The sequence below is a fragment of the Dendrobates tinctorius genome, unplaced genomic scaffold (assembly GCF_039654945.1).
Source record: "Dendrobates tinctorius isolate UK_male_01 unplaced genomic scaffold, ASM3965494v1 ptg000035l, whole genome shotgun sequence".
Lineage (NCBI taxonomy): Eukaryota > Metazoa > Chordata > Amphibia > Anura > Dendrobatidae > Dendrobates > Dendrobates tinctorius.
In genome coordinates, this window is record NW_027361703.1 from 2,736,983 (window position 1) to 2,881,161 (window position 144,179).

Here is a 144,179-nt window from a genome sequence, read left to right on the forward strand (position 1 = left end):
TACAGTTAATACAGGGATCACTAGTGACATTATGCACAGGGGCTCTGTATATAGTATACAGTGTACAAGTAATACAGTGATCACCAGTGACATACTGTACATAGGAACCCTATATGTAGTGTCAGTGGACAGGTAATACAGTGATCACCAGTGACATTATACATAGGAGCTCTGTATATAGTGTCGGTGTGCAGGTAATAGTAATCAGCAGTGACATTATACACAGGAGCTCTGTATATGGTATCCAATACACTGACTCATCAGTGAAATTTGTTTTTGAAGTCCTTCAACTTCTCTTTTTCGTCTTTATCCAGTGCAGACTGACATCACTTCATCCAGCCAGGACTCGTCTCTGCAGAAAATAAGCACACAGCTCTCAATAGCTGATCACTTCCATAGCACATTCCCCAACTTCTACACTACGCCAGATGAAAAAAAGTAAAATCAACAGTGTCGCACTGCACAGTAACATAACATCCCACACTGAAAACAGGATCCTCAAAAATAAAATACATCACAGCATTAATAATATCCCTTAATTAGCCCCTACAGTAATACTCTCCCACATCCTGGGCCCCACATGATCTACAATCCAAGCCCCCATATGGCAGCTTTCAGTAGAAAAAAAGTTTTTTACCTGGCCGCGGTCCAGCAGCATCCTCTTCCTCATTCATTTGATGCGCCAGTGCATGGCAATGACATAACATGCTGACATCAGCCTCTGATTGACTGGCAACTTTAAACTATTGCCGTGCAGAAAGCTATAGCTGTGCATAGATTTTATCTTATTGTGTGTCCTCGGACATGCTTTCCGTTACTGACCTGGCCGAATTCTGCCCCTGGAGCCGAGTGAGAAGAAGTACACCGCCCCCCTCTTTGCTTCTGCTCTCCATGCCCCATACACTAGTAAGGGCAGTAATGCTCTTATGGCAGCTCTGCACACAGGAACAGGTTTCTTGTAGAATAATGTGACATTTTTTCCACAGGTTGTACAGGACCAAAAAACAAAACCATAAGCATAAATCCCTAGCCTTATCCAGGGGCTGACTACACAATATATACCCTGGCTACTCAGGCACGGCTGAGCTAGTCTCAGTTCGGTCAAACAAAACAGCTATTGTCCACAGTTACCAGTGATACTTGCAGTTTGGTGCACACAGCCTGTGCAGTCTCTCTTCAGCTCCACTATCACCCACTCTGGTCAGCTTTTCCCAAGCAGATTGACTAATGTGAGCACCTAGCCCGATTATATGCAGAGCAGCCAGGTGCTAATAATCAGAGCCTGCAGAGTTTGGGTTTAACCCTGTCCTATCTGGCTGTGCTACAATACTCACAGTAAGTGAATATGGATCTATATCAGTCTTTATTCATATGGTTACATTATTCTTAGCTGCCTGTAAAACCTCACAATGCACTAAGCTGATACAGAAAAGCATAATATACACCTTAGCTGTAAAGCCGAAAAAACTGGTCAATATAGGATGTGGTGATAATGTAAACATTATTGATCAAGCAGTTGGTGTGCGGTAATCAAGAACAAGATGAGATTTCTTCTTTTTATTTATTCTTACACAGGAAGAGTTTTACCCTTTAAATAATATTTGCTCTCAATGTAAATTTTACTAGCTATATAAGATGTCATATTCTTTCTGTATTGATTCCTGAATGTTTAATAAAACAGATCTGATTCAAAAAAGAACAAGATGAAAAGCAGGTGCACATCTAGATTAAACAATAGTGTGACTATATGTATTTCTATGCAGCAGCTGCTCCGCTCCTGTGTGCCGGCGGCAGCGCCTGGTTGTTGATGCGAGAGACTCGTGCGAGTTTCCCGCATCACACACGGTAGTGTTATCCCGGCCTAATAGTTATAGTTTATACTCAGCACATCCTTATTATAGGGGTTTTCCACCCAGTGAAAATGTTTAGTCACCAGTGCTGATTACTAAAAGAATGCAATCTTCAGATTGGACTTTATTAGGTGGTTCAAGCACTTGTCACACTTCAGTCTTTTGACGTCAGTCGAAATCCGCCCTTTTTTGAAAAAAAAAGGATAATTTTTTTTTAACGGAATCCGTTTTTTTTCTCATAGACTTGCATTAAGGATGGATTGCAACGGATGGCCATCCATTGCATCCGTCATTTGACGGTTCCTTCGAAATTTCAGCATCCGTCGTCTGGATACAACGGACATAGTAACGTTTTTTGTCTGCATTGAAAAGACGGATGGTGACGGATCCGTCGCAGTCCGTTGTCTGCTATAATGGATGGCTATGGGCGGCGGATCCGTCGCCGTCCGTCACATGACGGAATCAAGTGACGGATTCCGTTTTTTAAACTGAGCATGCCCGCAAGATTTTTCATTCATTTAATTTAACTCCAAAAGCCGTTCTGGCACAGCAAAATTGTCTCTCTCTCTCCTCCTTTATATTCCAAAATCTGCAGCTTCGACGGATCCGTCAAAAAAACAGATCCGGTGCTTCAGTTTTTAGCCAATCTTCACTGGATCCGTTTTTTCACACTTTGAAGGATTTTGACTGACGCCAAAAGACTGAAGTGTGAAAGAGGCCTTAAAGGGGTTGTCTAAATCCCCAAGTCTGCATTTACTCTTTGTCACTCTATATGACCGCAGACTTGTGAATCCTCACACTGTACACACTGCACACTGTGGATTCTTTGGTGTCAGAGCTGGGAATGACGGTCAGTTGGTCTCGTGACTGCGAGTAGTCAATATGCATACACCCGGCCCAGGTACAGACTGGGACTGAAATTCAGCCCTGGCATTTGGAATCATACAGGCCCATGCTGTTCATATCCCCAAGCACCAGATGGAATATATTACTAATATTCCCCTGGATGGAGCAAAGCAAGAATTACAACATGACCAATATTTCTAATGATACCCGTGGCCTGCTGGGATAAGCGATGGAGTCGGCGACTTTGTGCTCCGTCACAACTCTTAACAGTATGGGTGTCTTGAGAACACCAATTCTGTTTACAACGTAGCAGGCAATGTGGCCCATGACCAGACAGGCCCTTCTGCTATTTGCTAGAATTGCCAGATGGCCAGTCCAGCTCTGACCCGGCCACATTCACACTTGCAATATACTTACTAGTGACATATAGCGTGAATGCAGACTCGTGGATTTAGACTAGATAACCCCTTTGAGAAAAATGGATGAGAATCTGGTTGGTAAAAGCATACTTACAGTCATGTGTCAACTGCTTGAGCTCCCAGTAAAGCTGAATCCAAACATTACTCTACTCAAGTCTCAGAATGATTACTTATCCTGCAGAGGGGTGATCAGTATTCCCTGACTAGACAACACATCTAACTTGGGCTCTGTTACATGGACTAGATGGATGACTGTGATTATTCGTCCTTTAGGATGATCCCCAAGATCAGACAATAGAGCAGGTGGAGGCGTTGGTCTGCTCCTATCATCAAAATGTACCTTTCAGGTTATCCCTCAAGTACCCTCACTTGTCTTTCCTTCTTTTGAGGTCCATGCCGTCAGACTCTACACCCCCTTCTCCATGCGAGTGGCGGTGGTATATCGTCCTCCCAGCCCCTCCCATCAGTTCCTGGATCATTTTGCCACTTGGCTTCCACATTTTCTCTCCTGTGACATCCCTACCCTCATAATGGGAGATTTCAACATCCCCATTGCTCTTCCACTCTCCCCATCTGCTACTCACCTTTTATCTCTAACCTCCTCATTTGGCCTTTTGCAGCTTACTAATTCTCCAACGCATGTAGACGGAAACTCCCTCGACTTGGTCTTCTCTCGGCTTTGTGCAGTGGATGATTTTGCAACCACAACCTTCTTTCATTCTCTATCAAGAACCGCCAGGCTGCTCAGGTCACCCCCACTGTCCATATTTATAGAAACATACAGGCCATTAACAACCAGAAACTTATGAAGAACTTGCAGTCTTCATTGGCCCCAATCTCCTCCCTCTCATGTCCTGATTCTGCATTGAAGCATTACAATGAAACACTTCAAAGTGCCCTGGATGAATTTGCACCCGCTATAAAAAGAACACCACAACACAGACGGCGACAACCCTGGCACACCCTGCAAACGTTTCCTGCAGCGGTGCTCCAGGTGCGCCGAACGTCTGTGGAGAAAATCCAACCTACCCGAAGATTTCATCCATTATAAGTTTATGCTTCGAACATTCAACACTGCCCTTCACCTCTCAAAACAAACCTACTTCAACACCCTCATCACTTCACTGTCCAATAACCCTAAACGTCTCTTTGACACTTTTCATTCTCTACTCAACCCAAGAGTACAGGCCCCAACCACGGAGCTTCGAGCTGACGATCTGGCCAATTACTTCAAAGAAAAAATTGACCAGATCCGACAGGAAATTATCTCCCAATCACCTCATACCATGCACTGTCCTCCCTCCCCCACTGCATCTAGCTCACTCACAGAAGTAGTAAGCAGGGTCCTTGCATCTTCTCGCCCAACCACTTGCACCAGTGACACATTTCCGTCACATCTACTCCAGCCCCTTTCCCCTGCTGTCACCCCTCACCTAACTAAAATATTTAACCTCTCTCTTATGGTATCTTTCCCTCCTCATTTAAGCATGCCATCATACATCCACTACTTAAAAAACCATCCCTCGACCAAAACTGTGCCGCTAACTATAGACCTGTTTCTAATCTTCCCTTCATCTCTAAACTCCAGGAACGCCTAGTCCACTCCCGTCTTATCTGCTATCTCTCAGAAAACTCTCTTCTCGACCCTTTCCAATCCGGTTTCTGCTCTTTACACTCTACTGAAACTGCCCTCACTAAAGTCTCTAATGATCTACTAACAGCTAAATCAAAGGGTCATTACTCCATGCTAATTCTCTTGGATCTCTCTGCAGCAATCGACACTGGATCATCAGCTTCTCCTCACTATGCTCCGTTCCTTTGGCCTCAAGGACACCGTTCTCTCCGGGTTCTCCTCCTATCTCTCTGACCACTCCTTTACTATATCTTTTGCTGGCTCCTCCTCCTCTCATCTTCCCCTTACTGTTGGGGTTCCTCAAGGATCAGTCCTAGGCCCCCTCCTCTTCTCTTTGTATACTGCCCCTATTGGTCAAACAATCAGTAGATTTGGTTTCCAGTACCATCTTTATGCTGACGACACCCAATTACAGTCATATGTAAAAGTTTGGGCACCCCTATTAATGTTAACCTTTTTTCTTTATAACAATTTTGGTTTTTGCAACAGCTATTTCAGTTTCATATATCTAATAACTGATGGACTCAGTTATATTTCTGGATTCAAATGAGGTTTATTGTACTAACAGAAAATTTGCAATCTGCATTTAAACAAAATTTGAGCGGTGCAAAAGTATGGGCACCCTTATCATTTTCTTGATTTGAACACTCCTAACTACTTTTTACTGACTTCCTGAAGCACTAAATTGGTTTTGTAACCTCATTGAGATTTGAACTTCATAGCCAGGTGTATCAAATCATGAGAAAAGGTATTTAAAGTGGCCACTTGCAAGTAGTTCTCCTATTTGAATCTCCTATGAAGAGTGGCATCATGGGTTCCTCAAAACAACTCTCAAATAATCTGAAAACAAAGATTATTCAACATAGCTTTTCAGGGGAAGGATACAAAAAGTTGTCTCATAGATTTAACCAGTCAGTTTCCACTGTGAGGAACATAGTAAGGAAATGGAAGAACACAGGTACAGTTCTTGTTAAGCCCAGAAGTGGCAGGCCAAGAAAACTATCAGAAAGGCAGAGAAGAAGAATGGTGAGAACAGTCAAGGACAATCCATAGACCACCTCCAAAGACCTGCAGCAGCATCATCTTGCTGCAGATGGTGTCACTGTGCATCGGTCAATAATACAGCGCACTTTGCACAAGGAGAAGCCGTATGGGAGAGTGATGCGAAAGAAGCCATTTCTGCAAGCACGCCACAAACAGAGTCGCCTGAGGTATGCAAAAGCACATTTGGACAAGCCAGTTACATTTTGGAAGAAGGTCCTGTGGACAGATGAAACAAAGATTGAGTTGTTTGGTCATACAAAAAGGCGTTATGCATGCGCTGTATTGTTGACCGATGCACAGTGACACCATCTGCAGCAAGATGATGCTGCAGGTCTTTGGAGGTGGTCTGTGGATTGTCCTTGACTGTTCTCACCATTCTTCTTCTCTGCCTTTCTGATATTTTTCTTGGCCTGCCACTTCTGGGCTTAACAAGAACTGTACCTGTGTTCTTCCATTTCCTTACTATGTTCCTCACAGTGGAAACTGACAGGTTAAATCTCTGAGACAACTTTTTGTATCCTTCCCCTGAAAAGCTATGTTGAATAATCTTTGTTTTCAGATCATTTGAGAGTTGTTTTGAGGAGCCCATGATGCCACTCTTCATAGGAGAATCAAATAGGAGAACTACTTGCAAGTGGCCACTTTAAATACCTTTTCTCATGATTTGATACACCTGGCTATGAAGTTCAAAGCTCAATGAGGTTACAAAACCAATTTAGTGCTTCAGGAAGTCAGTAAAAAGTAGTTAGGAGTGTTCAAATCAAGAAAATGATAAGGGTGCCCATACTTTTGCACCAGTCAAATTTTGTTTAAATGCAGATTGCACATTTTCTGTTAGTACAATAAACCTCATTTGAATCCAGAAATATAACTGAGTCCATCAGTTATTAGATATATGAAACTGAAATAGCTGTTGCAAAAACCAAAATTGTTATAAAGAAAAAAGGTTAACATTAATAGGGGTGCCCAAACTTTTACATATGACTGTATACGCTTCTTCTCCTGACATCACGCCAGCCTTTCTAGAAAACACCGGCAATTGTCTAAACGCTGTGTCTAACATCATGTCCTCACTATATCTGAAACTGAACCTGTCAAAGACTGAACTCCTTGTGTTTCCTCCAGCTACTAATGTACCTATACCCGACATTGCCATTTCCATGTGCGGTTCTACTAATACTCTTCAGCAACATGCCTGCTGTCTTGGGGTCATACTTGACTCTGAGCTTTGCTTTGTCCCCCCACATCCGATCACTGGCTCGCTCTTGTTATCTGCACCTCAAAAACATTTCTAGAATTTGACCTTTTCTTACTTTTGACTCTGCAAAAACTCTGACTGTTTCTCTTATTCATTCTCGTCTCGACTATTGTAACTCCCTTCTAATCGGTCTCCCTCTTACCAAACTCTCCCCCCTCCAATCTGTCTTGAATGCTGCTGCCAGGATCATAGTCCTCGCCAATTGTTACACCGATGCCTCTACCTTGTGCCAGTCATTACACTGGCTACCCATCCACTCCAGAATCCAGTACAAACTTATTACCCTCACCCACAAAGCTCTTCATGGCTCAGCATCACCCTACATCTCCTCCCTTGTTTCAGTATACCATCCTACCCGCGCCCTCCGTTCTGCTGATGACCTGAGGTTAGCATCCTCAATAATCAGAACCTCCCACTCCCGTCTTCAAGACTATACACGTGCTACGCCAATTCTTTGGAATGCCCTTCCCAGGTCAATATGATTAGTCCCCAATCCCCACAATTTTAAGCGTGCCCTGAAAACTCATTTATTCAGACTGGCCTACCGCCTCAACACATTAACCTAATCTATCCCTATGTGGCACAGCCAAAAGTTTTTTTTACCATAACCAGGTTCCCCACATCATGTTCCCACATGCTTTATGCATCCATTAGCCCTCTGCATCTGAACTGTTACACACTTAACATTATGGCTGGTCCATATGTGGCTCCCCTGAGGCTTCAGTTGCCACAGAGGTACTGCACCTTCTCCTAAGGTGTGGTACCCCACCATCCAGGTAGGGTGGGAACTCCCTTACACATTCCCACACCTGCACCCCACACACAGGATAGTTCAGCAGGGACCCATCCATGCTTTATGCTGGAAAGGTCATAGGGTGCCTTTTGTGGTCCCTGGCTTCGTAACACGAGAGGCGCTGGGGAGGCGGGTGGAGTTAGATATAAAAGAGAGGGAAGGTGTAGGATTTCAGGTCAGTCCGCAGAAGAAGGCAGGCGGAGTAGGAGAGAACAGCCACTCGGTGAGGAGTGGGGATCCCTGGAAGAAGGGATGGAGGAAGGAGTGCTGCAGCTGCCCCATTGAACAGGGCCAGCTGGCTGTGCTCAGTGTGTATCCCACTGACAAACACTGCGCTCAGTTGTCAATGGGACTCCCCGTAACCGAGCGCAGTGTGTGTCAATGGGACTCCCCGTAACCGAGCGCAGTGTGTGTCAATGGGACTCCCCGTAACCGAGCGCAGTGTGTGTCAATGGGACTCCCCGTAACCGAGCGCAGTGTGTGTCAATGGGACTCCCCGTAACCGAGCGCAGTGTGTGTCAATGGGACTCCCCGTAACCGAGCGCAGTGTGTGTCAATGGGACTCCCCGTAACCGAGCGCAGTGTGTGTCAATGGGACTGCCCGTAACCGAGCGCAGTGTGTGTCAATGGGACTGCCCGTAAAAGAGCGCAGTGTGTGTCAATGGGACTCCCCGTAACCGAGCGCAGTGTGTGTCAATGGGACTCACCGCAACCGAGCGCAGTGTGTGTCAATGGGACTCCCCGTAACCGAGCGCAGTGTGTGTCAATGGGACTGCCCGTAACCGAGCGCAGTGTGTGTCAATGGGACTCCCCGTAACCGAGCGCAGTGTGTGTCAATGGGACTGCCCGTAACCGAGCGCAGTGTGTGTCAATGGGACTCCCCGTAACCGAGCGCAGTGTGTGTCAATGGGACTCCCCGTAACCGAGCGCAGTGTGTGTCAATGGGACTGCCCGTAACCGAGCGCAGTGTGTGTCAATGGGACTGCCCGTAAAAGAGCGCAGTGTGTGTCAATGGGACTCCCCGTAACCGAGCGCAGTGTGTGTCAATGGGACTCACCGCAACCGAGCGCAGTGTGTGTCAATGGGACTCCCTGTAACCGAGCGCAGTGTGTGTCAATGGGACTCCCCGTAACCGAGCGCAGTGTGTGTCAATGGGACTGCCCGTAACCGAGCGCAGTGTGTGTCAATGGGACTGCCCGTAACCGAGCGCAGTGTGTGTCAATGGGACTCCCCGTAACCGAGCGCAGTGTGTGTCAATGGGACTCCCCGTAACCGAGCGCAGTGTGTGTCAATGGGACTCCCCGCAACCGAGCGCAGTGTGTGTCAATGTGACTCCCCGCAACCGAGCGCAGTGTGTGTCAATGGGACTCCCCGTAACCGAGCGCAGTGTGTGTCAATGGGACTGCCCGTAACCGAGCGCAGTGTGTGTCAATGGGACTGCCCGTAACCGAGCGCAGTGTGTGTCAATGGGACTCCCCGTAACCGAGCGCAGTGTGTGTCAATGGGACTCCCCGTAACCGAGCGCAGTGTGTGTCAATGGGACTGCCCGTAACCGAGCGCAGTGTGTGTCAATGGGACTGCCCGTAACCGAGCGCAGTGTGTGTCAATGGGACTCCCCGTAACCGAGCACAGTGTGTGTCAATGGGACTCCCCGTAACCGAGCGCAGTGTTTGGCACTCTCAGTAAGAATGAATGGAGCAGTAGTGTGCATGACTGACCCCTGCTCTTTCAGAAAGCTCTCTAGTTCTCATGATCTGTGCCAGACGCAGTGGTCAGAATGGACCCCAGCCATCATGAAGTCATCTGCCATCACGGGGGCTGGGAGATCGATCCCAAACTTGGCGAGAAAAAGATCAAACATCAGGCTGCCCGTGTGCCCTTCTACATCTCTTCGGTACTTTGGTTTGCAGGGTTTTTTTTTTTACCCTCACCCAAACTGAAGTAGATATCTCATAAAAAGCCAGAAGTAAATGTATGTCCAAAATAAATACCGTATATTAAAAATCTGTGTGGTGACCTCTTTAACAGCATTGAAAACTAAGCTAAAATGAAGGGGCTTTTCCCTTGTACATGCTGCAGCAGTCTCTCCCCTAGGGCATGGGTGCTTATCACCACTGCTTCTGTGTGGTGTTCCCAGTGGGCTCAGGAGGCCTGGCCGCATTCCAGCACACAAGTAACAGCAGGAGGCACGTGCCAGCTTCTGCCCAGCGGAACTGTTTCCCCGTAGCGCCAGTTTCCGGCCGGAGCACTTTCTGAGGCGGACCGTGCTTGCACAGCCGGGAACAATATGGCAGAGTACATACAAGTAGTCCGGAGGGCACTGCAACAAGTCCGGGCGCACGGCGGCCTTACCGGCTCCTTCTGGCAAGTGCTCAGGTAGGATATGCGGGTAGGCGCCGGCTGGTTCCGCCCTTACACGGGTGCAGCAGGCTTTCCTGTCCCTTCCACCTTGGCTGTCACCTTGCAGGGTCCGACCTCTGTGCGGCCGTGGCCGCTGTGTAGGGACCTGCCTCCCTCCTGACAGGACTATAGGCACCATGGCCCGCTGCACACGGGCGGCCTACCCACACACAGTGCTGTGTTCTGCCACAGTGGTGATCTAGGGAGCAGACACTGACTGTCATGGCCAGGGCCGGTTTTAGGCAAATTGGGGCCCTAGGCAAAGTTTAAAATGGGGCCCCAAATGCTAACATTGCACATCACACATTAGCATTTTGATTGTATTTACATGCGCTGAGTTCAGGCCGCTAAATGATCGACAAAATTGAAGAAGTCGTTCAATACTTGTTTCCCAGCCTCTTTCCACCTTCTGAGAAAGAATGATGGGGACAGAACGATCACTAATGGATCACTAAGGATGTGTGCACACATTGCGGTTTTTGCTGTGGATCCACAGCGGATTTGGTCCTGTGGATCCGCAGCGGATTTGGTTCTACGGATCCGCAGCAGTTTCCATGCGGTTTACAGTACCATGTAATCCTATGGAAAACCAAATCCACCGTGCACATGCTGCGGAAAATTCCGGGCAGATTTGCTGCGGTTTATTTTCCGCAGCATGTTACTTTTTTGCGGAACCGCAGCTGCAGTGTACATTCCGGGACATACAAATCAATCAATCTCATCCGCACTGCCAAACCTCACTAAAACCTGCATCAAATCCGCTGTACACATGCTAGGAATCCGCAGGAAAAATGCATGTGTTTTACCCTGCGGTTTCTGCCAAGAGATATGGATTCTCTGCAGAATAAGCCGCAGACTAATCCGCAACGTGTGCACGCACCCTAACAGATCACCATACAGTATCATGTTAGCAGCATCTACAGTTTACACCCCATAGTCCTCCATATAATATAATCTGCCCCATAGTCCTCCATATAGTATAATACACTCCTCAGTCCTCCATTTAGTATAATACACTCCTTATAGCCCTCCATATATTAAAATACACTGCTCAGTCCTCCATATAGTATAATACACTCCCCATAGTCCTCCATATAGTATAATACACTCCTCAGTCCTCCATATAGTATAATACACTCCTCATAGCCCTCCATATATTAAAATATACTGCTCAGTCCTCTATATAGTATAATACACTCCTCATAGTTCTCCATATAGTATAATGCACCGCCATAGTCACCCATGTAGTACAATTCACTTCCCATAGCATAATGCACCCCATAGTTCTTCATATAATGTATTCCCCATAGTCCTCGATACAGTATAATGCAGTCCACATATAGTATAATGCAGCCACCCAATAGAGCATAATGCAGCCACCCCAGAGTATAATGCAGCCCTGCCATACAATATAATGTAACCCCCATAGAATATAATGCAGCCCCCCTCTTATAGTATAATGCAGCCACCCCTTAGAGAATAATGCAGCTACCCCAGAGTATAATGCAGCCACTCCACAGAATATAATGTAACCCCATAGAATATAATGCAGCCTCACCCCCCATATAGTATAATGCAGCCCCTCCATAGAATATATGGCAACCCCCTCCTAGGATATAATGCAGCCCCTTATATAGTATAATGTAACCCCTCCATAGAATACAATGTAGCCCTCCTCATATAGTATAATGCAGCCCCCCATAGAATATAATGTAGCCCCAAATAGAATATAATACAGCCCACATCCCCATAGAATATAATGTAGCCCCCATATTATATAACACAGCCTCCCCCTATAGAATATAATGTAAAATGTACCCCCCATGGTATATAAGATAAGATAATACTTTAATTGTCCCACCATGGGGAAATTCAGAGCATTACAGCAGCAAGGCAGGAACAAGTACAGATACAGATGCATAAAGGCATTACATTGACAGTTGGTAGGTACATATACGAAGAAAAAAAAAATGTAACCGGACTGTCACAACTTTGGATCTATCAGTTCTCTGTTTGGGTCGTTCTCCGTTTTGGACAGTGCTGGTTATACAGCCTAACTGCAGCAGGAAGGAAGGACTTTCAATAGCGCTCCCTCTCACATATAGGATGAAGTAGCTGGTCACTGACAGTACTGCACATCTTTGTCACGGTCTCATGCATGGGATGGGAATCATTCTGCACCATGTAGCTCACCTTGGCCAGTATCCTCCTGTCGCCTACTTCCTGAACTGGGTCAAGGGGGCATCCCAGGACAGAGCTGGCCCTTCTAATCAGTTTGTCCAGCCTATTCCTGTCCCTGGTTGATATGCCACTACCCCAGCACGCCACACCAAAGAAGATGACTGATGCCACAACAGAGTTGAAGAAGGATGCAAGGAGTGCCCCTTTAACTCCGAAGGCTCTCAGCCTTCTGAGCAGATAAAGCCTGCTTTGGCCCTTCCTGTACACTGCATCCAAGTGATGGGCCCAGTCAAGCTTATTATTGAGGATCACACCAAGGTACTTATAGGTGTCGACTATCTCAATGTCCTTTCCCTGAATGTTCACCACTACTGGTGGATTTTTGCCCTTGCGAAAGTCCACCACCAATTCCTTGGTCTTCCCGGAATTAATCCTAAGGTGGTTCCTCTGACACCACTCCACAAAAGTTTGGTTAGTATCTCTGTACTCTCTTTCATCTCCTCCTGTGATGAGGCCTACTATTGCAGAATCATCAGAATACTTCTGCAAGTAGCAGCTAGATGAGTTGCACCTAAAATCCGCAGTGTACAGTGTGAAGAGAAAAGGGGCAAGAACTGTACCTTGAGGTGCCCCTGTATTGCAGATCACTGTGTCTGACACACTGTCCCGAACCTTTACAAACTGAGGTCGGTTCGTGAGGTAGTTAAGGATCCAGGTGGAGAGTTGGAGGTCCACACCAACAAGGCCCAGCTTGTCTCTCAGTAGACCTGGCTGTATGGTGTTAAAAGCACTAGAGAAATCGAAGAACATTATTCTCAGTGTTCCCAGGTTTCTCCAGGTGAGAGAGAGTCCTATCTAGAAGGTGGATAATGGCATCATCCACACCAATGCCCGGCCTGTAGGCAAACTGGAGAGGGTCCATATCCGAGCTCACTAGAGGACGGAGACGTGTGAGAATCAATCTCTCTAATACCTTCATCAGGTGTGATGTCAATGCTACAGGTCTATAGTCATTAAGGTCTTTCGGATAAGGTTATATAACACAACCGCATAGTATATAGCCCACCATGGTATACAGCACAGCATGGTATATAGCCCACCATGGTATAATACAGCCCACCATGGTATACAGGCTGTATTCCATGCTGGGCTGTATAATACAGCCCAGCATGGTATACAGCCCACCATGGTATAATACAGCCCAGCATGGTATATAGCCGCCCCAGAATGGTATAATACAGCCCAGCATGGTATATAGCCCCCCAGAATGGTATAATACAGCCCAGCATGGTATAATACAGCCCAGCATGGTATATAGCCCCCCAGAATGGTATAATACAGCCCAGCACGGTATAATACAGCCCAGCATGATATATATCCCTCCCAGAGTGGCATAATACAGCCCAGCATGGTATAATACAGCCCAGCATGGTATATAGTCCCCGCAGAATGGTATAATACAGCCCAGCATGGTATAATACAGCCCGGCATGGTATATAGCCCTCCCAGAGTGGTATAATACAGCCCAGCATGGTATAATACAGCCCAGCATGGTATATAGCCCCCCAGAATGGCATAATACAGCCCAGCATGGTATAATACAGCCCAGCCTGGTATTTAGCCCCCCCAGAATGGTATAATACAGCCCAGGATGGTATAATACAGCCCAGGATGGTATAATACAGCCCAGCATGGTATATAGCACCCCCCAGAATGGTATAATACAGCCCAGCATGGTATACTACAGCCCAGCATGGTATTTTGCCCCCCCAGAATGGTATAATACAGCACAGCATGGTATAATACAGCCCAGCATGGTATATAGCCCCCCGGAATGGTATAATACAGCCCAGCAAGGTATAATACAGCCCAGCATGGTATATAGCACCCCCCAGAATGGTATAATACAGCCCAGCATGGTATACTACAGCCCAGCATGGTATTTTGCCCCCCCAGAATGGTATAATACAGCACAGCATGGTATAATACAGCCCAGCATGGTATATAGCCCCCCAGAATGGTATAATACGGCCCAGCAAGGTATAATACAGCCCAGCATGGTATATAGCCCCCCAGAATGGTATAATACAGCCCAGCATGGTATACTACAGCCCAGCATGGTATTTTGCCCCCCCAGAATGGTATAATACAGCACAGCATGGTATAATACAGCCCAGCCTGGTATTTAGCCCCCCCAGAATGGTATAATACAGCCCAGGATGGTATAATACAGCCCAGCATGGTATATAGCACCCCCCAGAATGGTATAATACAGCCCAGCATGGTATACTACAGCCCAGCATGGTATTTTGCCCCCCCAGAATGGTATAATACAGCACAGCATGGTATAATACAGCCCAGCATGGTATATAGCCCCCCAGAATGGTATAATACGGCCCAGCAAGGTATAATACAGCCCAGCATGGTATATAGCCCCCCAGAATGGTGTAATACAGCCCAGTATGGTATATAGCCCCCCCAGAATGGTATAATACAGCCCAGCATGGTATATGGCCCCCCAGATTGTTTTAATACAGCCCAGCATGGTATAATGCAGCCCAGCATGGTATATAGCCCCCCCCCCAGAATGGTATAATACAGCACAGCACGGTATAATAAAGCCCAGCATGGTATATACCCCCCCAGATTGGTGTAATACAGCCCAGCATGGTATATAGCCCCCTAGAATGGTATGATACAGCCCAGCATGGTATATAGTCCCCCAAGCATGGTATGATACAGCCCAGCATGGTATATAGCCCCCCCAGAATGGTATAATACAGCCAGCCCAGCACAGTATAATACAGCCCAGCATGGTATATAGCCCCCCAGAATGGTGTAATACAGCCCAGTATGGTATATAGCCCCCCCAGAATGGTAAAATACAGCCCAGCATGGTATATGGCCCCCCAGATTGTTTTAATACAGCCCAGCATGGTATAATGCAGCCCAGCATGGTATATAGCCCCCCCAGAATGGTATAATACAGCACAGCACGGTATAATAAAGCCCAGCATGGTATATACCCCCCCAGATTGGTGTAATACAGCCCAGCATGGTATATAGCCCCCTAGAATGGTATGATACAGCCCAGCATGGTATATAATCCCCCAAGCATGGTATGATACAGCCCAGCATGGTATATATCTCCCCCAGTGTGGCCCCACAGTCCAGTACTCACAATGATTTAAAAAAAAAAAAAAAAAAAAATTCTCACCTTTTTCTCGTGCCTGCGCTGCTGGCTGCTCCTGTCTCCTCCTGCTCTGTCTGGCACACAGTGAGAGCGCGATTACGTCATCGCGCCCCCGCTGTGTCAGAGGCAGAGTGGGGAATGATGCAAGAGGGAGTGTCAGCTGACGCTCTCTCCTCCATCACTGCCTCCTTCAGTGTGGCGGCAGCGGGAGTCAGCGCTGGGGGCATGCGGGCCCCCCTGCCTTACAGGGGCCCCATAGCGGCTGTGTGATGTGCCGCTGGCTGGGGGCCCCTGGAGGAGCGGGGGCCCTAGGCAGCTGCCTGGTCTGCCTGGCCATAACGCCGGCCCTGGTCATGGCTCCCGGCAATGAATGCATTCTGGCCAGATCAAGCTGTGAGAATCCCATTGACATGTTCGAGGGAAGGTGATGGCATTATATTACAGGTGGGAAGGGGATCATTCATGACACAACTGAAGTTGGTTTCTTATTTAGTATTTTTTTCTGTTTTTTTACAGGTTTACCAACAAAAGTAAAAAATCTCAATAATAAAATACACTGTGGCAAGGTGCCCTGAGGTGAATACACTAAAAAACACTACAAAAATGATAAAACTGGCACTAAGGTGGGCATCCTAGTGGACACGGAAAAGGCGTTATTGAAAGGGTTATTAGGCCATGTGCACACGCTGCGGTTTTGGCCCTGCAGAACTGCAGCATTTCCGCAGACATGGTACTTTACCATGTTAGCCTATGGGTTTTCAAAACCGCAGTGCTCACGCTGCGTTTTTTTACCTGCGGAAAAGCTGCTGTTTTTTTTCCGCACCATGTCAATTCTTTCTGCGGATTCTGCTGCGGTTTGCCACCTATTCCATTGTCCAGGTGGCAAACCGCAGGGTAAAACTGCAGGTCACTTTACCTGCGGTTCCGCAGGAAAAAACCCGCAGGTGAATCTGCAGTGTGTGCACATACCCTTAAACGAAATTGGGCCTCTGATCGCACACTGCAGACACCCCACATCAAGTTCAGATGACTCGCGCCTGGCCCAAATGTGTTCTGGGAATGAAATTTGGCATCAAAGTGGGCCAATAACCAATGTTCACAAATTTGAATAAGGAAATGGTGTTTTTTAAGGGTGAAATGATTTTGGGCTTCTGATCAACCACCAATACACAGATAGTGATGCCCTGCATCAAATTCTGGTCACCCCAGCCTGGACAACCCATTTAACCCCTTAAACCCCGGAGGTATTTTCGTTTTTAGCTGCCCTTCTTCCCAGAGCCATACATTTTTTATTTTTCGGCCAATATGACCATGTGAAGGCTTGGTTTTTGCGGGACGAGTTGTAGTTTTGAATTACACCATTGGTTTTAACATATGGTGTACTGGAAAACAGAAAGTTTTTTTTTTTTTTTTTAACCATGTTCGCTAAATGCTAAAACTGACCTGCCATTATGACTCTCCAGGTCATTACGAGTTCACAGACACCAAACATGTCTAGGTTCTTTTTTATCTAAGTAGTGTAAAAAAAAATTCCAAAGTTTGTTTAAAAAAAAAAAAAAAAAATTGTGCCATTTTCCAATACCCGGGGCATCTCCATTTTTCGTGATCTCGGGTTGAGTGAGGGCTTATTTTTTTGCACGCTGAGCTGACGTTTCTAATGACACCATTTTGGTGCAGATACGTTCTTTTTATCACCTGTTATTGCACTTTAATGCAATGTGGTGACCCAAAAAAATAATTCTGGCATTTTGACACTTTCTCGTTATGCCGTTTAGCGATCAGATCGCCTGTATGTAGCAGAATTACTCACTTGCTATGAGCGCCGACCACCGGGCTGCGCTCATAGCAATCCAGCAGTGACAACCGTGGATGTCAGCTGGAGACCTCTGGTTGTCATGCCAACCCATCGGTGACCCACGAGCACGTGACGGGGTTGCCTGTGGGCGGGATTTCCGGCGCTTTCCAGAGATTGACAGTGGCATTTAATTAGTTAACAGCCATGGATGGATCGCGATGCCGCACGCGGCTGTTAGCTGTTTTGAATAGCTGACATGTCCTGGAAAAGATGTGGGCTCAGCGCTGGAGCTCACATCAAATGGAGGAAGTCATCAGCGTACTATTACGCCCTATGTCGGAAAGGGGTTAACCTTTAAAACAAATAAGAAACTTCTGCAAATCACTACAGAGTTGTAATTTGCCAACTTTTATGCCAGCATTTTTGATCAGTTACCACTTTGGCCTGCCCGAAAGATAACTGATTTTGATGCAGATCTTCCTGTTTTGTGCTGGTGTTAAGGTACTTTCACACTTAGTGATGTACCAGCGATCCCGACCAGCGATATGACGCAGTCAGGATCACTGGTACATCGCTAAGTGGTCGCTAGTGAGCTGCCACACAGGCAGATCTCACCAGCGACATCGCTGGGGACGGGGGTCGCTACTTACCTGTCACACTAGGCGATCCTGACGTCCTCCCGCCCGGCTCCACGCTCGTCTCTTCACAGGAAGCTGACGGCGAGAAACAGTCCTGGACGTTCTCGTGCGATCAGCGATAACCAGCGGGGGAGCGGTCGTAGGTAAGTATCAGACACAGCGATATCGCTAGCAATATCGCTATAACGTCACAAGTTATAGCAATATTGCTAGCGATATCGATTAGTGTGACAGGCCCTTTATAAGACTAGTGGTTCAAGGTCATTTAACACTTTAAAAAACACCAGTTACTTATTTAAATATCTGTAAAAGTTGGCAAATTCCCCACTTTGATACCAGTTCTTATGTCCAGAACCTATTTGGGACAGGCTGGGGTGACCTGAATTTGATGCGGCCATCACTATATATGTAATGGCAGTGTTAGATCAGTGGCCCAACGTCATTTTTTAAATTTTTTATTTTTTTCACTCTTTGCATACCCAAGCACCCAGTGCAAACCCCATACATGTGCTGTGACTGTGACACAGCCGCGACACATGCAGCTGTGGCATCGATCAGCCGGCACAATCCAGGACGCCAGGTTCCCTCTGCAGCTTATTCGGTAAGTTCTATAGCTTGCCAAATAGGAGGAACCCGAACAAATTCGTTCAACTCTAAACATGACGACCTTATATTATGTATTACCTGTGGGTTAAAAATCCCCTTGTCAAAATCCTTGAGGGGTGTAATTTCCAAAATGGGATCACTTATGAAGGGGAGGGGGGGGGATTCCACTGTTCAGACACATCAGCGGCTCTCCAAACGTGACATGACATCTGCTCTCAATTACATCTATTTTTGCATTCAAAAAGTTAAACGAACCTTGCCGTGCACATAAATAGTAGTTTTCCCCCACGGCCTACTCAAGAGAAATTGCACAGCAAATATTGAGGTTCATTTTTCCCTGTAACCCTTGTGAATATCTCTCCCTATCCAAAAATATTAAACTAAATATGATCAAACAGTCTTATATACCTAAAAATATGGCCAGTGAAAAGCAAGCATGTTGTGCAGCACTGTCTATTGAAAAATAAAAATCAGTTATAGATCTTGGACTTTTTTTTCCCCAGCCATGGTGAATAGTATTTTTTAACCCCTTAATGTCCACCAATGTCTCTTTTTACTGACCGGTGATATAAGAGACTAGCATTCCCCGACGGGTGACAATTCTGTGGCTGTCGGCTGTACACTATACCTGACAACTTGCTGCATCAGCCACAGTCAGTGTTGGAACCAAGCATGGCTGTTTAACCCCTTAGATGCTGCTGTCAATAGTGACTACAGCAACTAAACGGTTAACAGAATGCAGAAGCTCCCTCTTTAACCCCATTCTCACTCTGAGATCATGATTGTGTGGTCCTGATGTTTTCCATGGCAGTTCATGGCCAAATAACGGCTTTAGCGTTTGCCGACTATAGCCGCTTGTTAGGAAGTTATCAATATTTAGATGGTAAGAATAAACTTTTTCATTCCTGTCATGTGACTTTGCATTAATTCCCTCAAACCACCTGAAGGGTTAATGAAATACTTGAAAGCAATTTTGAATACTCTGAGGAGTGCGGTTTTTAAAATGGTATCACTTTTGGGGGTTTCCAATATATACGACCCCCCAAAGTGACTTCACAACTGAACAGGTCTGTATAAAAAATGAGTTTGGCAAATTTCCTTAAAAAAATGAAAAATTGCTGCTACATTTTTAAACCTTCTAAAATGCTAAGAAAATAAAACAACATATTGCAAATGGTTCTGATGTAAAGCAGACATGAGAAAAATGTTATTTATTAATGTGTTTGTGTGAACTATCTAGATTAAAGGGATAATTATTCAAAATTTGAAAATTTCAAGTTTTTTTAAATTTTGTCAGATCTTTGATATGTTTTGCTTTTATTTATAAACTAGATAGAGGCCCGATGCTATCGCATCAATAGGGCGGCAATGTCACGATGGGGGCAGGCTTTGCAGCGTTGAGAATCTCTCACCCCACCATCTGCTCACCCACCTATCCACTCTCTCTTTCCCCATGTGCTGACGTCTCCCGTCTGTGCTCACTTCTTTGACCTGTCTACCCCATGTGCTATCCCCCTTGTCTGCTGTCCCTCTCTTTCCTGTGCTGTGTTCTCCCCTCATGTGCTCTCCCGTTTGAGCTATCACCCCCCTGTGCTCTGTCTCTCTCACCCCTGTGCGCTTTCTCTCTTCCCCATCTGCTGTCTTCTCCTCTCATGTCATCTCTTCTTTGACCTGTGTACCCCATGTGCTCTCGCCCTTGTCTGCTCTCTCTCCACCACTGTGCTGTCTTTTTCCTCATGTGTTCTCTCGTTTGAGCTGTTTCCCCTCTGTGTGTCCTCTTTCCTATATGTACTCACCCCTCCCCCTGCACATCTGCCGCTGGGATCAGCCGAATGATTCACTGCGCCTGCGCGGAATTCGCGCATGCCCAGTAAATCACACCGCCGCCATCTTTGTGCAGACAGCGGCGGTCACATTAAAACTGCACATGCGCTCCTCCTGTACAAAGATGGCGGCGGTCAGTGAATCATTCGGCTGATCCCGGCGGCACGTGTGTGTGTGGTGCAACAGTGTTCCGATGGTGGTACTGCGCAAGAGGCTAGTACCACCAGCAGTTTCCATATTGAGACACCCATCACTTGGGTGTTCCAATATGGCGGTCGGTGAACTTCCGCCGCTTAGAATTCTGGGATCCGGAGAAATCTGGACGGAGCAGGATGTGAAGACATTACAAGGTAAGTATATATTAGAAATATCAACCTAACATTACCATTATCATAAAGTATTATGATTTTTTTTTTGTATGGTTTTTTTTTTTTTTTATTTATACAAAATCTCAAAATCAGTGGGTTCTGTTGAAGCCTTCCAGAGTTATTACTACATAAAATGACACTGGTCAGATTTTCAAAAATTGGCCCAGTCACTAAGGGGTTAAAAAATCTGAAATTAGTTTTTTCTTTATATTATTCATTCCATTTCCTAAATTGTGATACTCATATGGGGCCAGTAAAAACTCTAATTAGAAAAAATGTTAAACTTCTCACTTTGAGTTTGACGGCACAAAAATATTTTTTTCCCCCAGATGTATTTATTGTACTCATGTAATAAACCTATGTACATTTGGTAAACACATTATTGTGCTGACCTACAGAATAAAGTTTATTTCTGCAGAATTGCAACTGTTGTGGTTTTTTTTTTTTTAATTTTCTATTTTTAATTTTTTTTCATCTCTTCTAAAAAAAAAAGTTAGTTTGTTCCCTTTTTCAATTCAATTTCTCGCCTAGCTGTAGTTTGCAATAAAAAAAACCAAACAAAAAACACTGTACTCGCCTGCTGCAGGTCCACCGGCGAATGTTCCCGGTGCCTGGTATTGACAGCGGCGCTGATGTCACATTGACAGCACAGTAGCCAATTGGTGAACTCATCCGCTTCCACATACATATGAATGCCCTGCTACAATTTGATTTATTTGGTCTGGTCATTAAATGGTTTTCTGGAATTGTGAAAGGATGTTATGTGGACAGACTTCCCCTCTATTTCCAGCACAAGTGAGAGGTCACGTGACAGCAACTATTACTGACAAGATTCTCATCCACTCCCTTAAATAGAACATTGAAAGAAGTGAATGAAAATCTAGTCCGCACACTGTCACAATTCAGTAATTTGCGGTCACAAACTAACTGCAGAAATATCACTTGAGCCCAGAAAACCCCTTTTAAGGTGTTACATTTTTCTACACGCTTATTTTTTCTCTTCCCTTTCTCTCCTTGTAGGTCTGGGGACCTGAAAACTGGCACGCTTATTGGAATTGATAAATATGGCAACAAATATTTTGAAGACAAGCGTTATTTCTTTGGTAAGACTGCTCCTTCGATGTCCATCTATTTTATAATTGCCAATGCCAAATTTTAATTGTGTGCCTATATAAAAGTAAGAGACCCTGTTCAAACTTGTGGTACAACTGAATCACACTTTGCTTTGTCCATTTTTTGTCCATCTACTTTTGTATTATTATTATTTAGATTATTAGATGGTTGGATTTTTATGGTCAACACAAAAAAAAATCATCAGCAAGAGTAATATGTCTGTTTTATGGAGTTTGATGTGCTGATTCCAAAAATATGCTTTGTTTTGCTCTATCACATAAAGTTTCTGAGATAGAAGTATTTTTGTTATTTCTGCATTTTCAATGTATGTAATTTTTCCTATGTTATTGCCATTTCTTTGCTTGTCTTCATTGTGAATTTTGTTACAGGGACAACATCAGTAAAGGTTTTAATGAGTTTTATGGGAAGGAGTATTGACAGTGCAGTCAACCAATGACTGCTTCTCGGAAAGTCACATGTTATGGGGAGGAGCTAACTGTTATGAGGCGGTAAGATTTGAGTCAGTCAGGAAAGCATGGTGATGGCAGCAAGGACTGGTATGTGAGACTCTGACAGGAGACAGGCCTCTACAGGGATCTGAGCCCTGCCACAGGGAGATAGAAGGGAAGGCAGCGGACAGCCACCATTGTGAGAGGATTTTCACTGCATTTCTGGGAGGGCAAGTCTCCTCAGAGGGAAGAAAATAGCCCAGCCACTGAGGTGTAACTGAGTGAGGGTCTCCACAGAGAGAGAACCTGAAAGCAGCCAATATCACACTGAGAAACTGCCTGTCTGCAAATGTTCATCTGTAAGGAATGGGCTGACCCGTCTACCTCACAACTGTATATAGTGGTCTACTAGATTACCTCCAGTAACATCAGTTCTAAATACAAGCTGCTTCTGATGCTGGGGAAATATCTACATATAGTCGGTCGGCTCATCGCATTTTTTTTTTTAGTTTGTCACCACCACTGAACTGAACTTGCTCTACTGTTTGATCTGATTTAAAGGAGAAAAATGCCCCGACAGTGTATCAATCATCCGAACAGATTCCGCCGTGTGTGTGGTTCTTTTACACCAAAAGACCAAGTACATTCAATCACTCATGATATTAGATGTACTTTAAGTGTCCACTTGGTGATCAAGACAAAAGCTGGGCCCCTCATGTGATATGCTCAAGTTGTTCAATTGGTCTTCGTGGCTGGTTGAATATGAGGAAAGAGGCTATGCCATTTGCTTTTCCCATGATTTGGAGAGAACCCAAAAATCATAGTGATGACTGCTATTTTTATTTTGTCAAACTGAAGGGCTTTTCTACAAAGAACAAACATAAGATTAATTACCCTGAACTTGAATCTGCAATTAGGCCAGGTCCACATGATGGTGCCTTGCCAGTTGCTGTACCACTGTTGTGTGGATTGGATGGAAATGAAGTAGAATATGAAGACTATGGAGCTGAAGCTACTGGCAAAGACATGGAGACCTCAAGTCAAGATGAGTATGTACCGGATGGAGCAGCCAGAACCCTTTACTCAACATGAATTAAATGATCTCATCAGAGACCTTTCATTGTGAAAAGATAAAGGTGAACTTCTTGCATCTAGGTTGAAACAGAAGAATCTTCTTCGTGATGATGTCAAAGTGTGTTATTACCGAAACAGAAGTAACACTAACACAACTTTTCACAGTTGATGGACCAATGGTGTAGTGTAACAATGTGAATGGCCTCTTTGAAGCACTGAATCAAGAGTATTTTGTTGCAGATTGGCGATTGTTTATTGACTCAGCCCAGAGAGGTTTGAAAGCAGTGTTGCTTCACAATGGAAATATGAATCCATCAGTCCCTATTGCTCACTTATGTCCTCTAAAGGAAAGTTATGAAAATCTGTCAGCTGTTTTGGATGCTATACAATATAAGCATCATCAATGGGATATCTGTGGAGATTTGAAAGTGATTGGTCTGCTAATGGGAATGCAAGGTTTCACAAAATATTATTGCTTCTTGTGTTTATGGGACAATAGAAATACAGTAGAGCATTATGTTCATCGTGGGGACAGAGAAACATCTATGCTCCAGGTAGAGACAATGTTCAGCATAATCCTTTAGTTGCTCCAGCAAAAATCTTTCTACCTCCACTACATATAAACTTGGGATTGATTAACCCCTGGAGCTTGTTTCGTTTTTTGCTCCCCTTCTTCCCAGAGCCATAACTTTGTATTTTTCTGGCCATGTGAGGGCTTGTTGTTTTGCGGGACGAGTTGTACTTTCGAACAACACCATTGGTTTACCATGTCATGGACTAGAAAACGGTGAAAAAAATTCCAAGTGCGGGGAAATTGCAAAAAAATTGCAATCCCACACTAGTTTTTTGTTTGGCTTTTTTACTAGGTTAACTAAATGCTAAAATTGACCGGCCACTAGGATTCTCCAGGTCATTACGAGTCCATAGACACCAAACATGTCTAGGTTCTCCTTTACCTAAGTGGTGAAAAAAAATTTCAAACTTTGTTTAAAAAAAAAAAAAGTGCCATTTTCCGATACCTGTAGCGTCTCCATTTTTCGTGATCTCGGGTTGAATGAGGGCTTATTTTTTGCGTGCCGAGCTGTCGTTTTTAATGATACCTTTTTGGTGCAGATACGATCTTTTGCTCGCCTGCTATTGCATTTTTTTCTAGCTACGCCATATAGCGATCAGATTAATCTTTTTTTTTTTATTGATCTGGCGATTCTGAACGCAGCGATACTAAATATGTGTAGGTTTTGATTTTATTTTTATTTTATTTTGAATGGGGCAAAGGGGGGTGATTTTAACTTTTTATATTTTTTTAAATATTCTTAAAAACATTTTCTTTTTACTTTTGGCATGATTCAATAGTCTCCATGGGAGACTAGAAGCTGCCATAACCTGATCGGCTCTGCTACATAGAGGCGATGATTAGATTGCCTCTATATAGTAGATTTACTCGCTTGCTATGAGCGCTGACCGCTGGGTGGTGCTCACAGCAAGCCGGCACTGATAACCATAGAGGTGTCAGAGTTTGACAGCGGCATTTAACTAGTTAACCCCTTCACGACCAGGTGATACAGCGTATGCATCATGAAAGTCTGTGCCATTATGACCAGTGACACATGCTCTGTGTCATGAGTTTAAAGCCCCCCTGCGGGTCGGGTGACCGGGGTCAATGAAAGGTCACCCGACCCGAAGATACAGGGGGCTTTGTACTTCACCACGGGGGGGGTGGTTTCGCCCCCACGTGGCTACGATCGCTCTGATTGGCTGTTAAAAGTGAAACAGACAATCAAAGCGATAGTAATATTTCATCAATGAAATTTGATGAAATATTACTATCCAGCCATGGCCGATGCTGCAATAGCATCGGACATGGCTGGAGATCATGATCCGCCCCCGCTGGCAGCGGCGATATGCCGCCGCCACCTTCTGACGGCGGCGATCGGCAGCCGCCGCAATAATCTGCTTCCCCCTGCCTTCCGATCGCCCCCTATAGCCCCCCGGTACCTTATCAGTCCCGGTACCTCCCGGTGTCCCGCTGTCTTTTCTCCATGGGTGCCGCCATCTTACAAAATGGCGGGCGCATGCGCAGTGCGCCCGTGAGTCTGCCAGCCGGCAGATTCATACAGGTACACTTTGATCACTGTGATAAACTATCACAGTGATCAAAATACAAAAAAAAGTAAATAAAGCCCCCCTTTATCACCCCCATAGCTAGTGACACATAATAAAATAAAGAAAATATATTTATTTTTATTTTTCCGTTAGGGTTAGGGCTGGAATTAGGGTTAGGGTTGGAATTAGGGTTAAGATTAGGGTTAGGGGTGTGTTTGGGTTGGGATTAGGGTTAGGCTTGCGGTTAGGGTTATGGTTGGGGTTAGGGTTGGGAATAGGGTTAGGGGTGTGTTGGGGTTAGGGTTGAGTTAGAATTGAGAGGGTTTCCACTATTTAGGCACCCCAGGGGGTCTCCAAACGTGACATGGCGCCACCATTGATTCCAGCCAATTTTGCGTCCAAAAAGTCAAACAGTGCTCCCTGCCTTCCGAGCACCGACATGAATCCAAACAGTGGTTTACCGCCACATATGGGGTATCAGCGTACTCAGGAAAAATTGCAAAACAACTTTGGGTGTTTAATTTCTCCTGATACCCTTGGTAAAATAAAAAATTGGGGGCTAAAAAATTATATTTGTGGAAAAAAAAAATGATTTTTTATTTTCACGGCTCTGGGTTATAAACTTCTGTGAAGCACTTGGGGGTTGGAAGAGCTCACCACACACCTAGATAAGCTCCTTAGGGGGTCTAGTTTCCAAAATGGTGTCACTTTTGGGGGGTTTCCACTGTTTAGGCACATCAGTGGCTCTGCAAACGCAACACGGTGTCCGATCTTAATTCAAGTCAATTCTGCGTTGAAAAAGTCAAACTGCGCTCTTTCCCTTCTGAGCTCTACCATGCACACAAACAGTGTTTTACCCCCACTTATGGGGTATCAGCATACTCAGGACAAATTGCACAATAACTTTTGGGGTCCAATTCCTTTTGCTACCCTTGGTAAAATAAAAAAATTGGGGGCAAAAAGATCATTTTTGTGAAAAAAAATTATTTTTAAATTTTACGGCTCTACGTTTTAAACTTCTGTGAAGCGCTTTGGGGTTCAAAGAGCTCACCACATATCTAGATAAGTTCCTTAGGGTATCTAGTTTTCAAAATGGTGTCATTTGTTGGGGGTTTCCACTGTTTAGGCACATCAGAGGCTCTGCAAATGTAACTTGACACCCGCAGACCATTCCATCAAGTCGGCATTTCAAAACGTCACTACTTCCCTTCCGAGCCCCGACGTGTGCCCAAACAGTGGTTCTCCCCCACATATGCGGTACCAGCGTACTCAGGACAAACTGGACAACAACTTTTGGGGTGCAATTTCTCCTGTTACATTTGTGAAAATAAAAAATTGCGGGCTAAATAATCATCATTTTTTGAGGAAAAAAATTATTTTTTATTTTCACGGCTCTGTTATAAAATTCTGCATGAAGCACTTTGGAGTTCAAAGTGCTCACCACACATCTAGATAAGTTCCTTAGGGCGTCTAGTTTCCAAAATGGTGTCACTTGTGGGGGTTTCCACTGTTTAGGCACATCAGTGGCTCTGCAAACGCAACACGGTGTCCGATCTTAATTCAAGTCAATTCTGCGTTGAAAAAGTCAAACTGCGCTCTTTCCCTTCTGAGCTCTACCGTGCACCCAAACTGTTTTACCCCCACTTATGGGGTATCAGCATACTCAGAACAAATTGCACAACAACTTTTGGGGTCCAATTCCTCTTGCTACCCTTGGGAAAATAAAAAAATGGGGCAAAAAGGTCATTTTTGTGAAAAAAAAATGATTTTTTATTTTTACGGCTCTACGTTATAAACTTCTGTGAAGCACTTAGGCGTTCAAAGTGCTCACCACACATCTAGATAAGTTCCTTGGGGGGGTCTATTTTCCAAAATGGGGTCACTTGTGGGGGTACGCCATTGTTTAGGCAAAAAAAAATGATTTTTTAGTTTTACGGCTCTACATTATAAACTTCTGTGAAGCACTTAGGCGTTCAAAGTGCTCACCACACATCTAGATAAGTTCCTTGGGGGGGTCTAGTTTCCAAAATGGGGTCACTTGTGGGGGGTTTCTACTGTTTAGGCACATCAGGGGCTCTGCAAACGTAACATGACGCCCGCAGACCATTCCATCAAGTCGACAATTCAAAACGTCACTACTTCCCTTCCGAGCCCCGACGTGTCCCAAACAGTGATTCCTCCGCACATATGGTGTACCAGCGTACTCATGACAAACTGGACAACAATTTTAAGGGTCAAATTTTTCCTGTTACCCTTGTGAAAATAAAAAATTGCGGGCTAAAAAATCATTTTTTGAGGAAAAAAATTATTTTTTATTTTCACGGCTCGGTGTCATAAACTTCTGTGAAGCCCTTGGGGGTTCAAAGTGCTCACCACACATCTAGGTAAGTTCCTTGGGGGGTCTATTTTCCAAAATGGGGTCACTTGTGGGGGTACGCCATTGTTTAGGCACACAGGGGCTCTCCAAACACGACATGGTGTCCGCTAACGATTGGAGCTAATTTTCCATTCAAAAGTCAAATGGCGCTCCTTCCCTTCTGGGCCATGCCATGCGCCCAAACAGTGGTTTATGACCACATATGAGGTATCGGTATACTCAGAAGAAATTGCCCAACAAATTTTAGGATCCATTTTATCCTGTTACCCATGTAAAAATGAAGAAATTGAGGCTAAATGAAAATGTTTGTGAAAAAAAAAAAGTCCTTTTTTTTTTAACGGATCAATTTGTGAAGCACCTGAGGGTTCAAAGTGCTAACTATGCATCTAGATAAGTTCCTTGGGGGGGTCTAGTTTCCAAAATGGGGTCATTTGTGGGGGAGCTCCACTGTTTAGGCGCACATGGGCTTTCCAAATGCGACATGGCAACCGCTAACGATTGGAGCTAATTTTCCATTCAAAAATTCAAATGGTGGTCCTTCCCTTCCACGCCCTGCCGTGCGCCCAAACAGTGGTTTATGACCACATATGAGGTATCGGTGTACTCAGGAGAAATTGCCCAACAAATTTTAGGATCCATTTTATCCTGTTACCCATGTAAAAATGAAGAAATTGAGGCTAAATGAAAATGTTTGTGAAAAAAAAAAAGTCCTTTTTTTTTTAACGGATCAATTTGTGAAGCACCTGAGGGTTCAAAGTGCTAACTATGCATCTAGATAAGTTCCTTGGGGGGGTCTAGTTTCCAAAATGGGGTCATTTGTGGGGGAGCTCCACTGTTTAGGCGCACATGGGCTTTCCAAATGCGACATGGCAACCGCTAACGATTGGAGCTAATTTTCCATTCAAAAATTCAAATGGTGGTCCTTCCCTTCCACGCCCTGCCGTGCGCCCAAACAGTGGTTTATGACCACATATGAGGTATCGGTGTACTCAGGAGAAATTGCCCAACAAATTTTAGGATCCATTTTATCCTGTTGCCCATGTGAAAATGAAAAAATTGATGCTAAAAAAAATTTTTTTGTTGGAAAAATTAAAATGTCCATTTTTTCCTTCCATGTTGCTTTGCCTGTGAAGCACCTGAAGGGTTAATAATCTTCTTGAATGTAGTTTTGAGTAGCTTGAGGGGTGCAGTTTTTAGAATGGTGTCACTTTTGGGTATTTTCTGCCATATAGACACCTCAAAGTGACTTCAAATGTGAGGTGGTCCCTATAAAAAATGATTTTGTTGTAAAAATGAGAAATCGCTTGTCAACTTTTAACCCTTATAACTTCCTAACAAAAAAAAATTTTGTTTCCAAAATTGTGCTGATGTAAAGTAGACATGTGGGAAATGTTATTTATTAACTATTTTGTGTCACATAACACTCTGGTTTAACAGAATAAAAATTTGAAAATTGCAAAATTTGCAAAGTTTTCGCCAAATTTCCATTTTTTCCCCCAAAAACGCAAAAATTATTGACCTAAATTTACCACTATCATGAAGCCCAATATGTCACGAAAAAGCAATCTCAGAATTGCTAGGATGCGTTGAAGCGTTCCTGAGTTATTACCTCATAAAGGGACACTGGTCAGAATTGCAAAAAATGACCTGGTCATTAAGGTCAAAATAGGCTTGGTCATGAAGGGGTTAATAGACGCTGGTGGATCGTGATTTCACCCGCAGCTATTGCGGTCTAATGTCAGCTGTTCAAGAGCCCACATCTTTCCCGGGACATGTCAGCTGTTTTGAACAGCTGACATGAGCCCGCAATAGCTGCGGGTGGAATCGCGATCCACCAGCGCCTATTAACTAGTTAAATGCCGCTGTCAAACTCTGACAAAGGGAGTGAGTCCGACATCGGCGTAAATGTATGCCCGATGTCGGAAAGGGGTTAAAAACGTTGTGAAAGTCATGGTAAAGACAAATTCACAAGGATTCCAGTACATTTCACAGAAATTTTACAGCATTTCACCAGCAAAACTGAAGGAAGGGATATTTATTGGTCCTCAGATCACAGGGCTTATGAGAGATGATGTGTTTGAAGGAACTCTAAATGATAAGGAACTGAGATCTTGGAAAAGCGTCACGTGGATCTTTGAAAACTTCTTGGAAAAACCAAAATCTCCAGAATATGTTGAAGGTGTTGAGGAACTGCTAAATGCATACCAGTGTTTTTATTTACATTGTGTGAATGTATGAAAAGCGATGTGGGAATATGATAGCACTATAAAAGCAATCAATGGCGGATCTTAATAGGGGCGGATGGGGCAGTCGCCCCGGGCCCAAAGTTTTTTGGGGGCCCAGGGGCAGGGGCCCAGGGGCAGGGGCGGGCTGGGCCGGGTGGCAGAGAGGCAAATGCCCCCCGGACCGCTCCCCCAGCACCTGTACAGGGCCGGCCGTGCCCTGTGCTGTGACGCCGCCGGCAGCAGACAGCCGCCCGCGTCACATTCTATCAGGGGCCGGGAGCTGTGCACGGCCGTCACCTTGACGGCTGCTCAGCTCCGGCTGTACTTCCGGGTCAGATGTCGGGCGTGCGCGATGACGTCATCGTGCACGCGCCGACATGTCCCGGAGGATGCTGAAAGCAGAGGCGCTGCTGGGGAGCGAGCCGGCTGTGAGGTAAGTATGGGGAACTTTTTTTATTTTTTTTATTTATAAAATGAATTAAATCGGGGAGGGGGTGAGTGGGGGCTGTACACAATGATGGGGGGGTGACTGGGGCCTGTATATGATGAAGGGGGGGGGTGACTGGGGCCTGTATATGATGGAGGGGTGACTGGGGCCTGTATATGATGAAGGGGGGGTGACTGGGGCCTGTATATGATGAAGGGGGGTGACTGGGGCCTGTATATGATGAAGGGGGGGTGACTGGGGCCTGTATATGATGAAGGGGGGGTGACTGGGGGCTGTATATGATGAAGGGGGGGTGACTGGGGTTGTACAGGATGAAGGGGGTGAGTGGGGGCTTCACAGGATGAAGGGGGGGATGAGTGGGGGCTTCACATGATGAAGGGGGGTGAGTGGGGCTGCACATGATGAAGGGGGGGTGAGAGGGGCTGCATATGATGAAGGGGGGGTGAGTGGGGCTGCACATGATGAATTGGGGGTAAGGGGGACTGCACATGATGTGGGGGTAAGATTAACTGCACATGATGGGGTAGTGGGGCTGCACATGAAGTTGGGGGGGAAGGGGACTGCACATGATAAAATGGAAGGGGGATAAGGGGCTGCAAATAATGAAGCGGCACTGCAGATGAAGTGAGTGGGTGATAGGGGACTGCAATGGATGAAGTAAGGGGACTTCAAATTAAAGTGGGGACATTAAAGTGGATCCCCTATGGCCAGGATCACGTTGGGCGATTTTGTGCGTATTGGCCGTAGGCCTACAGCTTATGTGCAACGTCTTTTTAGGCCATGTCCACACGTGGTGGAATGGTGGCGGGTTTTCCGTATGGACCCGCAGCAAACAAAGTGCTGCGGTCCGTACGGCTGTCAATTCCCGCACGGGGACCGCAGCGCTCAGGTGGGAAGGGGGGTACAGGGGCCCAGGTTTTATGAACAGCCCCGGGCCCATAGTCTACTTAATCCGCCACTGAAAGCAATGCGTAATATATAAAACATTACGTTTTTAAAAGTGCTGCCTCTAATAATAATATTTGTGTATTTTTCGGCTTTAATACCCTCCCCATATTAGTTTCTTTGGAGAATTGCAATTGAAAAAAAATTGTATCTTATTTTTCAAATTATAAAACCTACTTTTTTTTCCTCCAAATTTGGGAGGATAATGGGGATGTGTGTTTAATCCGAAGTGAGCTTACCAGGGGGGCGGCTGTGGTGGAGTGGGGTCACAGGATACAGGGTTACTGCTTAAGGGGGCCGTCGGCAGCAGGAACCGAGTGATGCTGTGGTCCCTGGGCTCTCATAAGATGTCGGCACATGTGCAGATTGAGATCTCAGGAAGGCTTCCGCCGGCCTCCTGAGGCAGCGATCCGGCCTCCTGTGACCCTGCTCCTCCGCTGCCTCGCCCCTCAGGTAATTTACTGTTAAAACGGACTATAAGACTCGCCTCCATTTAAAAAATTTGTTTTCCTATTTTTTCACCCCAAAAATTGCATCTCTGACTCTGCTTATTTTTTGCAGGACGTCACAGGTGGGTAGAATATACAATCGAGATGAATGGGAAATATACCTACTGGAATGTGGATGGAAGTATGGTGCCCCCTGAATGGTGAGTGAAATATTGCATTCATTTATGTTTTTAGATGTATACATGGACTATAGTGTGACGTGACCAGGGTGGTAGTCATGGCGGGGGGCTGCTGTTCCGGCACACCCTGGCACCCCGCAAAGAAATTAAAATGTCCCAGCTGATGTGTGTGCAGTGTAAATCACTCACTTTTAGGTTAGAGTTCTCCTCAGGATGCCGGGTTCCATTTCCAGACATCATGCAGTGATTGACAGAGTCCAAGGCCTTTTTTAATAAAAATAACTTTATTTAACATACCCAGTCCAGTGACAGGCATTTCACAGTGTTCCTCAACGATCATAGTTCCTTGCCTCTGTGCTGTCTCTTGTTCTCCTCTCATTCTTTATTCCCGTACCGTATCCTCCAGTACTGCAGCGTCCTATTTAGCCACACTAGTTCATGCCCGTTTTTCCTCTGAGGGCGAAATCAAGAATGGCGTTTCCAACCTTTTCTAGACTGTAGGTCTTGTACGTTTTGGGATTTTCCCCTGAACCTAGTTGCTATTTTTTCCTCGCTGCACTTTTTCCTTCATGTCCAAATAACTTCCGCCCCCCCCAAGGCCCTGGATCACTGGACTTCTCTTGCACTTTTTACCTCAGCAACCTCACTTCACCTCGTCCCATACTATAAGGCTGGTTTCACATTCGCACATTTTACATGCAGCGCACGGCGCCGTTAAGCCCCGCCCCCTACCCGCCCCATGCGGTCATCGCCTCCTACTATCGCACACAGCTGCATGTGATCTGCGCACCCTATCTTTAGCATAGGGTCCGCTGGCCGTGCGCTAGTAGGATTTTGGCGTGCGCTGCGTCAAAATGCAACATGGTGCGTTCGGCGCACACCGGCGCACCTTCAAAACTGCGCAGCGCACGCCAAAATCCTACTAGCACACGGCCAGCGCACGGTCTGCGCACCCTATGCTAAAGATAAGGTGCCAGATCGCATGCAGCTGTGTGCGATAGTAGGAGGCGATGACCGGATGGGGCGGGCAGGGGGCGGGGCTTAGTGGCGCCGTGCGCTGCATGTAAAATGCGCGAATGTGAAACTAGCCTAACTGACTGAAAACAGAGAGTATCTCTAACTGCCACCACTCTGGCACCGCCCAGTATCTCAACTGTCACTACTCCAGCTGAAACCAGTTCAGTTCTTATCCTAACCTTATCTTCTAATCTACAGTGCCCCCCACTGGACTAAACCATATATTACCCATTACTATTGCTAAACCTTACTCTAAGGGTACCGTTACACTTAACCCCTTCACTACCAAGGGTGGTTTGCACGTTAACTACCGGGCCAATTTTTACAATTCTGACCACTGTCCCTTTATGAGGTAATAACTCTGAAACGCTTCCATGGATCCCGGTGATTCTGACATTGTTTTCTCGTGACATATTGTACTTCATGTTAGTGGTAAAATTTCATTCATATAACTTGCGTTTATATGTGAGAAAAACGGAAATTTGGCGAAAATTTTGAAAATTCCGCAATTTTCCAACTTTGAATTTTTATGCCCTTAAATCACAGAGATATGGCACACAAAAAAGTTAATAAGTAACATTTGCCACATGTTTACTTTACATCAGCACAATTTTGGAACCAAAATTTTTATTTGTTAGGAAGTTATAAGGGTTAAAAGTTGACCAGCGATCTCTCATTTTTGCAACACCATTTTATTTTTACGGACCACATCACATTTGAAGCCACTTTGAGGGGTCTATATGATAGAAAATACCCAAAAGTGACACCATTCTAAAAACTGCACCCCTTAAGGTGCTTAAAACCACATTCAAGGAGTTTATTAACCCTTCAGGTGCGTCACAGGAAATTTTTGAATATTTAAAAAAAATTAACATTTAACTTTTTTTCACAAAAAAAATTACTTCAGGTTCAATTTTTTTTATTTTACCAAGTGTAACAGGAGAAATTGGACTGCAAAAATTATTGTGCAATTTGTCCTGAGCACGCTGATACCTGATATGTGGGGGGGAACCACTGTTTCGGCGCATGGCAGAGCTCAGAAGGGAAGGAGCGCCGTTTGACTTTTTCAATGCAAAATTGGCTGGAATTCTGATCGGACGCCATGTCGCGTTTGGAGAGCCCCTGATGTACCTAAATAGTGGAAACCCCCCACAAGTGACCCCATTTTTTAAACTAGACCCCCTAAGGAACTTATCTAGATATGTGGTGAGAACTTTGAACCCACAAGGGCTTCACAGAAGTTTATAATGTACAGCGGTACAATTAAAAAATCATATTTTTTTCCACAAACATGATCAATTAGTCCCCAATTATTTTATTTTCCCAAGGGTAACAGGACCCTAAAAGTTATTGTGCAATTTGTCCTGAGTACGCTGATACCCCATATGTGGGTGTAAATGACTATTTGGGCACATGGCAGAGCTCGGAAGGCAAGCAGCGCCATTTGACTTTTTTGGCTGGAATTGAGATCAGACACCATGTCGCGTTTGGAAAGCCCCTGATGTACCAAAACAGTGGAAACCCCCCCACAAATGACCCCATTTTGGAAACTAGACCCCCCAAGGAACTTATCTAGATGTGTGGTGAGAACTTTGAACCCCCAAGTGCTTCACAGAAGTTTATAACGCCCAGGCGTGAAAATAACAAAAACATTTTTTTCCACAAAAATGATATTTTTGCCCCCAAATTTTTATTTTCCTAAGGGCAACAGGAGAAATAGGACCCCAAAAGTTGTTTTGCAAATTGTCCTGAGTAGGCTGATACCCCATATGAGGGGGTAAAACACTGTTTGGGTGCATGGCAGAGCTTGGAAGGGAAAGAGCACCATTTGACTTTTTCAACGCAGAATTGGCTGGAATTGAGATCAGACGCCATGTTGCGTTTGGAGAGCACCTGATGTGCGCAAATAGTGGAAACCCCCAATTCTAACCCTAGCCCTAACCCTAACGGGAAAATGGAAATAAATACATTTTTTTAATTTTATTATTTTTCCCTAACTAAGGGGGTGATAACGGGGGGTTTGATTTACTATTTATGGCGGTTTTTATGTTTGGCAGCTGTCGCACGCTAAAAGACGCTTTTTATTGTAAAAATAGTTTTTGCATCACCACATACTGAGAGCTATAATTTTTCCATATTTTGACCCACCGAGTCATGTGAGGTCTTATTTTTTGCGGGACGAGTTGACGCTTTTATTGGTATCATGTTCGGGCATGTGACATTTTTTGATCACTTTTTATTTCGTTTTTTTGGACGCAGAATGAGCAAAAACCAGCGTTTCATGAATTTCTTTTGGGTGGTGTGTTAAAATTTATAAGGCGGTTTTAGTCTTCGGGTCAGTACGGTTACAGCGATACCTCATTTAGGTCGTTTTTTATGTTTTGGCGCTTTTATGCAATGAAAACAATTTTATATAAAAAATAATTATTTTTGCATCACTTTATTCTGCGAGCTATAACTTTTTTATTTTTTCACTGATGATGCTGTATGGCGGCTCGTTTTTTGCGGGACAAGATGACGTTTTCAGCGGTACCATGGATATTTATATGCGTCTTTTTGATCGCGCGTTATTGCACTTTTTGTTCGGCGGTATGATAATAAATCATTATTTTTTGCTTCGTTTTTTATTTTTATTTTTTAAGGGGTTCGCTTAAGGGGTTAACTATTGGGACAGTTTTATAGGGCGGGTCGTTACGGACGCGGCAATACCAAATATGTGTACTTTTATTGTTTTTTTTTTTTATATTTCCAAAAAATGATTTTATTGGGGAATATTTTTTTATTTTTTCTTTTTTTAATTTATTTAGCGATTTTTTTTTTTTTTTTTTTTTTTTTTTTTTTTTTTTTTTTTTTTTTTTTTTACCTTTGCAGGCACTGAGGAAGCCAGCTTCCTGCAGGCCCCCGGAGGTCCCCGTCGCCATCTTGTATCCGGGGACCTGCAGGAAAGGAGCCCCCGGCAGCAGCGTTGCACATTGCGCTGCCGTGGGGGGCTCAGGGAAGCACGGAGGGAGCCCCCTCCCTGCCGAAGCTTCCCTTTAACCCCCGGTAAACCGCGATCGTGTTTGATCGCGGTGTGCAAGGGGTTAACATGTCGGGGGCGGTCCGTGACCGCCCCTGACACATTGTGCCGGGTGTCAGCTATGATAATTAGCTGACACTCGGCCGCGATCAGCGGCGCTCACCACGTGGGCGCCGCTGATCGCGATGACGTAATATTCCGTACATGGTAATTAGGTCCATGGTCACATGGACGGAATATTACGTCAATTGTAGGTAAGGGGTTAAAGATGCACCAGCGATCACGACAACAATAGGACTTTGTCAGGATCGCTGGTGCATCGCTACATGATCGCTGGTGAGCTGCCAAACAGGCAGCTTCACCAGTGATCAGCACCAGCGAGGGCGCTGGTATCTAAGGTAAATATCGGGTTACTAAGCGGCGTGCGTCACTTAGTTACCCAATGTGTACCTTAGATACCAGCTTTCTCGCGCCGGGAGCTGCGAGCAAGCAGGTATCTAAGGTATACATCGGGTAACTAAGTGACGCGTGCGCTTAGTAACCCGATATTTACCTTAGATACCAGCTCCCAGCGCCTGCTTAGAGCGCTGGGAGCGTTGCTGATCGTTGGCTCCCGCTGCCACACGCAGAGATGCGCGCTGGCCAGCGGGAGAGCAACGATCAAAAAATGGCCCAGGACGATCCTGCACGATCAGCGATACCCGGCAGGGGCCCGGTCGCTGATGTGTGTCACACACAGCAATATAGCTGGTGAGATCGCTGTGGCGTCACAAAATCAGCGATCTCGCTAGCGATCTCGCTGTGTGTGAAGGGGCTTTAACACTGTATCTCCCTATCTCTTAAGGGGGTTTTACACTAAGCGATATCGCTAGCAATATCGCTAAAACATCACTGATTTTGTGACGTTATAGCGATATTGCTAGCGATATCGCTGTGTGTGATACTTACCTCCGACCGGCTCCCCCGCTGTCCATCGCTGATCGCGCGGCTCCATTTCTCGTCGGGCGCTTCCTGCTGGGCTTCCTGCTGTGTAAGACGGGCGACGTGTGGAGGTGGATGGACGTCTGGATCGCTGTGTGTGAAAGATGAGTATCGTGCGCTGCATAGCTGCTGCATCGCTGTGAGATCTGTTAGCGATCATTTAGCGATGCACCAGCGATCCTGACCGGGTCGTATCGCTGGTCGGATCGCTGGTGCATCGCTAAATGTAAAAGGGCCTTAATCCTAGCCCATAGAGATAAATAAATTACACAGTACCCAAACATCATTACATTGTTTAACCCCTTAGTGACAGAGGCAATTTGCAGCTTAATGACCAGGCCAATTTTTACAATTCTGACCACTGTCACTTTATTAGGTAATAACTCTGGAACGCTTTAACGGATACCACTGATTCAGAGAGTGTTTTTTTGTGACATATTTTACTTCATGTTAGTGGTAAAATTTATTCGATGACTTGCTTTTATTTATGAAAAAAACGGAAATATGGCGAAAATTTTTAAAATTTTGCAATTTTCAAACTTTTAATTTTTATGCCCTTAAATCAGAGATATGCCACAAAAATAGTTAATAAATAACATTTCCCACATGTCTGCTTTACATCAGCACAACTTTGGAACCAAAATTTTTTTTTGGTAGGAAGTTATAAGGGTTAAAAGTTGACCAGTGTTTCCTCATTTTTACAACAAAATTTACAAATCTATTTTTTTAAGGATCACATCACATTTAAAGTCACTTTTAGAGGTCAATATGACAGAAAATACCCAAAAGTGACACCATTCTAAAAACTGCACCCCTCAAAGTGCTTAAAACCTCATTCAAGAAGTTTATTAACCCTTTACGTGCTTCATAGGAGCTGAAGCAATGTGGAAGGATAAAAATAACATTTAACTTTTTTTTTTTTTACAAACATTTTACTTCAGAACCAATTTTTTTTTATTTTCACAAGTGTAAAAAGAGAAAATGAACCACAAAATTTGTGGTGCAAGTTCTCCTGAATACGCCAATACCCTATATGTGGGGGTAAACCAATGTTTGGGCGCACGGTAGAGCTCAGAAGGGAAGGAGCGCCGTTTGACTTTTTTAATGCAGAATTGGCTGGAATTGAGATTGGACGCCGTGTCGCGTTTGGAGAGCCCCTGATGTGCCTAAACAGTGAAAATCCCCCACAAGTAACACCATTTTGGAAACTAGACCCCATAAGGAATTTATATAGATGTGTGGTGAGCACTTTCAACCCCCAAGTGCTTCACAGAAGTTTATAACGCATAGCAGTGAAAATAAAAAATCATTTTTTTTTCCTCAAAAATGATTTTTTTTAGCCTGCTATTTTTTTATTTTCACAAGGGTAACAGGAGAAAGTGGACCACAAAAGTTGTTGTGCAATTTGTTCTGAGTACGCTGATACCCCATATGGGGGGAACCACTGTTTGGGCACATGGGAGAGCTCGGAAGGGAAAGAGCGCTATTTTGGAATGCAGACTTTGATGAAATGTTCTGCGGGGGTCATGTTGTGTTTGCAGAGCCCCTGAAGTGCCTGAACAGTAGAAACCCCCCACAAGTGAACCCATTTTGGAAACTAGACCCCCCCCAAGGAGCTTATCTAGATGTGTGGTGAGCATTTTGAACCCCCAAGTGCTTCAAAGAAGTTTATAACGCAGAGCTGTGAAAATAAAAAAATCATTTTTTTTTCCACAAAAATGATTTTTTAGCCCCCAATTTTTTTTTTATTTTCCCAAGGGTAACAGGAGAAATTAGACCCCCAAAGTTGTTGTGCAATTTGTACTGAGTACGCTGATGCCCCATGTGTTGGGGTAAACCACTGTTTGGGCACACGTCTGTGCTTGGAAAGGAGGGAGCACCATTTGACTTTTTGAACGCAAAATTGACTGGAATCAATGGTGGCGCCATGTCTCACTTGGAGTCCTCCTGATGTTCCTAAATAGTGGAAACCCCTCAATTCTAGCTCCAACCCTAACCCCAACACACCCCTAATCCCAACCCTAATCCTAACCATAATTCCAACCCTAACCCTATCCCTAATGGAAAAATGAAAATAAATATATTTTCTTTATTTCATTGGTAACTAAGGGGATGATAAAGGCGGAGGGGGGGTATTTACTATTTTTTTATTTTGATCACGGTGATAGGGTTTATCACCGTGATCAAAATGTACGTTCACTGAGTGAATGAAACTGGACGGCCAGCAAATCTCGGCGGGCGCACTATGCATGCGCCCGCCATTTTCTAACCGGAAGAAGATGGCAGCGCCCATGGAGGAGACACACGCGGGCCGAGGAGCACCGGGAGCTGCCAGGGGGGGATCGGGTACTCTATTTCTCTCTCCTCTGATGTGCTGTCACATCAGATGAGAGAGAAATTAAATGACACATTGGACTTTTTTTTTTTGGCGGTCGCCGTTATACGGTTAATAATGGCGATCGAAAAAGCAGGGTCGGTAAAAACCGACCCGAATCATGTTCTCTGGGGTCTCTGCTACCCCCGGCAGCCGAGACCCCCGGAGAAAATCCAACTCTGGGGGGTGCTATACACTTTCCACAGCGCCGTTGATTAAAGGTGCTGTGGTTTAAGTACCCTTAACTACCGCCGTTAAAACGCGTATCAGCGGTTGTTAAGGGGTTAGCATATTAATACAAAATATATCAGTACCACATAACACACGATTTTGCACATAAAACGTACTCGCTTTATTAGGAAGGAATGTGAAGAGATATAGGCCATAACTTAGCCCCCCCTGCGACTCCTTACATAAGCATATGACAGGAGACTAAGTTCATCGATGCTGCTAGTTTGAAAGAACAGGCTGTTTTTTTTGTTTTGTTTTTTTAAATTTGAATAGAAAGAAAGAGGAATATAAATTAACCCCTTCACCCCCAAGGGTGGTTTGCACGTTCATGACCGGGCCACTTTTTACAATTCTGACCACTGTCCCTTTATGAGGTAATAACTCTGGAACGCTTCTATGGATCCCGGTGATTCTGACTTTGTTTTCTCGTGACATATTGTACTTCATGATGGTGGTAAAATTTCATTCAAATAACTTACGTTTATTTGTGAAAAAAATGGAAATTTGGCGAAAATTTTGAAAATTTCGCAATTTTCCAACTTTGAATTTTTATGCCCTTAAATCACAGAGATACGGCACACAAAAAACTTGATAAGTAACATTTGCCACATGTTTACTTTACATCAGCACAATTTTGGAACCAACATTTTTTTTGTTAGGAAGTTATAAGGGTTAAAAATTGACCAGCGATTTCTCATTTTTGCAACACCATTTTATTTTTACGGACCACATCACATTTGAAGCCACTTTGAGGGGTCTATATGATAGAAAATACCCAAAAGTGACACCATTCTAAAAACTGCACCCCTTAAGGTGCTCAAAACCACATTCAAGAAGTTTATTAACCCTTTAGGTGCGTCACAGGAATTTTTTGAATATTTAAAAATAAATGAATATCTAACTTTTTTCACAAAAAAAATACATCAGGTTCAATTTTTTTTATTTTACCAAGGGTAACAGGACAAATTGGACTGCAAAAGTTATTGTGCAATTTGTCCTGAGTACGCTGATACCTGATATGTTGGGGGGAACCACTGTTTCGGCGCATGGCAGAGCTCAGAAGTGAAGGAGCGCTGTTTGACTTTTTCAGTGCAAAATTGGCTGGAATTCAGATCGGACTCCATGTCACGTTTGGAAAGCCCCTGATGTACCTAAACAGTGGAAACCCCCCACAAGTGACCCTATTTTGGAAACTAGACCCCCCCAAGGAACTTATCTAGATATGTGGTGAGAACTTGGAACCCACAAGGGCTTCACAGAAGTTTATAACGTACAGCGGTACAATTAAAAAATCATATTTTTTCCACAAAAATGATCTTTTCACCCTCAATTCTTATTTTTCCAAGGGTAACAGGGCCCTAAAAGGTATTGTGCAATTGGTCCTGAGTACGCTGATACCCCACATGTGGGGGTAAACCACTATTTGGGCGCATGGCAGAGCTCGGAAGGGAAGCAGCGCCATTTGACGTTTTTGGCTGGAATTGAGATCTGACACCATGTCGCGTTTGGAAAGCCCCTGATGTACCAAAACAGTGGAAACACCCCACAAATGACACCATTTTGGAAACTAGACCCCCAAGGAACTTAACTAGATGTGTGGTGAGCACTTTGACCCCTCCAGTGCTTCACAGAAGTTTATAACGCCCGGGCATGAAAATAAAAAAAAATCGTATTTTTTCCACAAACATGATCAATTAGTCCCCAATTTTTTTATTTTCCCAAGGGTAACAGGAGAAATTGAACCCCAAAAGTTGTTGTCCAATTTGTCGTGAGTACGCTGACACCCCATTTGTGGGAGAAAACTACTGTATGGGCACACGTCGAGGTTCGGAAGGGAAGTAGTGACGTTTTGGAATGCAGACTTTGATGGAATGGTCTGCGGGTGTCATGTTGCTTTTGGAGAGCCCCTAATGTACCTAAACCGTGGAAACCCCCCACAAATGACCCCATTTTGGAAACTAGACCCCCCCACGGAACTTATCTAGATGTGTGTTGAGCACTTTGAACCCCAAGTGCTTCACAGAAGTTTATAACTCCCAGGCGTGAAAATAAAAATCATTTTTTTCCACAAAAATGATATTTTTGCCCCCATTTTTTTATTTTCCTAAGGGTAACAGGAGAAATTGGACCCCAAAAATTGTTTTGCAATTTGTCCTGAGTAGGCTGATACCCTACATGTGGGGGTAAAACACTGTTTGGGCGCATGGCAGAGCTTGGAAGGGAAGGAGCACCATTTGACTTTTTCAACTCAGAATTGGCTGGAATTGAGATCAGACGCCATGTTGCATTTGGAGAGCACCTGATGTGCCCAAACAGTGGAAACCCCCAATTCTAACTCCAACCATAACGCCAACACACCCCTAAACCTAATCTCAGCCCTAGCCCAAACCCTAACCCTGGCCCTAACCCTGGCCCTAGCCCTAACCCTAATGGGAAAATGGAAATAAATACATTTTCTTTTAATTTTATTATTTTTCCCTTACTAAGGGGGTGATAACGGGGGGTTTGATTTATTATTTATGGCGGTTTTTATGTTTGGCAGCTGTCGCACGCTAAAAGACGCTTTTTATTGTAAAAATAGTTTTTGCATCACCACATATTGAGAGCTATAATTTTTCCATATTTTGACCCACCGAGTCATGTGAGGTCTTATTTTTTGCGGGACGAGTTGACGCTTTTATTGGTATCATGTTCGGGCATGTGACATTTTTTGATCACTTTTTATTTCGTTTTTTTGGACGCAGAATGAGCAAAAACCAGCGTTTCATGAATTTCTTTTGGGTGGTGCGTTTACGCCGTTCCGGGTGCGTTAAAATTTATAAGGCGGTTTTATTCTTCGGGTCAGTACGGTTACAGCGATACCTCATTTAGGTCGTTTTTTATGTTTTGGCGCTTTTATGCAATGAAAACAATTTTATATAAAAAATAATTATTTTTGTATCGCTTTATTCTGCAAGCTATAACTTTTTTATTTTTTCGCTGACGATGCTGTATGGCGGCTCGTTCTTTGCGGGACAAGATGACGTTTTCAGCGGTACCATGGATATTTATATGCGTCTTTTTGATCGCGCGTTATTGCACTTTTTGTTCGGCGGTATGATAATAAATCATTATTTTTTGCTTCGTTTTTTATTTTTATTTTTTAAGGGGTTCGCTTAAGGGGTTAACTATTGGGACAGTTTTATAGGGCGGGTCGTTACGGACGCGGCAATACCAAATATGTGTACTTTTATTGTTTTTTTTTTATATATATATTTACAAAAAATGATTTTATTGGGGAATATTTTTTTATTTTTTTTTTAAAAATAGTTTTTGCATCACCACATATTGAGAGCTATAATTTTTTCGTATTTTGACTCACTGAGTCATATGAGGTCTTATTTTTTGCGGGACGAGTTGATGTTTTTATTGGTACCATTTTCGGGCACGTGACATTTTTTGATCGCTTTTTATTCCGATTTTTGGGACGCAGAATGAACAAAAACCAGCGTTTCATGAATATCTTTTGGGGGGGGTGCGTTTACACCGTTCCACGTGCGGTAAAATTGATAAAGAGGTTTTATTCTTCGGGTCAGTACGGTTACAGCGATACCTCATTTAGGTCGTTTTTTTTATGTTTTGTCGGTTTTATGCAATGAAAACTATTTTATATAAAAAATAATTATTTTTGTATCACTTTATTCTGCAAGCTATAACTTTTTTATTTTTTCGCTGACGATGCTGTATGGCGGCTCGTTTTTTGCGGGACAAGATGATGTTTTCAGCGGTACCATGGCTATTTATATGCGTCTTTTTGATCGCGCGTTATTGCACTTTTTGTTTGGCGGTATGATAAATCATTATTTTTTGCTTCGTTTATTATTTTTATTTTTTAAGGGGTTCGCTAAACTGGTTAACTAATGGGATAGTTTTATAGGGCAGGTCGTTACGGACGTGGTGATACCTAATATATGTACTTTTATTATTTTTTTTCTTTTTTATTTCAATAAAATGGATTTATTGGGGGAATAGTTTTTTTTTTTTTCTAATTTATTTGGCGATTTTTTTTTTTTTTTTTTTTTTTTTTTTTTTAACTTTATTACATAGTCCCAGGTGGGACATCACTGTCCTGTGACAGATCGCTGATCTGTCACATCACAGATCACTGTGACAGATCAGCAATCTGTCACAGGCAGTTCTTCAGACTTCCTCATGCCTGCGCTTTGCAGGCACTGAGGAAGTCAGCTTCCTACAGGCCCCCGAAGGCCCCCGTCGCCATCTTGGATTCGGGGGCCTGTAGGGAATGAGACCCCCCGCAGCAGCGCTGCACATTGCGCTGCCGTGGGGGGCTCAGGGAAGCACAGAGGGAGCCCCCTCCCTGCCGATGCTTCCCTTTAACCCCCGGTACACCGCGATCATGTTTGATCGCGGTGTGCAAGGGGTTAACGTGTCGGGGCGGTCCGTGACCGCCCCTGACACCAGGGCTGTGGAGTCGGAGTCGGTGCTCATTTTGGTGGAGTCGGAGTTGGAGTCGGTATAAAATGGACCGACTCCGACTCCTAAAATATATAATAAATTGGGTACAGTAATTCAATGCAGAATGTGCTGAATATTTTTTCATAGGAATTTGGGAAAGTTATGAAATGTCCTATAAATGGCTGTTCTATTCCTGATCTAAGGCTACATTCACACACAGCGTTTTTCCTGTGTTTTTTGAGGATACTTTTTTCAGCTGCAAAAGCTGATCATCTTTTTAAAAAACCGCATCACCTGAAAGGTTTTTGAGCTCATAGATAATGTTTTCAATAGCAAAAGCAGATTAGAAATCTGCTCTATCTATCCATTTATCCATATCTGTCTATCCATATCGTATCTGTACCAAAAAGAATGAAAACCGGGTAGTACACCAATATATATTCTGTTCTATCTAAATATCTTGATTATGGGATCATAAAAATGATTAAATGTCTGAGGTTCACATTGTACTACAATAAATTTTTCACTTAAATATAAGCAATATGTGTGGGAGTCGGAGTCGTGGAGTCGGAGTTGGAGTCGGAGTCGGTGTAAGGGAAATTGAGGAGTCGGAGTCGCAGGTTTGGCTTACCGACTCCACAGCCCTGCCTGACACATAGTGCCGGGTGTCAGCTGTGATAATCAGCTGACACCCGGCCGCGATCAGCGGCGCTCACCACGTGGGCGCCGCTGATCGCGGTAGACGTACTATCCTGTCCATGGGCAAAGGGGCCCGGGTCCCATGGACGGGATAGTACGTCTGATGTCAGGAAGGGGATAAAGGAAATCCTGTCAGTAGGATCAACCCTCCTAAGCCATCTATATAGGCATGAAGGTCATAGGAATCTGAATAAACTGATACATTGATATTTGTGATCCGATATCTTAGGCTACGTTCACACGGTCAGTAACCGGCAGGGTATTGGATGTAGCACATGTCCGCTGCGTCCAAAGCGCTGCCTGCTTTTGAACATAGGTGATTCCTCGTGTTCATTGAACTGTGCGGAATCACCGCGTCCAATACATTGCACTGATGATATTTCTCTTGCGGAGACCAATAAAGATAAATAGACGTGCTGTGGGTGCGCAGGTGAGCCGCGGGTGTCGGAGCACGCATAGTGGAGATGGCATTTCTTGAAATCCCCGCCACTTTGAAAATGGTTCATTTGGTGACTCATCTGATTTGGAGACTTTTCCCATCAGTAAGAGATATAGCATACTCAAAGGGTTTGCAAAAATATTTGGTAGAGGTCTGACCATTAACGAGACCAACTGCCTATGCTTCCTATTGGTAAGAATGAGACCCGGACTGGTGAGCAAAGGACCCTTGTGTGGACAGTCTTCATTCCTGTCTTTAAGTGCTCCTTTGCACGTCAATTATTTTTCTAATGTAAAAATCAGTCTGAGCATCAGTTTGGTCAGTGTCCACTTTTATTATCAGAGTTAAATTTTATTCAGTTTTTCTTGGATGGAAAAGACAAAACAAAAACTCATGTAGGTTTCTCCAATCAGTTTGTGAGAAATGGACAGCATACAGATGGCACACAAGTGCTGTCTAATTTTTTTCACGGATCCACAGAATTGCATTGTTGAGTTTGAGCAGACACTCTGGTCAGTATCAGACATTTGTCTTGATTTTGTGCTACTTCCGTTCTAAAAACTGACACTTAACAGATCCCAGACAGATGCCATAATAACCAGTGGGCCCCCTCTGCATCTGTTTGCATAATTTATTCAATAGATTAATCCAGCTTGTCTGTTCCTAATAATAAAACAAACGGAAAGTAAAAAAAAAAGTGTGAAAGTATTACTCTCCCAAGTGAGGAGTCTTTTTTTAATTGATACATTTTGAGTTTATTATAAACATGGATGTCTGTTTAAATCGGTTTTATAATTTTTTTTATTTTTGTTTTGCCAGTGATGTCTATCCAAGACTGCTTTTGCTCAAATCATTGATTTGGAAAGGCATGACACGGACCTTAACAGTATCTACGATTCAGTCATTCTCTGATTATTTTCACTTTATACTGTATAGTGCCTGCAAATCCCAATGTAATTCTGTTGGTGTCCCCATAGTCCTTGGAATTTAATATACAAACATACTAGTTTTCATTGACCGACCTTTTACTGTTGTCCATTTTTGTATAGCATTCAAAAGGTCTTGTATTCTGACAGGTTTATAGGAAAGTGACAAAGAACTTTCCTAGAACTCCATGCTGGTTCATTTCCACAGCAATTAAACTGCTATAAAAACCATAACCGTTTGACACCTGATGATGAGATACAAAATTCGCCTTACATGTATAAAATGTATTTATTCTTCTTGAAGTATTTTTAAGCCTTATGTCGAGAATTCGGCACGTAAGCGCACATCATCTAACACGAGATACTAGAAAGGCCCACTGTTGACGACTGACATTATTTGACTTTGTGCTTAATCACTGTCATTATAGTCAGACAATCTGCCATGAAAGGAAATCTGTCACCATAAAGATGTAGTCTGTTCTGCAGAAATTATGTTGTAGAGCAGAAGAAGCTGAGCAAGTTGATCATCGTTTTGTAGTATTAGATTCGGTATATGTTATAATTTATTCATTGAAATCTGTGCTGATTTTGAGCTTTAGAGTCCAGTGAAAGGTCCTTTTGTTGACAAATTCTATGTAGGCATATGTACTGAGATGGAGATGGCTGATCACTGATAGGACCATCTACAGGGTGGGCCATTTATAAGGTTAGACCTGGGTGGGCCATTTATATGGATACACCTAAATTAAATGTGAATGGTTGGTGATATCTACTTCCTGTTTGTGGCACATTAGTATATGGGAGGGGGAAAACTCTTCAAGATGGGTGGTGACCATAGTCGCCATTTTGAAGTTGGCCCACCCAGGTGTATCCATATAAATGGCCCACCCTGTACTTGACTTCTATGCCAATAATGAGCAGAGATTAAATTTGTTTGTCCCAGAAAAACTGCATATCACTCTGCTCAGCTCCTGAAGTCTTATAACATGACTCTGGCACATCATACTGCTTGTTCAACATGAGAGGTTCCCTTTAAGCCACCAATATAAATTTGCATTTGGTTGTGAAGTCTGATTGCCAGTGTAAGTTTGCTGTCTACGCATTACCAGTCAGCGCCTATAAATGTCTTACTAGCTTTTGATTTAGAATCATAGAATCGTAGAGTTGGAGGGGACCTCCTGGGCCATCTGGTCCAACCCCCTGCTCAAAGCAGGATTCGCTAAATCATCCCAGACAGATGTCTGTCCAGCCTCTGTTTGAAGACTTCCATTGAAGGAGAACTCACCATCTCTCATGGCAGCCTGTTCCACTCATTGATCACTCTGTCAAAGTTTTTTCTAATATCTATTGTGTCTCCTCCCATTCAGTTTCATCCCATTGCTTCTAGTCTTTCCTTGTGCAAATGAGAATAAAGATGATCCTTCTACAATGTGACAGCCCTTGATTTGTGTAAGGCTAGTTTCACACTAGCGTTTATGAGCGCAGCGTCGGCCTGCGCACGGCCGCCGCTAAGCCCCGCCCCCGCCGGTAGCTCCGCCCACAGGCGCATGATGCTGCATGCGCCCTGCGTCCCCTATCTTTATCACAGGGGGCGCAGGCCGTGCGCAGGCCGTGCGCAGTATGCGTTTGGCGGCGCATGCGCCTTTTTGACGGTGCGCCGACGCAACCAAACTGCAGCAGGTCAAAAGGACGCATGCGCCGCCAAACGCATACTGCGCACGGCCTGCGCCCCCTGTGATAAAGATAGGGGACGCAGGGCGCATGCAGCGTCATGCGCTGGTGGGCGGAGCTACCGGCGGGGCGGGGCTTAGCGGCGGCCGTGCGCAGGCCGTCGCTGCGCTCATAAATGCTAGTGTGAAACTAGCCTAACTCCTTCTCAAGAGCCCGTTAACTTCACTATATAGTGCAATACTTTAGTGTTATAATGCATAGTAAGTGATTTTATAGATACAAGTCCTCTATGGGAACTACGTTAGAATTTTACCCCACTTGGAGTTTTTGTTCCTTGTTGTTCAGTATAGTATATGGTTATATGAATGATGTAATTCAAAACTACAAGTCCTCATATTGATGTGTTGTAAAAGAAGAGTAATAACAGTTGTAAAGAGGGTACGAAAAAATAAGACACAAACATAATTGGCCCCACCTAGAAGGGAATAAAGGCAATCTATAATCTGGTATAATCTCATATTAAGTTAATTTTTTTTTGTTTTTAATCTCACACTAGGCATCGCTGGCTGCATTGCATGACAGAGGAACCTCCAACAACTCATCCACCTACCGTTCAAAAATACGCCTGGGAGAATCACAAAATTAATCTGAGTGCTACTCCTGGACAGTATGTACCATATTCTACCACTCGTAAGAAGATTGAAGAATGGGTTCCCCCTGCGCCGTCCAAGAATTAACAATGCATTGTAACATACATTATTTAATAAAAAATAACTTTAAACATTGAAGTAATTCTTTTCATTTTTGATACATAATATGTATTGCATTGTAAGAGACCAGTGATCAGACAAATACAAACTGAAGTCCCATACAGGGACTAAGTAAAAAAGTTTTTTAAAAAAAATTGTTTTAAAACTATCAAAAAAAAATCACAAAATAAATAATAAAAAAAAATATTAAACCAATAAATACATTTTTATATATATATATATATATATATATATATATTTTTTTTTTTTAAAAAACAAAAAGGTACACATATTTGGTATCGCCCCAACCGGAACGAGCCAACCTATAAAACGGTCACACTTGTGCACGCCTTCGGTGCACATCGTAAAAAGAAAAAAAAAAAGGAAAAACCTTTGCTTTTTTTATCATGTCGCCACACAAAAAGTAGAATACAACGCGATCAAAAAGTCATATCAAAATAAAAATGGTAGTGATTAAAACATCTTGTCGCACAAAAAACAAGCTGCCATCCAGCTCCAACAGCGGAAAAATAAGTTATAGCTTTCAGAATAAAGCGATGCAAAAACAATTATTTTTTCTATAAAAGTTTTTATTGTGAAAAAGCGGCAAAACGTTAAAAAAAAATATAGATGTGGTATTACTGTAATCGTACTGACCTGAAGAATAAAGCTGCCTTATTAATTTTGCTACACAAAAAACGCCATTAAAAAAAAAAACAATTTCTGAATTCCTGGTGTTTGATCATTCTGTCTCCCAAAAATCGGAATAGAAAGCGATCAAAAATTTTCATGTGCCCGAAAATGGTACCAATAAAAACGTCAGCTCATCCCACAAAAAACAAGCCGTCACATGACGCTGTCGGCCGAAATGTGGAAAAATTATAGCTCTCAAAATATAGTGATGCAAAAACTAGTTTTTGCAATAAAAAGCGTCATTTAGTGTGTGACAGCTGCCAAACATAAAAACCCGGTATAAATCTGGTATCGCTGTAATCAGGGCTGTGGAGTCGGAGTCGGTGCTCATTTTGGTGGAGTTGGAGTCGGTATAAAATGGACCGACTCCGACTCCTAAAATATATAATAAATTGGGTACAGTAATTCAATGCAGGATGTGCTGAATATTTTTTCATAGGAATTTGGGAAAGTTATGAAATGTCCTATAAATGGCTGTTATATTCCTGATCTAAGGCTACATTCACACACAGCGTTTTTGCTGTGTTTTTTGAGGATACGTTTTTCAGCTGCAAAAGCTGATCATCTTTTTAAAAAACTGCATCACCTGAAAGGTTTTTGAGCTCATAGATAATGTTTTCAATAGCAAAAGCAGATTAGAAATCTGCTCTATCCATTTATCCATCTGTCTATCCATATCATATCTGTACCAAAAAGAATGAAAACCGGGTAGTACACCAATATATATTCTGTTCTATCTAAATATCTTGATTATTGGATCATAAAAATGATTAAATGTCTGAGGTTCACATTGTACTACAATAAATTTTTCACTTAAATATAAGCAATATGTGTGGGAGTCGGAGTTGGAGTCGGTGTAAGGGAAATTGAGGAGTCGGAGTCGCAGGTTTGGCTTACCGACTCCACAGCCCTGGCTGTAATCGCACCGACTCAAAGAATAAAGTCACCTAATCACTTATACCCCTGTAGATAAATTCCTAAAGGGGTGCAATTTACAAACTGGGGTCACTTGAGGGGGGACGCTGCTTTTCTGGCATTTAAGGGCTCTTTATATAGTCTGGAAACTAATTTGTTCTCCAAGAGTCAAATAGCGCGCCGTCACTCCAGAGTCTTGCTGTATGGCTAAGCAGTACTGTACAGCCACATATGGGGTATTGCCAAGTTCAGAAGAAACTGTGTAAAGCATTTTGGCACCATTTTTACCCATTTCCCAGTGTGAAAATGTAACATCTGGGGCTAAAACAATTTTTTTGTGGTAAAAATGTAATTATTTTTTCTTCACTGCCCAATGGTATCAAATTCTGTGACACACCTGTGGTGTCAATTTGATCCCTGCACCCCTACATGAACTCACTGAGAAGTGTAGTTTGTAAAATGGGATCACTTACGGGGGTTTCTGCTGTTCTGGCACCTCAGGGGCTCTGCCAATGTGATATGGCCCCCTCAAACCAATGCAGCAAAACCTGCACTGTAATATGGCGCTCCTTCCCTTTCATGGCCTGCTGTGCTCCCAGACAGTAGTTTTCCACCACATACTGGGTATTGGCATACTCAGGAGAAATTCCACAACAAATTTTGGGGTCCATTTTTGCTTGCTACCCTTATGAAAATAAAAAAGTGCTGGCTAAAATAGCATTTTTGTGGTAAAAATGTTTTTTTTATTTTGACGGCTAAATATTATAAAAATCTTTGAAGCTCCTGCAGGTTCAAGGTGCTCACCAGACATCTAGATGAATTCCTTGAGGGGTCTAGTTTCCAAAATGGTGTCACTTGTTGGGGGTTTCCACTGTTTAGGCACGTCAGGGGCTCTCCAAACGCAACATGGCGTCCGCTATCGATTCCAGACAATTTTGCATTCCAAAAGTCAAATGGCATACCTTCCCTTTGAAGCCCTGCCGTGCGCCCAAACAGTAGTATTATCCCACATATGGGGTATCGGCGTGCTCAAGAGAAATTGCTCAACAAATTGTATGGAGCAATTTCTCCTGTTACCCTTATGAAAATGCAAAATATGGAGCTAAAACAATTTTATTTGTTAAAAATGTTTTTTTATTTCCACGGCTCTTCGTTATAAACTTCTGTGAAGCACCTGTGGGTTCAAGGTGCTCAATACACATCTAGATAAGTTCCCTAAGGGGTCTAGTTTCCAAAATGGGGTCACTTGTTGGGGGTTTCCACTGTTTAGGAATGTCAGGGGCTCTCCAAACGCAGCATGGCGTCCGCTATCTATTCCAGACAATTTTGCATTCCAAAAGTCAAATGGCGCTCCTTCCCTTTCAAGCCCTGCCATGCGCCCAAACAGTAGTATTCTCCCACATATTGGCATGCTCAGGAGAAATTGCAAAACAAAATACATAGTCCATTTTCTCCTGTTATTACCCTTGCGAACGTAAAAAAAATTAGGTCTAAAGGAAATTTGTTGTGAACGAAAAGTAAATGTTTATTTTTTCCTTCAACGTTCCATTCATTCATGTGAAGCACCTGAAGGGTTAATAAACTTCTTAAATGTGGTTTTGAGCACCTTGAGGGGTGTAGTATTTAGAATGATGTCACTTTTGGGTATTTTCTGTCATATTGACCCCCCAAACTCAGTTCAAATGTGAGGTGGTCCCTAAAAAAATGGTTTTGTAAATTTTGTTGTAAAAATGAGAAACCGCTGGTCAACTTTTAACCCTTATAACTTCCTAACAAAAATTTGTTTCCAAAATTGTGCTGATGTAAAGTAGACATGTGGCAAATGTTAATTATTAACTATTTTGTGTGATAGCACTCTCTGATTTAAGGGCATAAAATTAAAAGTTTGAAAATTGCGAAATTTTCACCAAATTTCCATTTTTTTAAACAAATAAACGCAAGTCATATCAAAGAAATGTTACTACTATCATGAAGTACAATATGTCACAAGAAATCACTCTCAGAATCACCAGGATCCGTTGAAGCGTTCTAGAGTTATGACCTCGTAAAGTGACACTGGTCAGAATTGAAAAAATTGGCCCAGTCATGAGGCAAAAACAGGTTAAGGATGAGGTCTGACAAGTCATGCAACCGAAAACATTTGTGCAGCTTGTCTGTGACATTCTGTTGTGAAACTACATTAAAATTGTGATTTTGCTGTAGACAAGTTAACTTGCAGAAGTTGTGTGAGACTTGCATTGACTTCCATGTTGTGTCATGTGCAAATTGTGTTGCAGGTAGCAGGAAAAACAAATTTGGAAATATTTGCAACTCTGTGTGGCAGTATATCCTAAATCACAATGCAAAACCAATGCAAATCATTGCCTCCAATGTTGTAATGCGTCACTATGAATTCAGCAACATACAAAACATGTTTTCTAGCCTTAACCCAAGAGTGATGTCCCAAAACTTTTGTCCGTTGACTGCATTTATTAAATGTCGTGGCCACAAATTGTGATCGCAGTCAGAGTATGTGTGTATGGATACATGCTGACTTTTATTTAGTAATATTATAATTATTTACTGTGCAGAGGTAACAATTCTGTGCATCTACTGTTTAATTTAAAATCTGAGATTGCCAGCTATACTTGATTGCCATTAACAAGTCTGCACACTTTACTGTATTCTTCTCAAGTTACTTTTATGCAGGTTAGACGTGACAATGTTATAAGGTATTTTAATTGCTTTTATTTAGTATATTATGTATTGTATTTGCACTATAATTTATTTAACCCCTCAGTAATCGCAGATGCATCATTTGCAGCTGTCGACCTTATTCCTTGGTGCCACCCTTTTACAGAACTTAGGACTTAATGTATGGCGCACCGAGAGGCAAAAATGTAGTCTTTTATATAGCTGACACCCTGATGCATTGGCTAAAAGAAGAATGGGGCTTTTTCTTTAATACACTTTTTCCAAATTTCAGAATTTTTTTTCTCCACTTAAAAAAAAAAAAAAAAATCCATATAAGTTTGAAACTGCTTTAAACGTGATAACCTGGCGATTTATGATTCGGAGTAACTTTTACCCAGAATGTATGCCGTAAAAAACAAAACCTAAAATACCATGGTGGAATTGCATTTTTTTTTGTCCCCAATTTCACCATACTTAGAATGTTTTTTATTTTTCAGTATATTCAAAGATATTAATGGCATAATTTTAAAACTGCAACTCATCCTGCAAATAAGCCGTCATACCGCTATGTTGACAGAATATCTGTTTATGACCCTTGAAACTGGAGGATAAAATAAAACCACAAAAATTGGTTGCAAAGGGCACGTATTAATGAAAATTGAAAACTCCCATAATATTCAGCATTCCATTTTTTGAATGAGTGTAATGAAGTTTTTGTGCATTAGTTTCATAATCTTTAGTGATGAGTGAACGTGCTCGGATGCTTCACACTAGAGCTCAAGCAGCTTGGATAGTGTGTCTCTCCACTCTTCCTCCAGACTCTGGGACCTTGAGTTCCAAGGTCTAGTGTGAAATGTCCACAATCAGTGATGGTTTGGGGAGCCATGTCATCTGCTGGTTTAGATCCACTGTGTTTTATCAAGACCAAAGTCAGTGCAGCCGTCTACCAGGAAATTTTAGAGCACTTCATGCTTCCCTCTGCCAACAAGCTTTTTGGAGGTGGAAATTTCCAGCAGGACTTGGCACCTGTCCACACTGCCGAAAGTACCAATTCCTGATTTAAAAACAACATTGCCACTGTGTTTGATTGGCCAGCAAACTCGTCTGACATTAACCACACAGAGAATCTATGGGGTATTGTCAAGAGGAAAATGAGACACCAGACTCCACAATGCAGACGAACTGGAGGCTGCTATCAAAGCAACCTGGGTGTCCATATCACCTCAGCAGTGCCACAGGCTGATCACCTCCATGCCACGCCGCATTGATGCAGTAATTGAGGCAAAAGGAGCCCCGACCCAGTATTGACTGCATTTATTGAACATACATTTCGGTAGACCATCATTTCAGCTTTTAAAATCATTTTCAATCTGGTGTTATAAAGTATTCTAATTTATTAAGATAATGACTTTTGGGTAAGCCATAATCTTCAACATTAACAGAAATAAGCACTTGAAATAGATCACTCTGTTTGTAATGACTCTATATAATATGAGTTTCACTTTTTGTATTGAAGAACTGAAATAAATTAACTTTTTGATGATATTCTAATTTTGTGAGATGCACCTGTAGCTCAGTGCGCCTCATTTACTTTGTTCTGCCTGTGCAAGCAGGCGTTTACACGACTGGCGGTTGGTGAAAGCTTACCGATTAGTGATCGTTTAGTGCCGATGGGTCCATGTAAACAGACCCTTAGGCCAGGGTCACACATGCGAGAAACTCGTATGAGTCTCGCATGTCAATACCCCGCACTCCCCCTTCACTTTTGTATTCCAACATTTACTTTTCCCTGCAAATCCCCCTCCTTTTTTTAGCATCTAGTATAAAGGTTGATTTAACTAATTATACCCACTTTAACTTTTTTCAAATTTTACCCCAGAAGTCTTAAAATTAATTGCCCACCAAGCAGATTTATATGCCCAACAATACATTTTCCAAAAAGCCACTGCTTTTCATTCACGTTCATGGACTCCCACAAATGTCTCCAGAATAAAAAAAAAAATAAGTTACCCTGAACATGGGTTTAGTTAAAATAGGAAAAAAACTCTCTGCCCCTACTAGGTCAACAGAATCTGTCAACAGCACCCTTGTGTCATGATCCAGGTAACCTTTTTTTTCCTTAAGCTGTGTGCTAAAAGGTAGTTTTGCCCCCGGTGGCCATTAGGGTCATTGCACTGTGGGGATTTCAGTTCTAGTTTTGCCCCCGGTGGCCGTTAGGATCATTGCACTCTGGTTACTTTGGTTTAGCGCATGTGATTATCACTAACAGGTGTGATTGCTCTGGTTTAACTATATAGGAGTGTCTTGTTCTCACTGTTGGTGATATTGCTCATTTCCAACCAAGTCTGGTGGAGGAAGGAACTACAGAGAGGAGTTCCTTGCAGCTCAGGAGAGCTCTGGTGTAAAGTCTGGTGAAGGAAGGAATTACAGAGAGGTGTTCCTTGCAGCTCTGACAAAGCTTGGAGAAGTAGCAGCGATTCTGGAGGAAAGCTGCATTCTAGTGGTGGACTCTGTTGCTGGGAGCAAGAGCAACAGAGCAAAGCTAAGTGGTGTTATCCCTGTTTGTGACTTCCCTTATGTGTGTTTCAGTGCAGTGGTGGGATTAGTTTCTGCACCGTCCATTTCATTAGCAAGGGCTAGGTGCAGGGCGAGCTAGGGTTCTCAGTTTCCAGCTCGGCGACAGGTGCGGAGCCTGTATAGGGACTGTTAGGAGTGTAGAAACTGGCTCAGGGGAGTGCAGGAGGTCTCCACGTCCCCGTTCCCCATCACAGGGCCCTCCATTGTATCGGTTTCCCCTTATTTAAATTCGCCCTGCTGGAGGCGGTGTATCCAGTTTCACGTGTAATTCTGAAATTCGCCTGCTGGAGGCGGTGTATCCAGGGTCGCCTGTGTCAGAAATTCGCCCTGCTGGAGGAGGTGTGTCCAGTCGCACGTTGACCATCACACCTTGTATTTGCAGCTGTCATTAAGAAGCCCTAATGAAATTCCTTAATTTTAGTGTAAATTCCCAAGACCTATTCAAGAAATGACTGCAACTATGATCACTTTAAAAATTGAGACCCCTAATCTCCCTCCTAAAAGATTAATTTCTAAATTCCTACATCCCATAGTAAAACATTTCTGTTGACGAGTCATTGATTAGTTTCAAGGGCCGTCTCTCGTTCCATCAATTCATCCTCTCCAAGTGAGTCAAATACAGTGGTAAATTACAAAATGTGAAAGAACACAACAGGGTACATGTGCATTTTTCTAATATATAAAGGTAGGGACTGCCAAAAACCCCCCCACCAAACTGTACCCTGGCAATTTTCATCCCTGGTAAAATCATTTGGGAGCTAATGACGGCATTTTTACATTGAGTAGCACATGTATACTGACCATTATGACACCAGTATCCTCCTTATTGCTCCACACTGCAAACACAGATGCCTGTGAGACGGAAAAAATTAGGTTTTCCATTGAAGTTGGTGCCTAGACGCTTGGCGAAGGGGCGTGTCATTCTTACTTGCAAGTGATCGACTTCCTGCAGTGAAGTGGAATGACAGGAAATGTCTACATGCTAACCACACGGCATGCAGACACCACTGTGACAGTCAGAGACGGGCTCCACCAGTGACTAGCAAAAGCCTGTCTGCTTCACAAATTATAATAAATTTATGGGAGGTGTTGACTTGTCAGACCAGGTGCTTCAACCATTTCTGGTGAAGTGGAAGGCCAGGGCTTGGTATCAAAAGGTAACAATCTACCTCATTAGATTGCTACCTGCTTTGTTCTGTACAAAAATTCAGTAGAAGCACTCCCTTTTCTCCAGACCCAGGAGAAAATTGTTGAATTTATCCTATTTGAACGGCACAGGAGGCAGTCTACGAGTCAAAAAATGTGGTCACTTCTGGGGGTTTCTTGCCTTTTTAGAACCTTGGGGTTGTTCTGCCCATTAGCACAAAAAACTAGGTTAAATTGCTGTTGTCATTTTAATAATACTTTGTTAGTGAAGTCTAATGTGGTAATAGCACCATCTGGTGACATTTAGTTGTATTACATGTTTTCTGTAAAGCAGTCAGGTGCATTTTTGGGAGAGCCCAAAGCATGCTGGGTAAAGCCTTTTGATACAGAAGTTTTCCAAACACATTTGTGTCTCGTTCCCTGCATTATCTTACGTGAACTCCATTTATGGGTGCAGGAGCTGGACCTGTTGATGTGATTTACGCGAAACGGCTGTCGTCCTTGCACTCCTCGCATGCCTCCTAAGCCTGCATGTTCTCATCAAACTTTTTTGTCACATAGATGAAATAAAATAACTTTAATATCCTTCTCAATGTGGTGAATGCAGCAAGCCTTTCTTCTTTTTTGTATTGACACACTTGTCTCTTTAAGGCCGGTTTCACATTTGCGTTTCAGGGCGCAGCGACAGCCTGCACATGGCCGCCGCTAAGCCACGCCCCCTTCCGCGCCTCCGCCGGTAGCTCCGCCTCCGGGCGCATGATGCTGCATGCGTCATGCGTCCCCTATCTTTATCACTGAGGACGCAGGCCATGCGCAGTATGCGTTTCGGCGGCGCCTGCGTTCTTTTGACGGTGCGCCGACCAGCGCCAAACGCAACCTGTTGCAATTTGGTTGCGCTCGGCGCACCGTCAAAAGGACGCAGGCGCCGCCAAACACATACTGCGCACGGCCTGCATCGTCAGTGATAAAGATAGGGGACGCATGCAGTGTCATGCGCCCGGAGACGGAGCTACCGGCGGAGGAGCGGCAGGGGCGGGGCATAGAGGCGGCCGTCGCTGCGCCCTGAAATGCAAATGTGAAACCGGCCTAAGACCTCACAGCACATGTCAGACTAAATGAGAATCATGAGGTCAAAGAAACTGGCCAAGGAGCTCCGAGACAGAATTGTGGCATGGCACAGATCTGGCAAAGGTTACAAAAGAATTTCTGATGTACTCAATGTTCCTAAGAGCACAGTGGCCTCCATAATCCTTAAATGGAAGAAGTTTTGGACCACGAGAAGTCTTTCTAGACCTGGCCGTCCAGCCAAACTGAGCAATCGTGGGAGAAGAGTCTTGGTGAGAGAGGTAATAAAGGACCTCGAGATCACTGTAGCTGAGCTCCACAGATGCAGTAGGGAGATGGGAGAAAGTTCCACAAAGTCAACTATCACTGCATCCCTCCACCAGTTGGGCCTTTATGGCCGAGTGGCCTGATGGAAGCCTCTCCTCAGTGCAAGACATATGAAAACCCGCATAGAATTTGCTAAAAAACACATGAAGGACTCCTATGAGAGTCTCTGGTCTGATGAGATGGAGATAAAACTTTTTGGTGATAATTCTAAGCAGTATGTGTGGAGAAAACCAGGCACTGCTCATCTCCTGCCCAATGCAATCCCAACAGTAAAACATGGTGGTGGCAGCATCATGCTATGGAGGTGTTTTTCAGCTGCAGGGACAGGACGACTGGTTGCAATTGAAGGAAACATGAATATCGCCAAGTACAGAGATATCCTAGATGAAAACCTCTTCCAGAGTGCTCTAGACCTCAGACTTGGCCGAAGGTTCACCTTCCAACAAGACAATGACCCTAAGCACATAGCTAAAATAACAAAGAAGTGGTTTCAGAACAACTCTGTGACCATTCTTGACTGGGCCAGCCAGAGCCCTGACCTAAACCCAACTGAGCATCTCTGGAGAGACCTGAAAATCGCTGTCCACCAGCGTTCACCATCCAACCTGACAGAACTGGAGAGGATTCCTAAATCCAGGTGCAAAAAACTTATTTGATCATTCCCAAGAAGACTTATGGCTGTACTACCTCAAAAGGGTGCTTCTACTCAATACTAAGCAAAGGGTCTGAATACTTATGACCATGTGATGCTTCAGTTTTTCTTTTTTTTAATAAATTTGAAAACATTTCTACATTTGTTTTTTTCACTCAAGATGGGTGCAGAGTGTACATTAATGAGGAAAAAAATGAACTTTTTTAAATTCACCAAATGACTGCAACGAAACAAAGAGTGAAAATTTTTAAAGAGGTCTGAATACTTTCCGTACCTACTGTATACGGAATAGTGCTTAAAGGGTTAGATGCTTAATGAAATTATATAATGTACTATTCATGTGCAGCTAGTAACTCTCCAGTCAAGATGGCTTCATGGCCACTTTGGCCTCCCTTCATGCTCCCACACTACCTCCTCATCTCGCCCTCTCTTTGTTGGTGTCTCTCAAGGTTCTGTCCTAGGACCCCTTCTCTTCTCAATCTACACCCTCGGCCTGGGACAACTCATAAAGTCCTATGGCTTCCGGTACATCTATATGCTTGATGATACTCAGATCTACCTCTCTGCTGCCAGAATCCCAGAGTGTCTATCAGCCAACTCCTCCTTCTTCTCCTCTCGCTTCCTCAAGCTCAATGTGGACAAATCTGAACTAATTATCTTTCCTCCATCTTGCATACCTTCCCTACCTGATCTATCTATCACAATAAATGAAATCACACTTTCTCTTTCGTCTCATTGGGGGACACAGGAACCGTGGGTGTGTGCTGCTGTCACTAGGAGGTGGACACTATGCCATGAAAAAGAAATGTTAACTCCGCCTCTGCAGTATACACCCCTCCGACCGGCTGTAGGACAATCAGTTTTTGCTTGGTGTCAGCAGGAGGTGGACAGGGGTCTTTCGCAGACCCATGCCTATCTCAGTGTGCGTCATTCCATTTCAGGTAACCATGGAGGGATACAGAGTAGATCTGCTACATCTGTTTTCCCACACCGGGATTATGAGTACGGCGTGTACTGCCACCCTGTATCCTCATGAATCCCACTGGCAGGACCCTAACCCCTAATACAGGACTCGTGTTCAGGTGGCCGCTCCTGGTCCTGACCTTTGTCTCCCATCACTCACCCGCCAGAGCCTGATGATCGAGAGAGACGCCCTGCAGAAAAGGTTTGGGACAGCAATCTTTTCATGCAGATAACCGACCCCTGTTAGAGGGTGAAGTGGAGGTAAGAGGCTGCAGCATTTTATATTCTGCTCACCAGCCGCCCTAGGCTGAATGTGACCACTCTAATCAGCGCTCGGGCTTGCAGCCCATGGCTCTATACTTATTTTAAGAGCCAACACTTACTTTCAAGCACGCGGTGCAGCGCGGTTCCAGCCTCCTCCCATGGCAGCGTTATGGACCTGGGCTCCAGCAGAAGCCCAGCACAGCCGACGCCAGATTCCGGCTTCCGGCAGGCTCCGCCCCTCAGCTTCCTCTTCCTGTACCAGCGCCATCTTGGTGCTCCAGGAGGCCGGAGCAGGGCCCTGCCCACCGCTTTCATAAAGCTTCTAGGCAGCGGGGACTGTTCACCTCGCTCTCTCTCCCTCATCAGCCTTTGGGCGGCAGCTGCGGCGGTGACACAGGTCATGGGTATGTGAGTACAGCACTACAGGTTGCTCCCTCACTCCGCTTTCTACCCCCGACTGTCTGCACCAGGTAAAGCCTGTCAGTATGCCCAAGGGAGAGCAGTCCCGCTCCTCCTCATCCGCTTCATCGACCTTGGTTAAGTATTTTGTATGTACCAAATGCAATGTCAGGCTTCCTTCAGGTCAGTCCTCGCCACTCTGCTCAGATTGCAGCAGATCCATGGTGTCACCTACGTTAGAGAGCAGGTGCAGCCCCCCGCCTTGCCTGTCAGAGCTCCCGCATTATCCCTGGAGCAGGAGAAAGCCACCCTGCCTGCCGCCCAGGGGCCATCCATCTCCACGGGAGACAGTGAGTGTCCAGGATGGGCCTCTGCCTTATCTAATTCCATGGCCGACCTTACCAAGGTATCACAGACCTTGGTAACAGTGCTTGACAGTTTGCCACTTTAGACTCCAGTGGACACAGGAGCATCAAAGCAGCCTCCTTTTGGGCCTTCTAGAGGCTGTAAAAGGTTTAGACAGGACCACCAACCCACGTCCCCTTCTCACTCCATCTCACCGCCAGAATTGTTATGGCCGTCTGCCTCCTCCTGGTCCTCATCCCCGGAAACAGGCAAGGCATTATCAGAAACACACTCAGAGGAGGGTTCTGAGCACGGGCCAGAACAGTCCCAGGGCGTCAAGGATATGGTTCAGGGCCTCATTGCCGCATTCAATGAGACCTTTAACATTGGGGACGCTGCATCAAAACCTAATAATCAGGCTTTTTCATTGATGCGTAGGGATGAGCAGGAAGTGTAGAATTCGGACTCGCTGTACTCGTTACGAGTACCTCCTAATACTCAGGTACTCGTAATGAGTAGCGAGTCCAATGTAGGTCTATGGGAAATGTGATTAATGGGTGGGGACTGTGCAAAGACGGTGCCGGGCTGTGCGGGACTATGCTGGCCTGTGCTGGGCTGTGCAGGGACTGTGTGGGCTTGTGTTGGGCTTTGCGGGGACTGTGCTGGCCTGTGCGGGGACTGTGCTGGCCTGTGCGGGGACTGTGCGGGGGATGTGCAGGTACTGTGCGGGACTGTACTGGGCTGTGCAGGTACTGTGCCGGGCTGTGCGGGGACTGTGTGGGACTGTGCTGGGCTGTGCGGGGACTGTGTGGGACTGTGCTGGGCTGTGCAGGTGCTGTGCGGAGGCTTTGCAGGTACTGTGTCGGACTGTGCTGGGCTGTGTGGGAGGCTGTGCAGGTACTGTGCCGGACTGTGTGGGACTGTGCTGGGCTGTGCAGGTGCTGTGCGAGGACTGTGCGGGGACTGTGCGGGCTGTGCCGAATATTGCGAGGCGAGTAGTGAAATACTTGCCAGGATTCGAGTACCGCGAGTACCACATTACTCGCCAAGTACCAAATCCTAACGAGTATACTCGCTCATCCCTATTTAAGCCTCATAAATCCCCCTCTAGGGTCTTCGCCTCCCACAAGGATTTTGAGGAAGTGTTGGCCAGGGAAAGGGAAAACCCAACCTGGCGGTTTCAGAGGGGAAGTCGTTTTGGGATTCTATATCCTTTCCCTCCAGATCTCACCGCCAACTGGACTGCCTCCCCTTCGGTGGATCCACCAGTGTCCAGACTTTCTACCAGTACAGTCCTCCCACTCACCAGTGGGGCAGCCCTAAAGGATCCCAATGATAGGAGGATAGAATCCCTGGCAAAATCTGTCTTTGAGGCAGCAGCCGCTACATTGTGTCCAGCCTTCGCCTCAGCCTGGGTAGCTAAGTCCGTTACAGAATGGGCCAAACAGCTTAGACAGGGCATATTGACCGGGGCACCACCAGCGGAACTGGCGGAGTTTGCAGATCAAATCTCTCATGCCGGGAGGTATATGGTATCAGCAGCCCTGGATGCCGCGTCCTACGCAGCTCAAGCATCCAGTAACGTGGTAGCCGTCCGGCGGACGGTCTGGCTAAATGCTTGGCAGGCTGATTTGTCCTCAAAGAAATTACTGACCAATCTGCCATTTCAGGGTGCCCGACTCTTTGAGTCAATGTTAGATCAAATCATTAAGGACGTAATCTTCGGTCCTCCCAAGACCTCCTCTCCTCCATGCTTATTTGCTCCTCAACCAATCACCTTCAAGATTTTTCCCGAATATCCCTCATCCTCTGGAATTCTGTGCCCCAACACATCCTGTTATCCACCACATTTGGATCCTTCAGATGGGACGTGATAACCCATCTCTTTAAAAAAAAGCTTACAACCTGTAATGACCGCAGCCATCTCACCACTACTGGAGCTACTGCAACTCCCGACCTACTGTCCCCTTCCCCATAATCCTGTAGACTGTAAGCCCGCAAGGGCAGGGTCCTCTCCCCTCTGTATCACTGTCATTCTTAGTTTGTTTACTGTGTCATTTGTATTTTGATGTAACCCCTTCTCATGTACAGCGCCATGGAATTAATGGTGCTATATAAATAAATAATAATAATAATGTGCGTTTGTGTTTCTTCTTGTACTTTCAAAAAATCTGATAACCATGGACATAGAGATGTTTCCCAAAGAACAACTTGATAAAAGTACATATTGATAGATTTATGAAAGTTTTGTAGCAAACTGATTACTGAAAATACGTAACATTTCCCACATGCACACTGCGTGATCTCAATCACCAAATATAGTATGGTGTGATATATCCATGTATACATGATAAACTTCAGAGCATTAAGTGTCACCGTGATGCAAGTTGCTCTCCAGCATCTGTTATAGAATCATAGAATCATAGAATCGTAGAGTTGGAAGGGACCTCCTGGGCCATCTGGTCCAACCCCCTGCTCAAAGCAGGATTCGCTAAATCATCCCAGTCAGATGTCTGTCCAGCCTCTGTTTGAAGACTTCCATTGAAGGAGAACTCACCACTTCTCGTGGCAGCCTGTTCCACTCATTGATCACTCTAACTGTCAAAAAGTTTTTTCTAATATCTAATCTGTGTCTCCTCCCATTCAGTTTCATCCCATTGCTTCTAGTCTTTCCTTGTGCAAATGAGAATAAAGTTGATCCTTCTACAATGTGACAGCCCTTTAGATATTTGTAGACAGCTATTAAGTCTACAAATGATGTGTGATTGGTTAACAGAATCCCAGAACAGACACCCTTGTCAGAAAGACCCTGGATGTAATGTCTACTTAGCACTGTGAAGTTGCCTTGCCCAAACAAGAACTCCATAGATAATTCCATTTGGATAGTGTACACCGTAATTGAGTTAAGGGTCTTGCAGTCACCCGACAGCCCGGTCATGCCCCTGGTACTGGAGCATCCTGATTGCACGCAGTGAGGATTCACAAGTCTGCCAATCACAGAGGGATTGAAAGCTTTTGCGTCAAACCTGGAAACCCCTCCAACAATGGAATTGAAGGGACAAGCTGTGTGTGAACAGCACAGACTCAGTGGTTAGAACTGTTGCCTTGCAGTGGTGGGGTTTTGGGTTTAAATCCCATCAAAGACAACACCTGCAAAAAGTATGTATGTTCTCCCTTTGTTTATGTGGCTTTCCGTATACACGCCAAAGACATAGTAAGGGAACTTAGGTTATGAGCGGAAATGGGGACGGTGATGATGTCTGTTAAGTGCCACGGAATATGACGGTGCTTTATAAGTACAATAAATTTAAAAAAAACATGTAAAATCTGAAAGACCCATAACTCCCTGCTTGTGCCTCATTATCAGAGCTGACTGCCTCATAAAGGATATGATCAGTTTGCTGAGAAAGAGAAATAGTGCAAGTAATATTGAAAAGTGATAGTGATACTTTGGACTTATACTTTGGAAAAGGGGTAAGCATAGTACGCACATCGCTTCCCCAAGCTAGTCCCTCAGTGCGTAGGGAATAGGACACTGGAAGGCTATATGACCAGGACCGTGACATCTCCAGCAGAGCAAGCCTTTACCCGCGGTCTTTGGCAAACCTCAGCAGCACCTTGGAACCTTGGACTCTCAATAGTGGTGGCTCTACTACCCCTCGTTTGGGATTTGGGCTCCCTCTGGATATACCAGTATGGAGATGCAACATCATCCAACTTCCTTAGGAACCTCTTGACTACAGATGAGCGAATATGTTCGGAAAACAATTGTCAAACATAAATTCGGCACAAATATGGTACATTCGGATTCGTGATCTGTAACACGAGCATTTTTCTTGAAATTGGAAAAATTCGGTAACATTCGGTAAAATATAGAATCAAAGCCGGTAATTCATGTGCCGCGTTCAGTAAAATCACAGCGTGAGAGGTTAGAATAGAATATATACTGTATATACACTGCTCAAAAAAATAAAGGGAACACTAAAATACCACATCCCAGATATCACTGAATGAAATATTCCAGTTGCAAATCTTTATTCATTACATAAAGGAATGTGTTGAGAACAATAAAACATAAAAATGATCAATGTAAATCAAAATTAATATCCCGTGGAGGTCTGGATTTGGATGATACTCAAAATCAAAGTGGAAAATCAAATTACAAGCTGATCCAACTTCAGTGGAAATGCCTCAAGACAAGGAAATGATGTTCAGTAGTGTGTGTGTGTGGCCTCCACATGCCTGTATGACCTCCCTAGAATGCTTGGGAATGCTCCTGATGAGGTGGCGGATGGTCTCCTGAGGGATCTCCTCCCAGACCTGGACTAAAGCATCCGCCAACTCCTGGACAGTCTGTGGTGCAATGTGACGTTGGTGGATGGAGCGAGACATGATGTCCCAGATGTGCTCAATCGGATTCAGGTCTGGGGAATGGACAGGCCATTCCATAGCTTCAATGCCTTCATCTTGCAGGAACTGCTGACACACTCCAGCCTCATGAGGTCTGGCATTGTCCTGCATTAGGAGGAACCCAGGGCCAACCGCACAGCATATGGTCTCACAAGGAGTCTGAGAATCTCATCTCGGTACCTAATGGCAGTCGGGCTAACTCTGGCGAGCACATGGAGGGCTGTGCGGCCTGCCAAAGAAATGCCACCCCACACCATTACTGACCCACTGCCAAGCTGGTCATGCTGAAGGATGTTGCAGGCAGCAGATCGCTCTCCACGACATCTCCAGACTGCCAAGTCTGTCACATGTGCTCAGTGTGAACCTGCTTTCATCTGTGAAGAGCACAGAGAGCCAGTGGAGAACTTGCCAATCCTGGTGTTCTGTGGCAAATGCCAAGCGTCCTGCACGGTGTTGGGCTGTGAGCACAACCCCCATCTGTGGACGTCGGGCACTCAGACCATCCTCATGGAGTCAGTTTCTAACTGTTTGTGCAGACACATGCACATTTGTGGCCTGCTGAAGGTCATTTTGCAGGGCTCTGGCAGTGCTCCTCCTGTTCCTCCTTGCACAAAGGCAGAGGTAGCGGTCCTGCTGCTGAGTTGTTGCCCTCCTACAGCCCCTTCCATGTCTCCTGGTGTACTGGTAGCACCTCCAGCCTCTGGACACTACGCTGACAGACACAGCAAACCTTCTTGCCACAGCTCGCATTGATGTGCCTTCATGGATGAGCTGCACTACCTGAGCCACTTGTGTGGATTGTAGAGTCCGTCTCATGCTACCACGAGTGTGAAAGCACAACCAACATTCAAAAGTGACCAAAACGTCAGCCAGAAAGCAGTGGTACTGAGATGTGATCTGTGGTCCCCACCTGCAGAACCACTCCTTTATTGAGTGTGTCTTGATAATTGCCAATAATTTCCATCTGTTGTCTATTCCATTTGCACAACAACATGTGAAATTGATTGTCAATCAGTGTTGCTTCCTAAGTGGGACAGTTTGATTTCACAGAAGTTTGATTTACTTGGAGTTATATTCTGTTGTTTAAGTGTTCTCTTTATCTTTTTGAGCAGTGTATATTTACTTGTATTTGTTTTCTGTGTGTAAACATTATATTTGAACATGGTATGTAATGATATTATGGTCTTCAATGGAGAATGTAAAAGAAGAGGTTGGACAAGGAAATTACATCCCATTTCTTTTTTTTATTTGTTAAATAATAGATCTTTTATTTAGCTTGCAAATCCGCAGACAAATCCATAGAAAAAAAACGCATGAAAATCCGCATCAAAAATGCACGCATTTTCAACTGCGTTTTCTGTTGAGAGGAAGAATCCGCGCAGATTTTTACACAAGCAAATCCGCAACGTGTGCACATAGCCTTAAAACATGTAAGAGATGTCAAACCAGGATATTTGTGCATAAGGTGGACGGAGTGATGTCTTCTAAAGATAAGCCAAGGTTCTAAGATTGAGGCTTCTGTGACAAATGGAGAGGTGATGGGAGTGATGGCTTAGGAGTGTGGTGATCTCTAGTCAGGCTGGTGGAGGTGTGACACGGTTCCTTATCAGCTTGGATAACCAGATTTTCTTCATGTTTCTTAAAATGTCTTATGAGTATAATCCTTTTTAAACCTGCCATACTGCAGAGCAGTAGAAACGTGTCCTGTGCAGTCACGGATTGCACTTCTCTGTCGTCTGATGGACGACTCTAGGTTTGGTGAATGCCGGGAGAACGTTACTTGCCTGACTGCATTGTGCCAGCTGTAGATTTTGGTGGAGGAGGATAATGCTATGGGGTTGATTTTCAGGGGTCGGCTTTGGGATCTTAGTTCCAGTGAAGGGAAAGTTTAATTCTTCAGCATAGAAGACATTATGGAGAGATATATGCTTCCAATATTGTGGGGACAGTTTGGAGAAGGCCCTTTTCTTTCCCAGCACGAATGTGCTCCAGTGCACAAAGCAAGGTCCATAAAGGCAAGGTTGGGGGAGTTCGGTGTGGAATAATCTGACTGGCCACACAGAGTCCCGACTTCAACCTCATCAGGAATTGCTAGAATGAAGATTGCTAGCCCGGACCACCCATCCAGCATCAGTGTCTGACCTCACCAATACTCTTCTAAATGTAGGGGCAAAAATTCCCACAGACACCTCAAAAATCGTGTAGAAAGGGAGAAAATTCAAATTATTGCCTATGGATGTAGAATGGGATGTCATAAAATGTTGTATCCCTATACTTCTGTCCATAGGGTGTATAAGAACAGTATAAGAAAAAAATAGTATCATAAGACGCTTTTGCGTATATGTGCTCCCGGGTCTGTGTGCAGGAGGGGGGTTGTTGTTTCCTATCATTTGTAACAATTTACTGTATCAGATTATTTATATTACACATTATTATAAACCCTCCATAGACTTTATTAGACATAATTATCTTGGATTTCATTGGCTCAGGGCTTGTTCTAGCACATTCTAGAATGTTGTGCATCACAGGATCGGTTGGATATTGTGACATCATGAGGAATACATAAGAAGCCACTCGCCCAGAATTCCATTGAGGGTTCTAGTAGGAGTTTAATTGTGAGTATGTGTGTGTTATACCCCTGTCCTGTCCTTATTATTCCCCATTTCCTGGCTATATAAGGTCCTGATTTCTTATCACAAGCTGCCTCCACTTCCAAGTTCCCATATCTCATACATTTATCATTAGAAAATCATATATTTGTGAATTAGCTCGTTATGGCAATATGTACTATTGATACAATTGGTATTTACCATTAGGCTATTTATAAGGAAACCTTTCTCCTTTTATGTCATTCAGGTTTATGCTGTTATTTACGAGAATAACAAGCGCAATTTGGGAAACAATTCATGTAAGTGTGAAATAAGAAAAGTCATGTAATTCAGAATAGTGACTGTAATGAGATCTCTATATGTATATAACAATGAATTTCTGTTGTCTGATGTCCGTTATTTACGCACGGCCAACTGCCTGGACCAACTGACTTGGTGACACGTCGTTGGATTCAGCTTCTCTTCGCCTACATCAGACTGCTCACAGATGAGGTAGCAAAAAGCTGCTGACAGATTCCCTTTTAAGTGGTAAAAAAAAACAGAATTTTGCACAAAAAAACAGCAAATTAGCTTGAGTCATCATTTTCGAATACCAGTACTATTTTTATTTTTTGGTTGATGGAGCTGTGTGAGGGCTCGTTTTTTTGTGTGTTGACCTGATGTAATTAATGATATAATATTGGGGTAGTTACGAAGCTTTGATCGCTTCTTCGTTTTTACAGATTGGGTCAATTAATTTTAGATTTTCATAGATTGGACTTTTCTGAATATATTATTACCAAATGTGTTTGTTTTTTAAAATGTTTTCCTTTCACTAGGTAGATTCCTTGCAGTCGGTGGCTGGACCGAAACAGAATGGCGATGTCTATCGGGTCAAATACTTATAACTGGCAGAACTGGGAGGACGCGGACTTTCCTATTCTTTGTCAGACATGTCTGGGAGAAAACCCGTATATCAGGATGACCAAAGAAAAATATGGGAAAGAGTGCAAGATATGTGCACGTCCATTTACAGTATTTCGATGGTGCCCAGGGGTGCGAATGCGCTTTAAGAAAACAGAAGTGTGTCAGACTTGTAGCAAGTTAAAAAAATGTCTGCCAGACCTGCCTTCTAGACCTGGAATTTGGGCTTCCAATTCAAGTGCGTGAAGCAGGGGTTTCCTTTAAGGATGATATGTCTAGATCGGATGTAAATAAGGAATACTACACACAGAACATGGAGAGAGAGATCTCAAATTCCGATGGAACAAGGCCTGTTGGAGGTCTTGGAAAAGCCGCATCAAGCTGTGATATGCTTTTAAAGCTTGCCCGGACCACTCCATACTACAAACGGAACCGGCCCCACGTTTGCTCTTTTTGGGTGAAAGGAGAGTGTAAAAGAGGCAAAGAGTGTCCATATAGGCACGAGAAACCCACAGATCCCGATGACCCTCTTGCAGATCAAAATATCAAAGACCGTTATTATGGCATCAATGACCCTGTAGCAGATAAGCTATTGAAAAGGGCCTCCACAATGCCACATTTGGACCCCCCAGAGGACAAGACCATTACTACTCTATATGTGGGAGGACTGGGCGACAACATCAGCGAATCAGAGCTTAGAAATCACTTTTACCAGTTTGGTGAAATAAGAACAATTACAGTAGTCCAGCGTCAGCAGTGCGCCTTTGTTCAGTTTGCCACTAGGCAATCGGCGGAAACAGCAGCGGAGAAATCATTTAATAAGCTGATTGTGAATGGACGTCGCCTTAATGTCAAGTGGGGAAGACCTCAAGCAGCAAGAGGGAAAGAGAGAGAGCGGGAAGGCATTGCCGACTCTGGATTGAAACTTGAACCTGTTCCTGGATTACCTGGAGTGTTGCCACCTCCACCTACAGAAGATGAGTCTTCTGCAAACTATTTTAACCTTCCGCCAAATGGATCCTCCGCTTTGGTTAACATTGCTCCACCTCCAGGATTCAGCCCACACATGTTTCCTCCAATGGTTCCGCCACCATTCCTCCGTGCTCCTGGTCATATTCATTACCCTTCACAAGATCCCTAACGTATGGGCGCACATACAGGCAAGCCTAGCAGTGTCTAAATCTGAGGATATGTGTTTTGGAAATCTTTTGTTTGGTTGTCTTTTTTCTTTTTCTAATAAATTATCAAAACAGAACTTTTCATGTTTTTTTTTCTTCCACAAGAGCTGACTTTTTATATGTGCTTATATTTGGAGGCATTAGAATATAAAACAGTATTCATAAATTGTGATTCTTATCTGACACTTTATGGTGCTATTCAAATACATACACATTTCCTAGAAACAGAGGAAATGTCTATAGGCTACAAAAATTACATTTTCATGCCTTCTGGCCAAGTGTGACATATTTCTTGCTTATTGTATAAACCCTTTTAGGGATAATACTGTAGATTGAGTTGGTATTAAATTATGTACACTGAAAAAAAAAATGTTATCCTTTCTTTAATTTTAACTGGGTGATTTGAAATGTTATGGGTTTTTTTTTTTACATTTTTTTTTTAATTTTTTCTTTGTTAGTTCCCTTACAGACTTGAAGATGCGATCATCTGATCGCTTGTGCTACATACAGCAATACACTGTCTTCTATGACGCCCAACCACAGGCTGGACATCACTGTAGAGATCACATACCAGGCATGGGGGGAGTATAGCCGGCCCTTCGCTGTCATAGCAAATCATCGGCTCCCTGAGACCATGTCACGCATAAATAATGCACAGCGGCATCAGGCAAGTTATTAGTGGCAACTAGCGGGCACGCCAACTGCTGCCGATAGAGGATGATGACATCTATATAATATAGCCAACATCTGCTTCTGAGACTGATCGTAAGTCCCTGACACGCTCCATGATGACTATATTCATCATGGGGCATTAAAGGGTTAACACTATGTAGCATACTGCCCCCCACAATATGCACAACTCTTACTTTTAGGGCTCATACTCACTTGCGAGAGACTTGCACAATTCTCGTGCGAGTCTCTCGCATGAAAACCCGGCACTGCCACCGGAACTGGGACTGTAACGTGCGGCTGCATAGAAATACATGTAGCCGCACGCTCCGGTCCCAGTGCCAGCGGCAGTGCCAGGTTTTCATGCGAGAGATTCATACGAGAGTCGTGCGAGTCTCTCACAAGTGAGTATGAGCCCTTAGGCAGATTTAGCAATGCAGCGCTGCCAGTTTCCCTCATAGATTGCTGTAGAATTAATTCTGTCTTGTGCGATTATTTGAAAACCCATTGATTATCCAGTGTAATGGAAACCTATGAGTGTGTGATGTACGGTACAATGTAAGAAGGGGAAATATTTCATGGACTTTATACATTTCTCTGGTTTATTATTACAGACTGCAATTTCCAGCACGCGATGTAAGTATTGACACTCTCAGTCCTGACAATTACAGCATTTACACCTCACCGTCTCCTCCCAGCGCCCGGCTCCAGTCTGTGCAGTGCGGGGACTGAGGGTCTGCACTGCAGGCACGATCTATTGATGTAATGGTGGATCGCCTGCCAGGGCAGTGGGGTACTCGGTACCGGGTCGGTATCTCAGAGGGAAGTGTCAAAGTAGCGGTGACCCGGTCCGTGGCCCTGGGCGTCTATGTAAAAGGGGGTTAAGATTAGCTGGTTAAAGTTTATAAGTGGATGATACGTGACGCCACCTGTGGTGCTCGGCAATGAAGGGGTTAAGCCGACACTGCAGGCAGATCCTCTGGGACAGATGGTATAAGGCAGCAAGATGTACTAGCTCCCCACAGGTAGAGTAGTGGTCCCAGGGCAGTGGTAATAGGTGTTGAGGAAGAGGGTGTAGTGTCTGGCACAGAGATGTAGCAGTGCTGGAGGGTTTGCAGGAAGAATGCAATGACACAACAGGGTGCAGTTTTCGTTACCTTTACTGTGCTTTGTAAGTGCAGTCCAGGGTCCACATTACAGATGGAACAGAGGCTGGCCAGCTTGGAAGCAACTTAGGAATCTCTCTATGCAGATGGGTTGTGTAGTCTCCTTTCTAGCGCTTATCTGAGGTACTTGCAGTACTGTGTTACACTGAAGTTCCACTTGCTTGCTCTCTTTTAGAACTCCCTCGTATGGCAGACAGCTGTAGCCTTCTTCTTCTGGCTCACACGTTGCTGTTGTGCCTCTGAGTCTTATGTAGGAATAGAGCATTTACAGCTTCCTATTCCTCCGGTTTCTGCTGCAGGAACATCAGTATCCATACAACCTTGGAGACCGGACTCTAGATCATGCGCTACAGCTAGAAGTGAGCCTGAACTCTGCTCAATCTTCTCCTCATGTCCACATCCGTTTCCCTCCTCACACGAACTAATTTCCCCTTCCTGGCCCCCAGAGAGCAGCTTCTCCCCCAGTTTTGGTTCAGAGCTCCCTCTGCTGGCCTGGAGTGGGAACTGTGCGGTGTGTTGTATTTAACTGATAGAGAGACCCTTCAAGCATGACATCACACTCCCTAGGAGGAAGGTAATGCCACTGTGGCGACCATACTCCTGGGGGCGCCACATTGGCACCTGCTGAGCTGAGTCTCAGACACAAAATGGCAGCAGAATGGTGGGACAGGAATAGTAAGATTGCGATGACGGTTGGGTATAGTTCAGCCCCCACATACAGTGCAGCCCCCCCACATACACAGTATATTGCAGTCCCCACACACAGTATGGTGCAGTCCCTCCACACACTATCATGCAGCACACACACAAACACACACACTATAATGCAGACACACACATACACTATATTGCAGACACACACAATACTTACCTATCCTCATTCCCCTGCTGCTCTGACTTCTGCACTCTGTAGAGCGTCTTAGCATCTCATCAGCTCCACTGCTGAAACACGCTGAGTCACAGGTAGAGAGGGAGTGATGGGAGAGGGATCGTCACATGACACTCTCTCCTCCATCACTGCTTTCAACTTTATCGGCATCTATGATGCTGATAAGTTGAATGTGCAATGTGGGGAAGGGACGGCGCCAGACCACTCTTACTCAGGCCCCATAGCGGCCACTGGCTGGGGTCCCCTGGAGGAGTGGGGGCCCTAGGCATCTGCCTGCCCCTAATGCAGGCCCTGACTCCTGAACGACTTGTCAGTGTCGGGGTGCGGTTACAGTCGCCACTCTCAATGCTGTGAGCCGTGACTGTAATTCCTCCGGCACAACTGCATGAGTGAAAGCCGGCGGCTTCTGGAAGAAAAAATGTCAATTTCCTCCCAGGTTACGCACTTTCTCATTACAGCGGCCGTCACCTTAATGGTGTTAACCTGCAGATTAACCCCATTACAACCCATGACGCCTGTAGGCATCATGCTATCAATAACATTCCTGCGGGTCGGGTGACCGGGGTCACTGAAAGGTCACCCGACCCGCACACAGAGGACACTCTATGGTTAATCCCAGGGGGTGTGGCTTAGCCCCACGTGCATACGATCGCTCTGATTGGCTGTTAAAAGTGAAACAGCCAATCAGAGCGATTTGTAATATTTCACCAATGAGGGGTTTCAACTGTTTAGGCACATCATGGGGTCTCCGAACGCGACATGGCGCCACGATTTATTCCAGCCAATTTTGCGTTCAAAATGTCAAACAGCACTCCCTCCATTCTGAGCCCCGACGTGTGCCCAAACAGTGGTTTACCCCCACATATGGGGTATCAGCGTACTCAGGAAAAATTGCACAACAATTTTGGGGGTCTAATTGTTCCTGTTACCCTTGGGAAAATAAAAAATTGGGGGCTAAAAAAATTATTTTTGTGAAAAAAAAATGATTTTTTTTATTTTCACGGTTCTGCGTTATAAACTTCTGTGAAGCACTTGGGGGTTCAAAGTGCTCACCACACATCTAGATAGGTTCCTTGGGTAGTCCAGTTTCCAAAAAGGGGTGACTTGTGGGGGTTTTCCAATGTTTAGGCACATCAGAAGCTCTGCAAATGTAACATGATGCCCGCAGACCAATCCATCAAGTCGGTATTTCAAAACGTCACTACTTCCCTTCCGAGCCCCGATGTGTGCCCAAACAGTGGTCCCCCTCACATATGGGGTACCAGCATACTCAGGATCAACTGGACAATAACTTTTGGGGTCCAATTTCTCCTGTTACCCTTGTGAAAATAAAAAATAGCGGGCTAAAAAATCATTTTTGAGGAAAACAAATGATTTTTTATTTTCACTGCTCTGCGTTATAAACTTCTGTGAAGCACTTGGGGGTTCAAAGCGCTCACCACACATCTAGATAAGTTCCTTGTGGGGTCTAGTTTCCAATATGGGGTCACTTGTGGGGGAGCTCCAATGTTTAGGTACACAGGGGCTCTCCAAACACGACATGGTGTCCGCTAACGATTGGAGCTAATTTTCCATTCAAAAAGTCAAATGGTGCTCCTTCCCTTCCAGGCCCTGCCGTGCGCCCAAGACCTGACAGATGCAGCTTGCATCCCATTCGATGCAGTTTGCATCCCATCGGATGCAAAAAGCCAAACTTTGTATCCGAGGAGATGTAAATAGTCAACCCTGAATCCAGTTGGAAGCATAAGTCATCCTTCTCTGATTCCTCCTCACCCCGGTCCCCCACAATTCCCCCTACAATCACTGAGTCATCTGAGAATTTTTGGAGGTGACAGAAATCGGATTTATACTGAAAGTCAGCTGTATACAATGTGAAGAGGAAGGGCGACAGCACTGTACCCTTAGGGGCTCCCACACTGATCCGTACACTGCCAGACACTACCTCCCCCATCCTTACAAACTGTGGCCTGTCCGTCAGGTAGTTGTTTATCCAGTTCACCATCCCCTCATCCACTGCCATATCAGTCAACTTATTTCGGAATAAGAGCGGCTGTAAGGTATTGAAGGCACTAGAGAAGTCAAAGAACATGGCACGCACTGCAGTTCCCTCATATTAGAATACAAAGATTCCACATACATGGTGGCTAGGATGGTTAATTCTGGAAGAGGACCTATTAGTGCTGGTTTATTCAGAAAAAATAACCAGAAGCACAAGCTGGGCGCAATGTATGGGGGCATTACAATATTTAGAGGCTCTACATTGTGTGGGGACACAATGTATGGGTACTCGACTGGCAGATTTGCAATTCTCCAGAAAAAAAGCCTGGCGTGGATGTTACAAAATAGTCATTGCAGCCGTAGATAAATTCATTGAGAGGTGCAGATTCTACAATTGGGTCACTTTGGGTTTGCTTTCTGATGTTCTGGCACCGTCGGGGCTCTGCAAATGTTGCCTTTAAACTGTTCTAGCAAAATCTGTGCTATAAAAGCCAAATCGCACTCTGTGCTTGTGTGACCTAACAGTAATTACTAACAACATATGTACCTGACAAGTACAAAAATTAAATTTTTAACACTAAAATGTCATATTTCCAAGTCTCAATGTTATAATATTTTCTGAGGCACCTATGTGTTCAAAATAATTACTACACCCCTAGATAAATTCCTTGAGGGGTCTAGTTTTAAAATGGGGTCACTTATGGGGGGTTTCTACTATTTTTACATGTCCGGGGCTCTTCAAATTTAACAAGGCATTCACAATCTATCCCAGGCAAATAGCGCTCTTTCCTTTTGTAGCCCTGCCTTGTGCCCAAGCAGAAGAAGTGTTTTACCATATCTGGAGTATAGTCACGTTAGGGACAAATTGCGCAAAAAATTATGGTATCCATTTTCTCCTATTATCCATTGTGAAAAAAACAAATTTGGGGCTAAAACAACATTTTCGTGAAAAAAATGAAAAGTTTCAATATGACACCAGCAGACCATTCCATCAAAGTATGTGTTTTTAAACATCATGCATTCTTTTCCAAGCTCTGCTGTGCGCCCAAACCAGTCGTTTTCCCCCACATAAGGTTTATTGGCGTACTCCGTAGAAAATGTACAACAAACTTTCAGGTCCATTTTTTCCTGTTACCCTTATGGAAATAAAAAAATTGGGGTTAAAAGTACATTTTTGTGGGTAAAATTTGATTTTTTTATTTTCACACCTCTATGTTATAAACTTCTATGAAGCACCTGGGAGTTCCAGATGCTCATGACACATCTAGATTGGTCCCCTAAGGGGTCTAGAGGTCACTTGTGGGGGTTTCACTGTTTAGGCACATCAGGGGCTCTCCAAAACGCAGCATAGCATCTGCAACAGCTGAAGAAGTTCTATGAATACTTTAATCAATTTCATCCCACCATCAACGTAACATTCAACTATTCCTGTACTGAAATTAACCTTTTGGGTACCATCATTAAGCTACAGAACTATGACATAGAGACGTCCCTGTACTAGAAGCCAATTGACTATCCAGCGTACCTTAAATGGTCTCATCCAAAACACAAAGTCTATCTACAGCCAAGAACATCTGATACAATTGGATATGTTCCAACCCTATAGATAGACAAACACCTTGGTGACCTCAGAAAGCCCTTTTTCAATCAGGTCTACTATCCAAGAACAATTGAATATCAGATTTCAAAAACCACCAGAAAATCAAGGAATCATCTACATTACAAAACTAAACAAGAAAACAACTGGGGGTTTCTAGTAGTCACCTACAATCCAAATCTGGAAATTCTAAGGGGAGCATTGTCAAATGTGCAGAAATTACACTTTTGATTACTTAAATTGTTAATAGCCAATAAATAACCAATTTTTTACATTATTATTGAATCTGCATATTCAGTGCTGTTACATCCGCGTACCTATTTATACTTTCTGTAATAACTGGTACATTTGCATGGCTATGAGTCAAAGGAAACGTCCTGGATTTATTTTCAGTCTAAAGGTTTGCTCCAGAGAAATGATGCTTGGTGCAGTTCAAAAGATCTTTGTTCTTGGTCGTACATCGTTCTAAGTAAACAGGACTTGTACTGCCAAAAATGATGGCAGGCTAGGCGCATTGATCAATCTAAAGGCCCAGTCACACAAAGCGATCTCGCTAGCGAGATCGCTGCTGAGTCACAAGTTTTGTGACACAACAGCAATCTCACCAGCGAGATCGCTGTGTGTGACAGCGATCAGCGACCGGCCCCCCTGCCGGTATCGCTGATCGCTGCAGGAAAGCCCAGGACATTTCTTTGGTCGCTGGGCTCCCGCTGGCCAGCACGCATCGCTGCGTGTGACCGGCGGGAGCCCAGCGATCAGCTGGTAACTAATGTACACATCGGGTATCCAAGGGACGTGCGTCCCTTGGATACCCGATGTGTACATTAGTTACAAAGCGCTCTGATGCAGGTACCTGGTAACTAACGTACACATCGGGTATCCAAGGGACGCATGCCCCTTGGATACCCGATGTGTACATTAGTTACCAGCTGCCTGCATCAGCGCGCTGGTAACTCACAGAACACAGCGATGCCGGGCGCTCGGCATCGCTGTGCTAATCGCTGGTGAAGCTGTCAGTTTGACAGCTCACCAGCGATCATATAGCGACTTACCAGCGATCCTGACACGTTGATATCATTGTCGGGATCGATGGTAAATCGTCATGTGTGACGGGGCCTTAATACAGATCGCTCAGTGAGCTTCATTTACTGTGGTTTGCCTGTGTAAACAGGATATTAAAGCGAATCTGTCGCCAAATTTTTGCCACCTAGTCAGAGATCGGTATAATGTAGAAACAGAGAACCCAATTTCAGCAATGAATCTGTTACTGGGCTGCTTGTTTTGATAAAATCATTGTTTAAAAATGAGATTATCACAAGGGGACTAGTAAACCTGCTGCCGGATAGCCAAGCATACTCATGAGCTGTGTATAACCTTGTCATCATTACTGATTGGCAGCTTTCTGCCTATGTACAGAATACCCAGAAAGCTGCTAATCAGTGATGTGAGAGGGGTTATACAGAGCTCTGCATTAAGAGAACTGCTAGATCAGCAGCAGATAACAGTGATTTTATTAAAATAACAGCAAGCAGCACAGTAAGTGACGTCACTGGAATCAGAGTCATTGCCTCTACATTGTGCTGCACTCATATGAGAATTCAAAAACCTGCTGACAGATTTCTTTTAATTGATTGCTGATTATTGAAAGGTTTACCAATCAGCAGGTCATTTAGTTCGGCTGGTTGGTCCGTGCAAATGGATTCTTACATTACTGGTTAACCTCCTGAACTGGAACTCGTCAATCGCATTTGTTTCTGATTCTTTTCTCATTTAATTTAAGTTACTCCATTTCAGTAACTCTGTGGATGAAACCCATGAGCCCCTGCAGGTCTCTATATGAGGGCTCATTCAGGCGTCAGTATTTTCCACCTATGAGAAAAATAGACTGTTCACGCTGATCAGACATTGATCAGAATGTGGTTCGAGTGTCATCAGTTTTTTGCACATGGAGAGAAAAAAAAAGTTCCTACTCTTTGTCTTTTCTGACATTGAGTGAAAATCGGACAGTTCAACTTAGTGTGGTTCAATATTTTCATGGACCCAAAGATTTGCAGGTCGATTTTGATCTGACCCGATCAAAATTTGGCATGTCTCTGATATCTTCTGTAAACGACTCAGTCCAAGGAAAAATTAGACATATTCAGCAGCCCCATAAAATTTCATAGGTACAAGTGCTATCCATGAAAACCACAGATTGCACTCCTACAAGAAAATTGGATTTGTGGACAAGGCCTAATGGTGAGCAGCAGAGAATCCATGAGAAGCAGAGTGGCTTGCACAAAGTCTGTCCATGAGAGACATTGGAGTAGACTAATTCAGAGCACTGCTGGGAAACAGGACATCATGGACAGATACTTAATGCAAGTTAATCATGGAATTTTTAACTAATAGCTTCTTAATTTGTTTTACAGCTCATTTCAGATTTAACGGGGGTTGTTCTCAAAGGTTATTGCTCTAAGGCTCAGGAAAGTAAAAAAAAACAAATGGAATCAGTAGCAGGAGGACGTGCTTGACCCCATGTGGGTGAGTAAAAGTTTGTTTTTTGGTTCGAAAGCAATGGTCTTTGAAAGGTGACAACCTCTTCAAGTTTTTAGTACTACTCATAACATATTGCCATATCAATCCTCTGCATATGAGAAAGTCAGCAATGAATACTTGTATCATTTGATATAATGCGGTTTCCACTGTTACACAAAGGAACCAACTGGATCATTATGTTGAAAGCCCAAATCTCAATAGCTCACCTCTGGTCGCTATGTGGGACACAAGTTTATTTTCTCAAGGTTATATTCAAGATCTTTGCTGTATCTTATACAGACCACTGAATGTTCTTTCTTTCTTGGTTTACTGCAAGGAGACAAATGTCACATTTTTTTCATGTACATCAACTATAATACAGTATGCCAAGCAAGGCTTTTCATATACCAGATGCAGAGTACAATTGTGCCAGTATGAATCACGACGACCCACTCTATGTGAGGGAGCTAAGTACCCCTTTGAGCACAGAACCGAAATGAACCACATACAGTTTTCATTTATTCAACAAAACAAACAGTACTGATGCTTTGGTGTTCAGCAATGACTTTCTGACTCTGCCTATAATGGAAAGTGACAAAGTATTCATTTACTGGTATATTTAAAAAATCATCCCTGCTGATATATAATCTTCATTTTGGAGTGAGAGAAATACAGAGTGTTTTAATAATGCAATCATTGTTAATGTATATTCAGATTTACTTTTGCAATATTTAATTGCTGATAAGTAAATGCTAATTTAAATTGATAGGTTTCATTCATGTTAACCAGTTCAGGATGATCAGTTTTCTCCCTTCCTCACCAGGCACATTTTCAGACATGGGCAAATTTAATGCCTCAATATTTTCTCCGTTCAAATATTTGTCATGTTTATATTCCATATATATATCAGAAAAAGCATAAAGAAAACAGTGATTCAAACTGTTGGTGTCTTTTTAAATTTTTTCTTTCTTGTGTGCTTTATTTATTTCATACACTGTGCCCTCATGTAGAGATGAGAAAATATTTCAATGTTCAGTTCGGATTACGATCTCCGAATTTGCAACATTCGCCAAATAATTGGTTGAATATTCCCTGAACATAACCGAACGCCATTCAGCTCAATGGGAGGCAAAAACAAACTCATTCACAGCACCTTATAACTAGTGATGAGCGAACATGCTCGCCACTACTCGGTACTCGTCCGAGTATCATTGTACTCTGTGTACTCGGCGAGCATTTCCGGGATTACTCGGCAGGAACTTGGGTCTCCACCCAGTATTTTTGGCGGACTTTAGAGACCCAATCAGGCTGCAGGGATTGTCTGCCAGGCTCTGAAATGCCACAGCCATCTTTGTTGTGGTCGTGCAGTGATTGGCTGGCCGCATCATCAGGGGCATAAGAGACCAGACGCCGCCCTGTTCGGTGCATTCAGCTCCTGATTGAGAGAGTGTAGGGAGAGCTGCTGCCTTGATAGGGTCAGAATTGGCGATTTATTAGGTAGTGTGGGGTCTACCATCCTAAATACTCACATCCAGGTAAGCCAACAGTCCTTGTAAGGACTAATTCCGGAATATATAGGTTCCAGTGTTAGGCAGGCAGGGTAGTGTACTTCGCTGTAAACACATCAGTGCTAGGCCTGCAGGCACTGTATGTGTGTACATAGAGCATTGCATATATCAAGAGGGTCCATTCCCTTCCTGTGTTCTGGTGCTACTGCTGCTACCTGTGGGATATATTAGCCATATATAGCTAGCCCCAGGTGTAATTGGAATACAGGCCGCACATTTTTTGCTGTGGTATCTCCGTGCCAGCTCATATCTGTGCGTGCTAAAATTTTGGCCAGTTTACGGCTTTTTTCTCTTTTCTGCCTGGCTGTCATTTTTGGTAAAATACACCATTATTTAGGCAAAAAAAACATACAGGCCACACATTTTTTTGCTGTGGTATCTCAGTGGTGGCTCATATCTGTGCGTGCTAACTGCTTGGCCAGTTTACGGATGTTTCCTATTTTTTTGCCTGACTGTCAGTTTTGGTTAAATACGCCAGTATTTAGGGCAAAAAAACCCATACAGGCCACACATTTTTTGCTGTGGTATCTCGGTGCCAGCTCTTATCTGTGCGTGCAAAAAGATTGGCCAGTTTACAACTTTTTTCTCTTTTTCGCCTGGCTGTCAGTTTTGGTTAAATACACCAGTATTAAGGCAATAAAAAAAATACGGGCCACACATTTTTTGCTGTGGTATCTCGGTGCCAGCTCATATGTGTGCGTACTAAAAGTTTTTCCAGTTTACGGCGCTTTTCTTTATTTTTGCTGGGTGAGACTGTACTTATACCCAGCACTAGTTAGGCCCAAAAAAGGGCACACATTTGTCGTAGTTGTATCTCCATGGCAGCTCATATCTGTGTGTGCTCCAAGTTTGGCCAGTTCACGGTGCTTTTTCTTGGATGAAACTGTTCTTATATACAGCACTATGTTGCATTATTTTAAAAAACAGGCCACATTTTAGAGCGGGGTCTATCTCTGACATGCCTCATACATCCGTGTGCCAAAAATTGAGGCCTTTTAGGCCTAAATTCCCTTTTTTGGGAAGTCTGTCATTCGCGTTATATACACGCAGTCTTTTGTATCCACCAAAAAAACAAAGAAACATACTTTACAGTGTGGTATATCTGTGACATGCCTCATACGTCCATGTGATTAAAATTTGCTGATTTTAGGCTGGTACTCCAGTGATTTCCTGTCTGGTACTCAAGTTATATACAGCATTATTTTAAAACACAGGCCACATTTTACAGCGGGGTCTATCTCTCACATGCCTCATACATCCGTGTGCCAGAAAATGAGGCATTTTAGGCCTAAATTCCCTTTTTTGGGCAGTCTGTCCCTCTAGTTATATACACGCAGTGGCTGGGCTGACAAACATTTCCCCATGGGAGTACATTTTTTAAAACTATACTACGGGCTTCATAGACACTCTTGCCAAAAATTGGACTGCCTGTAGCAGCACAGAACACATTAACCCTGGTGATTTAGTGGCGGAGAATGATGAGACAATGATAAATCATACTGAAATCAAATAAATAGATAAAAAATGTGAATCCACCTATGAAATAAAAAAAAGGGTGGGGCGAACACAGGTTCATAGATATGAATCCAGAATTTGTCCAACGAGATATGTTTGTCCCTAGCAACAGCTCAGAGACAGAGAAATAAATTAAAATATAATATGATAGTATTTCAAGATTTCTCTATTGCAGAGGTATACACTACGTCCTAACAGGATGATCCAGAAATAGTAAAACTGGAAAATACAAGAATAAATGGGAAGAATATACGTACATCTCATTTTTATGACAGTTCCCCCCGGAGGAGTAATATTTGTTTTGGTTCCAAATTAGTAACGGGCATCATAAAAACACCCTTGCACAAAAATTGAGTGACTTTAGAATTACGGAATATCACTCTGGTGTTCTATTAGTTGTGGATGATGAGGATAAGGAGGAGGATAACACCAAACAGACCAAATCATGAAGCTGATACCCATGTGTGGTTGTGAAGAGGTGCATGAGAATACACCTCCCCCCAAAAAATCTATTTGAGGTTATGTTTTGCTGTTTTCATTCGGTGGTGTACAGAAGTCTTTCCCAATCCAGCCCTTGTTAATTTTTATAAAAGTCAGCCTGTCAGCATTGTCATTTGACAGGCAGATGCACTTATCTGTTATAATTCCACCAGCGGCAATAAAAACCCGCTCTGACAGAACGCTAGCAGCAGAGCAGGCCAGGACCTCCAAGGCGTAGAGAGCATGTTCATGACATGTGTCCAGCTTGGATACGCAAGAATTAAAAGGTACAGAGGAATCCCGGACGTCCTTTGTACGATCTGCAAGGAACTCCCTCAGCATCTTCCCAAACATTGCACTTCTTGTGCCAGCACCCCTTGCCTCTGTGCTAGCACGATGGGAGGGTCCGAGAAAACTGTCCCAGGAATTTGCCGTTGTTCCCCTGCCTGAGCTGGATTGTACTTCTATCTCTGTCGCTTGGACTCCTTAGTTGTACAACAAACTCTGACGTCTGCTGCCAGCGTTCTCACATGGGATTTTTTTCAGTAATTCCGCTACAAGGGCCCTCTGATACAGCAACATTTTTGTGCACCTCTCTGCCTCTGGAAGAGATTGAAAGTTCTCCTTGTAGGGTGTGTCTAGAAGTGTCACCAACCAGTAATGAGTGTCACCGAAAATTTGCATAATGCGAGGGTCTCTGGAAACGCAGCACAACATAAAGTCAGCCCAATGTGTCCCAGACTGCTAACAGGCAAACTTCCGTGTTGTCACCAAGGAGATGACTGACCATGCTGTCGTCCTCCTCCTTGTCCTCAGGCCTACAACACTTACATCGTACCTCAGTAAGATCATAGTACAAACATCATTGTAAATACCTTCTTGTAAATACACCTCTGTATTTTTAAGCTCCCTCCCCTCATTTTAGATTGTAAGTTGTCACAAGCAGGATTGTTTTGTTTGGGTTAAATTATTGTTATCATTGTTACTTAGTGTAGATTGTAAGCTGTCACGAGCAGGGTAGTTTTATTTGGGTTTAAATATTGTATTATTATTACCGTTGTTATTTAGGACTGTTGTGTTTGAAACTGTTAAACTATAAATATGTTTTGCGCTACAATAACTTTCAATATTCAAATTAGAACACAGATAAGCAGGATAGAGACGTTAGTTATGGTGTCATTGACGCTCACCATCTTGGTGGATTCCTCAAAGTTTTGGAGGATGGTTCACATGTCAGACATCCATGTCCACAACGCAGATGTTATGTGTGAAGACAAAATTGAATACCGACAACATTGTTGATGCTGATAGATTAGTCACCAACTGCCCTCTTCTGCTCACAAGTACTTTCCTACATCTGCAGTGTAGAGTTCCAAGGCCTGGGGGGCATCACACACCAGTCAGTGAGCCAGAAGCAGCAAGCACTGCTGAATCACGACAAGGGTGGATGAAGCTGTAGCTGACTTTCTAAAATTAGTATTTAGAGCGTTGTATTTTTACCAACAGATCTGCCAGCTCCGTGTCACTTTTGAAAAAACATTGACCAATTCGGTTAAGCGCATGAGCAAGACATGGCACATGTGTGAGCTCGCCTTGACAAAGAGCAGCAACCAGGTTCCACCCATTGTCACACACAAACATGCCTGACTGTGGGTTCACCGGTCTCATCCACCGATATGCTTGCTGTTTCATAGCTGTCCAAAACTCTTCAGTATTGCGGTGTTTTCCACAGAAGCATATTAGCTTCAGCACAGCCTGTTCCTGCTTTGATTAGGCAGTGCTGTAGTGCTTCCAGCTTGTGACTGATGTGCTACCTTTTAGAGCTGGAGGCTGAAGAGGAGGTGAAGGGTGGCAGTGCACTATGCACCCGAAGCGCCGACGCTGTGGCAAAATGCAGCAGACAGACCCGGTGACCTAGAGGCATGGGGCCAACTCAAGATAAATGGGGCAAGACATCAAAGATTTTTGGCATGGACAAGCAGCGCATAGGAGGCTGAGTAGTGTGCTCTGTCCTTACAGCAGTGGCACTGCGAAGGACAGTTCCCATTGTCTCCCGCCACTAAAAGCAGTACTGGCATTTACCAAGGCGCTATTTGGCCAGTAGCCGCCAGAGTGAGGCGCCGTTTACGCCTTGACTGTGAGTACAGCGCACGTGTGCGCAGTAGAGAGAGCCAGTTCATGCCACGTATTCAGCGTGGATAACCTATAATTAGAAGGCACAGAGGAATGACAGAGGATGTTGGTACGGTCAGCAAGGTACTCCGTCAGCATTTTCAAAAACTTGCAATACATGTGAGAGTCCCCTGCGCCTCAGGGACAGGGCAATGGGAGGGTCTGAGAAAACTCTCCCCGAACTTTTCCAGTGTTCCACTGCCTCTGCTGGATTGGAGTTGTGTCTCACCTGTACTCCTTGCTTGGCCAATGAACTGTGACCTCTGCTGCCAGCTTTTTCATATGGAAATATTTTGAATAATTCCGCAAGAAGGGCCCCCTAGTCCTCCAACATTTTAGTACACCTGTCTGCCTCTGGAATAAGAGATATAGAGTTCTCCTTGTAGCGTGGGTCTAGAAGTGTCACATTTCAGTTTTGCCTATCACCAAAATTTGGAGAATGTGAGAGTGAGGGGAAAGGCCGTGTAACATAAACTCAGCCATGCGTGCAAGACTGATAACAGTCAATACTTCTGTGTCCTTACCAAGAGGATGACTGACCATGCTCTCCTCCTCCTCCTCGTCCTCAGGCCTCCACGACTTTCGACTAACCTCAGTAATATCATTGTAAAAACATCATTGTAAATACATTACTGTAAATACACCCCTGTAGTTTTTATCTCCCCCACCTCATTGTAGATTGTACAGTGCTGTGCAAATTAATTGGGACAAAGCATTTTTTTAAGTAAAATCGTAAGTTGGTTACTAGTCAGTGATTCAAACCAGTTTTAACTGCTTTGAACTGGTGTGAGTGCCTGTTCAAAGCAGTTAAAACTGGTTTGAATCATTGACTGATAACCAACTTACGATTTTACTTAAAAAAATGCTTTGCCTCAATTAATTTGCACAGCACTGTAAGTTGTCACGAGCAGGATTTTTTTGGGGGTTTAATTATTGTTACTTAGTGTAGATTGTAAGCTGTCACGAGCAGGATAGTTTGATTTTGGCTTAATTATTGTATTACTGTTATCGTTGTTACTTAGGACTGTTGTGTTTCAAACTGTTAATCTGTAAATATGTTTGTGCTATATAAATAACTATAAATATTAATATTAGAACAGAGAAGCAGGATGGAGATGTTAATTATGGCGTCATTGCCGCTCACCATCTTGGTGGATTACTCAAAGTTTGGGAGGATGGTCCATATGTCTGACATCCATGTCCACTCCTGAGATATTATTTGTGAAGTCAGAACTGAATACCGACAACCTTGTTGGTGCTGGTAGACTAGTCAACAACTGCCCTCTTCTGCTCACAAATCCTTTTCACCATCTGCAATGTAGAGTGCCAATGCCTAGGGACATCACACACCAGTCGGTGAGCCAGAAGCCGCAAGCGCTGCTGAAGCACGGCAAGGGCGGATGAAGCTGTAGCTGACTTTCTAAAATAGCTACGCAGAACATTGTACTTTTCCTAGCAGATCTGGCAGCTCCGTGTTGCTTTTCAGAAAACATTGACCAATGAGGTTAAGTGCATGAGCCAGTCATGGCACGTGTGTGAGCTCGCCTCACCACAGAGCAGCCACCAGGTTCCAGCCATTGTCACACACAATCATGCCTAACTGTGGGTTCAGCGGTATCAGCCACAGATCTGCCTGCTCTTTCAGAGCTGTCCAAAACTCTTCATCATTGTGCGGTTTGTCACCTAAGCATATTATCTTCGGTGCAGTCTGTTGCTGCTTTGATGAGGCAGTGCTGCAGGGTTTCAAGCTTGTGACTGATGTGCTACTTTTGTAGATGGAGGCTGAAGAGGAAGCAAAGGAGGAGGAGGAGGTGCAGGACCTGTAGACTGTGGGGGCAACCCAGATTGATGTAGGCCCCGCAATACTGTGGGTTGGGAGAATGTGCACCATACCAAGGTGGGAGTGGGTCCCGTCTTCCACTATGTGAACCCAGTGTGCCCTCAGCGAGATGTACCATCCCTGACCGCAAGCACTTGTCCACGTGTTTGTGGTTAGGTGGACTTTCCAAGTAACAGCATTGTGGAGGGCCTGTGTAATGCTGGGATGGCACACCGGGAAAAATAGTCCCGCATGTTCGTGGCCTCGGGGTGATCCACTCTGCCCTCTCTTTCAAGCTACATATCCAAGCCCTTTCCTCCTCCTGCTCACTACAACTCTAAAACATTTCCTGGATCCGTACATTCCAAGAAACTTCAAAAATGTTTGTGCACACCCTCATGATCTCCCGCCTCGACTATTGCAACCTTCTACTCTCTGGCCTCCCCTCTAGACCTCTTGCAACACTCAAATCTATCCTAAACTCTGCTGCCAGAGTAATCCAGCTGTCTCTCCGTTATTCCCCAGCATCTCCTCTCTGCCAGGCCCTTCACTGCCTTCCTATTGCCCATAGGCTACAGTTCAAAACCCTAACTATGACATACAAAGCCTTTCACAACCTGTCTCCTCCCTACATCTGTGACATGGTCTCCCAATGTCTGACTGGGTCATGACTTCTTATACCCTAACCCAGTGTGCCATCAGCGAGATGTACCTACCCTGCCCACAAGGACTTGTCCACGTGTCCGTGGTTAGGTGCACTTTCCCTGTAACAGCTTTGTTGAGGGCTCGGGTAATGTTGTGGGACATGTGCTTGCTTGCGTAATATGGTGACAGCAGACCGGGAGAAATAGTTGCGGGTGTGGACAGAGTACCTAGTTACGGTCACCGCCATCAGGTTGCGGAAAGCTTCCGTCTCCCATGAGCCTAAAATGCAACATTTCAAGGGCAAGCAGATGACAAATGTGTAAATTTAGTACTGTGGCGTTGGCTGCGTATTTCAGCTTACATTCCAAGGACTGGGGTATGGACAACTGAACGCTGTGCTGGGACAAGTACATGGATGTGCTTGTTAATGGTGCTATTTGAGTGTGTGCAACAACAGGTGCAGGGCAGGAGGCATCTTTGCATGCACCATGGATAGGGGATTGGCATTCACGCATAACAGCAGAAGAAGCAGTGGTATCACCCGCAGACACTGTTCGTGGACCCTGGTGTTCGGCCCACAAAGTCGGGTTCTTTGCTGCCATGGTCCTGATTATGCTGGTGGTGGTGAGACTGGTAGTTTTGTTACCCCTGCTGATGCTGGCATGGCAGGTGGTGCAAATGACCTTTTTGGGGGTTATCGGCAGAGTCTTTAAAATATAACCAGACTCGTGAAGACATAACAGTTGAACAGGCAACTTCCGTCGTGTTGGTGTTACGGTTAATGGTCGCCCGCCTTGTGTCTGTGGCAACCACACTGCTTCTTCCTGCCTGTTGGGGTGCTATGCCTACCTCCCACTGTGTGCCGCTATCCTCACTTTGCATGTCCTCCTCCTAGCTTGCGTCAGTTACTATATCATCCACCACTTCGTCCTGCTAAACACAGTCTCTCGTGCCTCCTTCGAGCTGGCCACCTGGTTCCAGCAGTCATGGCACTTTATTCCCCTGGGCCTGCCCCTGACTCTCCCTGTATAGGCGGTGGTCCTCACTAGCTCAGCTCGCCCGGGGTGGGTTGGTATCACGGCCCAGATGGTCCACTCCAGGAATCGTCACACGAACAAGGGAGGGTAGTTTTGCTGGGCGTAAAATACTTTTTATGGAAAAGGTTGAGGTGTACCCCACAGGGGAAATTCTTTGCCAGCCAACACACTTAGTGTATGGGCATTACAAGTCTAGGAGACCCGGTCCTTTTTAATGGGACTTTTTGTTAAGAGGCCCTCCTCCATGTTTCTTCCAAGTGGGGATTGAGGTTATTGGGGTGCATATGACTTGGTAGCAGGGCAGGCCTTGCAGTCAATCCATAAGAAAACAGAATGGGAGTACAAAAAGAATAATGTGAAGTGGCTTTTTCTGGGCCCATCCAGTATGTGGGTTCAAAGGCTTATTGGGGTGCATATGACTTGGTAGCAGGGCAGGCCTTGCATTCAATGCAACATTTTTTATGGACGCCATCCTGGACATCTCGTGAAAGGGGTATTGGGGTGCATCGTAATTCGTGGCAACCCATCCACTCACTGCATAGGCTATAACAGTTTAGGAGACCCACTGTTTAATAATGGCCCTGTAAGCAGATTAATACTGCCTGATGCCCCTGTAAAAATAGGCTCTGTGACTTTAATAGCCCCTCCTTCATAAATGAAACAAGATATGTCTGCTTATGTGTCATACGCCACATGGCCATCTAGGGTTGGTAAATGTTACAATGACATTTCCCAGTGAATGCATTTGTTTTGGTTGAAAGCAATGTTAAAGTTGCAAAACGCTTCAAAAACACTGTGTCTGAACATAGCCAAAGTGTGGGAGGAACATTTTGGTCTGGGTTTATTTATTTTGCCTTATATACAAGTCATTAACCTTGAAAGGATGTACCTTAACTTATTTCCCAAGAAAATCCATTTTGGTTTCGTTTTGGTATGTTTTTTGGTGCACCAGTAAAAATGGCATGAAACTCTGAAAACATTGTTTAAAGCTATGAACTAGGAGTCAGGAATGCTTCCAGAGGTGATCCCCATGATGTCCCCGTGTCATTTGAGCAGTGTTTCCATCATTTTCTGACGTTTTTAGACCTTAAAAGGACCCCGGGGGGATCGCGGTAAAAATGCTCGGGTCTCCCATCGACTTTAATTGGGCTCGTTGTTCTGTCCGAGTATTCCAATTTGCTCGACCCGAGCAACGAGCACCCGAGCACCCGAGCATTTTAGTGCTCGCCCATCACTAGTATTTGTCTCAGCGCCGCTTTTTAACGGCACTGAGAAATAAGTGTATAGCGCCCCCCAGAGTTGGAATTTCTCCAGGGTCTTGGCTACTGGGGGTAGCGGAGACCCCAGAGAACATGATTCGGTCAGTTTTTACCAACCCCGATGTTGCAATCGCCGTTATTCACGGAATAACGGCGACTACAAAAAAATTCAGATTTATCATTTACCTTCTCCTCTGATGTGATTGCATATCAGAGAAGAGAGAAATGGGGTACCCCGATTCCTCCCAGTACCTCCGTTGTCCCTACATCTCCCCATGAAGTCCCCTTGCCGCCGACGTCTTCTTCCGGGAAGAAAATGGTGATCATTTTGATGACTGTCGTAGACCCTATCACAGTAATAAAAATAAAAAAAATAGTAACTCAAAACCCTTTTTATCACCCCCCTAGTTAGGTAAAAATAAAATAAAAAAAGTATTTCCATTTTTCCATTAAGGTTAGAGTTGGGCTAAAGTTAGGGTTGGGCTGCGGTTAGGGTTGGGGCTAAAGTTAGGGTTGTGGTTATGGTTGGGATTACGGTTAGAGTTGGGATTAGGGTTAGGGGTGTGTTAGGATTAGATTTGTGGTTAGGGTTAGGGTTTGAATAAAGGTACTGTCACACTTAGCGATGTACCAGCGATCCCGACCAGCGATATGACGTGGTCAGGATCGCTGGTACATCGCTAAGTGGTCGCTAGTGAGCTGCCACACAGGCAGATCTCACTAGCGACATCGCTGGGGACGAGCAATCGCTACTTACCTGTCACACTAGGCGATCCTGACGTCCTCCCGCCCGGCTCCACGCGTCGCTCGTCGTCACAGCAGGAAGAGCCGCAGGAAGCTGACGACGAGAAACAGTCCAGCCTGTTCTCGCGCGATCAGCGATAAGCAGCGGGGGAGCGGGTTGTAGGTAAGTATCAGACACAGCAATATCGCTAGCAATATTGCTATAATGTCACAAGTTATAGCGATATTGCAAGCGATATCGCTTAGTGTGACAGGCCCTTTAGGGTTAGGGGTGTGTTGAAATTAGGGTTGAGATTAGGACTGTGTTAGAGTTGAAGTTAGAATTGGGGGGGTTTCCACTTTTAGGTACATCAGGGGGTCTCCAAACGCGACATTGTGCCTGCCATTGATTCCAGCCAATTTTGGGCTCAAAAAGTCAAACGGTGCTCCCTCCCTTCTGAGCCCTGTCATGCGCCCAAACAGTGGCTTTCCCCCACATACGGGATATTGGCGTACTCAGGAGAAATTGCACAATAATGTTTTTGGTTCATTTTCTCCTGATACCCTTGTGAAAATAAAAAAAATTATGGTTCCAAAGTAAATTTTTTGGGAAAAAAGTAAAATGTTCATTTTTCCTTCCACATTGCTTTAGTTCTCATGAAGCACCTGAAGGGTTAATAAACTTCTTGAATGTGGTTTTGTGCACCATGAGGGGTGCAGTTTTTAGAATAGTGTAACTTTTGAATATTTTCTGTTATATTGACCCCCCAAACTCACTTCAAATATGAGGTGGTCCCTAAAAAATGGTTTTGTAAATTTTGTTGGAAAAATGAGAAATCACTGGTCAATTTTTAACTCTTATAACATCCTAACAAAAAAATGTTTCCAAAATTGTGCTGATGTAAAGATGACATGTGGGAAATGTTATTTATTAACTATTTTTTGATTTAAGGGTACAAAAATTAAGTTTGAAAATTGCAAAATTTTCTAAATTTTGGCCAAATTTCAAATCTCAGAATCTTTGGGATACATTGCAGTGTTCTAGAGCTATAACCTCATAAAGTGAGTGGTCAAAATTGTAAAAATTGTTTTGGTCATTAAGTACCAAATTGGCTCCGTCACTAAGGGGTTAAATCATGCTTCTATTAGGGGTTTAAAGAGAAAGCATTGTAATATTAGATTATCAATGAACTAAGATGACTAAGATTTATTCTTTTATCCAATGTACATACTTATCTCTACAGAGGTAAAAGGAACACGTTACAAATTCAGCTATTGCTACAAATAGACATCCAGTATAAGCAGTGGAAAATTAAGTATCCTGTTAGTAAAATTTCCATTAAAAACACCATACAACTAAACAGAGTACTTCCTTATATGCACGTATCTAGCGCACTAAAATATTCCACACAGACAAGAAACTGCCATTCAAGAACATTACAAACCTATGTCCTTGGTTAAAATGAGCCAAATAATTTAGAAAATAAAATCTAATAGACAAAGGAATTGCATTTTCGTATAAGACTGCAGATTGTGACAGTGAAGCACCTCTAATTTAAAAGAGGTCACTTTGTTGCTGACATATGAGTTCAAACACTTTGACCAAAATGTGTGCTAGGGGCCTCATGCTTCCATATGTTTGACAAAGCACTGAGTCTTTGTTTGCAGGGTGCTGTGGCATTTAATTTTGTGTTTATATTTGTATTTACACCTGCGTAATCCCTTTATACTTGAGATAGTGCTAACTAATTTACATTTTCTGCATTGCACGGTTTTTGGTGTGGTTATTTTCATTAAAATGAAGTTTTGCTGGATCCTAATCTTCCCTAGTTTGACAGTTAGAGTGATCAATGAGTGGAACAAGCTGCCACGAGAAGTGGTGAGTTCTCCTTCAATGGAAGTCTTCAAGCAGAGGCTGGACAGACATCTGACTGGGATGATTTAGCAAATCCTCCTTTGAGCAGGGGGTTGGACCAGATGGCCCAGGAGGTCCCTTCCAACTCTACGATTCTATGATTCTAGTTCATTTATAGAGACTTTTCAGTTTGTTCATTTTAATCTGGCACATCATGGAACAGTGGCTACAAAGCTGAGTCAAATGTAGTTTTCACTTTTAAATTTCTCCTCTCCATTGAAGAGATATTATCTTGCAAAATTTAAGTTATAATTTATGTTATAATACAACTCGGAATTGCCAAAAATTGGTATCTGAGGGTGTGTTGTTCTTCCCCTGTATGTAGTTAACCAATCATAAGCAGGCAGCATCATGCAAGTGAGAAAAGAACATGCTCTCCTCTCCTCAAGGATCTTTGCAGCTAATGTGTGGAGATACCGCATTGCTGAGTTATGTTATTAAACCCGTCCGATACACCATAATAGTTACAACTGGTGAACAGAAAAAGCACAATTCCAAAAACCTATTGTAAAAATAATTTTTATTATACAAAAATTTAAAAACACCAAATGAACAAACAAGGCAACCTCCATTGTGGGACACAAAAATGGCTAATCATCCCTTTAAACACATAATATATGAGCAACAGGTATAGAAAATTATAAACAGTTTCTGCAACCATAAAATACCAAGCAGAAATAGGACACAGTGCACTATTAAATGCGCTTGAACAAGGCTGAAATCATTAAAGCCCGGCTACAGCCATAGCTTATAAATGCGCTGAACTAAGCTGAAATAAAAAAAAAGCCCAGCTTTAGCCATAACTTATATGTGCCACTAGACTGAATGGTATAAAGCAAATAATGCGCCAGTAATACAAGCAAAAATAAACTCCAAATCAATCTCACCAAGCTCACTTGCATGTGTGGAATGAATGCCGCGTCCCTCACCCCGACGGGCGTTTCGCCCTCTTCTTCAGCGCATTTATAAGCTATGGCTGTAGCCGGGCTTTAATGATTTCAGCCTTGTTCAAGCGCATTTAATAGTGCACTGTGTCCTATTTCTGCATGGTATTTTATGGTTGCAGAAACTGTTTATATTTTTCTCTACCTGTTGCTCATAAATTATGTGTTTAGAGGGATGATTAACCATTTTTGTGTCCCACAATGGAGGTTGCCTTGTTTGTTCGTTAGGTGTTTTTAAATTTTTGTATAATAAAAATTATTTTTATAATAGTTTTTTGGAATTGTGCTTTTTCTGTTCACCAGTTGTGACTATTATGGTGTAACGGACGGGTTTAATATCATTGTATATGGCACATTTAGTTGTATTTTGGATCTCAAATTGATTAAAAAAAAAAATTGCTGAGTTATGTATCATTAGAGGCCATTACAGATCTTATGTCATAGCAGTCAGTTTGGAGGGAAGTTGAGAGCTGACATTACTTTGAGATGAATTCTGTAGCTGTTTATAATGATGCATTAGTCAACACTCTACATAGACACTGCAGAGTCATTTATCATTACAAGCACTTCCAGCCTTCATCTCACAGCGCTTTTGTGATGGGTTACCAACTTTTTTGAATATTATTATTTTTTATGCACTTTATTAGATCATTATTAGTATTTGTAACTGGGCATTTGTGGGTCTTTTTATGGGTCACTTTATTATGCTCTAAATACTCTTTACATAAATGATAAGAAATTAATATTGTGCTTTTTCATATTTGGGATATATACACACAAAAATTTATTGCATTTGCCTTCCTATTTTGTGGAGGATAACAAGAACTGGAATATTATCTATATCCTTTGTATTATTATCATATGCATGTGTTTACATATTGCCATTTTTTTACCCTCCTTGTCCGTATGTGGTAACTCGGTGTTGCTGATTCCCTTATACATCTTAAAATATGTGATTGATCTTTATAAAATTTGTATTTTATCTTCTGGATAATAATAAAATTATATATTTTATTTATTGCTATCGGTTCCATTTTTTCTTTGGTGTACATATCGTTAAGAGATACAGCAGAGCCACAAAAGTTCAAAGGATCTTGACCGTAGAATTTAGAGTGTCAAAGATGAGAAAATGAAAGAGTAAAGGTCCCAGATTCACCAAGACCGGTGATGTTCACACTAGACTTGGTGAGGGGGCATACTGGAGTCAAACTCTAATGATTCATTTAACAGGTGCATGACCTTTAAAGAGTCAGGAGCATCTGACAAGTGACAAACTCCTTGGTGTGCCACATCACGAATTTTACTCCAGTCAGGGACTGGAATAAGACTTCTGGTGTAAGTTGTCATGAACTGGTTGAGCTGTGGTTTCACACCCCATTGAGCTCTCATCCCACCCCAATTTTGCTAATTTGGCTGGAGTTAGGTGAAAATGGTGTGAAACAGTGACAGCTGCAAACTTTTTGCTCAATTCCACGTTGTTCAAAAATATTACTACTTGTCAAATCAAATTCTGGTGTATTCATGTTGAATTGAGGCCTAATTATTTGGGAGATATCTGTGCATTTCTGAAGGTACAGAAAGATTCAACAACATGACCTCAAAGTAAAACTTCTCTTTAATCTTTGACTAAAACGAAATATAGGACTTAAAAGGTCAACACTGGCTTGTCTTTTGGAAAACCAGATGTGCTGATGATCATATTCTCAATACATGAGAAGAACTTGGAGCTGGCAGATGTTCGGAGAAAGACTCTTCTGTATTTCAAACCAAGAAGGTGATAATTGACAACAATTTTAGCTCAAGTGAAGCTTGTGTTGTCTACCGATGCAGTGCTGAGAAAGTCACTGAAACTGTTGGGTTTCGCTCACTTAAGCGTATAATTCAGAGACTTCTATCCGATGTTTTATCGCATAGCACACTGATAAATGTTATTCACTGAGGCAGTACAGAGGGACAATTTTTTTTCCTGACAGAATCTGGGAAAAAGATCTCAGAATGTTGTGATTTCACGCTCTATTCAGCTGAGTGCAAGAAAAAAATTGGACGCCGTACGGAACTTCAGAATGGCATCAGATTTTTAAGGAAACATTGCAATTTTGTATGATAGTAGACTGTAAATGATCCCGTAAATGATTAATAACTGCCGAGTAAAAAAAAACAGACTGCACATTAACAGCACATGGATGACAAGTGAGAAAAAAAATCATCCCGCTTTCCTGGATGAGACTGGGTCCCATTTTTTTATACACTAGTGTGAACATAGCCTTAAAGGAAGAGTGCTGCAGACAAAACAGCACTGCCCACAGGGTTCTGAGCACCTTGTTGGCATACAGACAAAATAAATATTTTCTCACAACCTTCCTCTCAACCTTCTCACATGCCTTCCTCGGGATCAACATGTTAGGGTAAGTTAGGACAGGATATGGGTTGAACCAGATGGACTTAGTCTTCCTTCAACCTTAATAACTATGTTACTATCAAGCACATTTTTATAAGTAATGAATGATTCTTCTTAGTATAACGCACCCTAAAAGGATTTGTGCTTACTCTGATAGAGATTTCAGAGATGGCAGCCTTCCTTTAACCGCTTCCTGCAATAACTGTATTTCAAGATTGTAAGTGATATCCTACAATTCACTGTACTGTCACATCACAGCGATGGCACAGACACAGGAGTTGAGCCCATGCCATTCATAGCAGGAGCGAGCTGTAATGCAAAGCCAGAGCCTCGTTGGTAGCTCTGATCTCAGCATTTTAACCCTTCACATACCATTGTCAATAATGACATAAGTATGTGAGGAGTTAGACAGAGGGAGATCAAACTCTCTATCAGCCTATGGGTAAACCCCACAATGTGATTGTGGGGTGCTATGGGCTGCTATGCAACCGAAGGTAAAACAATGGCTTCCATGTCAGCCATATCACTTAGCCTCTCAGATCCCACCAAAGGCAGGGTCTGACAGGCTAATTGTCATTCTAACAATGACAGCTTAGATAATACACTGTACTACACATATAGGACTGTCAGGCTCGGTCTGGCCTGGTGGGGTACCGGGTAAATGCCTGGTGGGCACCGAGGGTTCCTAGGGCCCTTTAAAAATGCTGACCCTTTAAGTGCGTGTCCCATGATTTTCAGGGACTCGCGCGTGCACATACCTATTAGCGCGCAGCGCACTGCTCTACTCTGACGCGGCGTCGGCGACGGGCGACCCCCTGGCTGGCTCTGGCTCCAGCTCCGGCTCCACTGACTCTCTGATGACTCACCACCCGCGTGACATCGCTGTTCTTGATGGGCGCCGGCGGTGACATGCCCCGCGTTCTGCTTTCCGGCTCTGTACCGGTAGCAGGCAGCGTGTGAGACACACACAGACAAGAGGATGCTGCCGAGGCAGCTCTCCTCTTCCTGCTGCTCCCGCTCCTACTCTGCTCGCCTCTCTCTGTACTGCCCTCCGATCCGGGGAGTTGAGTGGGTCTGTTTGTCGGTATATAACTGACAGCTCTACATGAGAGGTTCTGCAGGAGCTCCTGTCTGTATATGACTGACCTGTCTACATCATGTAGAGCTGTCAGTCATATACAGACAGGAGCTGCTACAGAACCTCTTACATAAAGCTGTCAGTCATATACAGGCTGGAGCTGCTGCAGAACCTCTCATGTAGAGCTGTGTGTCGTATACAGGCTGGAGCTGCTGCAGAACCTCTCATGTAGACTACATGAGAGGTTCTGCAGCAGCTCTGGCCTGTATATGACACACAGCTCTACATGAGAGGTTCTGCAGCAGATCCGGTGTGTATATGACTGACAGCTTTGCATAAGAGGTTCTGCAGCAGCTCCTGTCTGTATATGACTAACAGCTCTACATGAGAGGTTCTGCAGCAGCTCCGGCCTGTATATGACACACAGCTCTACATGAGAGTTTCTGCAGCAGCCCTGGCCTGTATATGACTAAAAGCTTTATATAAGAGGTTCTGCAGCAGCTCCGACCTGTACATGACTGACATCTCTACATGAGAGGTTCTGCAGCAGCTCCGACCTGTACATGACTGACATCTCTACATGAGAGGTTGTACAGCAGCTCTGGTCAGTATATGACTGACAGCTTTATATAAGAGGTTCTGCAGCAGCTCCGGCCTGTATACAACTGACAGCTGACAGCTCTACATGAGAGGTTCTGCAGCAGCTTAAGCAGGTACATGACTGGCAGCTCTACATGAGAGGTTCTGCAGCAGCTCCTGTCTGTATATGACTGACAGCTTTATATAAGAGGTTCTGCAGAAGCTCCTGTCTGTATATGACTGACAGCTCTACATGAGAGGTTCTGCAGCAGCTTCTGCCGGTATATGACTGACAGCTAACAGGAGGCTGAGAGTGCGGTCTGTACGATATAGGAGGCTGAGAGTGCGGTCTGTACGAAATATCTGGGAGGATGAGAGTGTGGTCTGTACGATGCATAGGAGGCTGAGAGTGCAGTCTGTACGATATATAGGAGGCTGAGAGCGCGGTCTGTACGATATATAGGAGGCTGCGAGCGCGGTCTGTACGATATATAGGAGGCTGAGAGCGCGGTCTGTACGATATATAGGAGGCTGCGAGCGCGGTCTGTACGATATATAGGAGGCTGAGAGCGCGGTCTGTACGATATATAGGAGGCTGAGAGCGCGGTCTGTACGATATATAGGAGGCTGAGAATGTGGTCTGTATGATATATAGGAGACTGAGAGTGCGGTCTGTATGATATATAGGAGGCTGAGAGCGCGGTCTGTACGATATATAGGAGGCTGAGAGTGCGGTCTGTACGATATCTAGGAGGCTGAGAGCGCGGACTGCACGATGTATAGGAGGCTGAGAGCGCGGTCTGTACGATATATGGGAGGCTGAGAGTGCGGTCTGTATGATATATAGGAGGCTGAGAGTGCGGTCTGTATGATATATAGGAGGCTGAGAGTGTGGTCTGTACGATATATAGGAGGCTGAGAGTGCGGTCTAAACGATATCTAGGAGGCTGAGAGTGCGGTCTGTACGATATATAGGAGGCTGAGAGTGCGGTCTGTACGATATATAGCAGGCTGAGAGTGTGATCTGTACGATATATAGGAGGCTGAGAGTGCGGTCTGTGCGATATATAGGAGGCTGAGAGTGCGGTCTGTACGATATATAGGAGGCTGAGAGTGCGGTCTGTACGATATATAGGAGGCTGAGAGTGCGGTCTGTACGATATATAGGAGGCTGAGAGTGCGGTCTGTACGATATATAGGAGGCTGAGAGTGCGGTCTGTACGATATATAGGAGGCTGAGAGTGCGGTCTGTACGATATATAGGAGGCTGAGAGTGCGGTCTGTACGATATATAGGAGGCTGAGCGTGAGGTCTGTACGATATATAGGAGGCTGAGAGCACGGTCTGTACGATATATAGGAGGCTGAGAGTGCGGTCTGTTCGATATATAGGAGGCTGAGAGTGTGGTCTGTATCCTATATAGGAGGCTGAGAGTGTGGTCTGTATCCTATATAGGAGGCTGAGAGTGCGGCCTGTATGATATATAGGAGGCTGAGAGTACGGTCTGTATGATATATAGGAGGCTGAGAGTGCGGTCTGTACGATATATAGGAGGCTGAGAGTGCGGTCTGTACGATATATAGGAGGCTGAGAGTGCGGTCTGTAGGATATATAGGAGGCTGAGAGTGCGGTCTGTACGATATATAGGAGGCTGAGAGTGCGGTCTGTGCGATATATAGGAGGCTGAGAGTGCGGTCTGTGCGATATATAGGAGGCTGAGAGTGCGGTCTGTGCAATATATAGGAGGCTGAGAGAGCGGTCTGTACGATATATAGGAGGCTGAGAGAGCGGTCTGTACGATATATAGGAGGCTGAGAGTGCGGTCTGTACGATATATAGGAGGCTGAGAGTGCGGTCTGTACGATATATAGGAGGCTGAGAGCACGGTCTGTACGATATATAGGAGGCTGAGAGTGCGGTCTGTTCGATATATAGGAGGCTGAGAGTGTGGTCTGTATCCTATATAGGAGGCTGAGAGTGTGGTCTGTATCCTATATAGGAGGCTGAGAGTGCGGCCTGTATGATATATAGGAGGCTGAGAGTACGGTCTGTATGATATATAGGAGGCTGAGAGTGCGGTCTGTACGATATATAGGAGGCTGAGAGTGCGGTCTGTAGGATATATAGGAGGCTGAGAGTGCGGTCTGTACGATATATAGGAGGCTGAGAGTGCGGTCTGTGCGATATATAGGAGGCTGAGAGTGCGGTCTGTGCGATATATAGGAGGCTGAGAGTGCGGTCTGTGCAATATATAGGAGGCTGAGAGAGCGGTCTGTACGATATATAGGAGGCTGAGAGTGCGGTCTAAACGATATCTAGGAGGCTGAGAGTGCAGTCTGTACGATATCTAGGAGGCTGAGAGCGCGGACTGTACGATGTATAGGAGGCTGAGAGTGCGGTCTGTACGATGTATAGGAGGCTGAGAGTGCGGTTTGTACGATATATAGGAGGCTGAGAGTGCGGTCTGTATGATATATAGAAGGCTGAGAGTGCGGTCTGTATGATATATATGAGGCTGAGAGTGCGGTCTGTACGATATATAGGAGGCTGAGAGTGCGGTCTGTACGATATATAGGAGGCTGAGAGTGCGGTCTGTACGATATATAGGAGGCTGAGAGTGCGGTCTGTACGATATATAGGAGGCTGAGAGTGCGGTCTGTACGATATATAGGAGGCTGAGAGTGCGGTCTGTACGATATATAGGAGGCTGAGAGTGCGGTCTGTACGATATATAGGAGGCTGAGAGCACGGTCTGTACGATATATAGGAGGCTGAGAGTGCGGTCTGTTCGATATATAGGAGGCTGAGAGTGTGGTCTGTATCCTATATAGGAGGCTGAGAGTGTGGTCTGTATCCTATATAGGAGGCTGAGAGTGCGGCCTGTATGATATATAGGAGGCTGAGAGTACGGTCTGTATGATATATAGGAGGCTGAGAGTGCGGTCTGTACAATATATAGGAGGCTGAGAGAGCGGTCTGTACGATATATAGGAGGCTGCGAGCGCGGTCTGTACGATATATAGGAGGCTGAGAGCGCGGTCTGTACGATATATAGGAGGCTGCGAGCGCGGTCTGTACGATATATAGGAGGCTGAGAGCGCGGTCTGTACGATATATAGGAGGCTGAGAGCGCGGTCTGTACGATATATAGGAGGCTGAGAATGTGGTCTGTATGATATATAGGAGACTGAGAGTGCGGTCTGTATGATATATAGGAGGCTGAGAGCGCGGTCTGTACGATATATAGGAGGCTGAGAGTGCGGTCTGTACGATATCTAGGAGGCTGAGAGCGCGGACTGCACGATGTATAGGAGGCTGAGAGCGCGGTCTGTACGATATATGGGAGGCTGAGAGTGCGGTCTGTATGATATATAGGAGGCTGAGAGTGCGGTCTGTATGATATATAGGAGGCTGAGAGTGTGGTCTGTACGATATATAGGAGGCTGAGAGTGCGGTCTAAACGATATCTAGGAGGCTGAGAGTGCGGTCTGTACGATATATAGGAGGCTGAGAGTGCGGTCTGTACGATATATAGCAGGCTGAGAGTGTGATCTGTACGATATATAGGAGGCTGAGAGTGCGGTCTGTGCGATATATAGGAGGCTGAGAGTGCGGTCTGTACGATATATAGGAGGCTGAGAGTGCGGTCTGTACGATATATAGGAGGCTGAGAGTGCGGTCTGTACGATATATAGGAGGCTGAGAGTGCGGTCTGTACGATATATAGGAGGCTGAGAGTGCGGTCTGTACGATATATAGGAGGCTGAGAGTGCGGTCTGTACGATATATAGGAGGCTGAGAGTGCGGTCTGTACGATATATAGGAGGCTGAGAGTGCGGTCTGTACGATATATAGGAGGCTGAGCGTGAGGTCTGTACGATATATAGGAGGCTGAGAGCACGGTCTGTACGATATATAGGAGGCTGAGAGTGCGGTCTGTTCGATATATAGGAGGCTGAGAGTGTGGTCTGTATCCTATATAGGAGGCTGAGAGTGTGGTCTGTATCCTATATAGGAGGCTGAGAGTGCGGCCTGTATGATATATAGGAGGCTGAGAGTGCGGTCTGTACGATATATAGGAGGCTGAGAGTGCGGTCTGTACGATATATAGGAGGCTGAGAGTGCGGTCTGTAGGATATATAGGAGGCTGAGAGTGCGGTCTGTACGATATATAGGAGGCTGAGAGTGCGGTCTGTGCGATATATAGGAGGCTGAGAGTGCGGTCTGTGCGATATATAGGAGGCTGAGAGTGCGGTCTGTGCAATATATAGGAGGCTGAGAGAGCGGTCTGTACGATATATAGGAGGCTGAGAGTGCGGTCTGTACGATATATAGGAGGCTGAGAGTGCGGTCTGTACGATATATAGGAGGCTGAGCGTGAGGTCTGTACGATATATAGGAGGCTGAGAGCACGGTCTGTACGATATATAGGAGGCTGAGAGTGCGGTCTGTTCGATATATAGGAGGCTGAGAGTGTGGTCTGTATCCTATATAGGAGGCTGAGAGTGTGGTCTGTATCCTATATAGGAGGCTGAGAGTGCGGCCTGTATGATATATAGGAGGCTGAGAGTACGGTCTGTATGATATATAGGAGGCTGAGAGTGCGGTCTGTACGATATATAGGAGGCTGAGAGTGCGGTCTGTAGGATATATAGGAGGCTGAGAGTGCGGTCTGTACGATATATAGGAGGCTGAGAGTGCGGTCTGTGCGATATATAGGAGGCTGAGAGTGCGGTCTGTGCGATATATAGGAGGCTGAGAGTGCGGTCTGTGCAATATATAGGAGGCTGAGAGAGCGGTCTGTACGATATATAGGAGGCTGAGAGTGCGGTCTAAACGATATCTAGGAGGCTGAGAGTGCAGTCTGTACGATATCTAGGAGGCTGAGAGCGCGGACTGTACGATGTATAGGAGGCTGAGAGTGCGGTCTGTACGATGTATAGGAGGCTGAGAGTGCGGTTTGTACGATATATAGGAGGCTGAGAGTGCGGTCTGTATGATATATAGAAGGCTGAGAGTGCGGTCTGTATGATATATATGAGGCTGAGAGTGCGGTCTGTACGATATATAGGAGGCTGAGAGTGCGGTCTGTACGATATATAGGAGGCTGAGAGTGCGGTCTGTACGATATATAGGAGGCTGAGAGTGCGGTCTGTACGATATATAGGAGGCTGAGAGTGCGGTCTGTACGATATATAGGAGGCTGAGAGTGCGGTCTGTACGATATATAGGAGGCTGAGAGTGCGGTCTGTACGATATATAGGAGGCTGAGAGCACGGTCTGTACGATATATAGGAGGCTGAGAGTGCGGTCTGTTCGATATATAGGAGGCTGAGAGTGTGGTCTGTATCCTATATAGGAGGCTGAGAGTGTGGTCTGTATCCTATATAGGAGGCTGAGAGTGCGGCCTGTATGATATATAGGAGGCTGAGAGTACGGTCTGTATGATATATAGGAGGCTGAGAGTGCGGTCTGTACGATATATAGGAGGCTGAGAGAGCGGTCTGTACGATATCTAGGAGGCTGAGAGTGCAGTCTGTACGATATCTAGGAGGCTGAGAGTGCAGTCTGTACGATATCTAGGAGGCTGAGAGCGCGGACTGTACGATGTATAGGAGGCTGAGAGTGCGGTCTGTAGGATATATAGGAGGCTGAGAGTGCGGTCTGTACGATATATAGGAGGCTGAGAGTGCGGTCTGTGCGATATATAGGAGGCTGAGAGTGCGGTCTGTGCGATATATAGGAGGCTGAGAGTGCGGTCTGTGCAATATATAGGAGGCTGAGAGTGCGGTCTGTGCAATATATAGGAGGCTGAGAGCGCGGTCTGTACGATATATAGGAGGCTGAGAGTGCGGTCTAAACGATATCTAGGAGGCTGAGAGTGCAGTCTGTAGGATATCTAGGAGGCTGAGAGCGCGGACTGTACGATGTATAGGAGGCTGAGAGCGCGGTCTGTACGATGTATAGGAGGCTGAGAGTGCGGTTTGTACGATATATAGGAGGCTGAGAGTGCGGTCTGTATGATATATAGAAGGCTGAGAGTGCGGTCTGTATGATATATATGAGGCTGAGAGTGCGGTCTGTACGATATATATGAGGCTGAGAGTGCGGTCTGTACGATATATAGGAGGCTGAGAGTGCGGTCTGTACGATATATAGGAGGCTGAGAGTGCGGTCTGTAGGATATATAGGAGGCTGAGAGTGCGGTCTGTACGATGTATAGGAGGCTGAGAGTGCGGTCTGTACGATGTATAGGGGGCTGAGAGTGCGGTCTGTACGATATATAGGAGGCTGAGAGTGCGGTCTGTACGATATATAGGAGGCTGAGAGTGCGGTCTGTACGATATATAGGAGGCTGAGAGTGCGGTCTGTACGATATATAGGAGGCTGAGAGTGCGGTCTGTACGATATATAGGAGGCTGAGAGAGCGGTCTGTACGATATATATGAGGCTGAGAGTGCGGTCTGTATGATATATAGGAGGCTGAGAGTGCGGTCTGTAGGATATATATGAGGCTGAGAGTGCGGTCTGTACGATGTATAGGAGGCTGAGAGTGCGGTCTGTACGATATATAGGAGGCTGAGAGTGCAGTCTGTACTATATATAGAAGGCTGAGAGTGCTGTCTGTATGATATATAGGAGGCTGAGAGTGCGGTCTGTACGATATATAGGAGGCTGAGAGGGCGGTCTGTATGAAATGTCTGGGAGGATGAGAGTGCGGTCTGTACGATATATAGGAGGCTGAGAGTGCGGTCTAAACGATATCTAGGAGGCTGAGAGTGCGGTCTGTAGGATATATAGAAGGCTGAGAGGCAGTCTGTACGATGTATAGGAGGCTGAGAGTGCGGTCTGTACGATATATAGGAGGCTGAGAGTGCGGTCTGTACGATATATAGGAGGCTGAGAGTGCGGTCTGTACGATATATAGGAGGCTGAGAGTGCGGTCTAAACGATATCTAGGAGGCTGAGAGTGCGGTCTGTACGATATATAGGAGGCTGAGAGTGCGGTCTGTACGATATATAGGAAGCTGAGAGTGCGGTCTGTACGATATATAGGAGGCTGAGAGTGCGGTCTTTACGATATATAGGAGGCTGAGAGTGCGGTCTGTACGATATATAGGAGGCTGAGAGTGCGGTCTGTACGATATATAGGAGGCTGAGAGTGCGGTCTGTACGATATATAGAAGGCTGAGAGTGCGGTCTGTAGGATATATAAGAGGCTGAGAGTGCGGTCTGTAGGATATATAAGAGGCTGAGCGTGCGATCTGTACGATATATAGGAGGCTGAGAGTACGGTCTGTACGATATATAGGAGGCTGAGAGGGCGGCCTGTACAATATATAGGAGGCTGAGAGTACGGTCTGTACGATATATAGGAGGCTGAGAGGGCGGTCTGTATGAAATATCTGGGAGGATGAGAGTGCGGTCTGTACGATATATAGGAGGCTGAGAGTGCGGTCTGTAGGATATATAGAAGGCTGAGAGTGCGGTCTGTAGGATATATAAGAGGCTGAGAGTGCGATCTGTAGGATATATAAGAGGCTGAGCGTGCGATCTGTACGATATATAGGGGGCTGAGAGGGCGGTCTGTACGATATATAGGAGGCCGAGAGTGCGGTCCGCACGATATATAGGATGCTGAGAGTGCGGTCTGTACGATATATAGGAGGCAGAGAGTGAGGTCTGTACGATATATAGGATGCTGAGAGTGCGGTCTGTAGGATATATAAGAGGCTGAGAGTGCGATCTGTACGATATATAGGAGGCTGAGAGTACGGTCTGTACGATATATAGGAGGCTGAGAGGGCGGTCTGTACGATATATAGGAGGCTGAGAGCACGGTCTGTACGATATATAGGAGGCTGAGAGTACGGTCTGTACGATATATAGGAGGCTGAGAGGGCGGTCTGTATGAAATATCTGGGAGGATGAGAGTGCGGTCTGTACGATATATAGGAGGCTGAGAGCACGGTCTGTACGATATATAGGAGGCTGAGAGTACGGTTTGTACGATATATAGGAGGCTGAGAGGTCAGTCTGTATGAAATATCTGGGAGGATGAGAGTGCGGTCTGTACGATATATAGGAGGCTGAGAGCACGGTCTGTACGATATATAGGAGGCTGAGAGTACGGTCTGTACGATATATAGGAGGCTGAGAGGGCAGTCTGTATGAAATATCTGGGAGGATGAGAGTGCGGTCTGTACGATATATAGAAGGCTGAGAGTGCGGTCTGTAGGATATATAAGAGGCTGAGAGTGCGGTCTGTAGGATATATAAGAGGCTGAGAGTGCGATCTGTACGATATATAGGAGGCTGAGAGTACGGTCTGTACGATATATAGGAGGCTGAGAGTACGGTCTGTACGATATATAGGAGGCTGAGAGGGCGGTCTGTACGATATATAGGAGGCTGAGAGTACGGTCTGTACGATATATAGGAGGCTGAGAGGGCGGTCGGTATGAAATATCTGGGAGGATGAGTGCGGTCTGTACGATATATAGGAGGCTGAGAGTGCGGTCTGTACGATATATAGGAGGCTGAGAGTGCGGTCTGTACGATATATAGGAGGCTGAGAGTGCGGTCTGTACGATATATAGGAGGCTGAGAGTGCGGTCTGTATGATATATAGGAGGCTGAGAGTGCGGTCTGTAGGATATATAGAAGGCTGAGAGTGCGGTCTGTAGGATATATAAGAGGCTGAGAGTGCGATCTGTAGGATATATAAGAGGCTGAGAGTGCGATCTGTACGATATATAGGAGGCTGAGAGGGCGGTCTGTACGATATATAGGAGGCCGAGAGTGCGGTCTGTACGATATATAGAAGGCTGAGAGTGCGGTCTGTAGGATATATAAGAGGCTGAGAGTGCGATCTGTACGATATATAGGAGGCTGAGAGGGCGGTCTGTACGATATATAGGAGGCTGAGAGTGCGATCTGTACGATATATAGGAGGGTGAGTGTGCAGTCTGTACGATATATAGGAGGCTGAGAGTGCGGTCTGTATGATATATAGAAGGCTGAGAGTGCGGTCTGTATGATATATAGGAGGCTGAGAGTGCGGTCTGTACGATATATAGAAGGCTGAGAGTGCGGTCTGTAGGATATATAAGAGGCTGAGAGTGCGGTCTGTAGGATATATAAGAGGCTGAGAGTGCGATCTGTACGATATATAGGAGGCTGAGAGTACGGTCTGTACGATATATAGGAGGCTGAGAGTACGGTCTGTACGATATATAGGAGGCTGAGAGGGCGGTCTGTACGATATATAGGAGGCTGAGAGGGCGGTCTGTACGATATATAGGAGGCTGAGAGGGCGGTCGGTATGAAATATCTGGGAGGATGAGTGCGGTCTGTACGATATATAGGAGGCTGAGAGTGCGGTCTGTACGATATATAGGAGGCTGAGAGTGCGGTCTGTACGATATATAGGAGGCTGAGAGTGCGGTCTGTACGATATATAGGAGGCTGAGAGTGCGGTCTGTATGATATATAGGAGGCTGAGAGTGCGGTCTGTAGGATATATAGAAGGCTGAGAGTGCGGTCTGTAGGATATATAAGAGGCTGAGAGTGCGATCTGTAGGATATATAAGAGGCTGAGAGTGCGATCTGTAGGATATATAAGAGGCTGAGAGTGCGGTCTGTACGATATATAGGAGGCTGAGAGGGCGGTCTGTACGATATATAGGAGGCTGAGAGGGCGGTCTGTACGATATATAGGAGGCTGAGAGGGCGGTCTGTACGATATATAGGAGGCCGAGAGTGCGGTCCGTACGATATATAGGATGCCGAGAGTGCGGTCTGTACGATATATAGGAGGCTGAGAGTGCGGTCTGTACGATATATAGGATGCTGAGAGTGCGGTCTGTAGGATATATAAGAGGCTGAGAGTGCGATCTGTACGATATATAGGAGGCTGAGAGTACGGTCTGTACGATATATAGGAGGCTGAGAGCACGGTCTGTACGATATATAGGAGGCTGAGAGCACGGTCTGTACGATATATAGGAGGCTGAGAGTACGGTCTGTACGATATATAGGAGGCTGAGAGGGCGGTCTGTATGAAATATCTGGGAGGATGAGAGTGCGGTCTGTACGATATATAGGAGGCTGAGAGTGCGTTCTGTAGGATATATATAAGGCTGAGAGTGCGGTCTGTAGGATATATAAGAGGCTGAGAGTGCGGTCTGTAGGATATATAAGAGGCTGAGAGTGCGATCTGTACGATATATAGGAGGCTGAGAGTACGGTCTGTACGATATATAGGATGCTGAGAGTGCGGTCTGTACAATATATAGGAGGCTGAGAGTGCGGTCTGTACGATATATAGGATGCTGAGAGTGCGGTCTGTAGGATATATAAGAGGCTGAGAGTGTGATCTGTACGATATATAGGAGGCTGAGAGTACGGTCTGTACGATATATAGGAGGCTGAGAGTGCGGTCTGTACGATATATAGGAGGCTGAGAGCACGGTCTGTACGATATATAGGAGGCTGAGAGTACGGTCTGTACGATATATAGGAGGCTGAGAGGGCGGTCTGTATGAAATATCTGGGAGGATGAGAGTGCGGTCTGTACGATATATAGGAGGCTGAGTGTGCGGTCTGTATGTGATATATAGGAGGCTGAGTGTGCGGTCTGTACGATATATAGGAGGCTGAGAGGGCGGTCTGTATGAAATATCTGGGAGGATGAGAGTGCGGTCTGTACGATATATAGGAGGCTGAGAGTGCGGTCTGTAGGATATATAGAAGGCTGAGAGTGCGGTCTGTAGGATATATAAGAGGCTGAGAGTGCGATCTGTACGATATATAGGAGGTTGAGAGTGCGGTCTGTAGGATATATAAGAGGCTGAGAGTGCGATCTGTACGATATATAGGAGGCTGAGAGTGCGGTCTGTACGATATATAGGAGGTTGAGAGTGCGGTCTGTAGGATATATAAGAGGCTGAGAGTGCGATCTGTACAATATATAGCAGGCTGAGAGTGTGATCTGTACGATATATAGGAGGCTGAGAGTGCGGTCTGTGCGATATATAGGAGGCTGAGAGTGCGGTCTGTACGATATATAGGAGGCTGAGAGTGCGGTCTGTACGATATATAGGAGGCTGAGAGTGCGGTCTGTACGATATATAGGATGCTGAGAGTGCGGTCTGTACGATATATAGGAGGCTGAGCGTGAGGTCTGTACGATATATAGGAGGCTGAGAGCACGGTCTGTACGATATATAGGAGGCTGAGAGTGTGGTCTGTTCGATATATAGGAGGCTGAGAGTGTGGTCTGTATGATATAAAGGAGGCTGAGAGCGCGGTCTGTACGATATATAGGAGGCTGAGAGTGCAGTCTGTACTATATATAGAAGGCTGAGAGTGCTGTCTGTATGATATATAGGAGGCTGAGAGTACGGTCTGTACGATATATAGGAGGCTGAGAGGGCGGTCTGTATGAAATATCTGGGAGGATGAGAGTGCGGTCTGTACGATGTATAGGAGGCTGAGAGTGCGGTCTATACGATATATAGGAGGCTGAGAGTGCGGTCTGTGCGATATATAGGAGGCTGAGAGTGCGGTCTGTACGATATATAGGAGGCTGAGAGTGCGGTCTGTACGATATATAGGAGGCTGAGAGTGCGGTCTGTACGATATATAGGATGCTGAGAGTGCGGTCTGTACGATATATAGGAGGCTGAGCGTGAGGTCTGTACGATATATAGGAGGCTGAGAGCACGGTCTGTACGATATATAGGAGGCTGAGAGTGTGGTCTGTTCGATATATAGGAGGCTGAGAGTGTGGTCTGTATGATATAAAGGAGGCTGAGAGCGCGGTCTGTACGATATATAGGAGGCTGAGAGTGCAGTCTGTACTATATATAGAAGGCTGAGAGTGCTGTCTGTATGATATATAGGAGGCTGAGAGTACGGTCTGTACGATATATAGGAGGCTGAGAGGGCGGTCTGTATGAAATATCTGGGAGGATGAGAGTGCGGTCTGTACGATGTATAGGAGGCTGAGAGTGCGGTCTATACGATATATAGGAGGCTGAGAGTGTGGTCTGTACGATATATAGGAGGCTGAGAGTGCGGTCTGTACGATATATAGGAGGCTGAGAGCGCGGTCTGTACGATATATAGGAGGCTGAGAGTGCGGTCTAAACGATATCTAGGAGGCTGAGAGTGCGGTCTGTACGATATATAGGAGGCTGAGAGTGCGGTCTGTACGATATATAGGAGGCTGAGAGTGCGATCTGTACGATATATAGGAGGCTGAGAGTGCAGTCTGTACTATATATAGAAGGCTGAGAGTGCGGTCTGTAGGATATATAAGAGGCTGAGAGTGCTGTCTGTATGATATATAGGAGGCTGAGAGTACGGTCTGTACGATATATAGGAGGCTGAGAGTGCGGTCTGTACGATATATAGGAGGCTGAGAGTGCGGTCTGTACGATATATAGAAGGCTGAGAGTGCGGTCTGTAGGATATATAAGAGGCTGAGAGTGCGGTCTGTAGGATATATAAGAGGCTGAGAGTGCGATCTGTACGATATATAGGAGGCTGAGAGTACGGTCTGTACGATATATAGGAGGCTGAGAGGGCGGTCTGTACAATATATAGGTGGCTGAGAGTACGGTCTGTACGATATATAGGAGGCTGAGAGGGCGGTCTGTATGAAATATCTGGGAGGATGAGAGTGCGGTCTGTACGATATGTAGAAGGCTGAGAGTGCGGTCTGTAGGATATATAGAAGGCTGAGAGTGCGGTCTGTAGGATATATAAGAGGCTGAGAGTGCGATCTGTAGGATATATAAGAGGCTGAGAGTGCGATCTGTACGATATATAGGGGGCTGAGAGGGCGGTCTGTACGATATATAGGAGGCCGAGAGTGCGGTCCGTACGATATATAGGATGCTGAGAGTGCGGTCTGTACGATATATAGGAGGCTGAGAGTGAGGTCTGTACGATATATAGGATGCTGAGAGTGCGGTCTGTAGGATATATAAGAGGCTGAGAGTGCGATCTGTACGATATATAGGAGGCTGAGAGTACGGTCTGTACGATATATAGGAGGCTGAGAGGGTGGTCTGTACGATATATAGGAGGCTGAGAGCACGGTCTGTACGATATATAGGAGGCTGAGAGTACGGTCTGTACGATATATAGGAGGCTGAGAGGGCGGTCTGTATGAAATATCTGGGAGGATGAGAGTGCGGTCTGTACGATATATAGGAGGCTGAGAGCACGGTCTGTACGATATATAGGAGGCTGAGAGTACGGTCTGTACGATATATAGGAGGCTGAGAGGGCAGTCTGTATGAAATATCTGGGAGGATGAGAGTGCGGTCTGTACGATATATAGAAGGCTGAGAGTGCGGTCTGTAGGATATATAAGAGGCTGAGAGTGCGGTCTTTAGGATATATAAGAGGCTGAGAGTGCGATCTGTACGATATATAGGAGGCTGAGAGTACGGTCTGTACGATATATAGGAGGCTGAGAGTACGGTCTGTACGATATATAGGAGGCTGAGAGGGCGGTCTGTACGATATATAGGAGGCTGAGAGGACGGTCTGTACGATATATAGGAGGCTGAGAGGGCGGTCTGTATGAAATATCTGGGAGGATGAGAGTGCGGTCTGTACGATATATAGGAGGCTGAGAGTGCGGTCTGTACGATATATAGGAGGCTGAGAGTGCGGTCTGTATGATATATAGGAGGCTGAGAGTGCGGTCTGTACGATATATAGGAGGCTGAGAGTGCGGTCTGTATGATATATAGGAGGCTGAGAGTGCGGTCTGTAGGATATATAAGAGGCTGAGAGTGCGATCTGTAGGATATATAAGAGGCTGAGAGTGCGATCTGTACGATATATAGGAGGCTGAGAGGGCGGTCTGTACGATATATAGGAGGCCGAGAGTGCGGTCCGTACGATATATAGGATGCTGAGAGTGCGGTCTGTACGATATATAGGAGGCTGAGAGTGCGGTCTGTACGATATATAGGATGCTGAGAGTGCGGTCTGTAGGATATATAAGAGGCTGAGAGTGCGATCTGTACGATATATAGGAGGCTGAGAGTACGGTCTGTACGATATATAGGAGGCTGAGAGGGCGGTCTGTACGATATATAGGAGGCTGAGAGTGCGATCTGTACGATATATAGGAGGCTGAGAGTACGGTCTGTATGATATATAGGAGGCTGAGAGGGCGGTCTGTACGATATATAGGAGGCTGAGAGCACGGTCTGTACGATATATAGGAGGCTGAGAGTACGGTCTGTACGATATATAGGAGGCTGAGAGGGCGGTCTGTACGATATATAGGAGGCTGAGAGTGCGGTCTGTAGGATATATATAAGGCTGAGAGTGCGGTCTGTAGGATATATAAGAGGCTGAGAGTGCGGTCTGTAGGATATATAAGAGGCTGAGAGTGCGATCTGTACGATATATAGGAGGCTGAGAGGGCGGTCTGTATGATATATAGGAGGCTGAGAGGGCGGTCTGTACGATATATAGGAGGCTGAGAGCACGGTCTGTACGATATATAGGAGGCTGAGAGTACGGTCTGTACGATATATAGGAGGCTGAGAGGGCGGTCTGTACGATATATAGGAGGCTGAGAGTGCGGTCTGTAGGATATATATAAGGCTGAGAGTGCGGTCTGTAGGATATATAAGAGGCTGAGAGTGCGGTCTGTAGGATATATAAGAGGCTGAGAGTGCGGTCTGTACGATATATAGGAGGCCGAGAGTGCGGTCCGTACGATATATAGGATGCTGAGAGTGCGGTCTGTACAATATATAGGAGGCTGAGAGTGCGGTCTGTACGATATATAGGATGCTGAGAGTGCGGTCTGTAGGATATATAAGAGGCTGAGAGTGCGGTCTGTACGATATATAGGAGGCTGAGAGTACGGTCTGTACGATATATAGGAGGCTGAGAGTGCGGTCTGTACGATATATAGGAGGCTGAGAGGGCGGTCTGTACGATATATAGGATGCTGAGAGTGCGGTCTGTAGGATATATAAGAGGCTGAGAGTGCGATCTGTACGATATATAGGAGGCTGAGAGTACGGTCTGTACGACATATAGGAGGCTGAGAGTGCGGTCTGTACGATATATAGGAGGCTGAGAGTACGGTCTGTACGATATATAGGAGGCTGAGAGGGCGGTCTGTATGAAATATCTGGCAGGATGAGAGTGCGGTCTGTACGATATATAGGAGGCTGAGTGTGCGGTCTGTACGATATATAGGAGGCTGAGTGTGCGGTCTGTATGTGATATATAGGAGGCTGAGTGTGCGGTCTGTACGATATATAGGAGGCTGAGAGGGCGGTCTGTATGAAATATCTGGGAGGATGAGAGTGCAGTCTGTACGATATATAGGAGGCTGAGAGTGCGGTCTGTACGATATATAGGAGGCTGAGAGTGCGGTCTGTATGATATATAAGAGGCTGAGAGTGCGATCTGTACGATATATAGGAGGCTGAGAGTACGGTCTGTACGATATATAGGAGGCTGAGAGTGCGGTCTGTATGATATATAGAAGGCTGAGAGTGTGGTCTGTACGATATATAGGAGGCTGAGAGTACGGTCTGTACGATATATAGGAGGCTGAGAGGGCGGTCTGTATGAAATATCTGGCAGGATGAGAGTGCGGTCTGTACGATATATAGGAGGCTGAGTGTGCGGTCTGTATGTGATATATAGGAGGCTGAGTGTGCGGTCTGTACGATATATAGGAGGCTGAGAGGGCGGTCTGTATGAAATATCTGGGAGGATGAGAGTGCGGTCTGTACGATATATAGGAGGCTGAGAGTGCGGTCTGTAGGATATATAGAAGGCTGAGAGTGCGGTCTGTAGGATATATAAGAGGCTGAGAGTGTGGTCTGTAGGATATATAAGAGGCTGAGAGTGCGATCTGTACGATATATAGGAGGTTGAGAGTGCGGTCTGTAGGATATATAAGAGGCTGAGAGTGCGATCTGTACGATATATAGGAGGTTGAGAGTGCGGTCTGTACGATATATAGGAGGCTGAGAGCGTTCTCTTTTGCACACTATACAGCTTGCTAAAAGACACACGGTTTAGTGGGAGAGGCCAAAAAATGAACACGTAATAAAACTGTTTATGGTAGCCATAGGGTGGGCCCCTAGAGTCAATTCCCCTGGTGGGCCCTAGGCACCCCAGTGTTGAAAAAATAAAAAATTAAGCAGAATCACAATTTTAGAATAGAAAAATGTTTGTCAGCTCTTGCGGAAAAAACAACCCCTTGAGAAAGAAATCACAAATTTGGCATCGCTGTGTTTGTGATGACCAGTGTTACAAAAATTATATAATTTTTCAACTTATAGTGAATGCAATTTAAATAAAGTATGAAAAGAACAATGCCTTAATTGCTGTTTTTGTTAATCTCAGCATAAAGTGAAAAAGTGACACAAAATGATAGCAATAAAAATTACAGCTTATTATACAAAAACAGGTGCTCAAACAGTTCTGTAATCAGAAAATGTAAAAAGTTAGGGTTCAAAAAAAGTTATTTTCTTGTGTAAAAGGTAGTAAAATTAAAAAAAAAAAAAATGTATGAATTTGGCATCACTGTAATCGTATTGACACACAAACTAAAGTTAACATGTCATTTATACTGCATGGTGAACTTTGCAATTAAATTAACAAAACAATTCCAGATTTAATTTGTTTTCGCTCATGACTATTGCTAAAAAAAAGAGTTGTATGTACTTATAGACAGTATTAATAATCATTACAGCTTGCCATGCAAAGAAACAGTCTTATACAGATCCATACAGATCCATCTGTGGAAAAAATAAGAAACTTTTAGGTATCAAAAAAATTACTATAAAATTTTTTTTGCACAAAAATAGCAAAAGATAAAACAAACTTCATAAATTAAGTATTGTTGCATAATGACAATAACATCACAATTAGGTCGGGGTCACACTTGCAAGTGCAGTGCTAGAAACTCGTTCAAGTCTCTCGCTTCAATACCCAGAACCGCCGCCGGCACTTGGGACTGGAGCGGTCAGCTGCATAGAAAGACATGCAGCCGCACACTCCAATCCAAGTGCCGGCGGCGGCAGTGCCGGGTATTGAAGTGAGAGACTCGCGCAAGTTTCTCGCATTGCACTCGCAAGTGTGACCCCGGCCTTATATTATTAGTTTAGCTATGTTTAGAAAAAATAAGCAGAAATGTAAAATTTATGTTTTTTGTTTAGACTGCCTCTAAAGAGTAATAAAAAGTGATAAAAAATGTACATGCATCATAAAATGGCACCAAAGTAAACTATAGCTAGTCACGCAAAAACAGAAGCTCCACAGGTGGAAAATTGTGAAATATATGTTTCTCTGAATATGAAGACACAAAGTCAAATTATTTTTTTCAGAGTGTATTATTTTGCACAAAAGAAATAAAAAATAAATTAAACCATAGAAATTTTGTTTTGCCATAATTGCTGTGATCCACACAACAAAGTTATTTCTCCAGCGTGTTAAAAAGCGTAAAATTTAAAATAAAAAATAAGTCAGGAGATGTTTTGTTTGTATTTCTTCCCATAAAGAGTTAATAAAAAACTTAATAACAAAATTATGCCACTGATAAAACACAGCTCTCATATGATTATGTCACTAAAAAGTAAAAAAAAAGTTATGGCTCCTGGAACGCTACAGTAAAAAAGTGGAAAAATAAGTCAAGGGTTAAGGTTCAGCATATAGGCATCAAATCTCAAAGTTGTTTCCGCATGGGTTTGAACTAATCACTTACCGTATAAGAAGCACAATCCATGATTACAGCCAATTAACAAACACCTCATTAAGTGCTCTGTACATACAAAGCTTTCATCTATATAATTATACTTTCTATTCTGCCTGCATACTCAATTGTTTTCCATTTTAGCAATGATCTTTCACATTTGGAAAAACAAATTCTTTTTAAAATTATATGTTGCTGTTTGTCACTCACCTATAAAAGCTTTGAAAATTGCCACGGTAACCACAAGCATATAAAAGGACACAGAGTGTCAGTACACGTAACGTCAAATGCAACTTTGTAGACACAAACTTTTATGCCTGTGTGTATGTTACTATGCAGGCGTATTTCTATACTATAGAAAACTAATTTCTTGTCTAATTCAAGTGCCTTCTATAACATAACCAGACAATCCAACAAAGTGAGAGCCATTCTAGTTCTAGTCTCTTCCCTGCTTGTTTACCCTATACAGTGACATGTAATAGTTTGGGCATCCCTGGTTCAAACTATGGTTATTGTGAACAAGTTAAGCAAGTCGAAGATGAAATGACCTCTGAAAGGGCTAAAGTTAAAGATGAGACATTTTTAGTCAAAAAAAAATTGTATTCTTTTATTTTAAAAATTACAAAAAGTAAAATGAGTTTATGTTAATGTTTGGGTACACTGCATGGTTAGTACCTAGTAACACCCCCTTTTGCGAGTATCGCAGCTTGTAAACACTTTTTGTAGCAGCCAAGAGTTTTTCAATTTTTCGTTTGAAGGATTTTCATCCATTCTTCCTTGGAAAATTCTTCCAGTTCTGTGAGATTTCTTGACCACCGATCAGATTGCCTGAAACACTGATATCCCAGCCTAGGATCGAGCACTGATCCTAGGCTGGTGCCTGGCAACTCCAGGCATCGCCCGAACAAACTCTGATTGGCGCAATCGACAATTACATCAATCACGGCAATCGCAGGGCACAGCTATGATGTGACCGTGCTGTGCCCTGCTTAGGATTGGAGCTGTAAGAGCACTGATCCTAGGCCGGTGCCTAGCAATACCAGGCATGGCCTGGACCCACGGATGGGTGTGATTGATGATTACATCGATCGCACCAATCACAGGGCACAGCCACAGTGTGACCGCTCTGTGACCAGGCTGTGCCCTGGCTGTGACCTGCCTATGATAAGACCTGTGAGCTCCAATCCTAGGCTGTGGCCTGGCAATGCCAGCATCACCAGGGCCAGCTCTGATTGGTGCGATCAACGTCATCATCGATTGCACCAGTGACAGGGCATAGCAGCGGTGTGACCTGTCTGTTACTGCGCTGCAGGTACTCACACTAACTGCAGGATCTGCTGCTGTGCTGGGCATTGTGTGACACCACAATCCCTGCTAAAGAAAGAAGAACAAAGAAAGAAAGAAGACAAGACAGAAGAAAGAAGAGACAACAAGTGCAAGTGTTTTGATCCCTGATCTGATCTCTGCCCGATTCCTCTTCATCCACCCCAATCCCCCTCTTCCCCCTTCCTCCTATTTTTACCCCCCTCAACCCCCCCTTTGTGCCACCTCTGTGCACACATCCAGCAGCCGCCAAGCTTTGATTGGTGACGTAGTTCACCGATCAGCTCTTATGCCTGCTGTTTTCGGTTTTTCTTTTTCACCTCACTTTGCTTCACCCCCGTGCGCACATCCAGTAGTTGCCGAGCTTTGATTAGTGATGCAGTTCACTCATCAGAGCTCCTGTCTGTCCTGGGAGTGAGTGGGAAAGTTGTGTGGGATTTGATGCACCCACTACTGGATAAAGGTTATCATCTCTACATGGATAACTTTTATACCAGCATCCCACTCTTCTAAACCATCTCTGCGTGAGGTACCGCAGCCTGCGGTGCTGTCCGCAAAAATCAGAGAGGCCTCCCAAAAACGTTAATTGGGCAGATGTTCAGAAGGATTGACAGCAGAGCCCAATGCAGCAACATTATGCTGGTGGTCAAGTACAAGGACAAGAGGGATGTCTTTTTCTTGACCACCATACATGGTGATGGCAGAATCCTCAGCACGGTACAAGGTACCTCTGCACAGGTCAGCAAACCGGACTGTGTACTGGGGTACAACAAAAACATGAGGGGCGTTTATCTCTCTGATCAACTCCTCCAGCTGTACAGTGCTTTAAGAAAGGTCAAGGTGTGGTACATACAAGAAGCTGGCTGTGCACATCATACAGATGGCAATGCCCAATGCTTTCCTGCTGTCACGATGTGCAGGCTACACCGATACATCGTACCTTCAGTTCCAGAAGGTAGTGATCAAGGCCCTGATATTTGGCACTCAGGAAGAAGCAGGCCTTCCAGTACTTCCGGAACTGAAGGTGCTTGTATCATACCAGGTCAACATTTCACGGGGGGAGGTCCCTCAAACTGGAAAAAATGTAAGTCGCAAAAAAGGTGCTGAGTGTGTTACAAAAGGGCAATACACAAGGACACCATTTATCAATGCGACACGTGCCCCAATAAACCTGGTTTGTGCATGAGAGAATGCTTCAGACAGTACCACACCTCCATGCGCTACTAAATTAATTTCTGATTTACACAACTGATGTATGACAACCTGGCAAACACTACACAGCTGATGCATGACAACCACTATACATCTCACGTATGCCACTACATCATAAAATTTACATAGTGGGAAACAGTAGAATTAGTTCAAAAAAGGGGGCACTTGTTTGGAATTGCCACTGTTTAGGCACATCTAGATAAGTTCCTTGGGGGGGTCTAGTTTCCAAAATGGGGTCACTTGTGGGGGGTTTCTACTGTTCCGACACATCAGGTGCTCTGCAAATGCAACATGACGTCTGCAGACCATTCCATCAAAGTCTGCATTTCAAAACGTCACTACTTCTCTTTCGAACCCCGACATGTGCCCAAACAGTAGTTTTCTCCCACATATGGGGTACCAGCATACTCATGAGAAATTGGACAACTTTTGGGGTCCAATTTCCCCTGTTACCCTTGTGAAAATAAAAAATTGGGGGTTGAAAAATTATTTTTCTGGAAAAAAATGATTTTTCATTTTCACGGCTCTGCATTATAAACTTTAGTGAAACATTTGGGGGTTCAAAGTGCTCAGCACACATCTTGATAAGTTCCTTGGGGGGGTCTAGTTTCCAAAATGGGGTCACTTGTGTCGGGTTTCCACTGTTTAGGCACATCAGGGGCTCTCCAAATGCGACATGGCGCCGATCTCAATTCCAGTCAATTTTGGTTTGAAAAAGTCAAACGGTTCTGCCTTGTGCCTAAACAGTGGTTTTTCCCCATATATTGTGTATCGGCATGTTCAGGAGAAATTATATTACAAATTTTATGGTTAATTTTTTCCTGTTACCCTTGTGAAAATAAAAAATAAAATTAGTCTAAATTTACGTTTTAGTGAAAAAAAGTTAAATGTTAATTTTTTCCTTTCACATTCCATTAATTCCTGTGAAGCACCTGAAGGGTTAATAAACTTCTTGAATGTGGTTTTGATCAGCTTGAGGGGTGCAGTTTTTAGAATGATGTCACTTTTGGGTATTTTCTGCCAAAGTGACTTCAAATGTGAGGTGGTCACTAAAAAAACGGTTTTGTAAATGTTATTGTAAAAATGAGAAATCGCTGGTCAATTTTTAACCCATATAACTTCCTAACGAAAAACCATTTTGTTTAAAAAATTGTGCTGATGTAAAGTAGACATGTGGGAAATGTTATTCATTAACTATTTTGTGTGACATATTACTCTGATTTAAGGGCATAAAAATTAAAATTTGAAAATTGCAAAATTTTCGCCAAATTTCAGATTTTTAAACAAATAAACACAAGTTACATTATTACTAATATTACCCTGCCAGGAGGAAATCAAGATTTAGTAGAAGACCAATATTTTTAATAATAACAATAATATTACTATATAATATTAAATAATTATAATAAACAGACAGATAAATAGTCAAATACCAACAAACCATAACCACATGTTACCAGCATATAAAATATTGATAATACCACCATACTGATAGTTCAAAGAGTTAAAATTAAAGTCTATGTAACTTCAGACTTCTGAAACTTCATAGGTCACAGTGTGAGGATTCTCTGGTGCCGGCAATTGGTGCGGCTGTCATGTGACCACAAATAATGTGACCGCACCTCCGGCCACATTCCTACTGATTGTACTCGGCTTTGCTAATTTCACTTGTATTGAGCGAGGCCATGCACGCCTAGTTAGCACATGACTATGTATGCAAATCACATACTTGCGGTAACATGATCAGGGACGTAACTACAGTAGGTGCGAAGGTTGCAGTCACACCCGGGTCCTGGAGCCTAGGGGGCCCCAAATATCCCTTAGGCCTATATAAAAATAGTAAACCAATGCCATTAGCGACATGCAATAATTGGGGGCCCCACTGGAGCATAGCTTTTTGGGGCCCTTGCTGTTCAAGTTACGCCACTTCACATGATCACCAACTTACAGTGCCGACATCGAAGAATCCTCACAGCGCACAACCTCTGTGAGGATTCAGAAGTCCTCAGTCACGTAGAGTCACTGCAGACTTTAACTTCAAGCTTGGACAACTACTTTACCCAAAACCACGGTACTAAGACTGATACTATCGCCAAACAATGACCAAATAATGGTAATATCATTTTTATAATAGTGTTCTGCAGACTATACATGAGCATATTGTGCAGGTTCTCACCAGTGATGTCTCGCTGATTGTTGTCATTCATTGTCCCTTTTCCTTTGCATTCGATCCAGATCACCATGACCTTTTCTTACATCCATAACTTGTCCCTGCAAAATGTAACACACAGACATCTTCACTTTACTGAATTTCCAGGACCCTCTTCGCATTTTACCACCTCTACACAAACCACAATTTGTGATACCTTATAATATTTCCCCAGTGCCTTTTTTAAAGGCAATCTGTCACCCTTTTTTTGGCCTATCAGCTGCCGGCATTGACATCAGGGGATTATCTACAGCATTCTGTAATGCTGTAGATAAGCCCCCGATGTAACCTGAAAGATAAGAAAAACACGTTAGGTTATACACACCAGAGGGGGCGGTCCGGTCCGATGGGTGTCGCGGTCCGGTTCAGCGCTTCCCATCTTCATACGATGCCGTCCTCTTTTTCCCTTCCTGTAGTGGCTCCGGCGCAGGCACACTGCTCTGCCCTGTTGATGACAGAGCAGAGTCCTGCAGTGCACAGGCGTCGGGAGAAGTCTGGCGCCTGCCAGTGCAGTGCGCCTGCGCCACTACTGTTAGGGAATGCTAATTAGTGGACACACCTTGATTTAAGATGTCCCTTTTGTCACATTATTTTCAGGGGTACCATCATTTCTGTCCAGGCCTATTTCATGAGTTTTATTTTTTAAAGCATTGCTGAAAAGCAATGTCTGACTTTAATTTGTTCATTTTCATAGATTTTTGATTTATTATTACTTTTGTCAAATTAAAGTTATGTCGGTGACCATTGTGGGTTTTTCTGTCATTAAATGAGGGGTACCAACAATTTTGCCAGGCACGGTACTGCTTAAGGATCGTGCCTCTGACTGTAGAGCCCCCATGAATTTGATTAGAAGTGAACTCCGTGCAGTGCCTCCCCCTCCCACTACTCCCACCCAGGTGATGCCATAATTAGGACGCCCCACTGACCAACGGGAAGAGAGAGGAAGGGGCATCCGGCCACACCCTCAGGGGTTAAATTCAGGTGCCGGGGTGGGGGTCTTTCTTTTTCCTCCCCGGCTGATACCTAGAAGCTTTTGTGTGGACCTCCAGACAGACATGTCCGAGGCATTGATTGGGGCCCTGCGGCAGAGAGCAGCACAGGTGGGTGACCCATGTATTATAGCCCTTTTATCTGAACTGGATAATCACCCTCCTGTGCCTTCTCTTAATCCCCTGTCGCCGCTGGCCTCTCCTTTATCCCCCGAGACTCAATCCTCTCCTAGGCCCCAGGCTTCTTTGTCTCCTCCTGCTCCTGTGCTGCCTAGATCACACGCAGCCCCGGTGTCACCCACTGCTCCAGCTCTGCCTCCACATGCCTCCCATTCAGCCTCGCAAACACCGTCCTCTCCTGGCCTGTCCACTGTGTCTCCTCCTGCTCCTTTGCCTGCTCCTGCGCTGCCCTTACCACACGCCGCCCCTGTGTTACCCACTGTGCCAGCTCTGCCTCCGAATGCTTCCCCTTCATCCTTACATGCCACGTCCTTGCCTGGCCCGTCCGCTTACTGCCCGGTTCTTTCGCTGTCCTCTCCTCTGCCGTCTCCAGATGGCCAGGCACCCGCTGCTTCCACCACCACCTCTAGTCAGAAGCCGCGCTCCGGCAAGCGCTCTTCCAGAAAGAAGCGTCAGCCAGAGCGGCTTCATGTCGGCGACGGCTCTTCCTTCCAGCGCCGCGCCCGGGCCGCTGCTCCGATACAGGATGCTCCCCTGCACGCAGCGTCCCATGGTATCGCGGGTAGGCTGCAGACTTGGACGCCATTACTTGCCTCCAGTGGTCTGAGCTGGTGGCTCCACCCACTTCCTCCTCCAATGGCCCGCCCATCCCTACGCCCACCCCTTCGTCTTTGCTAGGCCCTGGGCGTCAGAGCTGGCCTGTGGCTCTGCCCACTTCCACCCAGCGCCACCACATAGGCCCACCCATCTGCAATCCCACCCCTAATCCTTTGTTTGGTGCCAGGCATCTGAGCCGGCAGCAGGGTCCGCCCACATAGCATCATCACATTGCTAGTGGACCGCCCATCACTGTCCCCACCACTACTACAGCAATGGCGAGGCCTGTGGAGCAGCCTTTACAGAGCAGGCAGCGCAGCCACTCCAGTAGCCAGCCATTGCAGCAACACCTGGTCAGCAACATCATCCCTGTGGGCGCAGCATTGCCGCCCGTGCGGGACGACATGGGATGCAGAAGAAATGCTGCGACCAAGCGCGCTGTCCGGACCAACCCGACCTTTCAGCGCGCTCTGCTGCATCAACAAAGTGAAACACGTTTAACAAACACAGCACACTATACACCGCCAACCCCACCAATGACCCAATCACACTCGTCGCACCCCACATCATTGGCGGATATAACGCCATCCTCCCCGCTGAACACTACACGGACATTAATTGCCCATAGCCCTCTTAATAGTCCTGTTCCACTACAACCAGAAACTACCCTAAGGCAAACACCAAGCCAGCATATAAGCTCTATCCATTGCAGTCGTAATTCCATACACCGCAGATCTTCATCCCCCTCCTCAGGGGATTCCCAGCACCAGACTCGCTGTCCCTCTTTCTGTCGCTATTCCTGTTACAGTCAAAGGCGCAGCTCCAATAGAAGCCACCAGAGAGCGCGGTCATCAAGGTGGCGGTCACCATCTACATCAGGACAGTCCGATGCAGCCGAGAGTCGTCACAGCAGGCGTTCTTGGGCATCCAGAAGACGTCGCACCAGATCTCCAGCCCAGACTGCCGGCCAGAGGGTCACCTCAACACCACTTGGGACCTCCGGTCAGATCATTGTTGGAGCCGGTGTGCAGCTATCATCAACCGCATATCCACCACGGGCAGACGACAGCCATCGGCTGCCACATGCTCCATCATTGTCCTCAAGCCGAGAAGAGCCATCACATCGACCCAGTTCCTTTTCAGAAATGGAAGTTCCGCAATGTTCAATGGTTCATGGGAGTGCAGAGTCATCAATGGCCACCAGCCGTGTGCCGGACATCGGCACCGCCGGAGTCGGGGTACCTCCAACACCAGGAGACTCTCGATCGGCGACGAGTTTGGTGTAATCAACAAATTCAACAATGCACACAACACAAAGGAAAGCGACCTGGCATCTGCCATCAGGGCGCTAGTCGACCACTTAAATCAGCCGGGAGGTCAAACCGTCACTAGGAATATACCTCAATTAGCTAGTCTACACAAAGACGCCTTTTTCTGTGGAATTAGTCCGCTAGGTACACACATAGACCAAGAAACTAAAGAGAAAATTTGGGAAAATGATTACGTTGACATATGGTCACTGTTATCAGCGGACCAACAGTCAGTAGATAAGGAAAGGAGAACTGGCGAGTGGTCATACGATAGAAATAGAGGTAAGATAGCACATTCCATGAACAACTGGCTTCAGGCCTTCGCAGTTCTCGGTTGTATTATGGGTCAAAAACACCCAGAACGCTGCTCTGAGTTATTCATATACCAGGATTTAGTATATAACTCCTATAAGTCTCATGGTGGCGTCGCTTGGAGGCGCTATGACGAGGAGTTCCGCAGGAGGCTAGCCCTGCAACCAGATCTAGGATGGAGAGTTAAAGCCACAGATGTCTGGCTACGACTAATGCTTACACAAAAACATCCTCCCTTTTCAGCATCGGCCACTAGTTTCTTAGCAGCCACAGGCCAGAACTCAGTGGTCGTACGGAGATCAGGAGCCTGCATGTTGTGCAATGATGGAAACTGTCGCTTCCAGGCGGCATGCAGATATAGACACGATTGCTCAGCCTGCGGTGGCGGACACCCTGCATCAAGGTGTACACGCCTCACAAGCGGAGTTGCTACGAGGCAAAACACCGGTGAGCGTAGCTGCAATGGGCCAATGGCTAAGCCTTTACCCCAATAAAGAAGCTGCTCAGCAATTATACGACGGTTTTAGGTACGTTTTTTTCATCCCCTTTAAAGTTAACCAAACACCAGCATCAGCAAAAAATCTAAAACCAGCTCGGGAGTTCCCGGAGATTTTACAGCAAAAAATCATAAAAGAGGTTGAACTCGTCAGGATGGCGGGCCCATTTCAATCATTAACATTTAAAAATTTCAGAATCTCGCCTTTAGGTATTGTGCCCAAAAAAGAACCAGGTAAATATCGGCTAATACATCACCTTTCCTACCCAAAAGGCGATTCGGTCAATGACGCAATACCCCCGGAAGACTCGTTGGTAACCTACGCTTCGTTTGACAGAGCAGTTGAGCTTGTTCGCGCCGCGGGGCCCGGTGCTCTGCTGGCAAAAGCTGACATAGAGTCAGCTTTCCGTCTTTTACCCGTGCACCCTGAATGCTTCCATTTGTTGGGCTGTAAGGTGGGCCAGCTTTTTTATTTCGACATGTGCCTACCAATGGGCTGTTCCATTTCCTGTCACTACTTCGAGCTTTTCAGCACCTTCTTAGACTGGGTAGTGTGTCACGAAACAGGCAGCAATTCTACAATCCACTACCTCGATGATTTTTTGTTCGTCGGACCTAGGGAATCTAAACTCTGCTCTTTCCTTCTTCAGAAGTTTAAATTTATTTCTAGGCGTTTCGGTGTCCCACTATGGCCGGAGAAAACGATTGGTCCGTGTAACGTTCTCCCTTTCCTCGGTATTGAAAGACACAAATGAGATGATTTTTCGTTTACTGTCGGATAAATTGGAAAAAACACTCCTAACGGTTAAAAGATTCCTCGTTGGAAACAAAGTCACCCTCCAGCAAATGCAGTCCTTGCTAGGTTTACCCAACTTTGCTTGTCGAGTTATGCCAGTTGGCAGGCCCTTTTCACGCAGATTATCATTAGCTACAAAGGGCATCGCCCAGCCAGGCCACCGAATCAGACTTAATCGCTCAATGAAAGCGGATTTGTCCGTCTGGGAAACATTCTTGGAAACCTACAATGAGCATACATGTGTCATGTCTCAGGAAGCGCTAAACAGTGCCCTAGGTCTACTGGTGGGTGCGGATCTCACAAATGGTTTTGTTGCAATCTACAGCAACCAATGGTGCAAAAGCAGATGGCTGGTCCCGTGGACCTCTGCCAACTGGGGCCACAACCTCGTTTTGTGGGAGATATTTGCCATAGTTACATCAGTCGAACTATGGGGTGACAAACTAAAAAATGCAAATATCAGATTTCTAATCAAAAACCTGGGAACCGCCAAATGCTTGAACAGTATGTCTTCCTCATCACCACCGATTCTTGCGCTATTGCGCTGCCTTGCATTATTATACCTTATACATACACAACATCTGGTGCTGAGCCAGTGTGATGTCTACTATGGATGGTAAGATGGTTAACTCTTTGTTGTCTTCCGATTGGCAGGCCTTCAAAGTCTTCCTTCCCAGCGCAGAACCAACGGGCCTACTGTGTCCTCCCTACCTCTGGGACACAGTGGCCAATCACTGATGCCCTTGATCCGCGCCTCAGTGACACCGGCTACCTGGCAGGTTTATGGTAAGGCATGGGAAGAGTGGTGCTCGCTAATTAAAGGGAGGCCAGTCAATACGTGTGATCGGGCGAGATGCGACGTGGTGGTAGAACTCCTGAATCAGCTTAAGAGTAGAGGTGCGTTGGGCACATTAGCGCAGCATCATTTATCGGGAATAGCCTTTTTCTTTCAGATAATGGGTTGGGACGATGTAACTAAATATTTCTTCATAAATCAAGCCATTAAAGGCTGGAAAAGGCTACAACCTAGTCAGGAATGTCGTCGCCCCGTGTCTTTAAGCCTGTTGCATGATATTATAACAATATCTAAAACGGTGTGCAGGTCACAATACGAGTCAGCCCTAATATCTACAGCGTTTGCAATCGCATTCTTCGGGGCGCTGCGGATTAGTGAACTAGTGCCGCATTCTAAAACAGCATCAGTAGGCGGTTTAATATATGAGGATCTCGTAATATGCAGCGACGCTCTGCGCAATAGCGTGCGGAAATCCAAATGTGACCCCACCGGTAGAGGGTCGTGGGTCCTGGTCAAGGCTCTAGACGGACCCATATGCCCTGTCAAAATAGTCAGACATTACACGGTTATAAGACACGAAAGTAGATTTTTTTCTCTTTCACACCGACGGGTCCCCACTTACTAAATATCAATTTCACACAATTTTTAAGAAATGTATACAAGCTGTCAGTGTAGACCGTAAAGAATACGGGACGCATTCTTTTAGAATCGGAGCGGCCACTGAAGCAGCTAGGGCCGGTGTAGCTGAAGCTGAAGTACAGAGATTGGGCCGTTGGAAATCCGCATGTTTTGCAAGATACATAAGACCAGACCTGCTATAACACTTCTTGCTTCTTACAGGAGGTCATAAGCCCACAGTTTGGGTTTTGGGACACTCTTTTATTTATTGGGCGTGCAAAAGAGCCGAGATTCACCCTGGTGGAAAGAATTTTTACTTTCCACGATTAGAGGTCAACTAGAGAGGCATCAGAGGGTTCCAGTGGGATCAGATCTTCCCAGAGTTGGTTAAAATTTCTAAAATGGCAAAAGGGCCACTGATATTGGTTTTACATGCTGGTGGTAATGATTTGTGCAAGACAACAGGAGCGGAGCTCTTCACGACAATGAAGACTGACTTAAAGCGGGCTGTTTGTTTGATACCAGATATGGTGGTGGTGTGGTCCGATATAATTTCACGAACGGTCTGGCATGGAGCTAAAGACCTTAAGGCCATTGACAAGTCAAGGAGAAAGATAAACTCGAAGATGGCAAAGTTTGTCAAAGAGAACTACGGCATCATCGTTTACCTCCACAATCTGGAAGAATACATCTCATCCTTCCTGAGACCGGACGGCGTTCATCTAACAGATATCGAGCTAGATATTTTGTTAACTATTGTGCAGGACGGGGTTGAACAGGCCTTAATGATGTTGTGTGGGGGTCGGAGTCCTGTGTAGGTCATACACATGATCCTCCATGGCGGTGGTGTAGAGGGGGGCAAGGTTCGTAACCTTTCATCAGCTGACGTGCCCTACAGCTTTGAGTCCGATGTGAATTGTACTTGCCTCTCTCTGCTTATTAATAAACTGTGACCGACCTGTTCAACCCATCCATGCTTGTCGGTGTTTTATTGTTACGGGATTGGTGGGAGGCGGGAAGGCACTGCTTAAGACACACAGGTCTCTGCAGTCTGGCAGGCACGGTACTGCTTAAGGATTGTGCCTCTGACTGTAGAGCCCCCATGGATTTGATTAGAAGCGAACTCCATGCAGTGCCTCCCCCTCCCACTACTCTCCCCCAGGTGATGCCATAATTAGGACGCCCCACTGACCAACGGAAAGAGAGAGGAAGGGGCGTCCGGCCACACCCTTAGGGGTTAAATTCAGGTGCCGGGGTGGGGGTCTTTCTCTTTCCTCCCCGGCTGATACCTAGAAGCTTTTGTCCCACCCTCCCTCCCTTATAGATTAGCAGAGGTGCGGCGCGACTGTTGTTTAAAATTTATATTTAAAAAAAACAAAAAAAAAAAATTATATATATACATATTTGGTTTTGTGCAAATGTATTATTCACATTATCTTGTTATTCTGTCACAGCGGTGGTGTAGAGGGGGGCAAGATTCGTATCCTCTCATCAGCCGACGTTCTACAGATAAATCAATTGATTATAATAAAGAAAAAGGAGTGCTGACTTCATTAAAATGATAAAATTTATTAGAAACAAATAATAATTCAATAAAACATGATGCACAAATGTGAGGTAGACAAGGAATGATTCATGAAATCATCCAGGGAAAAAAAGCCTTGGAAAAGGGGGAGCGTCACTGATCACAATTAACTCAACAGCCGCGGAGACACCATCACATGTTTCTCAACGCAAGCAATGACTAGCCAGGTCTTTCCCCGGGAAGGAACAACCACGGGAAGGGCAGTCTCCAATGAAGGAAACCACCTATGCCAAAACATGGTATCCATCCACAGACGGCTGTTTCGGGGTATTGCCCCTCATCAGTGTGGAGTAGGAAACTGGCTAGTAGGAGCAATGCCTAGTGAAAGGCTATGAACATAAGGATGAGTGACCTCATGGAGATCAACATCCAACACTGCGGAGACACCATCACATGTTTCTCAACGCAGTGATCTAGAGCAATGCCCCCATCCCTTATGGGAAATATGCAAAAGCATGTAAATCAACAGCCGCGGAGACACCATCACATGTTTCTCAACGCAAGCAATGACTAGTCAGGTCTTTCCCCGGGAAGGAACAACCACGGGAAGGGCAGTCTCCAATGAAGGAAACCACCTATGCCAAAACATGGTATCCATCCACAGACAGCTGTTTCGGGGTATTGCCCCTCATCAGTGTGGAGTAGGAAACTGGCTAGTAGGAGCAATGCCTAGTGAAAGGCTATGAACATAAGGATGAGTGACCTCATGGAGATCAACATCCAACACTGCGGAGACACCATCACATGTTTCTCAACGCAGTGATCTAGAGCAATGCCCCCATCCCTTATGGGAAATATGCAAAAGCATGTAAATCAACAGCCGCGGAGACACCATCACATGTTTCTCAACGCAAGCAATGACTAGCCAGGTCTTTCCCCGGGAAGGAACAACCACGGGAAGGGCAGTCTCCAATGAAGGAAACCACCTATGCCAAAACATGGTATCCATCCACAGACAGCTGTTTCGGGGTATTGCCCCTCATCAGTGTGGAGTAGGAAACTGGCTAGTAGGAGCAATGCCTAGTGAAAGGCTATGAACATAAGGATGAGTGACCTCATGGAGATCAACATCCAACACTGCGGAGACACCATCACATGTTTCTCAACGCAGTGATCTAGAGCAATGCCCCCATCCCTTATGGGAAATATGCAAAAGCATGTAAATCAACAGCCGCGGAGACACCATCACATGTTTCTCAACGCAAGCAATGACTAGCCAGGTCTTTCCCCGGGAAGGAACAACCACGGGAAGGGCAGTCTCCAATGAAGGAAACCACCTATGCCAAAACATGGTATCCATCCACAGACAGCTGTTTCGGGGTATTGCCCCTCATCAGTGTGGAGTAGGAAACTGGCTAGTAGGAGCAATGCCTAGTGAAAGGCTATGAACATAAGGATGAGTGACCTCATGGAGATCAACATCCAACACTGCGGAGACACCATCACGTTTCAACCCCGAAACAGCTGTCTGTGGAAGGATACCATGTTTTGGCATAGGTGGTTTCCTTCATTGGAGACTGCCCTTACCGTGGTTGTTCCTTCCCGGGGAAAGACCTGGCTAGTCATTGCTTGCGTTGAGAAACATGTGATGGTGTCTCCGCGGCTGTTGATTTACATGCTTTTGCATATTTCCCATAAGGGATGGGGGCATTGCTCTAGATCACTGCGTTGAGAAACATGTGATGGTGTCTCCGCAGTGTTGGATGTTGATCTCCATGAGGTCACTCATCCTTATGTTCATAGCCTTTCACTAGGCATTGCTCCTACTAGCCAGTTTCCTACTCCACACTGATGAGGGGCAATACCCCGAAACAGCTGTCTGTGGATGGATACCATGTTTTGGCATAGGTGGTTTCCTTCATTGGAGACTGCCCTTCCCGTGGTTGTTCCTTCCCGGGGAAAGACCTGGCTAGTCATTGCTTGCGTTGAGAAACATGTGATGGTGTCTCCGCGGCTGTTGATTTACATGCTTTTGCATATTTCCCATAAGGGATGGGGGCTTTGCTCTAGATCACTGCGTTGAGAAACATGTGATGGTGTCTCCGCAGTGTTGGATGTTGATCTCCATGAGGTCACTCATCCTTATGTTCATAGCCTTTCACTAGGCATTGCTCCTACTAGCCAGTTTCCTACTCCACACTGATGAGGGGCAATACCCCGAAACAGCTGTCTGTGGATGGATACCATGTTTTGGCATAGGTGGTTTCCTTCATTGGAGACTGCCCTTCCCGTGGTTGTTCCTTCCCGGGGAAAGACCTGGCTAGTCATTGCTTGCGTTGAGAAACATGTGATGGTGTCTCCGCGGCTGTTGATTTACATGCTTTTGCATATTTCCCATAAGGGATGGGGGCATTGCTCTAGATCACTGCATTGAGAAACATGTGATGGTGTCTCCGCAGTGTTGGATGTTGATCTCCATGAGGTCACTCATCCTTATGTTCATAGCCTTTCACTAGGCATTGCTCCTACTAGCCAGTTTCCTACTCCACACTGATGAGGGGCAATACCCCGAAACAGCTGTCTGTGGATGGATACCATGTTTTGGCATAGGTGGTTTCCTTCATTGGAGACTGCCCTTCCCGTGGTTGTTCCTTCCCGGGGAAAGACCTGGCTAGTCATTGCTTGCATTGAGAAACATGTGATGGTGTCTCCGCGGCTGTTGATTTACATGCTTTTGCATATTTCCCATAAGGGATGGGGGCTTTGCTCTAGATCACTGCGTTGAGAAACATGTGATGGTGTCTCCGCAGTGTTGGATGTTGATCTCCATGAGGTCACTCATCCTTATGTTCATAGCCTTTCACTAGGCATTGCTCCTACTAGCCAGTTTCCTACTCCACACTGATGAGGGGCAATACCCCGAAACAGCTGTCTGTGGATGGATACCATGTTTTGGCATAGGTGGTTTCCTTCATTGGAGACTGCCCTTCCCGTGGTTGTTCCTTCCCGGGGAAAGACCTGGCTAGTCATTGCTTGCGTTGAGAAACATGTGATGGTGTCTCCGCGGCTGTTGATTTACATGCTTTTGCATATTTCCCATAAGGGATGGGGGCATTGCTCTAGATCACTGCGTTGAGAAACATGTGATGGTGTCTCCGCAGTGTTGGATGTTGATCTCCATGAGGTCACTCATCCTTATGTTCATGATCACAATTAACTAACATATTAAAGTTTCATGTCAAAAACATAAGACATGAGGATCTCATTAGACAGAAGTGAGTACAATACTAACCACCGAAATTCATAGGCACATAATAAATTCGCTGCAACTGACTATTGAGACCAAAATTGGATAAATTGAACAGCAGCAAAGCGATAAAGAGCAAAGTTCCTGCGCCATAAGATTAGGATCAGTAAAGGGGGTTTTACACATAGCGATATCGCCAGCAATATCGCTAAAGCATCACCGATTTTGTGACGCAGCAGCGATATTGCTAGCGATATCGCTATGTGTGATACCTACCTCCGACCGGCTCCCCCACTGTCTGTCGCTGATCGCACAGCTCCATTTCTCGTCCGGCGCTTCCTGCTGGAGCCAACGAGCGACGGGTGGACGCGGGCGGGAGGACGTCAGGATCGCCGCATCTGAAAGGTAAGTAACGACCGCTGCTGTGTCGCTGCATCACTGTGAGATCTGCCTGTTTGGCAGCTCACTAGCGACCATTTAGCGATGCACCAGCGATTCTGACCGGGTCGTATCGTGGTCGGGATTGCTGGTGCATCGCTAAATGTAAAGGGGCCTTAACACTCACCCATAGTTATCTGCAAGTGCACAGCAAGGTTCCCAGGGGACAGACCCAGACGTGCATTTCGCATTCGCTTTTTCAACAGGGATCTAATCATATTAGCCTGTCAGCCTGTCAGCCCTTTTAAACCCTGAGCTCCAAATTGCCACTATAGCGGCCCATGCGGTGTGCGACCACAACCCGGAAGTGGACATTGCGTACTCGGCGTCTTGGAGAGAGCGCATGTCAGGGAAAAGACTCCCCGATAACATCACAAACATGCGCACTGTCGGTCACACAGCGCATGCGCACTGTCGGTCACACAGCGCATGCGCACATTGGCAGCCATTTTTATCAAGCTCATAGAGGTTCACTATCTTTGAGGAGAGCAAGTATATCTCCATAGTGCCTGTAATGGGTAGTGAAGTACAAGTGCATTGCAAGAAGAAAGAGATTACAGTTAAAAAGCATAAAGGGAAACCAGTTAATCACAGTGATAATCTGTCTTCCACAATACATACTAGAACATGGTAAGATGCCGATAATTAAGTGCACATAATAGATAGTAAATAAACAAACATAAATATTCAAAGTGTCCATTATCACCAATAGGTCATCTTGTGCAATGATGAGGAGAAATATAAAATCCTGTGTTGGCATATGGAGATGGATACAGAACCGATGGTATCATAATCTTTTATGGCAGTCAATCAAATAGGTAGGTTGGGTGTATTCATTTGTGAAACTAGAAAAGGGACAACAGATAAACAAAAATTAAAATGAGAACATCAAAGATATATCAGGAAAAACAAAAAATATATTAATTTTACTACAAGAATGGGAGGAAACGCAATTTTTCATTTAACCCTTTAGGGGCCATTGTGTCCAGGGTGAAGATCCACTGACATTCTAATTGTGCCAGGGTTCATTTCCAATCGCCTCCTCTAATTCCCCCACGGACAAAATCTATTCCCCGTACCCGTAAACTCCTAGTATTGCAGCCATGATGGCTCTCGAAATGTTTAGGCAGTGTTTTTAATGTAGACATATCATCAGCCTTCCGTGCATTAGTTATATCGCACACATGTTCCCCTGTTCTTATTCTAAGTTATCGTGACGTTAGACCTATATACTGTAGATCTTTTCACAAGCACATACATGTAGCGCAATACATGGCAAAGGTAGAACTGCAAGACATGTAGCATTTCATTTGGAATTGTTTTTGTCCATCTAAAGTACTGAAATGAGTACTTCTAATCATGTTGTCACAGGCTAAACAATCACCGCAGGGAAAGAATCCCTTTCGTGGTCCGTTCCCAGGAGAAGCGAGAGGGTTGGCCACCCTGGCAACATAATGGCTCTGCACCAGCAAGTCCTTAAGACTTCTACCTCTCCTGGCCGTCGATTTTGGTTTTTCTGGTAGATGAATTGCCAGTTTTTAATAAAGACCAGTGCTTACATAAAATGTTCTGAACCTCCCTCCACTGGCAATTGTATGTGGAGATAAATCGGATCTCCTGATAAATACTTTTTGATAAACCAATTGTTTGGTCATAAAAGTATAATTGGTGTTTGTAGAAGAAATGTTTAGAATTAAACTTTTTGTTCATTTTTGGACCATTTGTGTGAACTGAATGACGTCCTGTTATCATCTTCTCTACGCTCTTTCCAGTAGGTATATTTAGCACAGCAGGAAACACCCTGTTTCCAAGATAATAGACTTCAGAGGTTTCCTCTTGTGCCTGGACAGAGAATACTGAACGTTTGCCCTCAGTTATGTCGCTAAAGACGTCGCTGAGAGACTAAACGTTAGGAAGACAACACATTGCTAATTTTATCTTCAACTCTTATTTTATCCTGTGCATTTAAACTTTAGGCAGATCTGTAACCAATGGAGAATTAGAGGCTTTAGTGGAGACAAAATTGGAAAATTTTATTATTATTTATAAAAATAATTAAAAAAAATGTTTGGTCCAGGGATCAAAAATTGGGATCAGGAGGGAAAGATGAACTCTTTTGGAGCAGACTGGATCATACATTGTGATTGTGCATGTTCCCCTTCCCTTCCCATCCCTCAGTTGAACTTCATGGACTTTTCTTTTTTCAACAGTATTAACTATTTAGCTACTGTATATACTATTCTATACTCTTATGTCAGCTGATTTGGACACCTACATGGCGCACTCAATTTTGGATAATAAAAAACTGCAATTGAGTTTCACTAAAAATGCTGATTACTTCAGCCAAGTGAAGTAGTCACTGAGTTTGTACTAATTACCGTAAAAGGTATGTAACTCTTATATATATCTTATTCTGCACTTTCTTTTAAGCTGATTCATGATGAAATCAAAGTTGAATTTTAATGTGATCATAAATCTTCTTAAAACAAAAGCTTAAGGGATGAGAGATAAGGGTTACAAACCCTGCTGTCAGAAAAAAGTCACTGATGGATTTACTGTTCACTCATTCTGCAGCCAGCTGTGTACTGTGATACATAAAGGCTTTATAAGCTAAGCAGTTCAACTTTTTATTTGAAACCTTTTCATGCATGCATTTAAATAAATGGCCATATGATGATCCTTTTATATAGTGCTTTAAGACTACACAATTCACAATATTTTATAGCGCAATGCATTTCTGTGACGACTCCTGGAGTGGACGCTCTGGGTTGTGGCACCAGCTCACCTAGGGCGAGCTGACCTAGTGAGGACCACCCTCTATACAGGGAGTGTCGGGGTAAGCCCAAGGGGGTAAGGTACCATGACTGCTGGAACCAGGTAGCCGACTCATGGGAGACATGAATGAGTGTGTCTGCAGGATGCAACTGGGAGTGAGCAGGAAACAGGAGCGTGCGAAGCGTGGACACAGCAGTACGCAGGGTACAGGACAATACAGGGCGAGTGAACGGAGGTATGGAGGGTACAGGACAATACAAGGCGTGTACACGGGAGTGCGCTAGATACAGGACAGTGCAATGCGGATACATGGGAGTACGTATGGCGCGCACAGACACGCACGCCCGGGAGCGGGCAATGCAGGGTGCATGCGAGAGAGCACGCTAGAGCACAGGTTCAGACAGAGCGCGTGCTGGGATGCACCCATGAGTGCAGAGCAAGGCAGGTGTGCAAAGGAGCACGACAGAGTAGAGAGCAGAGCGTAGGTACGGTGCATGTGCTGGGAAGCACGACTAAACAGAGTACAGGAGCGGAGCACGAGGCAAAGTACAGGTACTGAGCACAAGGCAGAGGACCCGAGTACAGCGCGCACCCAAGCAAGGACAAAACAGACCAAGCTAGGAAGCACAACAATAATCAGGCACCTCCGATAGGAAGAGGTAGCCTGATATAGCACATGAGCACTTGGACTTTCGAGTCAGGTCCTCCATGACCATAGAGAGGACAGACTGGAGATATAGCTGAGAGGAGCACACATACGCACTGAGAACATAGCGCAACTATGGGACTAGGTGCAAGAGGTGCGCGTACGCACCCAACGGGACCCCCGGAGCGGCCGTGGCACCGGAAGTGGTGAGAGCGGCGTGTCAGGAGGCGTGACAATTTCTAGACATGTTATCGCTAAAAACAATTGCATTAACAGCAGTAATGGTAATATTAACAGATATCTGTATATTTCTTTCTGTTCCGGGTAAGAAGCTTGCTTACCTGCAATTAGTCTGCTTCTTAGTCTAGAAAAGTAGATTTGATTTAAAGTAAATGAGAATAGCTACAGTATGTACAGCAGAATCCTACATGGTCTATCAAGTGTTATGCGTCAGGTTCCTGCCTCTGCACAGGAGGAATCCTGAGTCTTGCCTTCTGCGGTCTCCCATTCAGTCCCAACCGCAGAGGAGGCTGTTCAGCAAAGGCGTCGATCCCAAAGTCTTGCCCAAGCTATTGCTGTCATGTTGGTTGCTGCTGTTACCTCAGGTTCAGCATTAGCAATCCGCACTAGTCAGCAGCGAGCAGCTCCGGAGGCTAACTCCTTTTTGCAGTCTACTGAGCATGCCCGTGGGACGACCTCTCATTAGAGGTTGGAGGTCACATGCTCAGGTCCTCAAGCAGCTCGGATTGGACCATCAGGAAGGTAAAGGAAGGACGCTGCTATGAAAGGCTCGCATGGCCCCTCGGCCATGCGCCAATATACACTCTAATTGTTATTTGTGTATGATGATGGATGCATGTATCTGGTGACTGACTCCTTAAGACTCTCTTCTTCTGGTTGTCTTTGTGTTAGGGATTCAGAGTTAGAGTCAGCGTCGACGGGTGGCTATGCTCACGCCACTGTGCTCCTAGTACTCAGCACACACTAGCGTCTGATGGTGTTGCCCACTGCAAGGCACTATCGTACCGCGGCAAGTGACAGCCTCCGCCTGTGCAGAGCCATGCGCAACCTGTGCGCTTATCTGGCCCAACCCGGGGCGATTAGCTGTGTCCGCCTGAGCGGCACTGTGCACACTTGCACGCTTTTCTGTAATTGTACCCGTTCCTGGCGCCGCAGTCGTGTCACCAAGCGCTGTTGGTCTAGAGGGACTGTATCCCTTGTCTCTGGGACAGACTCCTGTGACCATTTAGCAGCGCCCCCTCTACCGGGTCCTGTGAAGTTAACAGGCTCCGGCTTATGTTTCTTCGGCTCTGTGTGGTATCAGAGTTCGTCCCTGTACACACCGGGTCAGTGGTTAACCCGCTGGTGTTCAGTTAGTGCTCCACCATTACTGAGCAGCAGTTTTCCATCTCTGCACGGTGGACCCCGGGTTGCCATCACACTTCCTTATATTTTATATTCAGTGTGATCCGCAACCCTAACATCAAGTACTTGTGATCCAAAAGCCAACAGCAATGGAGACACATAGCACAGATTACACTTTGCAACTTTGACCATTTGTTTGGTCTTGCCTTCCTTGTGCCTTAGTACTAGATAGGTTTGGTACAAAAGTATTAGTAGCTCTTCAGGTAGGCTCAGGCTAACTGTATGGCTGCAATGGCGCAGCAGTTGGCAAACCAATTTGCAGCCAATATCTTGCCACTTGGTCTGTTTTTTATTTGTTGATTTATATACAGTGGGTACGGAAAGTATTCAGACCCCTTTAAATTTTTCACTCTTTGTTTCATTGCAGCCATTTGGTAAATTCAAAAAAGTTCATTTTTTTTCTCATTAATGTACACTCTGCACCCCATCTTAACTGAAAATAAACAGAAATGTAGAAATTTTTGTAAATTTATTAAAAAAGAAAAACTGAAATATCACATGGTCATAAGTATTCAGACCCTTTGCTCAGACATTCATATTTAAGTCACATGCTGTCCATTTCCTTGTGATCCTCCTTGAGATGGTTCTCCTCCTTCATTGGAGTCCAGCTGTGTTTAATTAAACTATTAGGACTTGATTTGGAAAGGCACACACCTGTCTATATAAGACCTCACAGCTCACAGTGCATGTCAGACAAAATGAGAATCATGAGGTCAAAGGAACTGGCCAAGGAGCTCAGAGACTGAACTGTGGTAAGGCACAAATATGGCCAAGGTTACAAAAGAATTTCTGCAGTACTCAAGATCCCTAAGAGCACAGTGGGTTCCATTATCCTTAAATGGAAGAAGTTTGGAACCACCAGAAGTCTTTCTAGACCTGGCCGTCCAGCCAACTGAGCAATTATGGGAGAAGAGCCTTGGTGAGCGAGGTAAAGAAAAACCCTAATATCACTGTGGCTGAGCTCCACAGATGCAGTAGGGAGATTGGAGAAAGTTCCACAAAGTCAACTATCACTGCATCCCTCCACCAGTCGTGCCTTTATGGCAGAGTGGCCCGACGGAAGCCTCTCCTCAGTGCAAGACATATGAAAGCCCACAAAGAGTTTGCTAAAAAACACATGAAGGACTTCCAGACTATGAGAAATAAGATTATCTGGTCTGATGAGACGAAGATAGACCTTTTTGGTGATAATTCTAAGCATTTTTACCGCTCGCCTCCCTGGTGGTCTGCAGATGGACTGAAAATTGATGAAATCGATGGGAACAATGCTCAAATAACATGGGAACAGCATGAGGAAGACCACTGGAAGCATTTCTGACTCCCAGGTCACTGCTGTGAACAATGTTGTCAGTCTTACGCCACTTTTACAGATGCACACTAAAACATACAAAAACGAAACCAAAATGGATTTTCCTGGGAAGTATGTTAAGGAGCATCCTGTTTCATTTATGGAGGAGGGACTCTGAACGTCACAAAGACTATTTTTATAGGGCCATTATACGGCCTTTACTATTCTTAGAGATCCATCAGCTGGCTGTGCTTTGTTGTTCCCATTATTAAACAGTGGGTTTCCTATACTGTTTTTAGCCTATGCAGTGAGTGACAGGGCTGCCAAAAATTAGGATGCACCCCCATACCCATTTGAAGAGACATACAGGAGGGCCACCTGAAAGCAATGTTCCCACTATTAAAAAGTTGGTACTCCCATACTGTTTGCCTATGCATTGAATGCAAGGCCTGCCCTGCCTTAAAGTTACACGCATCCCATTAACCCTTTGAACAGACACTCTGGATGTCCACCTGAAAGCAATGTTCCCATTATTAGTAATTTTGTACCCCCATACTGTTTGCCCATGAAGTGAATGCAAGGCTTGCCCAAAATTTTGACACACACCAAAAACCCTTTGAACAGACGTACAGGATGGCCACATGAAACCAAACTTCCCATTATTAGGAAATCGGTGCGCCCATATTGTTTGCCTATGCTTTGAAAGCGAGGCTTGCCCTGCCCCAAAGTTACACGCACCCCAATAACTCTTTGAATAGACATACTGGATGGCCACCTGAAAGCAAATTTCCCATTATAAGTAATTTGGTACTCCCATACTGTTTGCCTTTGAAGTGAATGCAAAGCTTGCCCCAAATTAGAACACACACACCAATAACCCAAGGCAGGGATTGAGCTCGCTGTATAGGGTGTGGTAGGCTCCACGGCTCTCCCAGACTTTGATAATGGGGTGTCTCCAATAACGCCGACGCCATCTTCTCTGTCTTTCTCTGTTTCTTTGTTGCTCACAAGCAAACGCAAAGGCAAGAAACAGCTTTATATCCAAATCCAGGTTGAAATAAAAGCTCTCCACGCAAGGATTTATCGTGCCACAGGAAACAGGAGCAAAACCTGAAGTTTTCAGCTGTCCAAGGGTCTATATAAAGATATCCCATAAGACACGCCCATTGGTGGTGTCTGTTTATCTAGATTTTTCTCCTGGAAATTTTTTCACCTTGCGCACAAAAAGCACAAACGCATGTTAAACGCATGCAAATGCGTATAAAAAACGCTGCATTTGCACACATTTGCATGCGGTTTTTCGTGCGTTTGAGGCTGCAGAAGATTCGCTGTGGAGTCAGAAAACACATGGGGCCCAACGTGATCTAGCGCCCAATAAGGCAGTGACGTCAGAAAACGCATGGGGCCCAACGTGATGTATCGCCCACAGTCCCATAAGTACAGAGGCCGGCGAACATGGTGGAGGCAAGGGAATGCATGTGCTAGTTTCACATTTGCGGTTGAATCCACAGCGAATCTTCTGCAGCCTCAAACGCACGAAAAACCGCATGCAAATGTGTGCAAATGCAGCGTTTTTTATACGCATTTGCATGCGTTTAACATGCGTTTGTGCTTTTTGTGCGCAAGGTGAAAAAATTTCCAGGAGAAAAATCTAGATAAACAGACACCACCAATGGGCGTGTCTTATGGGATATCTTTATATAGACCCTTGGACAGCTGAAAACTTCAGGTTTTGCTCCTGTTTCCTGTGGCACGATAAATCCTTGCGTGGAGAGCTTTTATTTCAACCTGGATTTGGATATAAAGCTGTTTCTTGCCTTTGCGTTTGCTTGTGAGCAACAAAGAAACAGAGAAAGACAGAGAAGATGGCGTCGGCGTTATTGGAGACACCCCATTATCAAAGTCTGGGAGAGCCGTGGAGCCTACCACACCCTATACAGCGAGCTCAATGCCAACCCGGAGAAATTTGCGGAATATACCAGGATGCCTCAAGAGACCTTCCTGGATTTGCTTGGTCGTGTCCAAGGAGCCATCAGGAGACAGGACACCCACCTCCGTAGAACGATTCCAGCTGAGGAACGTCTCCTGGTCACATTAAGGTCTGTAATATTTCAAAACAAGCGGCTGTCATAATTAATATTGTTCTGCCTTTTATTAATTGTTTTTTCCTTTATCTGTTTAGCTAAACCCCATCACATTGTAGTTCTTAATTTTTTTCTTTCTCTGTTTGGCAGATTCCTGGCTACTAGTGAGAGCTTATCATTGCTCCATTTTCAGTATCGGCTAGGAATTTCCACCCTGTCTGGAGTAGTTGCGGACACCTGCCAGGCTTTGTGGAACGCTCTCCGGGATGAATTTATCCCCCTACCCACCGTGGAAATGTGGCTGGAAATTGCCGAAAATTTCTGGCGAGTGTGTAATTTCCCCAACTGTTTGGGAGCAGTGGATGCAAAACACATTCGGATTACCAAACCCGCCAGTACTGGATCTGAGTACTTCAACTACAAGAAATATTTTTCTGCAGTGCTCATGGCAATTGCAGATGCGGACTGTCGCTTTATCGCCGTCGACATTGGAGCTTTTGGCCGTGGCAATGACTCCCAGACTTTTAAAAACTCGGATATGGGCCAAAGCTTGTATGGAAAAAAACTTTGATTTCCCCCTGCCACGACCTCTTCCCAACACTCAAAGCCTGCCAATGCCATTTGTTATGGTTGGGGATGAGGACTTTCAGATGTGTGAAAACCTACTGAAACTTTACTCCAGTCGGGACTTGAACCACACAAAATTTTTTTTTACCTACAGACTGACCAGGGCACGAAGAACTGTTGAGTGTACCTTTGGGATTCTTGTCTCCAAATGGCGCATTCTTGGAACAGCCATTAATCTAAAAATGGAGACAGTCGATGAGATGGTCAAAGCCTGTGTGGTTCTACATAATGGCTAAATAGCGACCCAACATTGAACTTTATGAACCGGTTTCAAACCCATTGCCAGATTACCATCATCACCCTCTGCGGTGAACAGTTGAAGTTGCCCAAATGAGGGACCAATTTGCTGCCTACTTTGTTTCCGATATGGGACGTGTGGCATGGCAAGATGAAATGGTTTAAAAAAAAATGTTCAGTTGTGTTTATGTCTGTACCTGTAATGTTAAAATGTTCCTAATGTTTGGTGTAAATAAAAAACCTATATTGAGACCTGTATGGAGTCTCCTATGTCTTTCCTCTCAAATCCACTTATGATGTCAGTGCTATGGTAGGTGATGTTATTCGATCCAGCGTCTCTTCTGCAGTATCTATTGGACACAGACTGAAGAGACGAGGGAGGTAATACAAGGCATGTCTATACTCACCAGGCCAGGTGTCAGAAATAGTTAATTCAGAATGCTGGGTTTTGTGCATCCTGAATTCATTATTTCTGACACCTGGCCAGGTGAGTATAGACATGCCTTTTATTACCTCCATCGTCTCTTCAGTCTGCATCCAATAGACTACGCAGACTGAAGAGATGCTGGAGAAAATACAAGTCATATTTGTTTTTGACAACTCATAGCTCCATGACAAACACAAGAAGCAAAGCTGCAATGTTCAAGTTGTCTCACTCCTTGGTGCTATGTGGTGTCAAATACACAAAGTGTTCAGCGCAGTGTGCTTAGTCGGCGCACGGTGTGTGTCGCCGGTGACAAAATACACAAAGAACCAAACAGTAGTGAGGGTAAAAAAAATCAAATTTATTTACCAAAAAAAAAAAGAAAATTAACTGTGGCGACTTGGGGTAAAGTGACGGAACTGGGGAGTGTTGGGACGACTGACTGGGTAAAGACGACACAGGGGTTGCAGGGGAAGGGGCGCTGAAACTAGTGGGGTCAGGGAGTTCAGAGACGGTATTGGAGGAATGGGAGAGGAGAGACACACTGGAAAGTTGAGGCAAACCGGACATCACAGACACATTGGGAGGTGAGGGGGAGGGAGTGCGAGAGAAAGCACACAAAGGAAGGCATACGGTGGTACACAGAACAAGAAAGTAACATCTAAATATAAAGAATAATAATACCAAATATAAAAACAATATATAAAATACAAAATGTATATCAGAGTATATATGTTAAGGGTCAAAGGTTGACGATCACAGGAAAGGAGCAAAACTAAGATTTTCATTAAGTTCCTGTGGATGTAATGTCTGCAGGGTCCAAAAAAACCTAGAAACCTAGACTCCAACTGGGTAAGGCATGTGGACAGCTTGCCACCACGCATTTGAATGTCTAGTGGGTCAATACCTCTAACACGCAATAATTTGCTATTGCATTGGTGAAAGGTTTTAACCCCTTTACCCCCAAGGGTGGTTTGCACGTTAATGACCGGGCTATTTTTTACAGTTCTGACCACTGTCCCTTTATGAGGTCATAACTCTGGAACGCTTCAACGGATCTTGGTGATTCTGAGACTGTTTTCTCATGACATGTTGTACTTCACTTTAGTGGTAAAATTTCTTCGCTATAACTTGTTTATTTATGAAAAAAATGGAAATATGGCGCAAATTTTGAAAATTTTGCAATTTTCAAACTTTTAATTTTTATTCCCTTAAAACAGAGAAATATGTGACACAAAATAATTACTAAATACATTTCCCACATGTCTACTTTACATCAGCACAATTTTGGAAACAAATTTTTTTTGTTAGGACGTTATAAGGGTTAAAAGTTGACCAGTGATTTCTCATTTTTATAACAAAATTTACAAAACCATTTTTTTTAAGGACCACCTCACATTCAAAGTCACTTTGAGGGGTCTATACGGCAGAAAATACCCAAAAATGACACCATTCTAAAAACTGCACCCCTCAAGCTACTCAAAACTACATTCAAGAAGATTATTAACCCTTCAGGTGTTTCACAGGAGCGGAAGCAACGTCGAAGGAAAAAATGAACATTTAAGTTTTTCGTCACAAAAATGGCTTCACAAAAGTTTATAATGCCCGGGCGTGAAAAAAAATTATTTTTTTTTCCACAAAAATTAATTTATAATCCCCAATTTTTTATTTTCCCCAAAGGTAACATGAGAAATTGGACCCCAAAAGTTGTTGTCCAATTTATCCTGAGTACGCTGGTACCCCATATGTGAGAAAAAAAACTACTGTTTGGGCACACGTCGGGGCTCAGAAGGGAAGTAGTAAAGTTTTAGAATGCAGACTTTGGTGGAATGGTCTGCGGGCGTCATGTTCCGTTTACAGAGCTCCTCATGTGCCTAAACAGTAGAAACCCCCCACAAGTGACCCCATTTTGGAAACTAGACCCCCTAAAGAACTTATCTAGATGTGTGGTGAGAATTTTGAACCCACAAGTGTTTCACTAAAGTTTATAATGCCCGGGCGAGAAAATAAAAAATCCTATTTTTTGCCCACAAAAATGATCTTTTAGTCCCCCATTTTTATTTTCCCAAGGGTAAAAGGAGAAATTTAGACCCCAAAATTTGTTGTCCCATTTGTCCTCAGTACGCTGGTACCCCATATGTGGGAAAAAACTACTGTTTGGGCACACGTCGGGGCTCAGAAGGGAAGTAGTGACGTTTTAGAATGCAGACTTTGGTGGAATGGTCTGCGGGCGTCATGTTCCATTTGCAGAGCCCCTGATGTGCCTAAACAGTAAAAAAAAAAAAAACACAAGTGACATCATTTTGGATACTAGAACCCCAAGGAACATATCTAGATGTGCCCCCTTTGGAACTAATCTGTTTCCTGTAAAATAAATTAGTAGTGCATGGAGGTGTGGTACAATTTGGAGCAATCCTTCATACACAGGCCAGGTTTTTCGGGGCAGGTGTCGCACTGGTATATGGTGTCCTTGCGTATTCCCCTTTTGTAACACACTCGACACCTTTTCTGTGGCTTACCTCTTCTACCAGTTGGCGGGACCACCACCGGAAAATGCTGACCTGGTACAATACGAGCACCTTCAGCTCCGGAAGTACTGGGCCCCCAATCCTTCCAGAGTGCCAAACATCAGGGCCTTAACCACTACCTCCTGGAACTGAAGGTATGACGCATCAGTGTGGCGTGCACATTGTGACAGCAGGAATGCGTTGAGCATTGCCATTTGTACGATGTGCACGGCCAGCTTTTTGGTACCACACCCTGGCCTTTCTGAGAGCATTGTACGGTTGGAGGAGTTGATCGGAGAGATCAATGCCCACCATGTTTTTGTTGTACCCCACTACACAGGTTGGTTTGCTGACCTGTGTAGAGGTACCCCGTACAGTGCTGAGGGCGCTGCCATCACTGTGTATAGTGGTCAAGAGAAGGACATCCCTCCTGTCCTTGTACTTGACTACCAGCAGGTGGTCGCTACATTGGGCTCTGCTCTCACCTTTTCTGAGCATCTGCCCATGGAGCGTCTTCGGGAGGCCTCTCTGATTTTTGCGGACAGTACCGCAGGCTGTGGTACCTCACGCAGAGAGGGATTTGTAGAGTGGGACGCTGGTATAAAAGTTATCAGTGTAGAGGTGATAACCTTTATCCAGCAGTGGGTGCACCAAATCCCACTCAGTCCCAGGACAGTAGGACACTCAGGGGGGTCAATCTTGGTGTCCTTTCCTTCGTACACTCTAAACCTGTGAGTGTACCCTGATGGACTCTGATAAAATATGTAGAGTTTGATTCCATACCTGGCCCTCTTACTGGGCAGGTATTGACAGAATCCGAGCCTTCCCTTGAAATGAACCAAGGACTCATCCACACAGATGTCCCTTTTGGGCACGTACACTTCAGCAAACCTTTTGTTGAAGTGTTCGATGACCGGCCGAACTTTGAACAGACGGTCAAAGTTGGGGGTCATCTCGTGGGGACACTGTGCATTATCGGTATAATGCAGAAATTTGTGGATGGCCTCAAAATGCGTCTGGACCATGACCATTCGGAACACTGGAGTGTTGTATGAAATATCAACACTTCAATATTGCCGGCTTCTTCAGTATCCCCATGTGGAGAACAAGGCCCCAAAGACTTTGAAAAAGTCTATTTCTGTGAAGCCGGTGGTGTCAAACTTGATTCCTGATTCTGCCACAAAATCAGGAATCAGTGGCTCGTAATTTTTGGGGGGCGAGGTCCATACAGGGTCTGCTGAATCAGCTTTGGGCATGGTGGGCGCTGCCTCATCTTCTGTCCTGGAGCGACTGGGTGGCGGTTCCGCAGGACACGAGGAGGAAGAGGAAGAAGATGAAGAATCAGAAAAATAAAGAAAAGTGGGATCCTCTCCCTCGCTATCAGTGTCAGAGGCAAGGAAAGAATATGCCTCCTCCATTGAATAGCGCTTTTGGGACGAACATGATGAGCGGGATATTTTTTGTGAATATGGTGCTTGGGTGTACTTTATTTATAACTATGT

The 144,179-nt window shown here is 44.7% G+C and overlaps 1 protein-coding gene, 2 long non-coding RNA genes and 1 pseudogene across 3 annotated transcripts in view; 2 read left to right on the top strand and 2 right to left on the bottom strand.

Moving 5' to 3' along the window:
* Positions 1-10,000: 10,000 nt before the first annotated feature.
* NDUFA12 (NADH:ubiquinone oxidoreductase subunit A12) lies at positions 10,001-48,810 on the top strand. Its single transcript, XM_073573225.1, has 4 exons — positions 10,001-10,219; positions 21,869-21,951; positions 32,144-32,231; positions 48,579-48,810. Exons 1-4 carry the CDS (start codon positions 10,131-10,133, stop codon positions 48,757-48,759), a joined length of 441 nt encoding a protein of 146 aa, XP_073429326.1. The 5' UTR covers positions 10,001-10,130; the 3' UTR covers positions 48,760-48,810.
* Positions 46,035-96,178, bottom strand: LOC141087615 (uncharacterized). Its single transcript, XR_012231699.1, has 3 exons — positions 96,068-96,178; positions 78,954-79,056; positions 46,035-46,088 (listed from the first exon to the last, which is right to left on the bottom strand). It is a non-coding gene; the product is annotated as an uncharacterized lncRNA (long non-coding RNA).
* LOC141087612 (pre-mRNA-splicing factor RBM22 pseudogene) lies at positions 68,200-69,907 on the top strand (annotated as a pseudogene).
* A 35,135-nt stretch (positions 96,179-131,313) lies between the features above and the next one.
* The window catches only part of LOC141087816 (uncharacterized), a 116,441-nt gene continuing 103,575 nt past the window's right edge, over positions 131,314-144,179 (bottom strand). Inside the window, exon 4 of the long non-coding RNA XR_012231725.1 lies at positions 131,314-131,509. This is a non-coding gene — a long non-coding RNA (uncharacterized lncRNA). The remainder of the gene's footprint in view (positions 131,510-144,179) is intronic.

Coding starts and splice junctions, on each gene's coding strand:
- NDUFA12 (XM_073573225.1), top strand. CDS start 10,131: ATGGCAGAGTACATACAAGTAGTCCGGAGGGCACTGCAACAAGTCCGG. Junction 10,220..21,868: donor TCCTTCTGGCAAGTGCTCAG/GTAGGATATGCG, acceptor CTCTCCTTGTAG/GTCTGGGGACCTGAAAACTG. Junction 21,952..32,143: donor AGACAAGCGTTATTTCTTTG/GTAAGACTGCTC, acceptor TATTTTTTGCAG/GACGTCACAGGTGGGTAGAA.